The 144,179-nt window shown below is 39.1% G+C and overlaps 2 protein-coding genes across 2 annotated transcripts; one reads left to right on the forward strand and one right to left on the reverse strand.

Moving 5' to 3' along the window:
- Window positions 1-18,330: 18,330 nt before the first annotated feature.
- On the reverse strand, window positions 18,331-25,120 carry FPGT (fucose-1-phosphate guanylyltransferase). Its single transcript, XM_080916431.1, has 4 exons — window positions 25,042-25,120; window positions 23,163-23,330; window positions 21,940-22,032; window positions 18,331-19,979 (listed from the first exon to the last, which is right to left on the reverse strand). Exons 1-4 carry the CDS (start codon window positions 25,097-25,099, stop codon window positions 18,526-18,528), a joined length of 1,773 nt encoding a protein of 590 aa, XP_080772557.1. The 5' UTR covers window positions 25,100-25,120; the 3' UTR covers window positions 18,331-18,525.
- Window positions 25,121-31,991: 6,871 nt separating this feature from the next.
- LRRIQ3 (leucine rich repeats and IQ motif containing 3) lies at window positions 31,992-109,489 on the forward strand (the record flags this gene model as incomplete). The annotated part of the gene is made up of 7 exons (XM_080915217.1): window positions 31,992-32,240; window positions 33,691-34,014; window positions 47,629-47,762; window positions 60,036-60,189; window positions 81,767-81,896; window positions 103,099-103,822; window positions 109,312-109,489. 7 exons carry the CDS (start codon window positions 31,992-31,994, stop codon window positions 109,487-109,489), a joined length of 1,893 nt encoding a protein of 630 aa, XP_080771343.1.
- Window positions 109,490-144,179: the final 34,690 nt, after the last annotated feature.

Here is a 144,179-nt window from a genome sequence, read left to right on the forward strand (position 1 = left end):
CTTATGAAACACTATTTTTTTATTCCTTTACCAAATCTTGCAAGGTATAGTTTTACAACCCCTCTAGCCATTGTAACTTTTTCTTAATATCTGATGATGACTGCCCTACAAAGGCCATAGCCACCGCTGCCTGCTGACCCTCAGAGGTTGGGTCAAAGTATAACCCCTGTAAGCCTCCATCAAACGTTCAAGAAACACAGACGGCAGTTCAACAGGTCCCTGAAAAACCTCTCTTACCTTAGCCAAATTAGTGGGGCACCTAGAGGCCCCCCTGAGACCTGACACGAGAGCCCGGCAATAGACTGTCAGTCGCTCCTTACCTGCTGCCATATTGAAGTCCCAATCAGGTCAGTTAAAGGGGAAACTCGGCATATATTTCATTCGGAAGGTTGGTTGGTGCCCCATTTGCTCTGAGGACTTTTTTCGGGCCTCCTATAGGGTCCTCTCTTTTCTTTCCATAGTGAAGAGGACCTGCAAAGGCTACTGACAATCATCCCAGGTAGGTTGGTGGAAAAACATCAAAGACTCCACCATCAGGCTGGCGGGGTTTTCTGAAAAGGAAGGGTATTAACTTTCCAATTATAAAGGTCAGAGGAAGAAAAAGGCCAATACTGTAGGAGCTGTAAATCGTTCTGGTCAGCTGGGGGAGCCCCAACAGCCCTGAGGGGAAGTGCCACAGTTGAGTCGCTGGCCTCTCAGAAGTAGTGGCTCTCTGCCAGCTCCCTGTCCCTGTTGTGGGACCTCCCCCTCCAGTCCCCGGGTCCTGAGCTGAAGGTGGGTAGATCAAAAGGTTCCCTCGGGTGGTCAGCATACTCCAAAGGCAGGCCACTCCGAGGAGCAGAAAGTTAGCCAAGGCTTTTTTTTTTTAACTATCACTGATAAATTCTGTCCTCTTGCCCTAATGTCCGTCCAATGGTAAATTCCATCCTTTTGCCCTAACGTCTGTCCAATGGTCCTCGGTCAGGGACAAAGGGGTCGACACAGTTTGCCCCATAGTAAAAACTAGGAACAGAGACAACATAGTGACAAACAACACAGTGACAAAAAAAAAAAAAAAAAAAGACACTAGCACTTCCAAACACACTCACCCTCGTCGAGACTTGTACAGCTAGCTAAATGCTACCTCTGACAGGGTGGAGTACCGTTTCCACTCCCTTTCTGACAGAAAGAGCACCCTGTCTCCCTTGTTCTGCCAGGCAACAGCCAGACTCTCCTGACTGTCCCTTGCCCTGGGCACTTCCTCCAGGGTTACCCTTGAAACATCTTCCAGGGTTGCAGCCTGTGAGCCTTAGGACGTCTCCCTCCGCAGTCGCTGGGTCCTTAAGGCTCTCAGCGGCAGTTGCCAGAATACCAGAAACCAAGACACAAACTCAGCAGCTGTACACACACAAGCATACCAGACTCACACTAATGTACCTCCAAGGGGTGTCTTCGATGTTCTGGGGACCTCTTGTATCTCGGATGAGCCCCCATAATATAGGACCTCCTTTCGGGGACTCCCCACTCGAGTCTCAGGACACGGGGTTACCCAATGAAACGTGAGAGACCTTCTTGCTGCAAAAGCACGAGGTAGTTTGATGATAGAGCTCCGGGCTGATACATATCTCACGCAGGAGACAGAGGCATCGACCCTGAACTCAATTAGGGGGGCATATTTATAGGGAAAATTTCATAAGCAGTTAGCAACAAACACATAACAATTTCATTGGTTAACTCAAATTGGCACTCTCTGTCTGCTTTTGGATATGATTCAACTCTAGACCACTCTGTTTTGGGGCACACTGACCTTCATACTAGTTTTTCTCAGGACTGCAAGGCCAGCCCAGACCTTATCGAGTCTAGCCGGTCTGGGTTTGGGCCATTTCTTTAAATAAGTTATTTTGTTCTTAGCCTTGAAGCATACTTGTCCTCAAAGCAGGGTTAGTGGGAGCTAACTTGAAATTTTAATTCTTTCAACTCACGGGTTTGAATATTTGGCCCACAGGAAGGGGCCTTGTTGGAGGAAGTATTTCCCTGTGAGGAGAGGGCTTAATATCTCCTTTGCTCAAGCTGTGCTCAGTATGACACACAATCCCCTTCTGTTCCTGGCAGATCAAGATGTAGGGCTCACAGCTCTTTCTCCAGCACCATGTCTTTCTGGATACTGCCATGATTTCTACCATTCTCCATGCTGATAGTGAACTAAACCTCTAAAGCTATAAGTAAGCCCTGCTAAATGGTTTTGTTATTGTTTGTTTTTATTTTTTAATAAGAGTTGCCTTGATCATGGTGTCTTGTCACGACAATGAAACTCTAAGTAAGACAATGACTTTTGGGAGTTGGTTCTCTCCTTCACCATTGGGTCAGTCAGCCTTGCTGACAAGTATCTTTAGTGGTCAAGGCTTAGCACAGGACCTTTATGTGACTGGAAGTTTTAACTATCACCAATCTACTCATCACCTATTTATTGTGTTCATATATATGTGTGCATCTGAGTGTGCACCTGTCTATGCATGTCATATCTTGGGCATGGAAGTCAGAGAACAATTATCAGGAGTCAGTTTTTATCTCCCACTGCCTTGTGGCAAAAATGCTGCTGCACGGTGGCTCTCTCTCTCTCTCTCTCTCTCTCTCTCTCTCTCTCTCTCTCTCTCTGTCTCACTCTCTCTTTCTCTCTCTCTCTCCCTCTGTCCCTCTCCCCTCCTCCCCTCTCTCCCTCCCTCCTTTCTCTCTCTCTCTCTCTCTCTTTCTCTCTCTCTCTCTCTCTCTCTCCATCTCTCCCTCCTTCCCTCCCCCCTCTCTCTCTTCCATTTTAAACTTTTTAAATTAATTCTTTGTGATTTCTATACCACATACCCAAGTCCTACTCATTCCCCAGTCCCTTCATATCTGCCCATCATGCTACAACACCCACCCCAAATAAAACAAAAGACCAAGTAAACAATCAATCCACCAACAGCTTAGAAAATACTTCATCATGGAAGCTGCATATATGCCAAGTCAAGATTTGGGACCCACTTCTACAAGTCTTTCATCCTGTCAGGGACTGGGCCAGCTCTCCCATTATCACACCCTTGCAACTGGCTCGCTTGAGCCTTTGTCAACAAGGCCCATTCCACTGTATTGCTCAGGCAAGGTTCAGGACCCCTCTCCTGAGTGCCATAGCCTGTGATGGGGTGGGAATCACCCCTGTACCCATTCTACCTCATGCCAGATAAGAGGTGAGGCCAGCATTCCTTTACTCTGTCCTCACAGCAGGCTCATTTGCTCCCCTTGACCAAGGTCACTTCTGCCATGTTGCCCAGGTGAGGCGCAGAACCAGCTCTCCCGAGGGCTGCAGTTAGTGAGAGGAAGGGCTGGGTCTCCCGATCCCATGACCGTGAACAGGTTTCCTGACTGTCAACAGTGTGTGTGAGTGGTGGGCATCACCTCTCCATGTATGCCATGCCACAGCAGAGGAACTGCAGGGTCAGCTGTCCCACAACCCTGCTGTCAGGGCCAGATCCACTGTGGCGCCTGTTGAGATGCAGAGTCAGCTCACCCTGCCTCACTGTATCCAGTGAAGGGTGGAGCCATCAACTGACTTTTTACAAATCTGGATTTCTGGGGTCACACTGTGGTTGTCAGGTTTGTGTAGCTGCCCCTCTACCTGCTGAGCTAAGCCACTGAACCATCAGGGCCGAACATTGTTAATCCAGAGTAAACAGAGCAAAGTTTCAAAGAAAGTGATGTGTGTGTGCAGTTCGCCTATAGGAAATATAAGGCACAGTCATGGCCTGCAGAGCTTGAGCAGAGCATAGTCTGGTTTGAGCATCTGACTCTTTCTTGAGTACTTAGTGATGGCTGGTGGAGAAAGCATGCCCAGGGTGCAGTTTAAAAGGGGGAAGGAGTTAAGCTGGACTGGTAATAGTAGCAGAACCACAGAAATATGTCTTGTTGCTTCTGAAGTTTTAAATAATCTTAGAGAAAAAAGAACTCTAAAAAACCCTATTTAATCTCCAACATATGATAAATTGAGAGCTTGGACACTATTTAGAGCATTATGTCACTTTAGAGGATTCAGAGAAATTATTAAGACGGTGTTCATTAAAAATCTCCATTATTGCTCTACGCAGTAAAACAAATTAAACAAAACAGAGGGGACCAAAGCAATTTAAATTTCATCTTGGATTTTTTTTTTACCTTGAGAGTAAAAATTGATGAGGCTAAGTTAGGCAAAGTCATAAATACCAAATGACAGAGGAATTATACATAAAGTGGCAGCGATGGTGTGAAATACGAGCATGAAAAGTAATAAGTTTTAAGAGGAGAAACCATTAAGCCAAGATGTCCCAGAAGAGCCAAAAGACCACGGCTACGGGGATGAGAAGGACTGAAATGGCACAAGTCAGTTTTTGATGAATGTGAGGAACATGCAAATCTCATGTAAATCCCTGGTACATTGATGAAGATGAGTGGTTTTAAAAAGGGCCCTCATAATTTTCAGAGAAGAAGATGTAATCAAGTGTTTTCATACTTAAATCTGTTGGGATTATCTTTGAGATGTCTCATTATCATGCAAGATAGAACATTTTTATTAGAAATAACCATATTGTCCATGAGCTCTCTATTTTGGCCACAGGGAGTCTTGTATATATTTTTAAGATGTGCTTTAAATAATCTTACTGGAATTATAACACCATAATTGGCACATTTGGAAGAATTTTTTCTTTTCTTTTTAACAATATCATTGAGCAACTTTGATGAAATCATCCCAATGTATCACTTGGCATAGTCAGAGTTTCTTTCTCTTGACTTTGAGTATCATGTGGACTGTAGTGAACTCAAGATGATTCTCATAGGGATGGTAGTGAACTCACAGTGATGCTCACATGGGATGTTGGGAGCTCATGGTGATGCTCATGTGGATGGTAGTGAACTCAAGGTGAGCTCACAGTGATGTTCATTTAGACAGTAGTGAGGTCACTGTTATCTTCATGTGGGTGGTCGTGAGTTCATCATGATGTTAGGAACAGAGCTAAGTGTCTGATTTGGACATCTATTTCTACTGAACCTTTTGTTTTTCTAGATGAATTAGATTTTGTTTATTCACTTATTTGGAGACAATTTCATTATTGTAGCTAGTATTTGATACGATATCAAATACAGTTTATGTGAATACTTTGTTTACTGAGATGTTATTTCTCAGAGCCACAACAAAATCAAAAGATTTATCAGCATAGGGAAATCTCCCTCTATAACCTTTAGCTCCATATGCAAAATAAATTCTTGTAAACATAAGAGGTGATATTTACATTTAAACAAAACATTTCCTACAGGTTGTTCTTAAATGAGAATATAAAATACACCTTAGAAAATTAAAGTCTTGAAATTTAAATTTTAGGTCAGAGTAGATATTCAAGAGTCTAGTCGATGTTTGTTCTGCTTTTGTGATTTTTTTTCTGGCCCTGTCTGCATTCAGTTCTACATAGTTCAATATGGAGTTCATGGTGACCCAAAACTACCCCCTTTACTTTATCTTCACACTCAAAGACAAAATCAGAACTATTTTTCTCTTTTCTTTGGGTCAGTTCCCAGGGAGTAGGGCAGTCTTTGCTAGTGATTGTGGCTGACTAGTCCATTGGCACCCCACACTTTACTGTGTATTTCTAGTCACAGTTGGTGGGGATTCTTCTGTCTTGTCAAGAATGTGGAAAAATGATGAAATATCCCTGTGTCTATCAAAGACTGATAGACAATTAATATTTTAAACATATTTGAGTTTTGAAGTCAGAGTATATGCAAGTGCCTATTTGATTTATCTATTTTATATAACCTTGCTTTTGAAGAAATTATATAAACTCATTTTTTTGGTCCACAAACTATACTTTGAACATAATATCTGTCTTTATATGCTACTTTGATTTCCTCTGGAAAAGATTTAAAGTGTCTCCACCCCACTAGGCATCATGCAGATGGGCCGTCTAATCTGTGATACATTTAAATTTACATGGACTGGGGGAGGGAGGCTACAACTTTATTTTGACTCCTTTCTCTCTTTTTCTTTTGACTTAAGATTTATTTATTTTATACATGTGAGTTCACTGTCACTGTCTTCAGATATACCAGAAGAGGACACCAGGTCCCATTATAGATGATTGTTGACCACCAAGTGGTTGCTGAGAATGAAACTCAGGACCTCTGACAAAGGCTCTTAACTGCAGAGCCATGTCTCTGGCCCCTTGGTTATTTTCCTTATTCCCTTCAAATATGTAGGATTTTGGGTAGTTGCACTCCACATTCATAATACTCCTATAAATCTGTCAGTGGCACAGTCCCTTTTTTCAAAGTCCTTCCTATGAACAAAAATATTCCATCAGTAGGGAACATGATAACTAACTAGCCAACAAAACAATAGCTTGATGTTTAAAATAATGAGAATTAATTTTCCCCCACTGTGTAAACTGTAAAACTCATCATGATCACAGAAGACTGAAAACTAAATTAGGTTTTGTGTACAAATCACTACAGGATAAGCTCAAAATCAGGAATGTGTGTGTAATATGGACTAAGTTTTTGTTCTAGAGGCTTTCCAAAAACAATTTGGGTCTTCCATTCTGCAAAATAAGGGAGCGCATAGACCTCTGAGCTTGCAGATTCTAGGAGGACAATTTTTACATGTCCAACTGAGTTCCTTAAGAATGAGTCTAAGGCAGATTTCACCCAGAAGTTAGCCACGGAGAAGGTAGCCTTGGTTTAGAACAGATAAAGAAAGAAAAAGAAAATCAAGGATTCTGAAAAGTCGTTGGTATAATTGTGGCCATTACCGATTTCCCCCGAGTTTGAAGTACTTGGTGGGTGAACAACCATACCAGGTTTAAATTACTCTAAGGTTGGTACCAGGGAGCCAAGCCTCTCCAGTTTCCAGCTAACAGCAAATTCAAAATCTCTGAGAGCTGGTTCGTGTATCTTGGGCCATACAGAACTTCTAGAATGTGATTAACCAAGGGCACTGAACCTCAACAGACAACCAGACTTGAGAATGTAGCCATAAGCTGAGTAGCAGAAGTAGACAAATGATGACTCTGACCACAGAACTGAGAAGTTTATAACAATGGTGATTGATCACAAGGTTTAAAGGGACTTTGTGTGTGTGTGTGTGTGTGTGTGTGTGTGTGTGTGTGTGTGTGTAACAGATGTATATGTACATGGAAAGAGAAAGTCTGAAGGGGACATAGCAGCTGTATTTGGAAAGTCCAGGCATCTGGGGATGGCTCAGGCTGTAATGTGCTCTCCTAAAGTAAGCAAACACCCAATGCTGATCTCCAGGATTGATAAATTAAAGCTTCAAGCAGAGGCCTTTTGTAATGTCAGAGTCTCAGCACTGGGGAGGTGGAGGCAGCAGAAGCCCTGGTGTTAACCAGTGAGCTCCAGGCTAATGGGGAGACACTGTCTAACAGGAAATACGTGATGCTTCTGCATTTTTTCACTGGCTTTCAGACCTACATACGCATGTGCACACACATAAGAATAAAACCCTGTGAGTTAAAACCAGAAATTATCATTCTGCTTTAGCCGAACACATCCATTGAATAACCTTCAATGAGGGGATTACATGCTTGTTTCACATTGTGTAATTTCAGCCTAGAAAAGAAAAAAAATGTACATGCTCCAAAACTCTCAACATATTAAAAATGGCCTTTTCCTTTGCTAAACATGTGAAATTTTAGAGACCAAATAAAATTATTTAAAAATTAAAATTTAATTTAATTATGAAAAACTTAAATAAAATTTGAAAAAAAAATTGATTGAAAAGTTAAAGTCTTGTCTCTCAAACACCTTATTTCATATTCTTAATATTTAAATATATTCTAAATATGTTGTACGATTACACCAAGTCATTGCTGTTCAGCTGGTATCGTAACAACAGGAATTTTTTAAGAGCTCCACATGAAACTGCAGTGGAATTGGGCCAGGCTTTGTAAGGTGGGGTGGACACTGTCATATCCTTCCACAGGGAAGTGATCTTAGCGACTGTGATGCTGTGGGAAGATGAGCTTCAGCTGTGAGCCCCAACCAGAGAGCTTCGGCTACAAAGAGCTCCCTCACCCAGTCCACCTTTTCCTTCCACATGTGCCAGATGGTGGTATGCCATATGGATCCTGAATCTGTGGTTTAGTCTTATAGCAGGGCTCCCTGTGTGATTGCTTTCTAATAACCACAAATATATCCCAGGTACAACTTTTCAGGAGTCCTGTCCTGTAGTGATCATATTATTCTATTTGTTACATAATATAAGAACCTCTTAGGTAAAGTTTGGTAAATTGTATCCCAGATACATTGCTTGAATATTCCTTATATTAAAGCTGTCTCAGGAGTCAGGCATAATGGCACTCAGCATCCATTCTATTATTTGTGGTAGAGCAGGAGGCAGATCTCTTTAGCTTCAAAGTCAGCCTGGTCTACATAGTGAGTTCCATGGTAGATAGCATAAGGAGACTCAAAAATTTTTATCCTGAAATTCAGCAAATTCTACTCCCAAACAAAGTTCTTGAAATATCATTGGTTTCCCTTGCAGAATCTGGGACAAACATAAAGCTGGCTTCCTTACTCTGCTTGTGGGGAATTACTGGGAATAAATGAAACACAACTGCATCACAGTTCATTAAATTATATTTTAATATTGACTTATACATTGATACCTATAGAAACTAATGTGAAAAACATTAGCACATACATGTAAAAGCAAGTTTCTTAAGGTGATTGTGGATATATAAATTCAAACACAGAGGGGTGCTGTTGCCTTTATGTGACAGCAGGTAACATGATAAGGAGGGATTTAGTTAAGGACTTCGGTGGGTGACTAATGACCTTAGTAAATATTCAGTAGTAGTTTTCACTTTGGAGTCACCTGAAGAATGATGCTAGAGAAGAGGAAGAAAAAGAAGGAGGAGGAGAAGGTAGAGGAAAAAGACAAGGAGGAAGGGAGAAAGAAGAAGGAGGAGGAGAAGAAGGAGGAGGAGGAAGAGAAAGAAGAGGAGGAGGAGGAGGGGGAGGAGGAAGAAGACAAGGACTAGGGAGAGGGGAGGAGGAAACAGGAAAAAGAGGTGGAGGAGGGGTAGGAGAAGAGAAGGAGGATAAGAAGAGGAAGAACAAGAAAAAGTCAATATATATAAGTGCATGATGATAAGCTATGATATTCAAGGACAGTACTAGAAAGCTCAGCGAAGTTCAGAATAGCTGTGTTTATGGAAGAGTGGGTTGTTTCAATTACTTTTCTGTTACTAGTATAAAAAAGAACCTAGACAATTTATAGAAGAGTGTACTGGGACTTATAGTTCCAAAGGTTAAAATCCATCATGGGAAGAAGACATGGTAGAGAGTGGCCAGTATGGTGACCAGGAATAGGAAACAAGAGGCTAATATTTTAAACCACAAGCTGGAAGCAGAGAAGGAAAATTGGGGATGATATCAGCTTTTAATCCCACAAAGTCTCCAGTGACATATTTCCTCCAACAAGGACACATTTACATCCCAAACTTCCCCATAAAGCACTGCCCACTGGAGATCAAACGTTCAAATACATGTGTCGATCGGTGATGTTCTCATTCAAGCCACCACAGGGACTAACCAGCTGACTAGTGCTGGAGAGTGAACGGGAGTTCAGATCATCTAGTCCGGGGATTTTAGTAAAACGGAAGCACAGAAATGAGTGCTGAAGAGTTAAGAAAGGGTTTTTAAAATTATTTAATTGGAAAATATTAATGACTTATGGAATTGTAAGATTAGTCCAGTTGTGTAAAACAAAGCACACAGGGGAAAATGGTATCCTTGCTCATAAGAAATGTCACAAAGAAATTTTACATTCAATTGAACATTATTGTTAAATTATGGTTTTGGAAAAATTAAACTATTCCTTAAACATTCAAACCTGAAGGTAAGTTCACGAGCAATGCGCTGCCTCTGCAGAACCAGCTTCAGAAGCTGCAGCCTCTCTGCACTCACACTAACATTCTGTATTTGGGACACTGCAGCCCTGTGGTATTTCTTACCCTGACACCTTAAATACAGTTGATGAAAATAAGCTTTCATAGTTTTTTGTCTAAAATTATTGTCTAAAATTATTTTCATATGATACTTACTACCAATTGGATCCATTCGGTTTAGCTTACGGAAGGTCCCTTTGTTTCCAGAGGGACTGTCATCCTCCAGTAACAGATCCAGTTATCTAGAAAGAGTTTGCAGCACTGAAGGGAACAGGGAAATGGTGACCACAGGAGCATATTTTGCACGAATGTATTTTACCTCCAACACTTCAGGTTAAACATCATCTTGGAAGTGGAAAGCCCTTGGTTCTATTGAGCATCCTTTCCATGCTGGATGTGTGACAATCAGCTAAAGCAGCGGGTCTACACGTTCCTAACGCTGTCACTCTTCAGTACAGTTCCTCAGGTTGTGGTGACCCCCAACCACCAACCATAAGATTATTTCATTGTTACTTGCTGACTGTAACTTTGCTATTGTTCTAAATTGTAATGTAATCATCTGATATGCAGACTCTCAGATATGCAGCGACATAGGGGTTGAGAGTCAGTAGCCTGACATAAGAGAGAACGGGAAATCTATTAGTATCAGAACAGTTTAGCTTCCAAGGGATGTTATTAAATGTGCTCATATTTAGCTACAGAGATTGGCCAACTGAAGAAAGAAAGAATTTCAAGGACAAAGGTTTAGATTGCAAAGAAGCAGCCATAGATATACTCTTTGTAGTGAGGATGGTGAACAGTGATTTATGTGCTGTTTGTGCTGGTGTGTATCCTTTTCTCTATGACTGCTTTCCTCTGTAGCTCAAAGTGCTCTAAGCAATTTACTAAATCTATTATTTATGTAAAGTGTTTTATCTTAATAGGGGAATGAGGCATATAACAGGTATAAAAATAAGTTTCAGATTTACACACTCATCAATAGACAAAAGAGTCTCAGAACTGTAAAAGAATCACTTGTGACTGTAAAAGTCCCTAAGGAGACAATTCATTAACAAGTGTGTTTAAAGCTATGGTGTGTGTGTGTGTGTGAGAGAGAGAGAGAGAGGGAGAGAGAGAGAGAGAGAGAGAGAGAGAGAGAGAGAGAGAGAGAGAGACATCCAAGAACTCCAGACATCTGGGAGATCTTAACATTCTTGTGTAAATTAACTTTTATACACCAGATATAATTGTCATATCCAAGACTTACTGCTGAATAAGGTCACCCTTTCTAGTTCTTTCTGAATTCTGGCTGGCTGGTTTAACTTAGCTGTTCTGGCTCAAACTCCTTTCCAAACTGATTCAGTTTGGCTTCTCTTAGCTTCTCACTGAATTGTTCTGTTTGCTATCAAACTAACTTATTCATTCTAATATTTTAGCTGCTTCTTAGCTGCCTCTGCTGACCATGCACCAAACTGCATAGACTTGCTAATGAACTAAACTCGACTGCACTGCACTCAACTGTCTGTACTACTCTGACTGTATAAAACTGAACAGAATTCCACTCCACTTTCTTTGTGTTGCTCTTAAGTAGGTGCTCTCCCGAGAGTTGAACACATCCTATCTCTTACTCTTCCTGTAAAATATTACTCTGATTCAGCAGGTTGTCTATCTCTCAATTAGATGTCATTGTTTAGGACTAAAAGTATGTGTCTTGGGCATGTTTGTATTCCAGCCAGAGGGATTAAAGGTGTGTTGCTTAAACTCTACTCTGTTGCTGGATGCTGGTAGGTTGACTGTGTTAACCCCAAGCCAACATGGGAACAGGTGACCTAGACACTTCTGCTGGGGTAGGAAATCGCAGTCAGAGATATGGGAAAGCCAGAGCTGGTTCTGGGGACATTGGGCCTATGTGACCTGACCTAAGCAGCTAGGACCATGGATTTCTTTGACTCTTGGACATCTAGGCATCACAGTTAGTTACAGGAGTGACAGCAACTAGCCAGGGGCTAATGAAAAGGGAGCTCTGGCTCCACCCAGTGGTAATTGTCCTTAGCTTGGTAGAGGCAGGCTTGGTGGGGGTTATGGCTGGAAGTTGAGCCAGCCTTTTAAGGGAGAATAGAGCTTTGACTCTGTAGTAGAATGCCTTCTCCATGGCTCCTCAAGGCAGATCTTGATGAACGAGATAGTTCATTGGTTATTCAAAGCAGAAAATGGATGAATAATGCAACATACCCACTTCTGAGGGTGAACCTGAGAATAAATACCTTTTTTTCAAGGAGGAATGCCCCAGGAGGGAAGCTTATTGGCTAATTCCTCAGGGTCTCTGGTACCTCATTAGCATGGATAACTATGTTTTGTGCCTATGTGACCACAAAACATGTTTCTTTTATGTGAGGAGCATGCCACAGGGTTCCAGGTTAGGAATCTGGCAGGGAGTGGGGAGTCAGGTCTCCAGTGTTTGCCCATTGATTCTCCAGGGCTCAACCTACTCTACCTTACCAAACTCTGTGGCAAGGTTTTACAGTCCAACAGTGCATGTCATGTCTGAATTTTAGCAGGAACACACAGACCCAGGTCTTTAGATGTGATCAGAGCAGCTTTATTGATGAATTAAAATTCTTTTATATCCCTGAGATTTAGTATAGTCTAAGGTAATATTTCCTGTATCTAACTGTTCAGGTCCATAAATTGTCTCAAACACTACATGAACACCAATCTCAGTCAGATGAGGATTGTTTACTGAGCATATGCTCTAAGACAAATTGAACAGGGTCATGGTCCAGATTAGGGAAATGAACCATGACCCTGAGTCCTATAGGACTTTAAGCCCCAAATCCACAAAAAGCTATACCAAGTTATTCCACCAATAAGGATTAAGGGGTAGGGGAATTTCCTTAGGAGCATGTCTTTGCTGTACACTTATTCAGTTCCCATTGATTAGGGTGGTCAACTCTGGAAGGGGATGTGCCTTGTCTAATATTCATGTCCTAACCTGTCTCCTGAAATAGAACTTGTCAAACATTCATGTCACAACTAGCCAACCAGGATGCCAGTTACCCACATACATAATGTCTTCTTCTGGAATGTCAGTTCCCAGGGAGGTCTTGGAAACTTAAACTTGACCACAACTCAAAATGGAAGTCTTATTCTAAATGGTTTCTTATATTGCTACAGGTGTCTCTTTTATGTTGGGATCCATCCCAGGGACAGCCTATGAAAGCAAATACAATAAAAGCTTATACACAGGTACAGAAAGTGCTGTTCGGTGGTTAATTCAGGTCCACGTTTATTATGGGTAACTTACAAAAGAGTTCTACTGACTTCTATCATGATTTGTTTCCAAGGGCACAGAACATAACTTAATCAATCTTGGCATTAGAAAGTTTCCTATTGTCAGCAAAGACATATGAGAAAGTTTTCTTATATTGGCAGGCTAGCTAGGTGTCTTAGTTAGGGTTTTACTGCTGTGAGCAGACACCATGACTGAGGCAACTCTTATAAGGTGAGAGCATGGCAGCATCCAGGCAGGCATGGTGCAGGAGGAGCCGAGAGCTCTACATCTCATCCAAAGGAAACCAGGAACAGACTGAGCATCCTCAGGCAGCTAGGAAGAGAGTCTCCAAGTCCATCCCCAGAGTGACACATGCTCTCCAACAAGGCCATACCTTCTAATAGTACCATTCTTGGGGCCACACATATGCAAACCATCATAGCAGGTAACTGTTACTTAGGCCTTAACATTTTACATAGGCCTAAATATTTAACCTAGACCCTACCAATAACAAAGTTCTAGCTAGCATGTGGTTACACTGTCTGCATACACAAACACACACACACACACAAACTAGAGATGTGGGGAAGAACACGTCAGATCATCACTGGGTACATGTGTTTATGACAAAACACACTGGTGTGACTTCCATCCTTAAAGGCACTCTTCAATAGAGATAAGTGTGAGTAAAAGGTATAGTCAGCTTTTCTAAGTATCCAACTCAATGTCCATGCTTTACAGTGTTTCCTCTTGTAATCTGTATAGCTTTGTCTTCATTTCTAATTATATGAAGCTCGCACAATTAGAAAAGCTCAATAAGTTTATTGTGTTGAAGGAATCATGCTACTTATAAAAAGGATTGTTTAATTAGATTTGGTAATGATCACAGCTCAGTCATAGAGAAAAGTGGTTAGAGTTTGGTTGTGATTTCAACGGAGAGTAGACAGCCTGAAGAATCATATGAAATGGCAGAAGGAATGTGTCTGTTATGGGAGAAGCCTGAGTTTGCCTTGAGAAATTTTGTGGATGTTTGGGTCACTTATATAAAAGCTCATTGGAATTAGTATTATACAGAAGACAGCTTTCTATTTGAATTTTTCTATTTGCATTTTTCCAGTGAGGTAGTGGGGCAGGTAAGTACTTACCTAAATCTAAAATTTGATATTTGATGTTAGTAGACAACTTCAAAAATGTGGAAAAAATACAAAAATAAATATATACTGCAGAAATGGTATGATCCATTAGATTACAGATCATTGATTAGTGGTGTGTATGTGTGTGTGTGTGTGTGTGTGTGTGTGTGCAGCAAAGTGTGTGCTGCAGCATGGGTAGAGGTCAGAGGACAACATGTGGAAATCAGTCATCTTCTTCCTCCATGGGTTCAGAGGATCAAGTTCAAGACATGGGTGCAGTCTAGAGACAGGGTACGAGGCCTATGTAACTCTTTATAACTTGGTATGCCTTTTGTTGAATTTGTGTGTGTGTGTGTGATAGGAACTAGTTGTAACAACAGGACAAATTTCATTTTATTTTTTACCTCCTCCCTCAAAGGGCAGCTTCTGCTAAAAGCTCCTCATTGAATCAGGTTTGAGTTCATTAGAAGTTTGACCAACTCTAACCAATCATTATTTCTTAAACTTTAATAAAGTTGATTCTAGATATGTGCTAGAAAATTTGTAACTTGTGACTTCATCAGTAAGGTAGTGTATTGGAATTTTTAATCAGGCACTAATAAACATTATCATATTTTGTAGTTTTGGAGGGTTTACTACAACCACTTTGAAACCTGTGAGAAACAGCTTATTTGTGGCTATAATTGACGGTCCCAAACCCCAATGCTACAAGCAGTAGGAAGAAAACCAGTCCCCTAAAGCTTCACTGAGCTGCACAGCATTGCTCAAATAGGCAGGGAATGAGAGCTGACTCAACCTTAGCTGTGTTGGAAAAGGTTTCCGCCTTGTGATTTAAATGCTTTAATTATTTTCTGGGCAAGAGAATGATGAATTAATACTAACCAGGAGCACACAAACACTCTGCAGAGTGGAACAGCTGCGTAACATATTCTGTACACGTGCTACCAACTCACAAGATGTTTGCTGCAGTGAAGATCCTGAGAGCTTTCAGGGAGTCTTGAGATTCAAGAGGCAGAACAGGAACACGGCATCTGGAAGTACAGAAGAGCACAGACCCTAGGGTGTTTTCTAGCACGTGGTCCGACACCGTGTACACAGGAGCTGCACAAACTGGACTTTGTGGCTTATTTAAAACAAACAAGCAAAGTGGACTTAGATTGCCTCAGAACTGCACCAAATCACAGTTCAAAAATAATCAGCACACAAGACCAAGAAAGACATGAACAGAGGGGTTGCAGCAGGGCTACTGCAATTGAATGGCAATATTCATGTTGAATGACTCAGAGACCATTGCACCTGGCAGCTTCCAAACCACAGACCACTGACCCAAACAGCCCAAAGGAAACAATGTTAGCCATTGCATGTGCAATGGTGCCTTTTGAGTGACATCTTTAGGCATGGGTGCCCACGTGGCCCTACACATGGATGGTGCTGGTTATTCACAAGTCTCCTTCTTCACTGGCTCTAATTTTGCAATATCAATGCAGTGTGGAATCTGAAGTTTTTATTATTCCTTTACCTAAAATTGTGCCCTGGCTCAAAATGGTGGTCCGCCAAACTATTGCCAACTTGGCCACTTGCTAAGTTTTATTTATTTTTGCACATGCATATAAAAGATAATGTTGCCAGGACTAGAACACATCCTTTCCAACCAGACTATAGTAACTTGTCTTTTATTACACAGAAGCATGCAATGAGAATTTTCTATGTATATAGACCAATATGAGAAAAACAAAATGTAATTCTATTTTGGTATCATACTGGTAACAGGAAGGAGATGCCCATCTAGTTAAGACACAGAGAACAAAAGGAAAACTACTCATGTCTAAATTAGACATGTCATTAATCCCTGCTCACAAAGACTCAGAAACATCCAAGAGGAAGCTGTGGAAAATATAAGAGCAGAAGGATGGAAGAGAAATGCTGTCTTCTAGTCATGACATGGCTGTCAGTGTCATGAGCTCAGAGCACTTGGTGTTTTCTGCAGAAGATCAAGATAGGCAAAACATAGACAATATCTAGGACCAACTCTTTTTCAGGGAGTAAACAGGAGTTAACAGTTTCTAGAGAAAGGAGCACGTTTTTTGAGGATGTGACTACTGGTAGATGTGTTCCAGTGGATGACCCCACACCTACGTAGACATGAGAAGTACTAACTGAACTTAGTAGGTTATTACAGCAAAGAGACAAGAAACTGGGAGGGACACACGTTGGGGTGTACAAACGGAAAGTTGGGGGATGCAGGGTAGACACCGTCATTGTATACATACATGAAATCCTCAAGAATAAAGAAAAGTGCAAACTGCAGCCTTGTCAACACTTTTGAGGTCACAATGGCTGGTGCTCACATGACAGGTATTTACCAATAAATATACATTGATTTTTGTGTACTTCAAGGGAGTAAGAGTTTGACTCTAAAATGTTGGAATGTCTTGATTACACTTATACATTGTATGTTATCTGTCCCTTTATGTAAATATGCACACAGCAAAGATATATTTTTTGTCTAAATGTACCTATGAGAAATATATAGTAAATGTATAAATTTCAAGTATGCAAAGAAGTGATGGTATTCTTTATTAATAACAATTTTTTCTTGGAACAGGAAATCTTAATTCTAATACTTGACCAGACTTTAGTCTTGAACATTTGACGGCATTGGACATCCTTTAAAATCTCAGTAAGTAAATCATTGTCAAATAGTATCACATATACTTTGCTTCATTGTCTAGAACCTTGTAAAAACAAATACATACTCACATATAAATAATAAAGAGTTTTGATTAAAATATCATGTTTTTATAAAAACTTCCATGTCAGTCAAGTTGTCACAACAGATATTACAGTTTACTTAAGGTATTTTAAATGCAAGTATGGTAAGTCTTGCTTCTATTAAAGTCCAACCTAAAGACATTCCACTACTGTGTTTATTTTGAAATAGGTGCACACAACCAGGAGTTCCGCCCATTTCGTTTCCCTGAAGCTGTTTTTGATCTGACTGCTACCTCAGATTCTCTATTTGAATCTTCTTTCTTTGGGCCAATTGTCCGTTCACAGCATCACTACCACTATGGACACAAAACAATATACGGCAAACAAATGCTCATTGTCGAGGTTTGTTGCAGGATTGACTAGGATTACGTAAATCTGTGGTGGATAAGCGCTGGCTCTCCACTACGCCCACCACCTCCTGAGCAGAATCCGTGTTCTGTGTCTATGTTTTCCAGTGCAATAGATCAGTACATAGTGTGTAGAATATGGCAACACATGTTCCAGTGTGTAAGAGTAAAATAATACACACAAAGCTTTTACTCATTTTGGTAAGATCAGTGAGGCACAGCTCCCTTACAGCACGTTCACAGAATTAAGGGTGACTTGCAGACTAAGCAATGTGAAGGTCCTAACCATCTGTAACTGGCTGAGAAATCCAATGCCTTCTTCTAGACTAGCGCATCTCAACCTGCCTGACGCTCCTTTAAGAACAGCTCCTCATGCTCAGGTGACCCAAACGTACATTTTGTTGCTACTTCTTAACTGTAATTTTTATACTGTTATGAATCATGATGTAAGTATTTTGTTTTCCAATGGTCTTAGATTACCCCTCAAAGGTCTTGATCCCCCAAAGGGTCTCAACCCACAGGTTGAGAACAGTTGTTCTAGCTTCTATGGGCACTGCAAGCATGTGGTGCACAAACATACATGCAGGTAACGTGTGCTACAAACACATAAAACTAGAACAAAACCTTGAAAGAAAAACCACAAATAATGGCATTTCTTTTAAGAATTTATAACAATGTTTTCTTAGGTGTTGTCTCATTGTGAGAAGTAATACAACCATCAGTATCACCTAGAACTTTATTGGTCCAAATTTCAAAAGAAGATAGAAAAACTTCAAAGGTAAGTTTTGAAAATCATCCTATAAATCAGGGGCATTTATGTTGTGAACAAAACAATACCCTATAAATGGACCTTTAGCAAAAAATCAAAGCTGAGATGGTGCAAATCTAAAACAGCCTGATTTTCCTGCTTTTTGTCCCGGAACATCATTCCAGCAGAAGTGTTGGCTGTACCTTTTTTATCACCAAGCTACAACAATTATATTGATATCAATTATATTATATTGATTTACTAAAAAAAAATTGAAAAAAGGCAGAGGTCTATACAAAATAATTTTGTTCACAGGCAAAATATATTCAATTTATGATTTCTCTAAATCAGATTGTTTTTTATTTGAACTAATTTCTAGAAAAATTTGTTCTCTATAAGCTAGCATGTCTTGCACATCTTTGTAGACTAGCATTTCCTGGATGGACAGCAGCTTATAGTTGCTTAGGCTGAATGGTGAATGGCTCCTTACAGCATTTAACATCCCAAGGGATGCTGTAACTGACTCCCTCAGAGAAGAGCAGACAGGGAATATCCGTGCGGTCCACAGGCTCAGGTTCATCTGATTTCCAGAGAATAGTTCCTCTGAAGCTTTAAGGTTCCAAATGTCTAAACAAGACAAAAAACAGACCCCAAAGAATCGAAGTGCCTTTATATCTTCCAGGGTTTTAACACTATTTTTCAAGTTGTCTTGCATGCCAAACACCATAGTAGAATATTCTAAGTGTCCATTTAACTTTACACTTAAAGAACAGAGAAAAGAATGTGCTGGCACAGCAGAGTTTGCTATGACAGAACTGCTGATAATGCAGTTTTCTCCGATGGACACCCTAGGCCCCAATCTAGAATACTCTATGACTGAGCCAGGGGCCACATGGCATCCAGAATCCAGAACACTATGAATGACACAGGCCGTGTCACTGAAGCACTCAGGAACGCTTGGAGAGACACTGAAAGCTATGGACTGCAAGCCCAGCTCCGACTTTAATGTACTATCAGACGTGAAATGAAGCAGATATTCGTGCGTTGTTCCAATGTGATAAAACCTGGAGTTATTGAGAACAACAACGTTCAGTGGTGTGCCCTTGAGGAGGTGGAATATTCTCTGCCTCATGTCCAACAGCTGGGAGTCTTCTTTAGTGACATGTAATGTGTTCCTGGTGTACTCTGCAGTTGCTCCTGGTCCCAGTGCCTGCAGAAAGTCACCATAGGCATCTATTTCACAGTTCAGTGGGGCTACACTTTTATAGAAATCAAGCAACTTTTTGGCTGACTTGTGATCCATGTAAAACAGGCTATCTGTATAGACATACTCAGTGTGCAATGGAAGACGCCCAGTGTCACCTCCAGGGAAGTCCTGTTGACCAAAGCTTCCTTGTCTATGCACAGCACTGAATCGATGCATGTCTTCAATGGTGGGCTTGTGGAGGAAACGGTGGCATTGCCTGTTCTCAAGGTCACCATGTTGTAAGGAATTGGCAGTGTGCAAAACAAATACTCCATGTGTGGTGCCTACAGCCAGACTAGAAGGATGGGCTAAGGCAGTAAAGCCAGGCTGATCAAAGGTGATGTACTCACAGTCCCCAACACTGTAGAGTTCAATATCATCTGCACAGGTGACCAAAACTCCAGGCCTCATGTGTGAGGGAAAATCTACGTACATGGCTAGTTTTAACTCCAACATCTGATAAATGGGTTCACCAAGTGGTAAGGCTGTGAAGATCTTTCCTAAAGCACTTGCATTGGGAAGGCGTTGACTGTAGCCACCTATAAAAATCGCAATGTATTTAAAAATATGTTCTTTAAGAGATTTTCAAATTCTCCTAGCATCAGTTACAATATCTAAAGATATTTAATACTTAGTATCTAATCAAAATTCAGGGTAGAATTATGAAGTCTAGACTTTAGAAAAGTCTAAAGGTGTTTCTCTTATAGCAATCTGATGTAATGCAATTTTAAAGACTCTAGGTCAGGAATGAACTGAAGACACCCAGAGCCTGGCTAGTGAGTATTCAGAATCCATTGTATAATCACAAAAATGATGTATTTAAAACTTGATCTTTCATGTACATTTCTAACAATGCATCAAGAACATGGTTAACGTTACGTATCAGGGAAGTACTTCATAGAAAAAGGTGTAAGAAACTAGAGTAAAACAGTTTGACAGTTCCAAATTTTACCCGTTACACATCCATTTCATGAGGCACTGTCTTCAACTTACAAAGCATACTTAAAGAAAGTAAAGGCAAATTTACTTCAGTACATTTTTAAAAAAATTACACCACTTTTTCATTTAAATTGGCTTTTCCCTTCCAAAATGAACATCACAATGTACTGATTCCTGAAACATGCTCTTTCAAGCACATTTTCTGTCCTAAATAATTTTAATATATAAAGAGGTGTATAAAGTCTGCATAGCACACTTCATGCTTCAGCCAGCACCTGTGGACTTACTGAAGTCCTCTGGGGCAGCATAAAATCAGTAACACAGTTAAAGTACTTTTGTACAAAACACATTGTTCAGGATACAAGAGATGAAATAATTTTCATTGTTCCCGTTTTCCAAAGACTAGACAATAGTCAAGTTTTCTCTGAAAGAGTCATCTTGAGCTATTGCTCACAACTATAGAAGCTGGTTTACAACCCCAGGCAGACACTGAAATCTGAGGGCACAGACCTCCCTGCCCTGAAATGGCACCATATTTGCATGTAGCCACACTATCTTTATGGAAAACACATTTATGCCATCCAATACATGTAACGTGTATATATAAACAGTGGCCATGCAGAGATATTCAGGAATTATAAAAAGGCTACATGCTTGGTACAGAGACATTTTTATTTCCTCTCAAATCCTTTTTTGTCCATGGCTGCCTGAATCTAAAGGGGTGGATAAGATGCCAGGATTCAGAGGGCCCACTATATGTGTTGCTGTTTATTTTCTAAGTCTAATTAGTTTTATGAAATTGACAATAAGAACCTTGATTCTACAGTAAAGTGAATTGTTCTATGTTCTTAGTTTTTCTTGTAGTCTGCTCATGTCATTGTGTATGACACTCCGAACTGGAAAGCATCTTTAAGGCTACGAATATGAACATTCTAAATGATATGTCCCATGGTAATGCTAAGCCTTGTAATTTTCACCAGCTCACTGGAATATAATGATAAACAACAGAAGTGTGTATGCAACCAAAAACTTTATATAATTACATGTATTAAATTTACACTTCTAACACTGTCCTTCTGATTTTCTCACTTAAAATGTTCTATATGCTTTCACATATTTTTGTCACCCTTTATTTCATTGTTAAAACTGTTAAATACTGTAGCTTTTTTGGCTCTCAATAATCAGACAGAAATGCAAGGCAGAAGCTTTGACAAAAGTGTGATCATCACCACCACAACTATTCATTTTCTTCCACTACAAAAATCCCCTCACGTTTTCCTGAGTTTTGTAAAAAATAATTTTCTATTTGTAAAACAAATTGAAATGATAAAATATCCATAAAAGTTAATGATATAAGTAATCTGCTAAAAATAAATTTTGTGAAAATCCTAATATTTACGAACTGCACATAACAAAAGAGAAAAACAAGTATTTATTTTCCAAGTAAAATACCATCACTGAATTTTAAAACAAATTAAAATATAAAGAAACTCATTTGCCAGGGACTCAAAGTCTATGAGGTGCCTGAGGCAGAATGTAAATGAGTAAACAGGAAGTTACCAGAGTGGATTAACAGAACCTTGGAAGAACTCCATTCATCTCCATAAAGGCTTTCCAAGCACTGAAGGGAGCAAAGTGTGGATCCTCCATTTCCTTAAAAACAATCAAAAGCATATTTTGCTTCAGATAAAACTTTGGATATTTTGATAGAATTAATGCTACCATTTTGAAGATGTGAATTTTGTCAATATGAGGAAGACAGACTGAAACGTTATTAGAAGGACTGATCAGTTACGGTAAATCAGCAAAGGAGCAGCTAATCAGGAAACCCGAGAGTAAAGCTCACAATGTGTCAGTGTCAGGAAGAAGTGATAAGGAACAAGATCAGTCAACAGAGACTAAATTGATACACAGTTGTCAGCACACAACCTGCCTAACGGGTTCTTCCACATGACACACCCCAACACACTAGTTGGAGTTTTTATATATGTAAGAACCTGGTTGTACAAAAGATTTTAATACTGCTAACACATCAATTCTCCTCTACAGAAGAGACATCAGACAGATGCTAACCTTCTTCCTGTGATTAAACCAGCAGGGAAAATCAGAATAATGGCAGTGCTGTGTACATGTATCCTGTTCCTGGCACGAAGAAGCTTTACCTTTACTTATCATATGAGCCAAAATTTAAGAATAAATTCCTATAAAATCATACTGTTTAAAATCTAACCATGGCAAATAAATAATGAATGTTGGCCTTCTTTGAATGAATAACAATAAAAAGTAGAAGAAATTATTCTCTCCTTAAGGAATCAAAGGTGAAATATAATCGATTTATTTGCAATGATGACAAAGTTGAATTTACCAGGGTTTAAGTAAATATTCTAAAGTACTTAAAGTAACTGGCCCTGGTTTGACTGTATCCTGTAATTTGTTCCTAAGAGGCCAATTGTATACATCAGTTTCCTGATTTGAGTTCTTCATCTAAATACTTCATGAAACGACTCGGTTGGGAAAGATCCTAAGAGAACCTTCAGTGAATTCCAATGTGAATTTTACTGAAGCAAATAAAATTCTTTTAAATAATTTTCTGGACAAGCTTCCCTGTAAATCACAGTGGCTCAAAACCTATATTTGGACTTTTATCATTCTAAGAGTTAATTTTCAGATTTTAAAGGCCATGTGTGGAGATAAACAGTTTATAAATTATATAAAAAGAAAATGTATCCTTCAGTTATTGTTTTGCTCAGAACCTTTTCTAAATATCCCCATCAAATGTATACCAATTTTGGTCCCAGCGGGATCAGGAAAAACATGGTATTGAACTCCAAGCGGCAATTCCTTTTTCTTCAGCTTCTCTGACAACTGCTGCTTGTAGGCAAGTTCCTGCTTTTCATCGGCTGCTGTTATTGCAACCACATCCCAGAATTCTCCAGCAGTCACAGGTTTCCCTGTTGGAAAAATAGCAAGAAAATTTCTCTTAATATTATCAGGAAACTCCAGGTTGCCTAGTTCAAAAGACGAGCATACAAAAGGATAATCAGTACCACCTTCTAAAATAAGGAGGGGATAAAACAACCAACCACCACCACCAAAAACAACAGCACAAGAACAAGCAAACCTTAGCATCTAAAAATAAGTCTTGTGAATCAGGACCCTCAATGTCCCTGGCTGAGAAATTTCAACTCAAGGATCTACTCCTCCCATGTTTTTGTTTAGGAATATGGCCTTTTGTTATTGTTGCTTATAATTTTTTTCTTTATTATCTATTTATTTTTGTAGTGCTGGAAATTAACCACAGAGCCCCATGGCTGCCAGGGAAGAGCTCTATCACTGGGCTATATTCATAACCCTCCATTTATCTAATTAATTAATTATCTTACTACTGTGAGGGTTGAGACAGGTTGGTCCATAGGTAGTAAGTTATCTCAACTGATGGTTCCCAGTTAGTTGCAGAATAAACTCCTGTTCTATACTGTCACCCTTTGTCACTCCTGCACTAGAGACAGTAAGACAAAGATCACCTACCCCAGAACTCCACTAATGCGCTTTAAATTGGGCGGGCAAGCTCACACTGGGGTCTCTCTATCTTGGTAATGGGAGACCCCAGAATACTGGAATTCTACAGAATAAAACACTCTTTGTGTTTGTGAACTGTTTGAGGCTGGGGTACCATTCTTTGATGAATCATTCTTCAGTGAATCATGGACCCTTATACTACTTGACAGAATGGCCCTGAACTCATATTTATTGTTTGTCTGTCTGTCTGTCTGTGTAATCCACATAGGTCTTGAACCTTGTTCCTGCCAACCCAGCCTCCCAAGTAGATGACAGTATAGAGTTGTAACACCACTCCTAGCTTTTAGTATTTTTATTAACTTATGATAATCAAACCAAACTTATAAAAGCAATCAGAATACTACAGAAACCACAGGATTAAACTTCCTGTTGAACTTATTAAACGACAAATTATAATTTAAGGAAACAGTGGAACCCTCTTCTTTACCAACAAAAATATTAATAGGGTTTTAACAAGTTGAGAGAAGATAAGAGGGAAGGGAAAGAGGCAAGCAGGAAGGAAAGGGAAGAGAAAGGGACAGAGGGACTGAGGTAAGGACGGAGAAAAATGGGGAGAGGGATGGGGAGAAGGAAGTAGAGGACAGACAGACAGAGATGGAGAGAGGTTAGCTAGGATTTAATAATTCCAATCATTCAAATAAAAATTCCTACATTTTAGGAAGTCACACATATCAATTTTACCAGATGAGGGCACATGCCCATCTGTGTTTTCTTTAAAGGCCAAACTTACATTAGCAATTTTAAAGCCATGGTTGCTTTCATATAGGGTTGTACATAGGAATAAACTAGTTATGCAGAGGGTTTGGAAAAAGGGAACAAGGTAAAGACTACTGCAGACTCTAAGGAAAATGACTTCTACCACTGAGTTAAGGGGTGTGTTAGTTACTTTCAGTTAGTAATTTTCTTATGGCTCCTTCCTGACATCTAAGTTTAGGCTCGCACAAAGCCAGAGGGTTAAAAGGAAGAGCCTAGCTGGCCAGGCCAGGGCAGACAGGAAGAGGAAGCTGGGCAGGAAGCAGCGCGGGGTCCTTGGAAAGAAGCCCTCCGTGCAGGGGGGCAGAGAACTCAGTTCCGCCGCGATACCTCTTAGCTCTGAAAATCTGCGCAGTTTCCTCAGGGTGGCTTCGCGGAGAGACTCCATGGCCGGCTTCCGGGAGCTCCTTAGCACGCATGCGTAGTCCGTAACCGCGTCCGCCCCGCCTCGGCGGTACCAGCCACGTCACCGCGAAGCTAGGACGGTGTGCGCGTGCGCACGCAGCGTTTCCCAGGCAACGCCCTGTGAGGCAGATGGGCGGGTACCTCGCCGTGTGGGGTTGGCTGGGCTGTGGGTTCCCGCTTTGCCACCGCGGTGCACCAGAGGAGAACGACCCGCCCACGCTAGTGGATCCAACACCCTGATGCTGAGGTGACCTGCCCACACCGAGCTCCTATTCCTGACAGAAGCCTCCCAGCGTGACCAGGTCCCTGAACCACCGGCTGGGCCCAGTGGGATGCCTTCTGGTGGGCCAGACCACCCTTGCCCTTCAGTTGGCCCACTTCCAAGGCAGCAACCTCACACTCAGTCGTGTTCACTTGCTTCTAGGAGATTTAACCAGAGGTGCCAGTTATTGGGAAGAGCCAGTGTTATGTTATTGAACATACTTTCATTGGCCATATATATATATATATATATATATATATATATATATATATATATATATATATATATATAATATTTCTCCCCTCTTGTAGAGCACGTAGTTTATGTGAGTGCTACAGATTAATCCCTTTGACCTTACACACAGCACATAGTGACAACACTTAAGGAAGACATTTCATTCTGAAACCCAGGAATAGTACCCTTACAATTTGACTTGAGAGTTTCCCTTCCTTAGAATCTAACTCAAAATTCTGAATAGCAGCTCCCTATTAACTTAAGTTTCCTAGCAAGGTTAGTTTTACCTCAGCATTTAATTCTGTATTTGAAGCAGACACATTTGTGGGGAGGAGATTACTATTTAGCAATACACCCCTGTTTCAGGAAATTTAGAAAATTCGGAAAGGCCTGATCATAACAGAAGTAGAAGTCAGAGTCTGTATTTTTATATTCTTGAGTGAACTGCAGTCATCCCAGAGTTTGGTGACCTACCTTATGTTTGAAGGGGACACGCTGAACTGTGTCAGTGGGGAGAGCAAGAATATAGTCAGAGAGATTCATCTGGAGCTACAGTAGCACAAACAAGTGAGATTCTGTGGAAATTTAAAAGATAATAATGGGATATGGGAATAAATTGCTTAGAATCTAGAAACACTTTAAAAGGAAAACCAACAGCATCTGTCCCTGTCCATTACTTGAGGGTGGACTGTGAGAGAAATTACCAAAAGATGCCTGAAAGTGAATGACAAGGCCTTCGAATGAGCTGATGGTAGCTATGTATGGGAGGCATAGTGAAGTCATAAGAGAAGGCCTGTAGTGAGCAAAGTTGTGCAAATAAAGTAGAAGTTGTATGTTTGTGTGCATCCTGTATGTAGCTCTGGAGATCAAGACAGGACTGGCCAGAAAATTCTGTGAACTGTCAGAGTAGAGATGGGATTTATTTTCAACTACAGAACTAGGTTGAGCTCCAAAGGGAACAGGAAAGGTAAAAAATGGCTACATATTTGAGTAACACACATTCTTATAAGTGGAAAACAAAAAAAGTGACCCAATTTCGATTTATCATGTAATACTTCATACCTAGCTTTCTATTCCAAGCAGAAATGTCTGTCATGAGCTTGTGCAGGCCCCAGGGGTGCTGTCACAGCTGCTGTGAGTTCATGAGGGCAGCTGCCATGCTGTGCCCAGAAAACAGTTTCCACCTCCTCTGCCACTTAACCTCTTTCTACATCCCTTCTCCAAAGAGCCCTGCCCTGAGCCTTGGGAGAAGAGGGTGTAATATAGATATATCAGTTTCAGAATTTGAGCATTGTATAGTTATACTCTCTACACATTGACCAGTTATGAGTCTCTGTGTTAGTTGCTAAATACTGCCAAAGGAAATATTCCTGATGAGGGTTGACTGATGCACGCATCCCTGGGTCTAGTGGTAGATCATTGGGAGGTAGTTTAGTGCCATGTCTGTTCAGCATAGTGAAAGTAGGAGGCTTTCCTGACCTGCCTGGCCACAGGTTCGTGCTTCTAATAACAGTGCCAGGTATGGGCTCTGTCTTATGGAAGGTGACTTAGATCCTCAAAAGTTGTTGATTATGCCCATGAAATTCTTTTTTTCTGGTGTAGGATAGGTGTATCTTACCAGGTCAATCATTATAGCTTACCCAAGTCCTATTTCTACCTGAGGAGCAATAGACCATTCATAGCTCCTAGGAGATGCTTCGTCAATTTCCTTTAAGGCTGTGGTTTCTCTAATAAGTCAACTATGCTTTGGTAGACGGCCCCATCCCAGGAGGATGTTGGCAGCACACAATGGACCCAGTGAACTTTGACAAAAGAAGAGAGATAACGCTGTTTGAATGAGTATATTGCATTGTCTAAAATGCTGATTTAAATTAAATGCGATGGGATAGTCAGTATAATAATCTAGGTAAAAGCTCACATACAGTGATGGGGTAATATAAAACTACACACCTATACTATTTGTACACTGACGCAGCGAAGCATGCCACTTATACATTAGGAAGATGGAATCGTGATGCTGCGTATGGATGGATGTTGATCGTATAAACCATGTTTTTAAAAGTATGATTTTATATGTTGGATTAAAAAGGAGAAATGAGACAATAACCTGTCATGTGGGTGCCTTGGAGACAACATTGTAAAACATTTAATTGGTGAAACACTGATATCCTAAACAATACAAGGCACTCAAACAGAACAGTAAGCAAACAGCCAACCAAAAAGTGTTCAAAAGAGCTGAAAAAGACCTCACTGAAGGACACACCCAGATGGCAAACCGACACACAGAAAGATGTTCAGCGTCAGATATCTTTAGGAATTTCAAATTTAAAAAAGTTGACGTACTGCTTTATAGCTATCAGGCCGGCCATGATTCACGAAACCAATACACCAAATACTAGTAAGAATGCGAAGAACAATGTTTCAGCCTGTTGCTGATGGACACACAAAATAGTGTTTTTAAAGACAAGCAGTTCACACGATAAAGCATATATATAAACCAAAAGTAGGGTCCTTGATCCATACTGAAGGAAAACCACATAATACATAATGACAAGTGTGGGCCCTGTTGTGAGACATGCACCAGCAGTGGGCTGCAGCTTCCCGCTGGGGTCTTCACTGAAAGGTAGTACTCCATCATACCGATTTAACGATGGAGTGCTTTGAGGTTAAGGAGTCAATAAAGGAAGGCTGTTCCTCTGAATTCTTCTGTTCACTTAATACAACAGAAAAGGCCCTTTGCAGGAAAGATGTTATAAAGATGTCCTAGTTATGGCAGAGTGTTCCAGAGTGTCTCACACGCTGCATGCTGTCTAATTGTTGGTCTGTGTATTGGTTATGACCTAATACAATAGGAAGCTTGTCCAATGAGGATTGGAAGAAGTACTGTTCTATGATATAGCAATACATTATTCTGAGTCATTTTATTGTAGTGGTAGATATTTTTAAAAGATGCACCAATCCTCACTATCACCAGCATCATGGAGGCACATGGAATTTGCAGGATATTTTCATCTCAGTTACCTGGACTCACTAAATTCCGGATTTCCATCCCAATCTGCCACCAGCTAATCTCTGGGCCCTGCAGTGATCTCTCTGTCTCCATGATTAGCTCTCTCTGTCTTGTGGCTCTCCACTGTGTCTGCCCTCACCTGGAAATCAACCACATCTATGTTTATTTAGCAGAATCATAATAGTAGGTTTTCTCCTAGGACTCATGACCTATATAGTATGAGGTTCTTGGCTTTCTTAACAGGGTCAGGTATGCATTTCATGTTATGGAGGAGACTTTAAATCCATTTCACAATGGTTGGTTACTACCATAACATTTGGGTCATTATTACCCTTGTACCCTCCATGTAGTAAGACCACTGTTGTAGCTCACATGGTTTATAGCTTTGTGTGGTTTTGATAATGCTTCTCCTCCAGTAGTATGTCCAGTGCCTTCCAACAGTGCAAAGGCTTGCATGGTAATACCTCCCATAGGTGCATATGTTTGAGTGCTTGGTCTCAAGATAGAAGAACTGAGAAACGTTTCAGTAAGATTTGGAGATGTGTTCTAGAGAACACATGTCACTTGGGACAGGTTTTCATATCCCAATATCTCTGTTTGTGTGATTTTTTTGTTGTTTTGTTTATGTTTATGTTTTTTTTGTTTTATTTTTGAGGGAAGATGAAGTTGGTAGAGTATGGGAAGTGTTGTGTTGGTAGAGGGGAAGAAATATCATCGAAGTGTGTTGTATGAAAATATTTAAAAATTAATCACATGATCATAGTAAAATATCACATTTATTATGTGATTCTTATGCTGCCATTGCTTGTGGAAGTTATTGGCTCCAAATGAAAATATACATATTTTCTCTTCTGAAACATGCCATGTTTGCCTGTTGTGTAATGGTGCTTGTAAGTATTTAACATTGTGTACAGTAAATAAAGATTTACACCAAAATGGGAAGAAAATAAAAATCTAGGCCATTAGAAGGAAAACCCAAGGAGAAGATTCCATAGCCATGTGCTTAAAGTAAATAGATACAGTGTGGGGCCTGTGTTCCAGGGTCTACAGAACTCGAGGTTCAGTTCCCGGTCTGTGGCTTTGCATTGGGAAGGGTAATTCATTGGTGATTTGGGATAATCTCTGTCATAGTATCCGTACAGTAAAGGATCCCATCCCTAACTGGGTCTTCTAACAGGTAGAGCACCAATGGGATAATCTCTGTCATAGTATCCGTACAGTAAAGGATCCCATCCCTAACTGGGTCTTCTAACAGGTAGAGCACCAATGGGATAATCTCTGTCATAGTATCCGTACAGTGAAGGATCCCATCCCTAACTGGGTCTTCTAACAGGGAGAGCACCAATGGGATAATCCCTGTCATAGTATCCGTACAGTGAAGGATCCCATCCCTAACTGGGTCTTCTAACAGGGAGAGCACCAATGGGATAATCCCTGTCATAGTATCCGTACAGTGAAGGATCCCATCCCTAACTGGGTCTTCTAACAGGTAGAGCACCAATGGGATAATCCCTGTCATAGTATCCGTACAGTGAAGGATCCCATCCCTAACTGGGTCTTCTAACAGGTAGAGCACCTATGCTTATGGATGCCCCTGAGGATATTGTTTACCTACCTTCTATAAAGTCTGAAAATACCTCAGTGAAGGAAAATTCATAGATGTGAAATATACTGTAAAAGGTTACATAATAAAACCTGAATCTAAAAGTTTTAGATTCAAACTCTAAAGTTCTTATAACCCTTAATACTAGTTTTCAGACAAGTAGAACATTAAAGGCAGACATTCAAGATGGCTGACTTTTTTTAGTCTGTGTGGTGGCCTTCCCTATGTCTGTACTTTCTATGGCTGTACTTTTCAGCCTCTTACACAAGGGTTGGACTTTTATCAACTTCTTAGTACTTTATCGTACTTTTTATTAAACACTGACTTTAAACCCGAGTAATGATGTATATGCAACACTCAGGTGTAGTTCTGTTTATCCCGTGTTTGATGTCTTATTTAGAAGTGATTATTTTATAAATTGTATCTTCTCTATTCTGTGGAAAATAATATTTTGTCTTTTTTTATTGATTAGTATATTGCCAAGGATAGTGGTATTTTTTTCAGTATTAGACATTTAATAAATGATAGAAGTGTATAAGAAAATGAAATACTGTTTTTATTTTAATTATTTTACCATTTTTTATTATCACTGCACCTTAGCGAATATGTTTTCTGTTCAGGTGGATTTTAAAATATTAAGGTAATAATTTGAAATATACCTTTACAATGTATGTGTATGTGTGTGTGTATTTGTCCATGTGTATATAGCATGTGCATGTGGCTGTGCTTAGAGGTCACAGTGAGAGTATCAGAGGCCCTGGAGCTAGAGATAGAGACAGTTTGAGCTGCCACATTGATGCTGAGAAGCAAATTAGAGTCTTCTGGAAAAGTAGCAAGTGATTTGAACTGCTGAACCATTACTTCAGCCTCCAGAGTCATTATTTTATTATTATTACTCTTTAATTTTTTTACAGTCCAGACTTTATCCCCCTTCCAGTCCACCCTCTGACTGTCCCATATCCCATACGTATCCTCTACTCCCTTTCTCCAAGAGGATGTCCCTACCCTCCACCCTCCACCCCAACAGACCTCCCACTCCCTGGGGCCTCAAGTCTCTTGAGGGTTAGGTGCATCTTCTCTGACTGAGTCCAGACCTGGCAGCCCTCTGCTGTATATGTGTCAGGAACCTCGGACCAGCTACTGTATGCTGCCTGGTTGGTGGCTCAGTCTGAGAGGTCTTGGGGGTCCACATTAGTTGAGAGTGCTGGTCTTCCTGTAGGATCACCCTCCTCCTCAGCTTCTGTCTATTGGTTAGGTGTAAATATCTGCATCTGGCCCTTTCAGCTGCTTGTGGGGTCTTTCAGAGGCAGTCATGACAGGTCCCTTATTGTGAGCGCTCCATAGCCTCAGTAATGATGTCAGGACTTAGAACCTCCCCTTGATACGGATCCCAGTTTGGGCTTGTCACTGGACCTTCTTTTCCTCAGGCTCTTCTCCATAATTTTTATCTGCAGTTCTTTTAGACATGAACAATTCTGGGTCAGAATTTTTGACTGTGGGATGACAACCCCATCCCTCCACTAGATTCTCAGTCTTTCTACTGGAGGTAGACTCTAAAAGTTCCCTCTCCCCCCTGTAGGGCATTTCATCTAAGATTCCTACCTTTGAGTCTCGAGAGTCCCTCACCCCCCACCCAGGTCTCTGGTATGTTCTAGAGAGTCCTATATTCTACATCCTGAGGATGCCTGCTACCATTCTTTCTGCTAGCCCTCAGGCTTCAATCCTGTTTCCCCACCCCCTTAAACATAAATCGCCATCTTTCCTAGATGTTCCATGGAACAATCACAAAAGAGCTTACCAGCCACGAGGAATGGAGCCACTATAATGAAAATATAGTAGAAGATCAGAAAGACTTTGTATTTATGAAGTACAATGGCCTTCATCTGAAGTCCATGGAGAACCTGCAGTCCTGCATCTCTCTGAGAGTGTGCATCTTCTCTAACAACTTCATCACTGACATTCATCCACTGCAGGGCTGCAAAAAGCTCATCAAACTTGATCTCCATGGAAACCAGGTAAGCACTAACTACTGTCTGTATTCCAATGAATTTACATTGTAAATCTACAACTCTCTTCCTATCTTATTAGTTTTCTATTTCTAGGTATAATAGGATTTCTTTGGCTGTGAAGAGACAACATGATTATGAACATCTCTTACAAAGGAAAACTTTTAATTGGAGCTGGCTTACAGTTTAATCCATTATCATCATAGTGGGAAGCAGGCAACCATGGTTCTGGGAGGGAGCTGAGAGTTCTACATTCAGATCAGCAGGCAACAGGAAGAGACAGAGAGCCACACTAGGCATGACTTGAATATCTGAAACCTCAGAGCAAATCTACTCCAACAAGGCCACACCTCCTAATAGTGCCACTCCCTGTGGGTCTGTAAGGGCCAGTTGCCTTCAATTCATCATATTCTAATCCCTGCCCTTCACTGGCTTGTAAATGTATCATCAACTCAACTTAAAAAGTCTCATAGCCAATCACTGTCTCAATCCTGCTTAAAAGTCCAAAGTTCAAAGACTCTTCTGGGACTCATGCAACTTCTCAACTGTAATCCTGTAAAATCAAAATAAAAAAGAAGGTTTCAGAGTTATAACACTCAGTGATACAGAATATACATTAGCATTTCAAAAAGAAAAGCTTAAAAGTTGGTGCAAAATACTGAGCATAGAAACAAAGCCTAGCATGTGATGTAAACGTTTTAAGTGAAATTCTGTAAAAGTACATGCTATGCTGTGTTTTACTTCATTTTAAATTATGGATGCATAGAGTGGCTCTGTATCTATGTCAAATGTATGTAGGCATCCACCGTGGATTCTGGGAACTGAACCTAAGCATTTGAGAGACAGTGAGCACTCTTGACCACAGAGCATTCTTCCAGCCTTCACTTCATTTAAAGTTATTTTAAAGATTTATTTTGTTTCTGTTTATCTGTATATTTGTGTGTCTGTAACTGTGTATATGTGAGTGCAGGTGCCCATGGAGGCCCAGAGGATGGTGGATTCTCTGTAGTTACTGGTAGTTGTAAATTGGTCAGTGTATGGGCTGGGTTCTCTGGAAGAGCAGCGGGAATTCTTCATTACAGAGTCAAGTCTCCAGCCCCATATATAACAACTTATGCACACCGTTGACATGAATAATACATCGGAATTCTTAAATTTTATGTGAGAAGCATCATTTGGGATTGTACTAAGGACTTTTCAGTGAGAGATCTCTATACATACCATGAGTGTGTTGTTTGCACATTCATTGTTTGTACAATCTTTATACTACTAACAGTATTTTATTCCCAAGTACCCAGTGCATCATGTGTTTGCTGTCTTTTTTTTTTTTTTTTTTGAGTTTTGGAAATTCTGGATTTGGTTATTTATTAGTCATGCACCATTTACAAAACACTAGATTTTAGATTATACTAAATATTTCACCATCTTTTTCTATTCTATATTTTAAATATTGTTTCAGATAAAGACTCTTCCAGATAGGAAATTTTGGAGTGGGCTCAAGAACCTAAAACTCCTCTATCTGCATGACAATGGATTTGCCAAACTGAAGAACATCTGTGTATTGTCTGGTTGTGCAAGCCTCATAGGCCTGACCATGTTTGACTGCCCAGTGAGCCTGAAGAAAGGCTACAGGCATGTTCTTGTCAATAGTATCTTGCCTCTGAAAGCTCTGGACTACCATGTGATATCTGATGAAGAAATCATTCAGAACTGGCATCTTCCAGACCGATTTAAAACGTTCAGCCACAGTCTGTTCTTTAACTTTTGCCCAGCATTGATAAAGGTAACTCCCTCAATGAGTGTTTGCTGCAAGATCAGTTCAGAGTTTATACTCAGATCATAACTGTTTTGGCTCAAAAGTCAATACTTAAATATATAATGTGTTTAATAGTAAAAACATTGGTAAAAACAAAAGCTTGTGTGCTTCTACACAAACATGAAAATCTTAAGACCAAGTCCTCTTTAAATACAGTTTTAGCTGAAAGATATTTATTTTAATATATATTGTTAATTCTTGTGGAAAATATTTTTTATTTCTGAAATGGCATAAGTTATAATTTATATTATTAGTGGGAAAATGCTAAATAATTACTTGTGATTGAATTGAATTAGTGATGTTGGCATAACCAAGCATTTTTTGACATAAACTATTGAGTTCTTAGGAAAACTTGTAACCTGAGGTTACACATTTTTGGACACACTTTAGAAGATTCATCATAGCATTTGCACTTTATAACAGACACGAGGAGAAAGGAAGGCTTAACACTGCAGCTGCTAGAAACTATAGCGATTAAACCCATGGCAGAGTCTGAGCCTGGTTTTGTAGAGAAGTGTTTCCAAATGTGGTATGAATGACTGAACAGTACGTGATATACAAGGGTGTGAGTCAGTTGGGACACAATGAGCTGATGTGACCAAGTGAGACCTTCACAACATACACAAACTGTCATTTACCAAGAGCAATTATCTGTCATGGTTACATTTATAGAGAGAATCTGAGGAAAATAAGGAATTAATGTGGACAGTGACCAAGCTTGGGGGAGGGCGGGGAAATAGGCACCATTACTGAGCAGGCAGAGTGCCAAGCTGCAGTGTTGTACTGGAACTGTGGTCCTCAAGCATTATCAGAACATATTTTTGCAATGTTGCTTGAACGATTTGAGGACTTGGTAATTATTTTGTGATAATTGTAGAAAAGAAATAGTGAGACAGCATTTAAGCCTGTTTTAACCTGCACCCCAAACACAAAAAGTCACTCAGCTGCTGCCTTGTGGTGGTAATGTATGTGATCTTTTTGTGGATGGTCAAAATGGCTGAAATTACTTCCAGAAGGTAATGAAAAGTCAGGAAGGGACAGCAGGGATGAAGAGCTTAAGCTTCTTAGTGAAGTGAGTACTGCAGCTAGACTGCTACCAATACAACCATCTCTTAGTGCAGTGAGTGCTACAGTTATACTGCTGCCAATACAACCATCTCTTAGTGTAGTGAGTGCTACAGTTATACTGCTGCCAATACAATCATCTCTTAGTGCAGTGAGTGCTACAGTTATACTGCTGCCAATACAACCATCTCTTAGTGTAGTGAGTGCTACAGTTATACTGCTGCCAATACAACCTTCTCTTAGTGCAGGAGCGCTACAGTTATACTGCTGCCAATACAACCATCTCTTAGTGCAGAAGGACTACAGTTATACTGCTGCCAATACAGCCATCTCTTAGTGCAGGAGTGCTACAGTTATACTGCTGCCAATACAGCCATCTCTTAGTGCAGGAGTGCTACAGTTATACTGCTGCCAATACAACCTACTCTTAGTGCAGGAGGACTACAGTTATACTGCTGCCAATACAGCCATCTCTTGGTGCAGGAGTGCTACAATTATACTGCTGCCAATACAGCCATCTCTTGGTGCAGTGAATGCTACAGCTATACTGCTGCAAGTACCATCTCTCATACTGTATGTCCTGGACATGACTGGCATTACCATAGTTCCTTAAAGAAAATCTAGTATTATCTACTGAGGGAAAGGGGTGGGGAAGAGGAAGAAAGGTAAACAGAAGAACTAAGAAGATGAACATCTTGGAAAGTTAGACTGAACTCTATTAGATGGGAAGACCTTTCTGTAAATATCTGTTCAGTCCTGAGCATCTCCTTTGACACAGAAAGGCATTGTGTTTATAGAAAACTCAGCACTATGAGGTGTAAGACCTCTGAATTCAGGTCTGTCTCTTTTTATAGGGTTCTTTAGCCAACATCATACCACAGACAATGAAGCTTTAATGGTAGTTTAATACTAAAATGTAAGAGGAGAATTAAGGAAACAGATTTCTAATATGTTTAACCTGAGTGATTGGCATAAAATGAAATGGCCATATGTAACCTTACATAGGAAATATAAATTTGACGCTGTTTCATTTAGCTTTAGTTTTGTATATTGAATGGGAGAGGTCATATATGCTTGGAAATGGGTTTGGAGAGAATGTTCTGGGCTGTGCTGTGAACCCAGTCATTTGCATGAAAGTCATAGTTGAATAACATGAATTCTAAACTTATTTTTTTTTGGTAAAGTTGCAAAGTTTTTTGTCTTGAAGTAGAAAAATGGGCTTTTTATTATGTGAGATCAAAGTACTTTTAGAAATCTGAGATAATTCCTTTATATTTTGTTATCTGTTTATTTGTCTGTCTTTCTATTGCCATCATCATCATCATCATCATCATCATCATCATCACCATCATCATCATCATCATCATCATCATCATCATCCTTCTCTCTCTCTCTCTCTCTCTCTCTCTCTCTCTCTCTCTCTCTCTCTCTCTCTCTTCTCTCTCTTTCTGGACATGCCATCTACTATATATCTGCCATTAATTCTGTCTATGTCTCTGAGTCTATGATGTATGCATATGTGTATATATACATGATCTATTATCTATCCGTCTATATCTTCTCTCTGTCATCTATTTACATCTGCCTTTCTATTCTTCATAAATATAGAAGTTATCTGACTAAGGAACAAGCCTATCACTTAGGATTGCATTTTGTTTTCCTGCAATAAATAATAAGCCAATAAATCAAGATTTTTTATTAATATAATGTAATAAAGAATTCAGGCATGGGAAATGATTCTATCTAGTTACTCATGGAGTGAGCACCCATGTTGCTGGCTTTCATTACTATCCATTCCTGTGAAGTGCAATGAATTTCCTCATGTCCACCATGTGCTGAGCAAGACTGAGGCATTGGTGAGGTGCAGCAGCTCAGGTCTGCTAAGACTGTCAGCTTGGCATTAGGAAAACAGCACCTCCTCCAAATATCTTCCCTGACTGATTTCTGCAGCCTTCAAGGGAAAGGGCTCCAATGGCTACCATCACCAGGGGCTATGTAGAGAGAGAAATGCTTTTTTCTTTAATTGATTCTTGGTGAGTTTCACATCAGGCATTTCAGAACACAGAAAAGCATCTCATCATGGAAGCTGTAGGGTGTCACAGTGTATTCCACAGTAAATCCTTCTGTTCACACATCTTCATTTACAAGCATTCATTGCAATGAGTTATTGGTCTGGTTTGAGGTCTCTGGCTTATGTGACATCATCAATATAGTATCCTCAAAGGGACTCCTCCCCTTTAACCCTTTGTTGCCCTGTGTCATGGAGAGCCTCAGCTTTGGATAAGCAGGATTTGCCCTGTCACTTATCCCAGCCTTTCTCAGATGATAGAGATTTTGGGATGGGCCAAATTAGAGATGTGGATCTGGACTTGGATGGTAGCTAAGCTCATTTGCGGAACAGCTCTCCCTTAAACTTAACAGCAGGCCTAGATCTGTAGCACTGCTCTGGCTAGGAATCCCAACACCTCATTGACATGAGGCAGGGTCAGCTTTCCAGCTCTCATGCCCTTGGGGCAGCTCACCCACAGGGACACACACCCATGCCTCCAGAGCCAGGTCTGCCCATTCAAGGCACAAGGTTCTTCTTCTCAAGAGCTGCAGCCTGTGAGGGACAGGGCCAGCTCTCCTGCTCACTGTGCTCCCATGCCCTCAGGGCTGGCTCACCCTTGCCTTCACCAGTAGGGCCAGCTTCATTGTGTGGCCCAGGCCAGGAGCAGGACCAGATCTCCCATGTGCTGCAGCCAACGAGGAGTCAGGGCTAGCTATTTGGCTGTCCTGTGATCTCACCCTCAACTGGCTCACCTGCACTCCCTCCACAGCTCTACCATGCTGCCTGTGTGAGGTGCAGGGCTCACTTAAAGAGAAATATTTTTAAGTAGACACATTTTCTTGTTAAATGGAAACTAATGTTCTATTAATAGCAAAGAAGACATGATATATCTTGGAAAGCACCTAATACTTTTTTCAAAGATGATGGGGACAAGAATGATAATTAAGTATTTAAAATCCATTCTTTTTATTTTCAACGTGAATAGAAATGAATGGCCACCCGTTGCAGTGGATATTAAAAACAGTGACAGGTTCAAGTGCATCAGTACATCACCACTCCATGCTGCGCCCAGGTGCTATCTGACCTGGGCAGCCTCGCCCACATTAGTTCTGGAGGGCCATATACAGCCAACATTAATCTATCTCTCATTAACATCTCTCTAGGCTACCTCTCTGCTAGCTGAGAATTCTGCCCACATTCCCACAAACCCAACAAATCCAAAACTCCAGATACTTGTAATTTAACAATGGCTTTTCCTCAGATTTACTCAGAAAAATTTATACTCCACAAAATGTCTATACCATAAACTATGAGTCAAATCATCCAAACAAATCTATCCCTTATAAAGTATTCCTAACAACCTCTTTCTATGCAGATGCCCACAAGGAGGATCATCTGCGTCTTCCTCCATGTTGACTCTCATCTGCTCTTGATTCTCCCTCTCTTTCTAAAACCTTGTTCCTGCCTGCCCTTCCTTCTCTCCCAGTGACTGGCCTCATTTTATCTTGTGTCTGCCTTCACCTGCATAAAGACAACAACTTACATGTCGATGTAGTTATCCAGTAATAACTGCATTGCTATTTGTTTGTTTCTTTGTAAGCTTTTGCTTTTTAGAGATGAGAGTTTATTATTTTTACCAGGGTGGTGTGATTTCTTCACATTTTGGAATCTAAGTAAGTCCATTTTTATTTTTAACATAATACTACTGGTGGGTATTATTGCAAAGAAAAATAGAGGCTTATGGGAAAAGTAGGCACACACAGAGGTCTACTTTGCTGAAATCATCACCTGTGTGTGATATCCAGGAATGCATACAAGACTATTTTATAACTTGTTAGCAAGATAAGCAGGTCTTACGACAGCAGGCAAATACGTGAAATTTCATTATCTCTATATGCCAACTATAAAGTGAAACTATGATAAAATTTATAGTAACTAAACATGAACCAAGAACAACAAAAACCACTCCTTAAAGGTTTGTGATAGAGTGCATCACAGGGTAAGAGGAGGTAGAAAGGGCTTAGTTTTGAAACAAAGCTTCTACCTCTTTAACTAGTTAATTTATTCATATATGTGGAGCCCTCAGAGCCCAACTGTGTCCCAAACCAGTACCTCTAGCAGGACAGTAACATACGAAGATGTGCATTGTCTCTAACATGGGGAATCTGTAGGATATATTCAAGCCATAGTATTTGCCCCCACCCTTCACTATGCCTTTACATGAAAATACATTTATTTCAACTAATAGTCTAAAACGTAGCCTTCAAATCCAAAATCCAGAGTTTTCTACAGATCAAATCTCATCTAGGTTGACTGGGACATCCTTGGAAACTTAAAAGGATATCATTATTTATCTTAAACTCGATGTGCCTATATAATCAGCACAACGTGAGCATTTTCTAGGAATATAGGATATGTTCACTGAAGAAGTCACAGCCATTGGAGCCATGGTTTTGGTCTGCCAGGAACTCTATGATCTGATATGAAAAAAGTCTCAATGTAACTGACCAGTGAGATCTTTGAAAGAGTCAGTCTTGTCCTTTAAAACGGTTTCACCTCTAGAGTTCTGCGCTGTGGTGGGATTGACAAGTTTAATGATCCTTTTATTAGGAGCAGGAGCTGATTTCTAGCTGGGTGGTACTTGCACACACCTTTACTCTCAACACTTGGGAGGCAGAGGCAGGAGAATCTCTGTGAATTCAAGGCCAACTTGATCTACAGAGCTAGTCCAGGACAAAAAGAGTTTGGTCTTAAACCATGACTTCTGCAAGGGTACTACTTTCATTCTCAAACATGGGAGGAGGAGGTAGAGATTTTCCCCAGCTTTTCTGCTTTCTCTCCCTTTTGATTAAGTACTGTCTTCAAGTGGTTTTCCCTTCTTGAAGTATGATGTCAGTGGCTAAATACAACAAAGGCAGAGTGTTAATGTGTCATTCCTTGGGATACGCCAGCTCCTTGTTCTTAAGTCTGTGTTTCATAAAGCCTCCAGGTATGTTTACATTCCAGATGAGGTTTTGGTCAGTGTATGAAGATGTTGGTCTAGTTTCTCTTTCCAGTACCTTGTTGTGTTCCATCTGAGACGTCACAGTGACCCCATCTCCATTTTTCTATTAGCATTCAGCTTCAGAGACTGTGTGTTTTAGAACCAGGTGCTGCCCTTGCTTCAGTCCTGATAAAGTCAGATGACTTACCATGACAGAAAAAAGCATGGTAATTTCTCAGACAGGAGGCTTTAAGATTCAGGAGCCAGGCTTGCTTCTTTTGTAGTAATAACACAGGACTATGGAGTGTTCCACTAGAATCCTTCCCAGGATAGTCACTTGAGTCATGGAAGCATTGTAATGAAGCCATGCCTCCAGATAAGTAAGCTTCCCAATGTCAGACACTGTGGTAATTCTCAGGAAAACCTTGTCCAAGGTGAACTATGTGCAGGTTTGGTGGAGTTTAAGTTAACATGATGCTGTCCTCCCAGTGCTGTAAGAACATGCCAAAGAGCAGTATCATCATAACAGCATGTTTTATGAGGTCTTAAGAGCATGTCCTAGAGAGCTCAACTTACAGTAGACAGACCATTAACTCACTTAGCCCATAATAGATGAGTGTTTGTAATACATTCAAGAAGGCAGAGACTTCCTGAAACAATCCCTCTCAGTGGTTCTGTCTCTAAATGCCATTAACATATATTTTTCAGATTCCTCCAAGTCAGAGATTTTTGCAGTTGTTTCTTTACATATTTTTAAGTACTGAGCTTAGAAGTTTAACAACTAAAAAGAGGGCAGATAAACACTTCACCTCACTGATAGCAATATTTGATCCAGGCTTGGAATCAATGAAAAATGTGCAGTTTTCAAAGCTGAACAGCCAAAGCACAAGGTGAAACAGTGGACAGAATCAACAGTGGCGCTTCACCAAAGGAGGGCAAAGGTGGTAAATGGAGCGTGTGTCAGTCACCGGGAGATAGAAGTGAGATAACACCAAAAACAGTGCTATCATCAGACTCTGAGAAGAATACAGAGAAATTTCTGGGAAGGATTTTGCTAGTCTCTTTCAAAATTGATCACTGAATGATCATGTAACACACCAGTTGCTCTCCTCAAAATTTATACCAGAGAAATAAAAGATCATGTCTTGCAAAAATAATTGCCTAATGAATGTTTTGAGCAGTTTCTCCACAGTGACTCTGTAAAAGATGTTCACCATGATAGCAAATCACCTAAAAGCTAAAACAATGGGGCTACTAAACTCACAGTCGTGACAGCTGTGGAAACTGTCACCAGCCTTATGCTGAATGGTGGAACACACATAGCTGGGAAGGTTACACTTGGAATGCAAAGGGGATAGCCCTGTGTGAGGCCAGACTCGGGCTTTACAGTGTTCTGCCCAGAGCTACTCTGTCCCTTCTTTGGTCAGTGCAAGGATTTGAAGACCCCTACTAGGCACCAGCTTTTAACCTTCACCTCCTATGTTATGTTAGGAAGAAAACCTTCCATACATGGATTTTTGAAGATGAGCCACCCCCCTCCCCCACACCAAGCCACAGCAACTTCCCTAACGGAAATTACCAGACATTCTCAGCGTGGGCATGGTTCAAAATCCCATTCACTCTTACAATGTGATGATATGTCAGTAACTACCTAGATGGGCATCTGGAAATGCTGTGTTAACTATGTGTGTAAGAGCATCTCATCAACAGAGAGCACCATTCCTATAGCCCACCACAGTCCATATTCCTGGACCTTCTGTGAATTATGTTATTTTTGTTCTCTGTTCTAGTTCCACAGTGTGTAAGAGAGCAGAGCCCTCCAGTATCAAAGTGGTCACCAGGAGAACTTTAGAAGTATTAATTTATACTACAAAATTTTCTTGAAAATGTAGAGAATTCACACATATGCAAACCATCTTGTGTTATGAATATACTAATCAAAACAGAATGTGCCTTTCAAAGGCATAAAATTGTAAAATAGGTGTGGTTTTAGTTTATTTGAAACAATAAATGATTGTATTATTATGTTTCACTTTTTCAAATATTCCACAAAGCAATGAGCCATATTAGGAAATTTTGGTTGAAAAAATACTCACAAATGGAAAAAAAGACAGATATTATAGACCAGATATATAGGTAGTATAGAAATTTTAAGTAACTACAGAAACTACTTAGATCAAGAACTTGTTTGAAAAATGATTCCATTTTAGGATTTGATGCCATTTAAATAGCATGCACTTTTAGAATTAGCTTTTAAAGCTTTTCTATTGTCAACATGTAAAGTAGATTGCGTCTGAGTCATATGACAAAGCCTTGTTATTTTCTCTGGAAATGCTTCTCTGTACTTCACGCCAGCATTAGCAATAACCTCCACAGCTCTGCATTCTATTAAGATAAACATTTGATTATTATTGTGCCACATATCTTATTGATTTTTTATATTTATGCTTTAAAGTATATGTTCTTTGTCCATATTTTATTACAGTTTCATTAATTAGACTAAGTAATCATCTTTTTAGCTGATGTTTTTATTTCAGAGCTTACATTATATTACTGAGTAAACTCCTTACTCAGCGCCTCTTTTCCTGCTAATTTTGTGATAAATATACTAATGTATTCAGAAATTTTAAAAAGTCTGCATCACTGTCAGTTCATTTACTACTATCAAACTTTCAGGCGGTAACCTTGTTTGGAAGGCTGCAGCCGTGGAAGGGCTACTCCAAGCACTTTATCAATAGCCCGTGAGACAGCACCACAGCAAAGGATAGATCAAGAGTTAGTAAGAGTTGGGTTTGGTATTAAAGCCGCCCAGCTTTTGTACAGCCAGAGCTCCAAGGATAGAGGGAATACATGGCTTTTCTCTTGTAAGGGAATGATTCTACTTGCTTAGATATCAAAGCTTTTGGGTGTTTGGATAAGTAACCAATCACATTATTGTTGGCATTTTGCAAGGTAATTTTCCAAAGACTTTGGGAAGCTTAAGTGTTCCTCAGTTACTTTGTGAAAATATTGAGGGAAAAAAAGATACAAAATAGAGTCAAAACCTAGGACATCTATACACAGATCAAAACTGTACAGAGAAATTAATGCAAACTCAGTAAATGCAGCAAGGAACGCAAAAGCTAGGTGCATAGCTGACACAGACAGGCTAGTGCTGGGAAGGCTATGAGTTCAAGTCACATGGCTCCAGAGTGAGGTACAGAGCAGGCTGACAGAGGAAGACTGGCTCACACGGAAAGGCAATGAGAAGGGAGTGAGGCTGTAAGAGGGGAAAGAAAAATGGAGGGAAACATCATGAATACTGGGCCAAGTCTATGAGATTAAAAATATTCGTTGTTCAAATCTGGTTAAAAATAAAAAGAAAGCATTAGTTTTTGTACTTAAGATGCTTCTATTAATGTAAGAAGTCTCTGGGCAAATGGAAGTGTTGGCATTGTTACTGAGCAACTGAGACAGGAGGAGGCATTTGCAGATACAGAGGTGTTGAAAGAGGTTGACAAATTGGAGTGGCAAAAAGTGGCTTAGTGTGGTTGGAGGTTAGAGGACATGTTTGAGCATGTCAACAACACAGTAGTAAAATATTAAATGTAAGACAAGGAGACAGGACTTCATCTTGTAAAATCCGAGGGAAATATTTAAGAGTTTTACATTTTAGAGGAGTCATTCTGTGTTCTGAAGAAAATGACCTTATACAAGAAGACAAAAGACTTACACATTTAAAATTTAATGAGTTTGTATAAACATTTTCTGATTCATGTATCAGAGAAGCAGCAGAATGCAGGCAGCCAGCATTCTGTCTGGGGAAAGAGTCATTTATGAAGTGGTTATGGAGACAAAAATTTGATTGAAGCAAGCAGGTCCCAGTTAGAGGCTAGGTGGTTGATTCTGATTGGTAATTTCTAGTTAATTGTATTGTTTATGATGTACTTTGTTTTATTCTCTTGGAATTCAAAGTACTGGAGTCATCCCAGTTTAATGATTCTCCATTATTATTTTTTTCTATAAGAAGAGAGGAGTTATTACCAAAGTTTGCTCATTAGCTTATAAAGTCTGATTTGATTCATTGGTGAAAAATATAGAGCAGAGATCCTTTAGAATCCCTAGATGGGAAGGGATGAAATACTATTAACTTAGTTGACATGATGAAGAATGCTTTTAATGTCCTTAAAGACATCACAGAATGAAGTGTGCATTGGTTGAAGAAGGGGGATAATGGCCTCTGCTTTTGATATATAAGTGGAGAAATGGAACTGGAAGTTCATTCTGTAGGCTGTAATTTAAGAGGTAATTCCTGGCAGGAAGTATAGTTGTGAGGATAATTTGCATAAGGAAGGCCAAGAGATGTAGAGATGAAGGTGATCATGGGAAGTTAGCAAGGGAGTAAAAATAAATAAATAAATGAAACCTTAGTTGTCTGAAAAGGAGCCATGGTTCAGACTGAGTAAAGGAGCAGAAGTAGATTATAATCCTGTCTCAACTCATCAAGGAATTGAGATAAAAGACTGAGTCCCAGTGCCTCATGGTCGTAATCCCCGAATTCAGGAGGCAGAGGTAAGAGGCTGAGAAATTTATGGCTACTTTGGGTTATAGACTCTTGTCTCCCAAAGGAGGAGCGGGCTGGGAAGCTCACTTAGGAGGTAAAGTCCTTTTTATACAACAGGAACCTAAGAGCACACCTAAGAGCATGTCAGCAGTGTGTGTGTCTGAAATCCTTGTGCTCTTATGTTGACATGAGAGGTAGAGACAGAAGAGTGCTGGAAGTTGGTGTGTCAGCTGGCCTGCTGTACACAGTCTTGAACAACACAAAAGAGATAACCTCAAAACAAATTGGAAGTTAAAGACCAATACCCAGTTTCCTCTGGCCTTCAAATATATTGATTAGCAACGCCCAATCAAACTTGAGGGCCTAAGATACAGATTACTTAGTAATGCTGCAACCATTTGATACCCAAGTGCCAGGTATAATCCAGAAGTTTTACCAATGCTCATCTATGTAAACTATCTGATTACAAACAAAACTAGGATTCAGTTAGCAGATCTGTTTGTTGGAAGGGGATTGCTGAACTGGAGAGGACTGTTGTAATGCATAGGAGGTGGTGACTCTGCTCTGCAGCAGTCTGAGGATGGCGGAGAGTTTGGATTTAGAGCTTAGCTTAAGGAGGTGAGATGACTGTGGGCTGACAGTGGATGGGAGAATGTCCCATTCTGAGACTCCCTCAAATATTACTCTTAGACTTTATATCATGACTCAAATCAAGAGTAGTCCAAAGTTCATATGAACAGGGCAAAGAAAGTATACCAAAATTTGGCTCAAAAACATCTTGTTATAAGAGGTCAGGGGGACCAAATGATTCAGCACATTATCAGTTGGTAATTTGTGAAATATGGAAGATCTGGATCAGGTCTAAGGTAAACACAAGAAGGATCCAGGAAATTTGTATAAAGCAGTGATTAGAGAAAGAGTTCTTTCTTGTAATGAGCTATTTTGTGGTTGCTGAGACTATTAGCTAGTTTTGTGTTAACTTACTGGGGGGAAGCCTCAGTTGTGAAAATGGCTCTGTAAAATCAGCCTGTAGTCTTAATTACTAATTGATATGAGAGGGCATTGTGGATTGGACCATCCCTGGGTAGGTGGTCCTGGTTTCTATGAGAAAGCAGATTGAATAAACCATGAGCAACAAAGCAGCATGCAGCACCCCTCCATGTTCTCAGCACCACTTTCCGCCTCCTGGTTTCTGCCCTGTTTGAGTTCCTGTCCTCACTTCCTTCGATGATAAGCTGATATGAAGGTGTAAGCAGATGGTATTGCATCACGGCAATAGTAAACCCAAGTAAGACTGGGGTTAGGAAAAGCTTAACTTGTGTGTAATGGAGGACCTACAGCGTGGTGCTGTCTCAGAAGGAGACTATGGTCAGAACAACATCAAAAGGAGGAGCTGACTCCAAAACAGTAAGACCTTGAGACAGTAGCTCAACCACATGCTGGCACTAAGATGTCTGAGAAAGTTTTGAAATTTGACTCTCCGTAAGTGCATGAGGATTAAGAAGAGGGAGTTTTGCCAGACTTAGAGTAGTTACTTGGAGGACAAAGCTAGGTGAGAGGAGCAGTGAGGAAACCTCTAGATGATGAAGAATAAACATTGCATGCTAAGTTCTCTGACGTTGCCCTTCACTGGGTTCTGTACTCACATGGGCACTTGGGATCTCTGCCTTGACAAGACCATGTGTGGTGACTCAGAGGGACGGAGAGGAATTCATTCATAGATCATTGAAGAGTGACCTGTTCATTGTCATTTGCTTTTGCTACTGTTTTGAAGAAAGTAAACTATTGCCAAATGAAAAAGCTGATGATCTGTAATGAATTCAGAAATCCCCAATGCTTTCTGACTTAGGGAAGGGGCTTCTAGAAGGATCAAGCTTAGAAAAGTGGAATCTGAATGCTTCAGGACTGATAGTCTTAGGATTAGATCTGTTGTGTAAGAGCTTTCTTCTAGGGAGCTGGTTAAGGCTCATTATGTTTTAAAAGGAAGCACATTAAAATGCAGGAAGACCCTGAAAGAAACCCACTAGATACACCAGCTTAGCCTTCCCCAAGGCTATGTCAGCAGTGAAGACTGCTGAGGAGCCTGTACCAGCCACAGTGCCTAGGGAGGCTCAGACCAGCGGAACGACCTGGAGGACATGCTCTGATCTATTCAGATGCCTGTATATCAGCACACCAGCTCCATGCTTTTAGCTTATGGGATCTGTCACCTGTGCTGGTATGTAGTTCTGGGGATGCGGCTGCCTTAGGCTCATCCCTGTCCCTGTAAGTAATCTCATATCCACCTGTAAAGAACTCCAGTAAACTCATTGGCTTCCTCAGCTGGAAAATTGAGTTTTGTCTCTGGTTTGGGTAGGCATTTGTTCACATCTCCTTAGGAGCAGGGCTATCTCACAGTGCCTTAAAGTAGTGTAAATATTTTATTTCCAATGTACATGAGTAAAAGTGACTATATTTCTAACTAGTCAGAAATCAGTGAGACAGAGTGAGTCTGTGACCCCAAAGTCTGGAGATCTGTAAGAAGACCCTGTGTGTTTCCAGAGTGTCCAACAGCACCACTGAGCTGCACAGCCCAGAGGAGTTGCAGTACTTTCAGAAATCCCACGTGCAGCCCCTCACAGAGTACACCACAAGCCACCCTCGGATTTAATAAGGCAGGAGTTCATACCAATACTTTTCTGAAAGGAAGATCACTAAAGTGACAATTTCATGTCTGCTTCCACATTACGGAGGATGCTATCAAGAATCTTGCATATTGTGCAGACAATTAAAATTATTTGAAAATAATAATGTCTATATTTTAATCAATACAAAAGTATATTTACTGTTTAACTATTATGCTGACAAGAGTTTGCTGAATGTTTTATTAATTTATTTAGATACTTCTTGGAAATGCTTTAATGAAAGATAAAAATTACTGGATAAAATTTTTTCATACAGGGTACAACCTATGGAGATGAAATAAAAAATATCAAACATATAATTTCAAGTATTAATGACATTCTGGCTCATAATTCACCAGTATTGATTATCCAACGATGGATACGTGGTTTCATGGTTAGGAAACACTTAAGGTATGTTTCTTTTTCTCTACCATCTGACTGTTAAAATGACTGAAATATCAAGGATAAGAAGTAGGTTCTCTAATAATTTGCACTTTTATATCCCGTGTTCCTAAAATACTTATACAACAATGTTTGCCTTGGTTTTAAGGAAAATGCCATATTATGATACATAAGGAGAATTTGATGCCTTCATATGATAATTACATCATGGTAATGGAAGCCATATATACCTTGAGAATATAAGAGGAATTTAGATTTTATTGGGGTCTTTAGATCATGTCATTACGATTGCATTTTGGGTCTCAGAGTTGAGCCCTCTTCTGATACTGATGTGGCATAGGATGTGCCTCCTTTCTCTGGAAGCACCAACAGTCCCCACATATTACGGCAGAGTCTGAGTGCTGTGGGAGGGCATCAGCTAGGAACAAACACTTCAGCGGCTCAGCTCGAACTGATATGATGGCTCTGTTTTAAAGATTTGTTCCATTAGGCACATCGCTTAACTGCTTCAAGGCAGAGTTTCTTCATCTGTAAAATGCTAAAGATCCAGGCTAATAGCAGAGCATACGGATTGGCTTGTGAGAATTGAAGTAATGAATAGCATACTGGCTCCTAGCAGAAGTGGCTGCTATTGTCTTATTAGCTGCTGCTTTAAAACACCTTTCCCATTGTTCTCTGGGGCTGTCTGCATTATCTAGCTCTGTGGAAAACGTGCCTTGGATTTCCCCTTCCTCCTTCCCTCCTGCTTCCTCAGCACACGGGATACCCTCTTCAGAGTAGAGCTCTAATCACGTTATTCTCTAACTGCACATCCTCCAGTGCCTCTGGGTTTGCCTTGGAGCAATGTCTTAATCACCAGCCTCTGTTCTCACCAGCGCTCACATTACACTGCAGGAGTCATTATTATCTGCATCAAGACCAGATTGGAAGTTAGTTTCCCGAGAGAGATTCCGTACCTGTGTTCTGCTCTGTGTATCTAGAACAAAACACAGTACTTGCACCAGTGAGTGCTCAAAACTTTTAAGGAATTGATGATCACACCAATCACGGAGGATACTGTGCGATCTGGGACCAGGACTCTCCTGTGGAGGGTTTCTGTGGGAGAGTGTACAGAGGAGGAGACTCAGCAGCCACCGAGAAGCAGCACAGCTTCGGAGTCCCTCCAACCCCAGCACGGCAGTCCCTGGAAATGTCTCCAGGCAGAAGATATTTGCATTTCCCACGAAGCCCAAAATCCGTACACTTCCCTGAAACCCCATGTGTACACTAAATATAGAGACTTGCATGTTTCTGAGTGAAAGTTTTCTTGGTTTGTGGTATGAAGGGAAGTCTACATTTCATCTTAGCAAATGGGGAGAAGCGCATACCTAACATGGATGTTAATCAATGTGCTCGTGTGGAGGAGTGGGCGCATCTGCCTCCTGTCTCAAGGGAAGAGTTCCCGTCTGCAATCCAGCTGACACCTCAGGTCGTGGCCGTGATCAGACGTGGACCTGATGGCCAGTTTGCATCTGTATTCGACCCTGGGAGGGAGCTGCTCCACGCTGCTCACCTGTGCTGTCTGAAGAGAAGGGCTGCAGCAACTGTCCTGTCTCCTCCTCACATGTTCTCAGCCACGTGCACCTTCTTTTCACACCAGTCATGGAATACCACCAAAGACCTCCAGTCCTTTCAGAAATGACAAACATTGGTAAACATAGGAACCAGATGTGCTATGTGACAGTTGGGGATCCTGGCTCCTAAGCTGTGTCAAGAAGCTCAGCATGCAATGCATGGTTCTTTCCGCACTGCCTTCCTGGGCTGCTCTATCACAGGGCTCCTCACTGAGCACTGTCCTGTCCTTCCTCCATGAGAGTTTTGATTGTCAACTTAACAATAATTTCACACACCAGTGAAAGCCTACAGTATACAAACACACTTAGAATTGTGGTGTATACATCACCATCAACAGTATATTCAGTGACCCTGCAGATCTGCTGGATGTTTTGTGTTTACGTTGAAGAACGTTGCACACTAGTTCTTCGGTTTATCAGTGTGATATGGCCTCCTTGCTCAGTGATGATGTCTTATTAGATTCATGAATATCTTATTGGCTCTATCTTTATTGGAGCATTTTCTGTTGTGTTTGCTGGCAGGCATCCCCCTTCTCGTCTGGACTGAGTGGGTGTTAAAAGTGCCGGTTTCTTTTCCGCACGCTGTCCTCATTTCTATACTTGCTGAATTCTGGCTGGTGCTGCTCTTCTGAGTCCTGTGCAATTTCATGCTGTCTTATAGCTCACTTCATAGCAATCGGTTGTTTATTTTGTTTTTTCTAACTAGGCTTTTCTCTGTCTGCAGTCATTGTTGAGAGTAACACAATTACCCTTCATTTTGTGCTTATCTTTTATATTTTACAGACCTGCCTGGCATTGGATGGATTTTTTCTTTTATTTTGCCCATTTAAGAGAAAACTAATTTTCCTGAACCTTAAGGAGAAGCCTTTCTGTTTCCAGTCCTGAAGCCTAACCCTAACCCTAACCCATAGGAGCTCAGCAGAGCAGTACACCACCAGAAAGGGGTGGTAAAGCTTGTGTCCCACAGATGGGAAACTTGGTTTCTGTCACTTAAGGTGAAAGAGGGAGAGGGAAGTGGGCCCTGGCAGTTAGTTCTGCTACACAATACATGGAGCAAAAAGACAAAAACCATACTTATGTGTTGTTTACTTGATTTTAAGTATGGGAAGAAGAAAACTGATATAGTAAAGATTAAGCATCTCTAATACCTAGAGGAAACAGAAACTGCATTCAATATACATGTAGAGGTAATGAAAATATAGGAAACTAAAGAAATGGAACATAAATATACACTGAACAATAAGAAAATGTTTATAAAAAAATCCATAGTCTAGAGTTGGTTCTTTTTAACGAGAAATAAATTGATAATACTCCCATAAGACCAATAAAGTACAAAGAGAGAAGAAATAAAAGATAGCAAGGTAATAAAGGGGTTAGGACAGCAGACACAAAATACAATAAGCAGTTACAACATTGTAACTACTTGATATTATCTTGTGAGAAATGAATGAGTTCCTTAAAAAAAAGTCACTGCAATTTCCAAATTAATCAGAGAAGACATAAAAGCACCAAATGGAATCAAAGATATTCACTATATATTAGAAATCTTAGAGAGGATACAGGACTAGATGACTTTAATAGTCATGGTTTCCCTTAAAGTTCTTAGATAGCAAAGGACAACACGTTGCTTGTTATTTGAATGATCACCAAACTGCAGGAGCCTTCTATAGAAATGAGAACTGTTGGCCTGATAGTCCAGAATACATGTGAAAACCTTGAGATAAGCCTGAGGTTTAGCAGTGCCTAGAAGGTGCAATAGTCTATAAGCAATGTAAGTTCATTTCAGGAATACAAGCCTAGTTTTACAGACAAAATGAAGGAGACACCCTTTCTGATTTGTCTGTGGCAGTGTCAGCTGACCTCTATGCAAACTGAAACATTTGTGTCTATGGTTGAAAATTCTCTCTTGTCTCTATTTCACACAAAGCAAGATTCCCAGTGTCCTTTACACCCGTCCCATAACTCTCTCATAATTACTTTCAGATTGTGTATCTGAGTGGTACCAAGCCAATGACATGAAGACTGAAAAAGCAGTTTCTTTAGGTATTGATAGGACACACCAGGAAATCTGAAGCCCACGAATAATTTTCTCTTACGTTAACTATCACTTGTGGGGAAGAGTACCTGCAAAGAACCAGAGCAAGGTCATCACTGGCTAGGAGTCACTCCTCACCAAAGCCAACCAGAACATGGAGCAAATAATTGTCCTCTGCTTTTAGAACTAGCTCAGGAATGGGTATTCCTCCCCACTCGAAGCTAAGACCTCCGTCAGCCCCAGACATGGAAGTACTCACTAATGTAGTCGTCTCCAAGACAGCAAGTGCAGGAAGACCATCTTGGTGTCTCAGGAAAACCACCTGATAAAGCTCAGCACCTCTTTGATGTTAAATTAAAGTTCAGTAAGCTGAATTAAAAGTTGACCAATAAAGTACAGTAAAAGATAGCAAGGTAATAAAGGGGTTAGGCCAGCAGACACAAAATATAGGGGATATAGCTCAGTTGGTAGAGTGTTTGCTTACCAGTACCCCATAAAAGCCAGGTGTGGTGGTGCTTGCCTGTAATTCAAGCACTTAAGTGTTGGGGAGAGGAGAATCGGGAATTTACAGCCATCCCTGGTTACATAGTAGTTGAATGGCAACCCATATTACATGGCTCAAAGTCACAACAAAAACAAACACCACTCCTCAAACCAAAACCAATACAAAACACACTCCAGAAGAAAAATGATGTTTTTACTTAATATTAGACAACAGATTCATTTATTATCACCCAGAAGTGAGATTCTGAACTCAGTCCCCAAGGCCGTCAGTGTGTGGGAATGTGATTCTACACACTGTTGTGCAGCACAGGGGACCAAGTCAGTGCAACTCAGTGAGAGAAGGAAAAGTCCCCACAGAAGGAGAAATGTACAAATAAAATGTTCTTTCCTGATGGAAGTTTGCAAGCCCAAATCTGTCATCCAAAAGTTAATGATACTTAGATATATAATTAGTTAGAAATTAGAAAAAAATTAAAATTAACACATAAATCGCACTCATCTTATGGTTTGTCTTTGAAGCACAGCCACATGAAATAATCTTTCCAGCTGGTCCTAGAGAGATGCATCTCACATACATGAGGGGGAGAGGAGTGCAGTCAGAGGCTTCCACTTAATGCACCTGATGCCTGTGAGGAGACAGATACAGGAGCATATGATGCAAGGAGGTTCAGGTGGCATCTAACTGAAGAGCTGGTGACAGAGTTCTCCGAGGATTTCTGCACAAGGTTGCACATACAGGTGTCCTGAATCAGGTGGAAATAGGCTGTCAACATTGCCTTCCATGTGCTTGGTCATTGACTTGGAAAAGTTTTGGGGCAAATATGGACATTTCAAAGAAACAAAAGTTGGGATGTGAGCTTGTATTTCTCAGTGGGCTCACAGGGAAGAGTGAGCAGCCCATGGCATGGCTGTAATCTACTAGACAGTAGATGTTAGGAAAGATAGGAATTGAGACTCAGACCTAAACTACCAAACAGTACAGACACAGAAAATTCAAGGATAGATTATTTTCATTGTATAAAATGGACCAAAAAAAAAAAAAAAAAAAAAAAAAAAGAATCAATGTATGGTCCTATAACAAATCATTAATCAAAATACTTCAGGATCTAGATATAGGCAAGGGAGGACTTTCTGAATAGAATAGGTCTCCAATAACCCTAGAAATAAGAACAAAAGCTTAAATATAGGATTCTGTCAGGTCCAAACCCAAACCCAAACAAACCAAATACACATCTAACAAAATACTCTTGATAAGTAAGGGAGTGGGCAGTGGAATGGGGAGGCAAGGTGCAGATGGGAAAAAAATTCTGCTAGTTATTCATGACACAGGGGGCCCAGAGTAGAGAAAGGACTAAATATGTAGTACATGCATGAGCCTCTCAGGAGACAGCTACATCAGGATCCTGTCAGCACGCACTTCTTGTCATCAGCAATAGTGTATAGGATGTGGTTGTATATGGGATGGAATCCCAGGTTGGGTAGGCTCTGCTCCAAACTTTGTCTTCATAATTCCTCCTGTGAATATTTTTGTTCCCCCTTGTAAGATGGACTGCAGAATCCAGACATTGGTCTTCCTTCTTCTTGGTCTGTGAATTGTATCTTGGGTAATCCAAGATTTTGGGCTAATACTCATTTATTACGGAGTGAATACCATGCTTATGTTTTTATGATTGGGTTACCACATTCAGAATATTTACTAGTTCCATTAATTTGCCTAAAATTTTTATTAAGTCATTGTTTTTAATAACTGATTAGTTCTCTATTGTGTAAACCACGTTTTCTATATTCGTTCCTTTGTTGAAGAAGATTTGGGTGCTTTCACACTTCCGGCTATTATGAATCAGGCTGGTATGAACATAGTGGAGCATGTGTCCTTTTTATATGTTGGAGCATCTTTTGGCTATATCCCAGGAATGGTATAGTTGGGTCCTCAGGTAGTACTATGTCCAGTTTTCTGAGGAACTGCCACACTGATTTCTAGAGTGGTTGTACCATCTTACAACCCCACCAGCATCTGCTGTCACCTGAGTTTTTATCTTAGCCATTCTAACTGGTGTGAGGTGGAATTTCAGTGTCATTTTGATTAGCATTTTTCTGATGACTAAGGATGTTGAACATTTCTTTATGTGCTTCTCTGCCATCCAATATTCCTCAGATAAGACTTCTTTGTTAAGCTCTACCCCATTTTTAAACAGGGTTATTTGATTTTCTAGGGTCTAATTTCTTGAGTTCTTTATATATATTGGATATTAGTCCTCTATCAGATGTAGAATTGATAAAGATCTTTTCCTACTCTGTAGGCTGCCATTCTGTCCTTTTGACAGTGTCCTTTGCCTTACAGAAGCTTTACAATTTCCTCGAGTGTCCATTTGTCAATTCTTGATCTTAGAGCATAAGACATTGATATTCTGTTCAGGAAAATTTCCCCTGTGCCCAAGTGTTCCAGATTTTCCCCATTTTCCCTTCTATTAGTTTCAGTGTATCTGGTTTTATTTGGAGGTTCTTGATCCACTTGGACTTGAGCTTTGTACAAAAAAATAAGAAAGGGTCAGTTTGCACTCTTTGACATGCCAACTGACAGTTGAGCCAGCACCATTTGTTGAAGAGGCTGTCTTTTTTCCACTGAAATGTCAAAGATCAAGTGACCAGAGGTGTGTGGGTTCATTTCTGGGACTTCAATTCTATTCCATTTACCTATCTGCCTGTCTCTATACCGATACCGTGCAGTTTTTATCACAATTGATTAGTAATACAACTTGAGATTGGGGACTGTGATTCCCCCAGAAGTCCTTTCTTTGTTGAGAATAGTTTTTCCTATCCTGAGTTTTTGTTATTCCAAATGAATTTGGAAATTGCTCTTTCCAACTCTTTAAAGAATTGAGTTGGACTGTTGATGGGTATTGCATTGAATCTATTAATTGCTTTCAGCAAGATGACCATTTTTACTATATTAATCCTGCCAATCCATGAGCATGGGAGATCTTTTCATCTTCTGAGATCTTCAGTATCCTTTTCAGATACTTGAAGTTCTATTCATACAGATCTTTTACTTGCTTGGTTACAGTCACACTTTGTGACTATTGTGAAGGGTATCTCTTTCCTAATTTCTTCCCAACCTATTTGTCCTTTGAGTAGAGGAAGGCTACTGATTTGTTTGAGTTTAATTTTATATCCAGCCACCTTGATGGAGTTCTTTATCAGCTGGAGTTCTCTGGTGGAAATTTTGTTGTCACTTAAGTACACTATCATATCTGTGAGTAGTGATATTTTGACTTCCTTTCTAATTTGTATCCTGTTGACCTCCTTTTGTTGTCTAATTGCTCTGGCTAGGACTTTCACCAAGGTGAGCAGCCTGATCCCCACACGCTGCCCTGCTATCATTCTCAGCCTCAAGTCAGACCCAAAGCAACAATGACCCCTGATCAAGGACTGCCACCTTTGGCATTGTGAGCTAGAAACAATCTGTCTTCTAAGTGGATTTTCTTGGTGTGTCCTACTAGGGTGATCAGTCAACTCTGTCCTCTTCATTTTATACTATTCTCAATGTCTTATTGTGTTTCTATGTCTATGACAACATTCTCTCAGTAAACTAAGAGTTCATTCTCTCAAGGGTTGGTTATCATGACAGAGATCTCATTAACATTTCTGAGTATGTATGCATTTATGCTTCCAGGATTTTTTCTGAGCCTCTAAGGCACAGTAGAGAAGTGTGTGTGTGTGTGTGTGTGTGTGTGTGTGTATGTGTGTGTATGTATGTGTGCATGTGTGTGTGTATGTATGTACATGTAAGTTCAGATCAGTCCAGATCCAAGTGCACCTGACTGAAGAAACTGCACAAACTGACATGGGCTGATTTGAGGAGAAGTGCTTTCATGGTTTTAAATTGTCATACAAATTAAAAATATACAACCAACATAACACGAAAAGAGCTTGAAATACTTTGATTTGTAGAAAAGATAATTGCTTAATCTTGATGTAAATGCTGAACCTGAACAGAGGGAGGTAAGAGATGCCCCCTGCCGTGGCTGCATCCTGGTGGGGTGCTTTGCATCTCTGCTTTCTGTTGTGTATTCAGTGCTCTGAGATGAAGCTGGGAGTCACTTTAAGCCATGAACAAACTTTCTTCTATGATTTGTACTTTGGCAAAAAACTAATCAATGTATTTTCTTCTTAAGTGTAATGTTTGAATGTACACGAAGCCTCACACTAAGCATAGCTGCAAATCTTTCTTCTGTGTTAGGTACAGCAGCTTAGAAACTGACAGTGAGTGTCCTGGCATGTGAGCTGCTCTCAGCAGTTCTCTGCGCAATCTAGACCCAGGTCACGAAGACAAAGGCACAGTAGTATCGATGCATCAGGATCAGGCCTCATTGCTCAGAGAAAAAGAAAGAAAGTTCAACTTACCAGTTGAAAGGCCCATTAGGGATACTGAATAAATAAATAGTAGCTGACTATGAAACCAAGTCTCTTCTCATTAATGCCCTGTGTAGTGAATAGTCTAAGTGACATCAGTAGTTTGTAAAGGGCATGGCAGATTTAAGTGGTGATATTACAATTAGTAGGAGGCAGAGATCCCTCAGATTTAAGATCATTCTCACTGAAGATTGATACCAAACACAACACTGCTGCACACGGAGAATGCGTGAGCGTCAGAGGTGCCTGACTTGCACCTCCTGGGGCATGGAGCTGGCTACAGCTTGACATTTATCCCCCACCCCAGCTTTTCGGGAGCTTTTATTACAGCTCTTATCTCAGTGCAGATGCAGTCTTGATCCACTCTAGTAATGTGTTGTCACTTAACTCTGATAATGGAATTCTATTTATTCACATCTTGCCTTACTCAACTCTATTTAAAATGCACTTTCCCTATATCTACAGACACCATGTCCCCTAAAAACACTAATGTCACTTGGCTCTTTCTAGAGTTGACTATGTTACCAACTCTTTTCCAGCATGGTCATGTTCTTTTTTAATGTGTACACTGTGATGTGTTGATGTGCCATGCGCAGGGTTTATTTATTGACTGCCTCTGTTGATGTTGTTCAGACCTTTGTAGTCAGCATATTACCATATACCCCTCTGAACTGTGACGCACTTTACTTGCTCACAGTGACCAACTCTGTCTAGTGGCTCAGCATTACCACCGTCCGTTTGTCTGCAGCAGCTGTAGGCTTGAACAAGTCAGTCTGTCCTTTCTAGTCACTTTGCGATATCAAGTCATCTGTGCGTGTGTATGTCCTGCTCGGATCCCAGCCCTGTGGACACCTTCGACCCTTTGTCTAGAGCAGGGACATAAGGTGAAAGACAGCTTTCTCCCTAAGTGGAGCCCCGAACTCTGCCTGCCACTGAGCTATCAGGGCAGTACCAGTCTATGTGTCTCTGCAGCCCAACGGTCAGTGTTTCCGTGTTCTGTACTCATGCTCCTGAGCTGGAGCAGGGTTCAGCCCAAACAGCCCTTCTTACTGTGCAGTGCCTGTGGGGCATGAGGCCCAAGCCTTCCTCATCTTGGTGTGAATCGCTGGTGTGTATCCTGGTGAAGAGGCAGCTAGTGCTGGAGGCCTTCCCTTTAACACTCGGCTGAACTTGTCCCCCACGAACCATGCTGGGAAGAGTATGCATGTGGTGACCTGACTAGTGCTTATCCTTACATTCCAGGGTGGCATTTTCTTGAGTAAATGGCCTCTTCCTTTGGCTAGTGCACTTTGAGAATTCTTGAACTTCTTTACCTTTAAATTTTTACCAGTTTCAGGGTTTCTCTCAGGACATTCTATCTCTATTCCAGAAGTTGTCTACCCAGCATGGCCTCTGCTCAGAGCTCTAGACATATTCAAAGTCAGTGACTTGCCTTTGGTGCTTCACACAAGCTCGGAGTGGTGTTGTCTCCAGAAGCATCTGCTGTTCTCTTGCCCTGACTAGTTCCTCCAGAGAGCGTGATGTTCTGAGTCTCTCACAAGAAAGTCCTGGGCCTTATCAATGTATTTCAAGAGAGGTAAACCTTTCTCTTCTCACAAAACACATTGGGGCTTATTCAAAACCTCCTCTATGAATCCTCATGCATTTCTTTCTATGTGACAACTGGCTGATCATGAGAGATACATCACAAGTCTCTCTCCTGGATACACATGTGAGTCTAGCTGCATCTCTGGCTGATTTTGGAGATGGAGCCCCAGGAAAGAATGCAGCTGCTTAGCACGCTCAAGTGCTTACTGTGTCTGCTTGGCTTCATACACTCCTTTCCCCATGAGCTTCATACATGAGGCGCAAGACGGAGCAGCAGAGGGCGACCACTGCTCTGAACTACGGCACCTTCATTATATCGTCTGCTTGTTTAATCTGCTTTGCTTTCATACTTATTTCTATTTATTTTATTTCCCTATGGCAGTCCTCCTCCCTCCTGTCCTCCCAGTCCCACCCTTAAAAATTGCCCCCTCCATTGTCCCCATCCCTTCTCCTGGAGAATGGGAGCCTCCCACCCAACCCTGGGGCCTCAAGTCCCAACAGGACTAGGCACATTCTCTTCCTTTGTGGCCCAACTAGGCAGTCTAGGAAGGGGATCCGATGGCAGGCAGCAGAGAAGAGACAGCCCCTGTATCACTCATTAGGGGACCTACATGAAAACCAGTCTGTACAGTTGTAACAAGTGTAGGGGTCTAGTTCCAGCTCCTGCATCCTCCCTTGTTGGTGGCCCACACTCTGTGAGTCACATGGCCCCAGGTTAGTTGATTGTGGCCCTTCTTATACCTACAAAATTGGTAGAGAAAAGCATCAAGAATGGAGTGTTAAATAGACCCCATTTATGACATAGCAATGCTGCTTTATTTGAATTCTTTTGTTTCTGGTATTACTAAGAATAACTTTCCAGTTGGCTTATCATTTTAACCAATGATGTTTTTGTCACACGGGACAGGTGTTGGTGTTGTTTAGCAGCTCATTCCCACAGGATTGGCTTGGTTCATTTCAGTGTTTCCTAAGGCTGTTAAGTAAATGGTGCCTGATGCCTTCTGTTTAGACAGCAGCAGCCTTTTCCTGTGGTCTCTCTGATGACATCATCAGTCTGCTCCTACTTTCTGCTGGTATTTCTCTCACTAACACTGAACACTTTCCTCTGTAATCAGATAGCAAATTACCTCTGTCTTCCCTTTCATTGTAAAATGGACCAAATGAGAATTCTAGCACAGAATTGTCTAACTAGGAGAGCGGGGCATCTTTCACTCCTGCGTCTAGCAGAAAAAATAGTCAGCATCTTACCATTGATAGATAGATCATTTATAGATAGCAGCTAGAAGACAATATTTCAGTAAACACAGCATAGGAATAAAAGGTGAATGTGGTTGGCCCTTTGTTTGCCCGTTAGTATGGCCCTCAGAGATATCATAATTCTGGGGCCCGAGTCTTGTAGCTATCACTGTTCCGTTCTTCTAGTGAAAGACCTTTATATTTTGATATGCCTAAAACAGCCCTGTGCAGATCTACTTCCTAACCTTCACATGGCTAATCCACCTCCCTCAAATATTCCCAAGTTATTACTTACTACATACATACTATATTCCATCTTTGCTGTCCTGGACCCAGATATGTGGCCTTCTTGGATCGCCTTCCTTTGGCTTCTTCATGGTGGTTGGGCTCTCTGTCCCTCACCTTCTCAGGCTTAGTGTGTTTTCTTCTGGCATGGCAGATCTTCTTCTCGGCCAGGGAATCCTAGAAGTCCCACCTCTGTCTGCCCTGCCCTGCTCAGCCATTGGCAACTTAATTTACCAATAGGAATCATTCAGGGTCAGGGTCCCTCGGTGTCTGACATGCAAATATGCAGCTTCTTGTGCAAACAATTAACATAATACAGGCAGCCACAGCCTCCACCTCTTGCTGCCCAGTGCTGACCCAGACGACCAGCACAGAGTGGAGTGTCAGGAGGGGCTATTTTTAGGTGGTGTTCATTCATTCCTCAGTTTGCTTACCATGAAATGGATATCTGAATGTTAGTGCTGAATTCTCAGCTCTTGAATGACAATTAAGTAAAACAAATGGTATAATGGTTTCTCACCGTGAGTCCTGAAATACAGTTGCTTTGTAAGTATTTTCACCTTTTCAATAAAAACAACTAAATGTTGTTTTCCCATCCCTTATATTTAGCTCCCGTTTTACACGTAGGAAGTGTCACCACAATATGATTCCGGTACTTGAGACAAAACTGATCTGCATAGGTAGAAGTGACGAAGACAAGATCTTGGAGGATATCTTCCTCATTCAGCCTGAGTCTAAAGGGAAGATCACACACTGGAAACAAGTACGTATAATTAATTATCTTGACTTATTTATCATTCACAACAACTGTAGGGATGTAATTTATATAATATTAATTCAGTATCTTCAGTCTCATTAAATAATTGTCATTATTTGCTAAGACTCTGCTTTTGAACCTGTGGGTGTTGGAGAATCATGTGATGTTGAGAACAGCAGTACGTGGTGCTGCAGGGGCTCCCATACCTGCTCTGGAACAGTTGCAGTGCCGACCTATGCTCTCCTCGTTTGATTACAATGAGTAGTAAGAGTCCCAGAAAACGTTCTAGTTGTGAACTGTAAAGACATTTTATATATAGCTTATTAAGGATTAGCATTTTTCATTTTATGTCCAGTATAACATTTATCTAATATATTTTGATAAGCCAGAAATTGTTTTGAGAAAAAAAATGTAAAGAGAAAGAAACTAAATTGTTTTGCTGAACTCCTAATATGTGGCAGGGACTTTGTGATTGTTTTGATTATGGTCACAGAATAGGTGCTTTAAATTCAGTTTGAAGCAGGTGCTCTGATGAATTACGTCAGCATCCATTATTTTTGTGGTTGTCTTTGGTTGGATGTCAGCTTACGATAAAGGTGAAGGTTCACTGGTGTAGTAAAATTAGTGGTACTAACCTTTCGGTAAACTCCAAAGTCTTGTGTTTGTGATCAGCTGCATAAGTAGACTTCCTTTTGCACAGCCTAAGCTACTTGAGCATAGGGGAAGAGTGTCCCCGCTGTGATTTCAGTGTTCATATGCTACAGATAGCATGTGACCAGCCTGCTGGGCCTCAAAGCACATAGCTGCACCTGGAGCACAACGATTGCTTCACAGACAAAACTCTAACCATTTTTCTCCTCAAAAATAAGTGTCACTTCTCAGGATTTGCTCCACAGGACATCACCCTTCATATACCTAAAGGTCACAGGATTAAGCCAAACCAAAACCACCTGAACACCTATAGCCGCCACCTGAGCAGAGTCTGCTTTGTACAGAGACCCTCTGCTGTACTGTAAAATGACAACCCGCTTCCTGTGTACTGATAACCATGTGTGTGGGCCAGAATGTATATTAACTTAATGCATGTCACTACTGCATGTGTAAAAATTAGAGTAGCATTTCTTATTTAAAGATTATGAAAAGTGATGAGGTATTAAAAAACATAACATTGGACTTGAAAACACTTGAATTCTATGACTTTTGCTAAAACATAAAGAATGCTTTAAATTTATTTCATTTAATACTAATTTTGCTAGCCATCGAGTTCACGTTTCTTCTCTCCCGGTATATAAGTGCGTACATTGTCTCACGCTTTGCCCTTGTTTATAGTTGCCGTCCTTAGTAAAAAGCTCATCTCAGTTTCTTACAATAGTGGTAATTTTTATTTTTCTCAGTTTCAGTTATGCAGAATTATTTGTTCTATTACAATTGGCCTTTGATCTCCTGGCCGAAATGGCAACTTGATATAAGATTTTATACGTTATTTCTGTCTAGTTTGTTTGTTCTGCCTTGGAACCTGGCTTCTTACAAATTCAGTGATGAACATTTCTTCAGAGGGGACCCGAGAATCCAGGATATAAGCAATAAGAAATGAAAACAGGTTAGAAGGGAAGGAGTGAGGGAGGCAGACACAGGACACAGGGAATTCAGTTTTTGTAAATGCTGTCAATAAAACTGTCAGACGTGTTAAGCAGAATGCAGTTCAGGATTTAGTAATTCAGTGAAGCAGTAGGTATCTAAATTTGGTCCTGTCTGGGTTGAAAAATTCCTGACCAAAATGACTTAAAATTGTTCCTGTTTTGGTATCCTAAAGAGTGGAGTAGGCTGGAAGATGGAGTGTGGATCACATTCAGGGAGGAAATGGAAAGTAAGCATCTGGAGTTTGCGTGCACACGGGGCATCACAGATACAGGTTTGCAGTAATGCAGCTACATCTAGGTCAAAGGAGATGCTTATCATTCTGAATGATTTGGGGGACATTTGGATAGTAACATTAGGGAATTTGGGGGAGGGCATGTAAGACTATTTAAAATACCCTTTGGCACAGTCAGTTTTTTTTTTCTCTCCTCAGAGGTTACTGAGAAAAATTATACACAGGACATACTAATACAGCAGTTCTTTCCTGAGGGTTTGATCTTCTAAAATAACAGTAATGCGGTTAAACTTGATTATTACATAATCATACCACTATTTGCAGTCATGGTCTCTTGATTTTTTTTTTTTTTGAACAGTTGGCATTCTAGAGGTAATATGGTATAAAAGAAGAGTATACCCATTGGGTAGGAGGGCACAGATTCAGCAGGGTAAAGGCAGCATTTTCTCTTCCTTTTTCATGGGCGCCCTTCCTCTCCTGAGAGCAGCAGCTTCCATAGCATCACTCAGTGTCTGCTAAGCAGACAGGAAACCCCGCTGAGTATTTCTCACTCTTACTTTGATTTATCTGTTTTGTTTTATTGTTTGCATTGTTAATGTCCCTAAATTAAGGTAATTATTTTATCTTTATTCTTTGCAGATTTTGTTCCCATTGAAAGCACGGTGTAGAGAATATTTGGTGTTTAGAAGCTTCCTAAGGACACTGTTTGGACATGTAGTTTGTGTTTTTCATGCTCAGAATAATATTAGTAGTAAATTGTGTTTCACTGAGGTGGAATTGAGAATAGAATTAAGATGGTGGTTGAAAGCCTCATCTCTGTGACCAACAGTGTCTGTCTGTCCTGTGTTTAATGAATCAGTCCATTCTGGGTTTGAGTGATTTCACAGAGAGCACATACTTTATATACCTGCTTTTAGACTCCACGGTTTAGCCCTAACGGTGACATGAGGAAGAAGCTGGCTAAGTGTCCCCAGCATGGGATATGGAGACAGTGTCCTTAAGTCCATATGGTAAGTACAGGGGACTCCATGAGGGTCACAGCGGTAGCCATGGTCCTAGAACTGTCAGAGTAATGTGGGATGTGCCCTGATCTGCCATGGACTACACTTCAGATTTACAAGATACAAGTCCATTCGCAGGTCCCATGGGATGAGCAAACACAGGCTTGCTGTGTGCTCTGAGGAGCTGGTCACTATGGGCCTGTGAGTTTGAAACACAAAGAGGACCTTCTCCACTTTGAATAAAATGATTACAGTTGATGCTTGCGCTTGTATAGTGTGACCTATTTGGACTGAGCTTCAGTAACGCTTTCATATTTGGCCAGGTCCCATTCAAAAGCATGATTAGAAGCGGGGGTGGAGGGGTGGTGTGATTTAAGAACCCGTGGATTATGGAAGGATGTTTGCTAGGTGCTTCTGGGCATATACGAGTAGAATAATATCTGAACTTACAGTAAAACTACCCTCACTCATGGAGTTGTTACACACATAGGAGACCTTTCTTGGGCCTGGAAGATTCAATGTAGTAAGTAGTTTGTAGTTTGTGAATTTGGTGTCCAGACTCCTTGATCTTCATTCAGCAGGGCAGACCATCTTGAGGCTATGTAGGTTCCAAATTCTTAAACTGTTGACCGTGCCCCTTGCCTAGACAAGGGAGGAGGCACGAGTCATTTGTCATACAGTGGGTAGAACAGTATGTAACGGCACAGAGTAGTGTAAAATGAAGCCCATGCTGTTGCTGTGTCTCAGGCGGCTCCTGCCTTTCCCAGTGGCAGGCTTCACTGCGGCCTCAGTTTTGAACACAGCATAAGCTTTGCACCATCCAAGCCACTGACTGCATGATGCAGTGCTGAGGAGTGCTGCTTGAGGTACCTTCATTCAGATTCCAGCCTGTCATGTCCTATGAATGTCCTGTGCCTGGACAGTCACTGTCCTTTTAGAATACAAACCATAAATACTTTTGCAATTTTTCTGTCCTTAATCTTTCATTCCTTAGCACAGATCAAATCAGTATTTTTAGACTGACTCCTGTTAGATTATTTGAGAAGAAAAATGCTGTGTGAGTTGTCCATTTGAGTTTCAAAAACACATTGTTAAGTTAATTTGACTTAGAATTAAAAAAGCATTGCTAACACTGACAGAAACGCCCCTAGATAGATGTCAGGCATTTTATAGTGTTTTCCTGTGAAGCAGCATCCTTAGGATTGATGACTATGAAATAAGAATATCAATCAACTCTGAAAAACACTCTGAGCCCTAGAGAATTTAATATTCAGCCAAGATTTAATTCTTTATCTAAAAATAAGCAAGCATATCCATCTGATTAATAAATAGATTTAATCTCATCCTTATAAATGGTAAAATTGTATGTATACAAAATGAATTAAGCTAAATTTTAGATGATTTATTATCAATAAATGCTTGGTTTTATACACATGATTATATAAAATTTCCTCTAGTGAAAATGGGCCTTGAATGTAAAACCCTTAAGGAGAGGTTTTTATGGGTTCTTTGCTGGGATGAGTGTTGAAGGTACTGATCTCACTGCCTTGAGACTGATGAACAGGGACAGTCTTTTTATTGGTACTAGGGAAAAGCTTGAGCAATATGAGGCTCTGATTGAGAGAGATGGAAGGGAAGAGAGGAAAGTTGAGGGGGTAGGGAGGATGGGGGATGGGGAGGGTAAAGGAGGTGGGGAGAGGGGGAGGGAGACAGAGACATTTGAGAGAGGTTCTATCTGCAGATCTGTAGAACATTTCCCCTCACTCTTATGGAGATTAGAATAACTTAGGTCATGAAGCTTCTGTGACAAGTGTTCTAATCCGTGGAACCATCTCTCTTGCTCCTAAAATTGAGATGTTGCATATCATTATACTCAGTTTCAAATATCACCACACAAACCACTCAAGTGCCCTTGGGTAAGAATATTACACAATTTTACTTTCTCCTAACAATTGATGGAAGGATAAAATGTATCTTACAGAAAGTTTCTGGTAGTTGACCAATAGAAAGGATATCTAATCTCAGAGACACATGGTAAGTTTTCTATTCATAGAAATACTGATGTCTATCACTGATAAAAAACATGTCACAGTGCCCATAATGGCTTTGTAATTAAAACAATTTTTTTGTTCAGATAGCATATGTGTTTGTGTGTGTTCATCTGACTTTATACAAAAATTTTAGTATAGGCATCTATCTATACATGTATATTACATGAGTGCTAAACTTTCAAATTTCATTCAAAACTTGAAATTCTGCACCCAGATGCTTTTTCAGCAGGTAAGGGTTCTAGGGCACGTAATGCCTTGGGTTGGATCTCAGGTGGGCAGGGGAACCAGCTCTGCAAAGTTGTCCTACCGCCAGCACGTGCTTATCACGCATGCACACAAACTGACGCCATGATAGTAATAACTTTTGACAACTTAAAATATTCAAATGCTGTACTATATCATTGGTGCCTGTTCTACATCGGTGGTCTTAGGAAATGAAGAGTGGGATCCTCTCTCTTTGGGACATTGTTCTTTTGTAATAACAGCCTCACATGGTTGACAGGAGGAGTCATCACTGACACAGGTGAAGGCCAGAGCTGGGGACCCAGAGCAAACCTGGCAGAATGTGGAATGGAGGGACACCGTCCCTTTACAAGAGGTCCACAAAGCAGAATGGAGACAAGGAGTTGGAACCATTTATGAAATTTAATTATCACTGTTTCAGTACCACATACTTGGCCTTATGCATGATGATGCTCACATCGCTTTTAATTAGGAAGTCCCATTTGTTATTCATATTTTTTCATAGGCATCAAGTTTTACGATACTCATTTACTGATATTATGATTTAAGGAAAAGTATAGAAAAAAAAGCAAGTTTCGCCATTGGCGTCAAGATTTCTGGGTAGGAAATGTCACAGTTGAGACAAAATTGTTGAAAAGTCCCTGGAGCCTGGTCAGTGAAGCCTGACAGGCTGTTGCTTTTGCTGTAATGTGGACCTGGAAAATTTGTTTACCTTTTCAGTCTCTTTTGCTAAGTCCTTTCTTCCCCATGCTCTTTACTGTTGGCTGTTTCCCTCAGGCAAGCTAAGGCCGGTGATCTTCACCCCTATATATTTCAAGATGAACTTCATACAAAGTTCAGAGCTTCTGACACCTTGTTCAAATTGAGATTTAAACATGCTTGCTTTCTCCTGAGTTCAAGGTTGGTCCACTGTAAGGAAAAGTGAGTGGCAAAAGCATGGGACTGACAGTCAGACAGCCAAGGACACACAGGACAGGACTGCAGGAGAGCCACATCCAAGCAGGAGAGTCCTTCTGGTAACAAGGACTAACTGAGCAGATCTCAGTTTACCAAGAAAGAAAGGGACAAGGAAGGCTGAGAATGAGATCAAAAAATAACTGTATTGCATTGTTCATTTAACTTTTAGCAATAGCAAATTCGTAGGGAGCTTGAGGGTTTAGGTTTGGGTTTATCTATGGCCACAGTCCTGGAGTTGGGGAAGGGGCAGGTTTGTGTGAGAGGCACAAGCATGATGAAGAAGCTCCTGTGTGTGCGTGTGTGTGTGTGTGTGTGTGTGTGTGTGTGTCTGTCTGTCTGTGAGTGCACACACATGTGTCCATATGTGTATATGTATTACTTTTAATTGGTTCTGTTTTATTGTTGATGACTAGAGACAAGGCTTGCCTTACACTTGATATGTGGCTAAGGCAGATCTTAGATTCCGGGTATTCCTGCCTCCTCTTCCCTAGTTCTAGGGATTATAGACAAACACCACTTGGCTCAGTTCATGGGCTGTTTTGAATTGAACATTCCATACTTGATAGATGAGCTCTCCATGTCCTGAGCTATGCCCCTTTTCTGTAGGAAGGTCATATGCCTGCCATTCGGGTCTCCCTCATGAGAGGTTTTAGTATTAGGGTTAGGATTTTTAGATTGACATTTGATCTTTGCCCCTAAGGATCCATTGTCTATCCACTGAGACTTTGCTCCCCTAAGGATCCATTGTCTATCCACTGAGACCTTGCTCTCTTCTTCATAATGTGTTTCTTCCTCCCCCCCTTCTCTCCACTGTGGCCCCTATTACTGTCTTAGATGATGACTGCCAAACAGCCTCTCTCCTAAATACACACTACAATGCTTCTTACCCTTGAATTAAGCTCTGAGCTCCACAGCCAGCACCACCCCCAGCATCACCACATCCTTTCCTTCTCTTTTTTAACTTCTGGGAAAACTCCCAGATTATGCTTTTTTCCCTCCCCCCTTCCCTTCAGGTTGCACTCACCCTAAGGTGTGATCCCCAGAAAGACTCACCCTCTTCAATACAGCTCTTCATGTTAGGAGAAATGAGTGGGTGTCTACATAAACAAAAATGTTTACATTTCTACAGCCTGTATGTCTTTCACAATAATTTAAACCGTATCACCTTCAAAGACACCTTTTAAATGAATGTTTTTGTTTTTAAACTACAGTATGTCAGGTTTTCTGACACTGTTCTTTTGTCCACCAAGTTACCTAGTACACTGATATATTTATTAGAGATATTAAAAAATGTGTACACCAAACTGTAAAATTGATTTTTATTTTTAGAATTTCTTTGTAAATCTTTTACTGAAATAGAATTACCTCAGTTCCCTCCTTGCCTCCCTTTCCCTGGCCACCACCAGTTACTGTCCCTCAAACCTCCCCATGTACCCCACTCTCAAGGTGACTCTCTCTTTGATTATGTTTGATATTATTTGTTATGTGTGTATACAAATATATTTCCATAGAAACTACTGGATTCATTAAAAACTGTTATATTTAAAAGAAGTATAATCCAAGCTATTTTTAAAAAGCATACTCCAAACTGTACTCATATAGTTTTTGGCATATGCCTTATGACTCAGAGATATTTAGTAAATTTTCTAAAAGTATTGATCCCAAATGCTACTGTGAGAGAAGTATCCTACAGCAACGGCTTTGGTAGGTGGTGTTCACATTCATTCCTTTGTCCTGTGATTGTAGATAAGAAATGTGTTGTCAGCAAGGATCTGACTCAGTATGTCATGGTTGTTACCTGGAACATAGCACGTCAGTGCCTTCTGAAGAAACACCTGTTGACACACCATTACAATATTGTAATATGTCTCCACACTGCTGCTTTTGTTTGAAAAGTTGTATGTAGCTTCTACATGACGAATAAGCACATGTATTCAACTATGAAATGGACATGCATCTATATCATTAGACAGAAACCTTCATGAACAGTACAGCCAGAAGGGAGGGTGGAAAAGTGCCTTCCTGATATATCTTTGATCTAGTCAAAGTGATAAAATTCACAGTGTTGGTTCACTGCCTCGCGGGAGCCACCATTAGCAGGTTTTGTGAGCTCTGGAAAGCAGAGGCCCTGACAACTGACTTCCAGACTGAGTAGAATGTGCGCTAGCTACTGTCAGATCCGACAGCTGGACTGTGTGTTTTCCATCTGTAAACTTTATCACTATTTTTCTTCAGGATAAAACAAAACTGTGGGTCAATTTTCACTGAAGTGGGCCGGATGTCTGTACTCACCTTCATCAGTACAAAGGAACCATGCACTTCATTCCCTGGACAACAATGAAAGCCCGCTTCTGATTGGACACTAGAGATGTCAGCTGTACATCGAAGATAAGTGTGAGGTGGAAAAGAGAACTTCATCTAGTAATACATCTAGGACAAAATATTTTAACAAACTGAATCATGAAATTGCCATGAAGTTACTCTTCATCTAAGATAGCTAGTGTCAGCAGTCCTAATGTGAAGGAAATGCATCATCGAAAATATACCACTTTGAAAAGACAGAGAGTAGAAACTTAAGCTGCCATGCTATTCTAATAGAAAGACAACAAAATCAATAAAAGGATCATTCCTTACCTAACGTTCTTACAACATATTTGTATTGGTGTAAGGTAGAAGCCACTGGCTGTTTCTGTGTGTTGTACTCTCGGTGAAAACAGCCCCCGCCACAGCTTTCCATCACCTGGCTTTTATCTCTGCTTCAGTATATTTCTGGAAAGTACATTTAGGGAATGAGTCCTTGAAGAACCTATGATAATGTTGGGTCCCCTGCTGCACTGTAGTTTGTGTAAAGCAGTGTTCAGACTCCACATCTAAGTGTAGGTTTTGCTGAGACTGTTCCCCCAAGAAAGCCTGAGGATGCTCCTAAAATACGACTTTGTTACATTTCAGCCTTTGACTGGTAAAGTGGACGTGTCTAGTAATGCTGACAAACAAAATAGGACCCCTCCTTTTTTTTTCTGCAAAATTTGGCAACTTCAATTTACTTTTAAATAATTGAATTTATTTTAACTGGTAGTTAAAACTTTTTGAAATAGTTCTTAATGATGAAACTGCCATTAGTATACCTTATACAGTGTTTGTATCGAGGAAGCTATACCTCTTCTCTGTGGAGAAAATATGTGCAGTATATTGTTGCCTTAATGTACCAGCACACCGGGCAGCTCCTAAACACAGCTCAGATCCATAGGTCACGCCGTCTTCACCACTGCTGCCAGGAGATCAACCTGACACTTCGCCATGAATGAGTCATGGATCCCCATTTTTCTGTACTTGGGTTCTCTACATAATTATCCCTAGCTTCAATGTTGTCACAAACTTATGATAATTGGCTGATTTTGTCCTTCAATACTTCTAACATATTTCTAATCCACTCATTAGTTGATTAGAACTGGTACCATTTCCATTTTTTCTACTTATGAGTCTGGGTGGTTGCACACAGCTATACTACCAACATAGGGAGAGGAAAGTACCAGGGACCACAAGTCAGAAGTCAGCCTAATGGTTTTTTAGCAGTTCTGTCTCCAAAATCAAGCAGCCACACAAACAAGCACTTGGGTAAAGTGGGGAGAATATTGGACACTGAACTAGTATGAATGAGAACTTTGGGGATACACTGCTGCCTCTGGCTTGGTGATCCTGTGGAGGAAACTACATGCTGCCTTCCATAGTGTTTGCAATAATTTATATTTCTGACCCTCACGTCTTGTTCAGCACTTAGCTGTTTTAGTCTATAACACATAGACATTTGTATTGAGGTGAGTTGTTATTTTATTGATGTTTTAATTTGCACTTGCTAAAATATTAGTCATATGTAATGACTTTTCATGTACTGGTTGGCTATCCGAAATAGAAGCCAATATGGAGAATATTCCTCAAAGCACAAACAGTTCTAATACATGACCCAGTTCTTTCCTGCCTGAGCTCTTACCCAAAGATGCCAAGTCAACAGGTCACTGACATGTCTGCGCATCCGTGTTTGTCACAGCATGATTCAGAACAGCAAGGATGTGGATCCAACATGGAATCAACCACAGTCCTCCATAGGAATGAAATATAAATGCTTTTCTCTTTATAGTTGAATAGGAAATGGGATAATGAAGTTCTTTTCCTGAAAATGGGTGCACAGAATATACAATGTATATCACTCACAGAAAGATGCATATTTCTATGTTCCAGAATTTTGGGTTCTGAACTGTAGGCAGGCATACAACTATGATGGCACTATGACCTAAAGTGGAAGCCGAGCCATCTGCAGAACTGAGGGACTTCATGTGGTGGATAGTGGGGTATGACAAGGAATATGTTCAAGTCATTTAAGAAATTATTCTTATGTAGCCTTGCAGTAAAGAAATTGAAAGTCGGTCCTCAGGGTTGATAGGGCTAAATGTTTCTTCTGTTATGGAGTTTCAAGAGTTCTGGTTTCCTCTTCAGTCTGTCTCAACTGGTGTGTAGAAAACTTGATTTGTCTTAAACCCCACACCCCCCAACCCCACTCTTTCTCTCAGTCTCTTGCTGATTTTTCATTAAGCACATCCATGTTTCTTTGAGGCAGTGAAAGGGACACCTTGTCTTAGGTCATAGTTTAGAAGGATATGGCCTCTCCTCCCATTTTGCATAAGACTAGCAGTTGGTTTATTGTAGGTGGCCTCATAACATTTAGATATGGTTTTTCTGTGTCTGATATGTTTCTTTTTTTTTAAACTACAAATTTGTTACATTTCATAGACTGATTTTTTTCCCCATCTGCTGGGATGTTCTGATTTTCTGTTTTTTTGCCCTGCTGTGATGTGTCCTGTTTGTCTAGTTGCTTACAGTGACTAGCCATTGTATCTTAATGTGCTATTGAATTCGGTTTTCTAATATCTTTTGGGAGTTTTTGCATATGTGTCTACAAAGGATATTGGTTATAGTTTATATTTTCTGGTTGTTTCCCTATATGTTCTAATGGCTGAGTATTGCTGGCCCTTTGAATACATTTGCAAGCATTACATGCTCCTCTGAATATAGAAATAACTTAAGACATGATGATAGTTCTTTCAGTAGTTGATAGAAATCAACAGTGAAGCCATCTGGCCCTGGTCTTTTATGAGATACTTTTCAACTATATATATATAGTTGAATATATATATATGTATATATATATATATATATATATATAGTTTTTGATTATATATGTGTATATTACATATATACACATATATAATCTATATTTTATTATGTGTGATCATATGTTTGTCAACCTCTATCCACCCAAAGCAAAATCTGTGGTGAATAGGTTCCATGGGTCTCAGTCAGGCCATAAAATCAAAAGTGTTACAGCTCTTACAAGACAAGCAAGAAAGTTTGGGTGACCTGTGCAGGACAGGCAGCCCAGATTCCACTACAACAGCAACTCCAGTGCCAGTGTTTGCAGTGCCTGTGGCATGAGCCCAGCTTGCCAGTTGGGTCCAAGGTGCAACAGTGAATGTTTAAGAAGAGAGAACTCTTCCCCAAGTATTACAGTTCAGGAAATCAGCCACCCTCAGATGATCCTTGGTGAGGTCACTGGTGCAGTTTATTCCATGTGAAGAGGGGTGATATAAACACTGAAGAGTGGGCGTCCGCATGTGTTCCAGAGCAGGCACAGATACGCAGGCAATGGCTCTGCTTCTGCCATTCCCACTTCTGAGATTCTCAGGACCTAGGCTCACCCAGTCTTACCAGGTCTTCTGTCTGGTCACAGGGTGCACTTGCCCCACATTATGTGTCTATGTGGGAGTGTGTGCTTCTGTGATGGGTATACATGTAAGTGAAGTTGCTTGGGAAACAGAAAATGCATCAGTTCTCCTGCAGGTAGAGTTGTAACCTGTCTCTAGAGTAGTTTCCTAATATAGCTACTGGAACCACTCTGCAAAAGCACTCCACACACATTCTTAGCCATGGAGCTATCTCTCCAGAATCTCGTCTTTTTGCAGTTGACACCAGGAGACTTACTCATCTTCCATCTTGCTGGGCCTTCAGTGATGGTTCTTGTTGTGTGTTTGTCTTAGGTGTTGATGCTTGATTCTCACCTTGGTTTTGAGGCAGGGTTGCCTTGTTGTTCACTACTTTATGTACCAGGATATCTAGACAGAAAGCATCTTGAGGGTTTTCCCCATCTACATCCTTTTACTTAGCATGGCAGCTCTTGAATTATAGGTGTACATTGTCACAAGGCTCTCCACGGGCTCTTGGGATTGAAACTCTGATTCTCACACATGGTCAGCAAATGGTTTACTTAATGACCCATCACTTCTGTCCTCCAATAATAGTTTTGCATCATTTCATTAGATAGCAACAATATTATATTTATGTAAACACCATTGGAGATTGGCTGAAATATTGTCCATCGGAATAGGACAGTTTATAAAAAAAAGTTGTATCAGCTACACAGTGACTTTGGAGAGAATGAAGTCTACACTGTACTGTAAAAGCTGTGGGCAGTATTCATGGTGGTAACAGAGCTGGAGCCTAGCCCAAGCATCAACTTCCGTCACCTAGAAGGAGAAGTCTAAACTCTTGTGGAAGTTTGCAGTATATTTTCTTACTAGGCTCCAAAACCCTACTGCTAAGCACCGACCGTATGACAAAAAGAGTGAGAGCTTAATTCTAGATATCTTAATGCCTTTAGTGTTGGTTTTGATGAATCCTCAAATAAAAGAATCTTGAGCTGAGAAACGTGGCATTTCTACAATGAATGTTTTAGATGCTCTAAAACTGGATGTTTGCAACAAACATCCATCACCTTAATTTCCCATGACTACTTTTTCTTGCATTTCATTTTGCACAGAAGAGTGATGTACTTCCTCTATATATTTTGCCTCTTGTGCTTATGTGGATCACCTTTTGTGCACTGCCTTCATTGCCTTAGGGCACTGTCTTGCAGAACACCCATTCAGATCAAGCAGTATTGCCACCACATGTGAAGTAGTAGCTGTTCAGTGAAGCAATGTTTTAACCTGTGTTATTTAGAGGTTAGCATCTCAAGCTATAGTCTTTACTCCTAAAATTGTGTCTTTCTGTCTATTCTGGGAATCAGCACTTACCCCAGAAAGCTGACTGTAAATGCCAGCCTGAATGTAAGAGCCCTGAGGACAGTGTATGTGCTTGCAGCCTACAGCACACCAGCTTCATGATATGAGAAACTTGCTGTTGTTTCAACAAGAGCATGGATTTGAACATCAGAGCAAACAATGTTTGTTAGGATAAACATAATTTTCTGTTTTGTGTAATCCAAAAGCTAGATCTTTTGAGTAGTATCTGAAAGCTCTTTTTTCTGGGTTCACACATTGGGAACTAGAAGCCAATTTGTCTGGAAAACATGAAGAAGAAATCTAAGCAGAAGATAAGACACCAAGGGCTGTGGATCAGTTGGGATTCTGAACAGGTTTCTAGAGCGATCCTCTTCACAGACTCCTTCACCTCCAGTACAGCCTTATGGTGATGCAAATGCTTCTCAATGTAGAAATAGTAATGAGTGTACCACAAGCTGTTTAGATCAAATGTGACGATCTCTTGACAAATAGAAACCGATTGCAGGAATGTGAAACCAGAGGCCAAAATAATTCACAGGCTAGAAAATAATCAAAATGTTCAAAATGTAGTTTGAATCTAAGAAAAATGAATTTACTATAAAGTATGTAAATGTGGATCAAGAAAGAAGAAAAAATGTTACCTCCAAAACCACTTGCCACTGTTCAGAACAGTAAATTATTGTCTCCCAAGGAAGAACTGTCTACCATTACTATCTATCATGGTTTTGCAACCAAATATGGATGCATTTTGTGAACCACAAAAGTCAGTTTATCCTAATTTAACTAGTCTAGTGTTTAGTGATGCCATGAGGTTTCATTCCTTGCTGTGGTTGCTTATGATCTGTGGCCGTGCCTCCTTTTCTGTGCCTTTTACAGATTATTTGTTGGATCTCATGAGTCCTGCATGAGAGAGTATTTTCTTCTTTATTGCCTCTTCCTGTTGACATATAACAACATGTAGACACCGGAAGGTCAAAATGGTGACTGAGAAAAGTCAGACTAATTCCTTCCAGAGGCTCATATTTATCCATTGTAAGGATGTGGAAAATTCAGGAATTGGTAAAGTTGTAAATATTCTAGAAAATTCCATGCCTGAGTTTGTACACAGGAGAAAAAGCTTAGAAGAGGGTGTGGTAGTTATGAAGAGTTGAGGAAATGCTCACACAGTTGTGAAATAACTTCAAGATAACTGGCAGTCATGTTGCAAGTTTTAGGAACTATAAGAGATAAACTATAGTTTCTTTAAAGAGCATTTCTCCCCTAAGAGTGGAGGAACGCCATGATCTTATTTCATGAAGCGATAGCTGAAGTTCTAGACACTCTCCGCTCTCACCACATCAAGGTTTGCCTGTTGTTTGACTGGCTCATTTGTTTGTTGGTGTTTGGGTCACTACTCATGGCACGCTAAATGAAAGGCTTGGATATATTCTGATTTTCAGGACCATTCACAGCTCTAAGGATATATGAAATCATTCCTAAGGACCAGATTTTCTGGAAAGTTTAGCACAGTAAACAACCACTATGATAAATGGTTGATATAGTGCATATAAAATGCTGAGTGGAGACAGGGGCAGGAAGAACTTCCATAAGACCGTGACAGAAGTCTTTCTAAGGAGAAAGTGTTTGTAGTGAATGCTCAAAGCATAGGAAGTTAGCCATGCACAGCTCTGGAGAGGCTCCTGCACAGTGTCCTGGGCCATGTAACAGCTTGTTTTGTTTGGGATGTGTTTATGAGGCTGAGTGAACTTCAGTGTGGCAGGTGTTCATTGAACCACAACCAGAGACCAGATGAGTTTGCTGATATGGTCACAGGTTATATTTTTCTTGAATTTTTGTAGTTCACAGTGAAAAGTTAGCAACCACAACAGCCATCATGGAATTTAAAACCACAAAGAAATGTATTTTGATCATTATAAATGTATCTGTATCTTGTTAATGTCAATACAAGGGCTTGGTTTGGACTAGAAAGGGATGCTTCTAGATTTAAGCAGGACGCAGGAATGCACATCATATTTATAGTGTATTCAAGAGCAGAGAGTGATAAGATTTGCTGCAGGCAGGCGTAAGTATAAAGTTTTAGGGAAAGATTGGTATGGAGATTTTATGCTTTGTTGCAACTTACAATTCTATTAGAAAGTGAAGATTATTCGGAAACCTTGAAACCTAAATTATGCTGTTACCTTTTCTTTGCTGGGATTGCACAGAACTGAGTAACTCAGAGTATGCCTTCTCAATGTGTTAGTCTGTAGAGTACAGAGTTTGTAGACTCCATTTGTTGTTCATATCTGTAGTCATCTGAAACTATGTTTCCTGGTTCTGATGGTATGGTTCAGAAGGGAAAGAATGTTAGAACATCTCCCCCATTATAGATGAGATTCTAGAACACTTTCCTGCAGGGGGCTACCCAACCATGCCTCAGAGCTTTTGTCTTTATTGCCCATGTATTCCAGTGATTTAATATAATTTAATTGATTTAATTTAATGATACTGATTTAATTTAATTTATCTCTCTGCAGTATAACATCCTTTATACAGCTAGCTCAATGACTCTAGCCTGTTAATAGTAATGTTAACCAGTCTATTAACAACAACTAAAATTTCTGGTTGCTGTTAATTGAGGTTGTTCCTTTGCCTATCACTTCAGGAAATGGGATGAACAGTTTTAAATACCCATTCAAGGCTTGCATATCCATATTGACAAACACTGGGGTGAGAACAAAATAACTTGTAGCTTTAGAACAGACCTTTGATGATACTGTCCCATTGATCATTACTCTTACCCACCTGGGAGCTGAGTTTCTCAGATCTCTACCTAATTATAGTGTCAACCCGCAAACAGCTGGACACCTTATCAAGCATTGCTTTCACATCTACGCCTGAGTTAATTCTGACTCTGTTAAATGAATGTATTTATGATTTATTTAACTTATCAGCAGCTTATAATGTTCCCTGGCCAAATAGCCATACATATTTTCTACAGTCATCATGGACAAGGGCCTGGTATGCAACAGTATGGATTATATAGATTACACTTTGTGCTGGTGAAAACAAGGTTTTTATCATATATGGGCAGTATTTTGATAAATTTTCTTCTCCATGAGCTCAAGGTTCTGTGTGTGGGTGGCTTACATCCATTCTCTCTCTACTTAGATATAACAAAAAGCCACTTTCAATAACCTTTGTAGCACTTGAAGACACTGGTTTAGTTATTAGATATTTGATTAATAATCTCCCTATAGATTTTTCTCATTGTAACACATGACCTCCTTTTCTTTATGCATTTTGTCTTATAAAAACTAGGAAAGTCATGGTGATTTTAAATGGCGAGAGACAAGTAAATATGTGAAGAACAATAAATTGGATAATTTAATATATATTTATTATATGATTTTATATATGTTTCCTGTATAAGTGCCCTTTTTAATTATTCCTTCTTTATTTGATTTTTTATATATGCATATATATACATATGCCTATAAAAACCTAATATAATTTATAATAGAGAATATATTTCTAGTATCTGACAAATAGTATACATTTTTCTTTTCTTATTCTTTTGGGTAATGAATAAAAAACTACAGTAAAAACAAGATTGCTGGGAAACTCATTTTCTAATGGATGGGATGAACTATAATTTCTTGAAGTAGGTCATTTTATGTTTCTGATGGAATTTAACATGCTCTCTTTCTTTATCTCTTTCTGTTATTCTTTGACACTACTATATGTGCCTTTGTTGACTTAGGAAACATTGCACTCCCTGTTGCCCTCTTTCATTGACCTATGGCTCTTTCCTTCTCTGTTGCCCTCTTTCATTGACCTATGGCTCTTTCCTTCTCTGTTGCCCTCTTTCATTGACTTGGGTTCTTTCCTCCCCTGTTGCCCTCTTTCATTTACCTATGATTCTTTCCTTCCCTTTTGCCCTCTTTCACTGACCTATGGCTCTTTCCTTCCCTGTTGCCCTCTTTCATTGACCTATGGCTCTTTCCTTCTCTGTTGCCCTCTTTCATTGACCTATGGCTCTTTCCTTCCCTGTTGCCCTCTTTCATTGACCTATGGCTCTTTCCTTCCCTGTTGCCCTCTTTCATTGACCTATGGCTCTTTCCTTCTCTGTTGCCCTCTTTCATTAACCTATGGCTCTTTCCTTCCCTGTTGCCCTCTTTCAGGTCTCCTGTCTTCTACTTAAGCTCTCTTTCTCCTCAACCAGTCCTCACTGTTTAATGATTGTTTCTTGAGTGAGCACAAGTGCAGCCTGTTTAATGGAGCATAGGCAGATTGTCAGTGGCTGCAACAGCAGCAGCACTTGTTACCTGTGCAATCTCTCAGCAAGGGTTAGGGTCTCATGATCCCTCATCTCCATATATGTGATGTGCCCATCCTTGTGCAGGTATCAGACAGTGAGTTCATGTGTTCTATGGCTTTGTCATGTCCAGAATAACACAGTTGCATAGCACTCCCCCCTCACATCTGGCTCTTGTATTTATTTCTAGTACCCCTCATTCAGATGTTCTCTGAGTCTTGTAATATAGATGCTCTGTTCATGGTTCATTACTCAACAGTCTTTTATTATACATACTTTTACCAGTTGTAAATTGTAAAAGTTAACTGTTCAATGCCAGCCCTTGCTCTGAATAATGACATGGAGATATTTATATTTAATAAAAGTTTCAGATACTATTGCTATAAAGAATCTGAGCTAGTCTAACCTGCCAATGCTGGGATTGCCTACTTCCTAGGCATGTGGCTCATTACCTGCCATCTTGGTCTCGGCCTGGCCTTCCCTTCATCCATGTCCTGATGGCAACTGCCTGGCCCTCCCCTGCCCACAAGTCCAAACTTTTTCTTTCTTGTCCACCTATATTCTGTTCAGCTCCTTACTGAGCAATCAGAAAGTAGTAGAGAACAATGTTTTACAAAATACTGAGTCAGAAGTTGCTTCATAATAATAATACCAAATCTGGACTGCAACTAGATCCTGGGAGCAGAAATCAGCACTTGAATACAGAGTGCACACAAACATCCCCCAGGAGAGAATCTCTTCCTTAGTCATACCTCACTGGGAAAAAAAAGGAACTTCTGTGACCAAGACCAAAATAGAACTGGTCTCTTAGGAATAGTAAGAAGACAGATTGAAAAAATAAAGGCAAAAAGAAAGAAATTAAAATTTCAGAAATAATACTTAGTATCGTTTATCACTAAGTAAGAGGTAATGTCCTGGACCTATGATTCCCAGCACTGGTGGTCTGAATGTAATGTGGTTGCCACATATGACAGTTCTACATATGATAATGTGATGAAAGAGAGTATTAATATGTGACACAAGCAGAAGATGGTTTATAGAAGAAAATTTGTATTTACAATTGACCACCATGGATTACTTGAAAAGTAGCAATCTACACATTTTTGGTCCAGTGTATTCAATAGAACCGAATGTAAGTCACAATACAAGCAACTTTATTTAAAACCACACCATATTTTCCTACTATGCTATGCTGTTGTGACTAAGAAAGTATGTGCATGTCAGTCTTAGGAATAAGAAAGTCTATGAGCTGAAAATGCCCCGCTTATCTGCATTTCCAGCAAAAATAGTGATTTTTGTCATGCAGATAATGAAAACAAATGGTCTTAGAATTGATAAGCCAGACTCTTCAGTGAAGGGACCTGGGGAAGAAAGAACAGCACACTAGCCAGATAAGCACAGCAGACACCACAGCATTGTCTCTGCTGGGGAAACATGCATTTCAGTCTCTAACTCAGAGAAGATCACATGGAAATTTATAGAGACCAAGAATATTTCTTTGAGCTTCCTTCATAGCCATGGATGGCCTTGAAATTCTGATTCCCTCCCCCACTTCTGCCTACAGAATTACGGGCTTGTTCTATCACACCCAACTGAGAAAATAGATTTAAATTACCAATGCCTCTGGTGCCTGGATTGAAATGTGTGACAGAAAATTAATTATTGGGTGGAGTGGTAATATCAAAGTAGAGCAGAAACATAATGGGGTTTCCATCCCGAACTTTATCAGAAACTTATCTGACTTACTTTTTAGATGAAGGTAGAACCATTCATCTAAACAGGGAATGAGTCCTGATTTATCTGGGGTAATGATATGGCCTTATTCTATTGAGTAAAGGCTTTTCACAGTACAAAAAGCACAGCTAATGTCTGTTCTGGGTATTGAATGCTGACCAAAATCTGTAAAGTGCAGAAAACAATGGCAGATTTTAAGTACTATGTAAGTTTTCCACAACAAACCTAAAAATCGTAACTTGGGGTATCTGAAGATGAATCCACAGACCTTCAGAATACAATGTATCTTATCAGAGAAGGCATAATATTCTGAAATTAATGATATAATATATACTTGGGCATATATAATGGCTCAATAGGTTAAAAAATTCTATCAAGTAAGTATGACAACTAAAGTTTGATTCCTCTGACCAATATGGTGGGAGAGAAACTAACTCTCTCCATCTATGTCTTTCACATGTGTACTGTGACACACACACACACACACACACACACACACACACACAAACAATAAATAATGAATAAATAAATGTAACAGTTTTTATAAAACAGTATTTCTTCATTGTGGCTTACTAATGTCATACTAATGATCTACTAATATGAGCTTTTTGTTGTTGTTGTTTCGTTTTGTTTTGTTTTTTTTAACCAGCAATCCAGTTTTATTCTAGACATGTTTCTCCCCTCATCCCTGACTCCCACACTCTTTCCTCTAGCTCCAATCCTCATATATTCCTCGGAATAAGTGGAAAGCCAGTGAGGTCTTAATGGAAGTTTCCAAATACCATCTTTTATTTATGAGTAGGGCCTTTTTCTTCCACTGCTTTTATAGAATTACCCCAGGTATCGCTGACTCTTTCTACCATGCATTGTCCTTATCACAGACTGTTCCTACCACTGACTGTTGCTTTCACTAGCTCTTTCTATCACTAAGTTTTCCTAACACAGACTGTTGTTATCACCCACTGTTTCTACAACTGTTACTGCCACTGACTGTTCCCACCACTACTATACCTATCACTGAATTTTTCTATGACTGACAGGTCCTTCCATTGACTGTTACTACCACTAACTCTTGCTTTTACTGACTGTACCCACCACTGACTATTCCTATGACTAACTGTTCCTAGTTCTGTTTGTTCTTACCACTTACTGTTCCTATCTCTGATGGTTCCAACCACTGACTGATGCTATTACTGTTTCTGTTACTGAGTGTTCCTATCACTAACTGCTGCTATCCCTCACTGTTCCAATACCTGACTTGCTATTACTAGTTTTTGCTATTTCTGACTCTTCTGATCACTGACTATACCTATCACTGACTATTCCTATCACTGACCATTTTTACCTCTGACTGTTCTTAACACTGACTGTACCTATCACTAACTATTCCTACTACAGACTGTTCCTGTCATTGAGTATTGCTATCATTCATTGACTATTCATACCACTGACTGTTCCTATCACTGACTGTCTTTATTACTGACTCTTTCTATTACTCACTGTTTCTACCCCAGACTGTTCTTATCACTAATTGTTCTTAATACTGACTATTTCTAGCACTGGTTGTTCCTAGCACTGACTGTTCCTAGCACTGACTGTTCCTAGCACTGACTGTTCCTAGCACTGACTGTTCCTAGCACTGGCTGTTCCTAGCACTGACTGTTCCTAGCACTGACTGTTCCTAGCACTGGCTGTTCCTAGCACTGACTGTTCCTAGCACTGACTGTTCCTAGCACTGACTGTTGCTATCATTGACTGTTCTTATCAGGCTGCTTAACAAAGCAATAAACAATGGAGCTGGTAAAGTCTTTCTTAATGTTAGTTGTCTTACAGAGTTTTAAAAATCAAAATCCTTGTACTGCAATACAAAGGAGAAAACTCCTAGAAACCCTGAAACATTTGATATCACTGATTTGTTTAGTTTTTCTTATCATCATAATGTGATCTAGAATCAACTGGGAAGATTTTTATGGATATTTTATAGATGAGCTTGGCCTGTGGGTGTGTGTATTTGGGTTGTCGACTAGCTGAAATAGGAAGACAAATCCACTACAGGTGGTACCATTTATTAGGAAGAAGATTCTGAGTTACAATAGAAATGAAGAAATTATCACTTATGCATTAATTCCATTAAGTTTGCCTTTGACTATACCTACAGCTGCTTCAAGTACTTGGTGCCTTGACTTCCCCCAGGTGGTGGACTGGAACCTGGGTTTGAGAGGCAAATTCTTTCTTATATTCCGTTTCATTTGTCAAAGTATTTTATCACAGTAACAAGAAATGAGAGCCACCAATGCCTTTATTTTTCTTCACAGATGAGATATTCTCCTGCTGACTTTAAATATTCTACTGAGTACAGAAAACACATTTCCTGTCTTTCATATGAATTGAAAACTAAAGATATTGATGGAAAATCAAAACAACTAAGACATCACATTCAGAAAGGTTTGTATATTTTGAGGTGAGTGAAAAGAAGCAACAACAAATCAAGCACACTGATTTTGAACTATAAATACTGGCCTCCAGAACTCACATTAAGGGTTGAGTAATTTCCACTGTATTATGCCAGTATTCTGCTTCTTTACAATATTTCATTGTAACATACTTATTTAACATATGCTGTGATAAAGTTATAGCCTTTACAATATTATTTACTTCCAGCAGTTTGATTACTGTATAAGATTGTTTTAACTGTCCCATTGTTTGTGTATGTGTGGGTTGTTCTAGAAAGCCTTTATTTTTAAAAATTTTGTCTTGACAATTTTTTATTAATTACTTTATTTATTTACATTTCAAATGTTGCTACTCCTCCTTCGTGACCTCCACTCCCAGAATTCTTCACCTCATTTCTGTACCCCTTTGCCTCAGAGAAGATGGTCCCACCCCCTGTCATTCCCCTTCCCTGGGGCATCAAGTCTCTACAGGATTAGGCACATACTTTCCTGAGTTCAGCCAAGGCAGTTCTCTGCTACATAGGTGCCAAGTGCCACAGAACAGCCCATATATACTGTGTGGTTGGTGGCTTAGTCTCTGAGACCTCCTAGGGTTCTGGGTTACACTGTTTGTAAGCCTTCGGTCCTTCCCCTACCTGAACCATAGCGGTCCCAACCTTAGTGCAGTGGTTTGTATCTCCATCTATCCCAAAGAGCTGCTGTTAGAGCCTCTCAGACGACAAGCGTGCCATGTTCCTGTCCTCAGTCACAACATACAGGATCAGCAATAGTGTCAGGATTCGGGGCCCACCCATGGTATAGATCCCAAGTTTGGACAATTGTGGGTCATAAATTTGGAGGTGATTTAGTGACCCCTCTTCTCTCCACTGTCTACTGGGTGTAGTCTCTTCAGGTTTTATCACCCCACTGTTGGGCATTTCTGCTAAGGTTATTCCCAGTGAGTCCTCGGAAACTTCTCACATCTCAGGTCTCTAAGACATTCTCAAGGTTCCCCCGCTCCCACCCCCAGCAACTGCATATTTCCATTCATTCTCCTGGCCATCTGGGATTCTCTTCTGTCTCCCACATACCTGACCCTGCCTATGTTTTCTCATCCCCTTCCCCTCTCACACCCACGGCTCTACTTCCCTCTGCACTGCCCCACCCATGACTATTTTGTTATCTCATCTAGGTGGGATCAAAACATCCACATTTAGACTTTCTTCTTAAACGTCTTACAATCTATGGGTTATATCAAGAGTTTTCTGTTTTTTTTTTTTTTTTTCCTTTTGGCTAATATTCATTTATAAGTAAATATATACCATTCATGTTCTTTTGGGTCTGAGTTATCTCACTCAGAATGATATTTTTAGTTCCACCCATTTGCCTGCAAAATATGATGTTCTTGTTTTTAATAGCTGAACAGTATTCTGTTGTATAAATGAGCCCTATTTTTTGTATCCAGTCTTTGGTTGAAGTACATCTGGGTTGTTTTCAGTTTCTGACAATTAGGAATAAGGCTGTAATATAAACACAGTGTATAAACATAAAAATACAAGTGTCTTTGTTGTATGGTAGAACACCCTTTCTGTACGTGGTCAAGAGAAATATAGCTGAATCTTTAATAGAATTATTTTGAATTATTTGAGGAACCACCAGATTGGTTTAAAGAGGAGTTGTACAAGTTTGCAATCCTACTAGCTATGAGGGGTATTCCTTTTTCTCAGTCTAACCAGTGTGTATTGACACATTAGATTTTTTTTTTGTTTTGTTTTTTTAATCTTAGCCATTCTGAGTGATGAAGGTGGGATCTCAGGGTGGTTTTGATTTGCAGTTCTTCCGTGACTAAGGATGCTGAACATTTTTAAAGTGCTTCTTGGCCATTGAAAGTTCCTCTGTTGTGAATTCTTTGTTTAGAACTGTATCCTATTTTGAAATTGGGTTATTTTGGTCTTTGGAGTCTAATTTTTTGAGTTATATATATATTTTGGATATTAACCCTCTATCATATGTAGGTTAATTGAAGATCTTTTCCCAATCTGAACATTGCCATTTTGTCCTATTGACAGTGTCCTTTGCCTTACAGAAGCTTTTCAGTTTCATGAGGGTCCACTTGTTAATTGTGACCTTAGAGACTGAGCAATTTGTGTTTTGTTGAGCAAAATGATTCATGTGCCAATGCCTTCAAAGTTATTTCCTACTTTCTCTCCTATTATATTCAGTGGATCTGGTTTTTTGTTGAGGTTGTTGATCCACTTGGACTTGATCTTTGTGCAAGGTGATTAATATGGATAAATTTGCATTGTTCTACATGCAGCCCTCCAGTTAGACTAACACCATTTGTTCAATAAGCTTTCTTTTTTTCAGTGTATATTTTTATTCTTTCTCAAATATCACCTGACCATTGGTGTGTAGGTTTATTCCTGTATCTTCTATTCTATTGTAGTATCATGTCAGTCTCTGTACTAGTACCATATGGTTTTAACTACTATTGTTCTGTAGTATAGCTTGAGGTCAGGGGTGGTGACTCCCCCAGAAGTTCTTTAATTGTTGAGAATTGTTTTTTGCTGTCCTGAGTTTTTTTTTTTTTTTTTCTTTTTCCATATCAAGTTGAGAATTGCTCTTTCCATATCAGTGGGAAATTTTGTTTGAATTTTGATGGGGATTGCATTGAATTTGTAGATTTCTTTAGTTAAGAGGCCATTTTTACTATGTTTATCCTTGTGATCCATGAACATGGGAGGCCTTTCTGTCTTCTGACATCTTGGGTGTGCATTCCAATTTGTTTATAGACACATTTGTACTTAATTAAATGTTATGATTATCCTTTGCCAAAATGGCCCATCTGCTAAAGAGCTTTTTCATTTTGCATTTACTTTGTCTGTTAAGTCAATGTTTTCTATGGTATCTTCTGTACCTGAGATTCTCTCTTCCATCTCTTGTTTTCTGTTGGTGATGCTTGAAGCTATAGCTCCTGATCTGTTTCCTAGGCTTTCCATCTTATTGTAGTTTACATTTGTGAATTCTTTATTGATTCAATTGCCATTTTTAGGTCTTGGACTATTTTGTTCAGTTCATCTGTTTGATTATTTCTTTCTGTATTTGTTTAAGGGAGTCATTTTTTTTTTCCTCTTTAAGGGCATCTACCTGTTTACCTGCATTTTCCTGCATTTTTTAAGGGAACCATTGATATCCTCCACAAAGACTTCTTGCATCTTCATGGGATAAGCTTTTAGGTCAGAGTCTTGTTCTGGTGTGTTAGGGTGTTCAGGGCTTGTTGTGGTAGGAGACCTGGGTTCTGATGGTACCAAATTAAATTGGCTTTAACTGATGTTTTTGTGCTTATCTTTGGACATATTGTTATCTCTGATGTTAACTGGCCTCAGACTGAAATAGGCCTTCTTTTTTTTGGCATAACACAATATGAATATATTTTTGTCATTACTTGATTCTTTTAGAAGTTTGATAGTGTGCATTGAAATCTACTAGTTACCATAAGCATAAAGTACATGTAAAATAGAATGTAACATGGATATAGTCAGGTTTTTTTGGTGTGTATAGATTAAACATAATTATTTTTGAATACCAAAAATTGCCACAAGGCTATATTCTTAGCTCTTGGATTGTTAATGATTTAAAGTCCAGGAGTTTCACACTCTGAGAGGACACTATACACTTATATTTTTTCCTCAGGACTGAGGCTTTCACTTTTTGGGCTTTGTTTTTCTTGAGCTTCATATGGCCTGTGAGTTGTTTCTGGGGTATTCAGAGGTTTCTGAGGCTATTATCCTATTATCAGTGACTGCATAATTATGTCTGCTCTTTTGTGACTGAGTTACCTCACTCAGGATGGTATTCTTAAGATGCATTCATTTTGCTAGGAATTTCACAGAGTCATTGTTTCTAATAGCTGAGTAGTACTTCATTGTGTAAATATACCACAATTTTTGTATCCATTCATCTACTGAAGGACATCTGGGTTCTTTCCAGTTTCTGGCTATTATAAACAGGTCTGCTATGAACGTTGTGGTGCACGGGTTCTTATTGTTTGTTGGAGCATCTCTGGAGTATACAGCCAGAAGTAGAATAACTGGGTCTCCAGGTAGGACTATGTCCAATTTTCTGAGGAACCACCAGACAGAATTCCAGAGTGGTTGTAGCAGTTTACAACCCCATCAAGAGTGGAGGAGTGTTCCTCTTTCTCTGCATCCTCACCAGCATCTGCTGTCATCTTAGTTTTAGATCTTAGCCATTCTGACTGATGTGAGGTGGAATCTCAGGGTTGTTTTGATTTGCATTTCCCTGATGACTAGGGATGTCCTCTTTTAAGACCTAGGTTAGGGTAGACCTTCTAGGCATGTTGTAGAGTTTACGGGAGAGGAATGCCACCCTGCCAAGGGTTCAGGTGACAGTGCAGAGTAGAAAGGGTTGTTATGACAACTTTTAATTCAGTAGCACATTTAGTTTCCTTGAGTTTGTTAGCTTACTGTTGTTTATAGTATTCAGATTTAGTTCATTTTGGTGCCATAGGACTCAGGGTTTATTTCAGTTTTCTTATATGTGTTAAGACTTGCTTTGTGTCTGAATATCTCTTCAATTTTAGAAAATGTTCCATGAGGTGCTAAGCTGAAAGCTTGTTCTTGTGTTTTTTGGTGAAACGTTTTGTAAATATTAGAAAGGTCTATCTGCTTTGTAATGTCCAGCAAGTTAATAATGCAATATTTGTCAGTATTACATCGAAATGTCGAGAATAATACAGACCCACATCCCACTGAAGCAAGCTGTTTTGGAGAACATGTGTTTGAGGATTAATTACTGGAACTATAATGCAGCAGAAGACAAGCCACAGGATCTTTTTTATTATTAAAATCAGACTATTTGAAGTGGAAAGAAAGCTTTCTGGAATGAATCTTTGGCTTTTTTGTTTTTTGTTTTTCTGTATAACTTTACACTGACTGACACGTTTATCGCCACTGTTGCTGTGTATTTAATTTATACTAGTGTTTGCCCCATTCATGCTTCCAATGAAGATATAAGTGCAACAGTTCCTCAGGAATTCTCCAGGTCTTCAATGCTATACTGGTGCTGTTGAGGCAACTATCCTGTTGGACTGAGGAACTACTAACTAAGTTTCCTGCCTTTCCAAAATGAGACATTATTGCTGGTCAACATAAACAATAAGACAACCTAATTACTCCCCCTCTAATTTATTTCTTTCCATATATGTACATTTTACATTGGTGTATTAAATAAAACAATGTGTGTGTGTATTAGGGAGTATATGTGGTGATACACTTACAGAGAGACACACACATATATATAATATAAATATATGTGCACACATTTTCCAGATGAAAGAATTTCCAATGTTTGAAATAAGTTATGATTTAATTATATTATTTTGTGTGATGCTTTTGGTTTGTTTGTGCATGCAAGGCACTGGGAACTGAATACAGGCCTTGTTTCTTGTATGTACCATTGAGTTATCTCTAAAACGCCTCTGTCAGTTTGTGTGCATAACTAATAGGTATTTAGGTAAAGTCTTTGTAGCGTTGATATTTTATTTTATGCTCAGATTTTTAAAAAATTAAACAATTTCAACACTGCTTCTATTACAAAATGATTATATGCAGACATTTGATAAAGATAAATTGAATTTGGTGATGGATTATTATTCATCTGTTAACTAAGCTAAGGACCCTGATGAAGAAAAGTTGCAACTGAATATAGAGGAAGAAATAAAACAATTAATACTTTCCTCTTCTCTGTAGTACATTCAATTTAAGCATATTCCTGTGTAGCTTACAAATAAATGAGATCACATTATGGTCATTTTCTTTGGCTTTGACAGTTACATAGGGTATAACACCTAATCAGTTCTTCTAACTACTAGTCTGGCTATTTCCCCTATGGTGCACCCCAGATCCATGCTGTTTATCCTAGACATGTACTTACTGCCCATCTCCCCTCATGGTGGCCTGCTTTTTACTCTTGTTCTTCCTCTTTCTCTTTACGTCTGTCTCCCCATACATGCCACTCCGAACCCAAGTACCTCTAATTCCTCCAGTAATGGTTTGTAACCAGTGTTCTTTAACCAGTAGTATTAAATCGAGGAACAAGGTGCAGTGCTTGAGCAAACTGCCTGTTTTGTGGGAATGCTGTAGAATATGAACTGAATGCCTCCTTCCACACTCCTTTGGCACTGACGTGCTTTTCATCATTTCATGAAGAAGATTGAATTTACGGAACATTCTGGTTAGCCCACTGTGTGGAAGACCCACGTGCCACTGAATATTTTTATGAATAGTATCTAAGATGCATGTATTTATAAAGTATTTAGGTACTAATAAATATCTGTACCTAGTTTTCTTACCGTAGATTCATTCTTTTAATACTCTTAATTTTAATGTCTTGTAACCAAATAGTTTGGTTTTTTTTTTGAAAATGATATGTCATTTTAAGTCAAAATTTGCAGGTAATATTGTATTTCATTGTGGATGATAAACACATCTCATACTTCACTCAAATTAGTGTTATACAAAACAATGCATGTTTTAACCTGTTAACATGAGTATGATTACTATTAGAAATTAGATGCTAGGACCGGGTCTAGGTGGGGAAAGAACACTTTTGGCTGACATTATAGAGTCTTGTGATCACAGCCACCCAGTTTGCAAATGCATCTATTCTACCTTCCTACTGGCAGCCTGCTTGTCCCCTTTCCTTACTTCTTTGCTTGAACCATGAACATTAAGATTTAAAATAATATGAATTAATCTACTTCAGTGAACAAGTAAAATATATATAAACTCATTTTTCTTTGCAATTTAACACTGAAACAAACAATGCCATGTTTTGTTTTGTCTTTTACTTCTCTATAACAATTCAAATTCCTTCATTATTACTGTTACTGTCAACAACAAAGAGAAATAGAGCCACATAGAAATCAAATTGGCTCTATTTGGAATTATTTTGTAACTAAGCAATATTGCCACATAGCTCATATTACCAGCCTCCTGCAAAGTTACATGAAACTTATGTGAGCAGTCTCTCCACTTGACAGTAAGCAAAAGTGGAGCTCATCACTTCAGAGTGAAAAACAGCAACAAAGATTATTCTATTGGTTTCTTTGTAAAACTCAGAAGACAAGTGTTCCACTTGAATAGCTGGGGAGACCTCCTGACCCATGTGGGTTCTTAACTGTAGATCACATTCATTGTACTGAGCTTTTTTAAATTTTAGGGTTTGTCTGTGATGGGACTTATGATGAATTGTTCTGATAAATAGAGACATTAGCATCACACTCAAACTCTGAGATAGAGTCACATCCTTAGAGTCAGTTGATACAAATGAGTAAGCTACTGCCACTGGCTTGAAAGAAGTCAATCATGTGTTTTGAATGCCAGAAATTTTCCTGTAATACATGAAATGCCAACTATTTTGAAGCTTCAAGGAAGAAGTCAGAAAACTAAGTTTGTTTCTTGGTACTTGACTGTATTAACCATTCACCGATTAGAAAAACGACCTGAGTAGAGAAGCCTGTGGCTTGCACGGTAAAGCATGAGGATGGAGATTTCAGGCCTTATATGCTGGGGAATGTTGTGTTCTGTCAGTAAAGTGTTAAATCATTGTCTATTAAATCTACACCAAGAACAGTTGGAAATGGTGTCAAGAATACGAATTTGCATTGAGTGTCTAGACTTCTGGCCTACTGTTCTGGGATAAACTCTTAGTAATTTTTTCAAGTCCTAGAGGTTTTGAAGGCAATAAGATGGTGATGTCAAGCATAGGTTTGGAATACTATATATGCCTCAGCAGGATGTCCTGGATCAAGAACCAATAGAATACAACATATCAAATACTGCACTTATAAAGAATGGTTTCAGCAGAGAATCTAATTCTAATTCAGGACTTAAAACTGGAGATTCTAACCTTCAGCATACACAGAGAAGCACAGAAGGGAGGCTATTGTAGCTTCCACTTGAAGTATATCCACAGGTTCCCGTGCAAGGTGTAGCTAGGGGATCTGATGAACAAAGCAGAAGCTTCAAAAAGGACTCAGAGAAGGTATGTTGAGCTGCTAGTCCAGAAGGCAGCCATATTACCCTTCTGAGAACCATACCCAGCCTGTGTTTGACACACCCGTCTATTGTGCTGCCCTCTGGCACCTGAGATTTCCCTGTTCTTATTTCTTATAATCAGTGTATCTGAGGGGGGTGGATGTGACAAATGGCAAAAGAATAGAATTTTTAGGTATCTCTTTTCACTAAAATGCCGTCCATGCCTTATAGGGAGACAGTGTGCACAAACTGAAATTCTGTTGCATGCTTGGTTTTCTTTCATCATGTGTTGAATGTTTGGACAAGGAAAATAACAGGTTGTTGGTGAAAAGTGATCATGGTTTTATGTTTAAAAAATATTTCGGTCTTATGAATGTCTCAGTTCTTGCCGAATTTGGTTAGAAACATACACTTTACCTCTAGTCAATGGTTTGTTACTAAGTACGTGAGTTGCTTCTGGACTAAGGTATAAAGCACAGTGAGGTGATAAACGTCACTACGTGGCATCCCTCTTATTTCCAATACCTAATGAGTTCATTATTTTATTTCAACCAAATAAGTAACCTGAAAACAGTTCAAATTTATAAAGGAGTATGAATTTCTATGTGTGTTTCTATCTCTCTCCTACACACACACACACACACACACACACACACACACACACACACACACACACACACTCACACACACCCACACACACATACACACACACACACACACACACACACACACACACACACACACACACAGATTTCTTTGAGCCTCTTATTGATTCTTATGGGTAATAAAGCAGATCTTGAGGACTGCTGATCCAGGGAATCTGAAACAGTCAAATGCACACCTTTTTTGAGGTATGTATTCAAAAGAATAAACATTAAATAAACCAATGAGTGAATAAAACACGTATATGTGCTAGTATGTTTTATGCATAAATCCTTACATATAGAATGAAATTTAGAGAATAGTGGAGTTTAGGTAAAATAACCATTTTTTTGTATTTTTCTAATGTATATGTATATATACATATATATATATATATATATATATGTATATATACATATACATTAGAAATATATATTTATACATTATATATATATACACCTGAAATTAGGAAATTTATTCTATGATGAAAATAAATGATCCCTATGAAACCTATGTGGAAGATAATTACAACAAAAATGAAGCAACAAAGGCATAGTGTGAGAACATGCTTCATATATTTCAGATGTATTGGCTTGTATTTTGTACTGGAAATATTCCAAGTAAAGACAGGTAAGCTCTTATAAGCAAAAAGAAAGTTCAACAAAAAAGCAGTGTGCATATGAGAAGTTAAGGCAGGCCTGTGGTATTACTTTCTAGTTATTCATAGTGATAATTCTTTTCAAAATACTTTAAGTTATACACATATCAGAAGAAATCATCTGAGACAATGAGGCCAGTTAACATCTGAGATAACAAAATTATGAGAGAAAAACACAAGAACATAAGCAGTAGAAACTAATGCCACTTGGCACCATCAGAGCCCTGTTCTTTCATCACAGCAGGCCCTTGAAACCCTAACACATCTGAAAGACAAGATTTTAATCTAAAATCCCTTTTCATGAAGATGATAGAGGACCTTAAGGAAAACATAAATAACTTGCTTAAAAAATACAGGAGAACACAGGTAAATAGGTAGAAGTCCTTGAAGAGGGAACACATAAATTTCTTAAAGAAATACAGGAAACAAAATAAAAAGAGAAAGGAATTGAACGAAACAAATGTTAATAGGAACAATAAAGAAATCACAAAGGGAGGAAACCTAGCAAAACCTAGGAAAGAGATCAGAAATTATAGATACAAGCATCACCAACAATATACAAGAGATAGAAAAGAGAAAGAATCCCATTATAAACCAAATTTAAACAGTGTCTGCACACTAGTCCAGCCTACAGAAGATAATAGAAGGAAAACTTTAACAAAGGAGGGTACACTCAAATAAAATCAAGAAAGTAATCATCTCACAATAATCCCTAAAAGAGAGACTCCCATAAACACACTACCACCACCAACAACAAAAATACCAGGAACCAACAAGTCCCTAATATTTATCAACATCAATGGACTCAGTGCCTCAATAAAAAGACATAGGGCAGCAGATTGGATACATAAAGAAGACCCAGTATCTTGCTCTATATAGAAGAGAGACTTCAGTGAAAAAGTTATCAAAAGAAATGGGGAAGGACACTTCATACTCATCAAAGGACAAATCCACCAAGATGAACTCCCAATTCTGAACATCTATGCCCAAATGCAAAGGCACCCACATTTGTAAAAGAAACATTATTAAAGCCCAAAACACACATTTATCCTCACACAATAATAGCAAGAGACTTTAATACCCCACTCTTACCAGTAGACAGATCATGGAAACAGAAACTAAAGAGAGAGAAAGTGAAACTAACAGACATTATGAAGAATGGTTACAACAGATGTTAATGAGACTAAAAGGGACTGCTTATCAGAAATAACGGAAACCGGAAGGCAGTGGGATGACCTGTTCTCAGTACTGGGGGAAAAGCAAGAAGTGTGAACATAAAGTAGAGACAGACCTTCTACCACAGAAAGCTGAAGTGACAACTGCTAGGAGATTTACCTAGAAGAAATGTAAAGATAGATTGAATCATCTGAGAGAAAGCAACATCAAATATTTTTTCCAAATCCACAAAAATGTCCCCATGAATGAATGATCTCAGTAATTGTGGAATACAGTATAGTAAATTAACCTTCCCCTTTCTTTTTTAACTGATGTGAAAAGCAACCAAATTAGCCAACATACCTAGAAATGCATTACTGAGTCTGTACCCTCCAGGAGTGTAGTATAAACCAGCATGGAGAAAGAAGGCAGAGTAACATATTGCTGGAGTGAAGATATGGAGGGGGGGTAAATGTGCACCAAGACAAACAGTCTTTGGTAGTACTAAAGCCAACATAGCAAACTCCAGTTACATAGTCCTTCCTCTTTATTGTTTTCTAAGGTTATTTTATAAAGTAGTTATAAGAATTCAGAGTGTGGTTTCTAACTTGTGTAGACATATGTAAAACTATACATGATGTTTGTAATTGCAGAAAAGTGGGTAATGAAATCATACTTACTAGAACCATATAGTAAGCATGGATATGAGATTGATTTTCGGCAACATTTATTACATTTTATCATAGCATAACAAATATGTAACGCATAATTTAGAAATCACTGGTGGGCTTAAAATAGTGCTATAATATATTCACTTAATTTAAACCAAAGACAATAATGAGGGAAGTAAAGAGAAAGAGTGTGAGACATAAAAGAAAGAAGAATGATATTGAAATAAAATTAAACATGAAATAGCCTGAAAATGCAAAGATGGCCAGCTTGGATAAAACATTCCATGTCTGTTTTTGAAAACAACCACACTTGAGTTTTAAACTTTCATATGTCACATGGCTATGCTGGTAAGAACTTCTAAGTAAAAAGCAGCCATTGGGGATCAAGGGACTATATTAATAGTTTCCTACATATGTTGAAAATGAAAGTGTTGCTAGGGATAAAGTGGCATATTTACTGATAATTGAAGTCAACACTTTGGGAATATGCAATAAATGCAGACAAGTATTCTAAAAGTACGTAGCATTCCCCCCATGAAAACGAAGGTAGAGATAAGATGATGGTGGTAGCCCAGACTTTTATGCATGGCCATGCAACTATCTGCAAGTGTCCACGGAAATCTAGCCATGAGCTCAGTGCTGCCAAAAGACTAGTGATTAGTATCATTTTTAGAAATAGAAGCATTGATTTAGGAAATCCCTTTATGGAATGCAACAAACTCCACATGCCCAAAGCATCTTTCATGTACTGAGAAAGCTAAGCCAGGACCCCAGTTGAGGAATAAGGACACTAGCCTACTCACAGAACTTCTGATCCAAAATGTGTCCTTTTTACAAGAAGTTTAGAAGCAAAGATGGAGCAGAGATGCAGGAAATAGCCAAACAATAACTGGACCATTTTGAGACCCATCCCATGGGCAACAACCAGTATCTGACACTGTCCTCTGAGAAGATCCACCCAACAGCCGATGGAAGCAGACACAGAGAACCACAACCCGACAGTAGACGGAGTTCAGCTTGTCTTATGGAACAGTTGGGGAAAGAATCAAGGGACCTGAAGAGGACATAGGGACTCCACAGAAAAACCAGCAGTCAACTAATCTGGATGCTCGGGGGCTCCCAGAGAAGGAGTCATCAACCAAAGAGCAAGCATGGGCTTGACCTAGGACCCCCCCACATATGTAGCAGATATGCCTGTTGGTGTACGTACAGGTCTCCCAACAACTGGGGCAGAGGCTGTCCCTAAAGGTGTTGCTATTGGTGGATCCTGTTCCGTTAACTAGGCTTCCTCGTCTGTTGTCAGTAGAGGAGGATATGTCTAGTCCTGCACTTGATGTGCCAGGGTGGGGTGATACCCAGAGGTGTTCCCCCTTCTCAGAAGTGAAGGTGAAGGGTGTGGGAAGAGGCTATCTGAGGAAAGGCTGGGAAGAGAGGGGGGCTGATATTGGGATGTAGTGTGAATAAATAACAAATAATTGAAAAATAAAGAATAAGTCATAACATCTATAAACTAGTGTAAAGTGGATAGTGACCTCAGTGATGCATATGATTGGTGTGTGTGTGTGTGTGTGTGTGTGTGTGTGTGTGTGTGTGAGCATCCAAGACAATGAAGAAACAACACCTTTAAAAAAGCAATATGAAGTAAAACCACATATAAATCATCTGAAAGCACACACAGTATGAGCTTTGCGTGATGTTACATGGCTGTCACCAGCAGGAGCCAATCACAGCCGTGGAAATACCTAGAAGCTCTGTCCAGTGGACTACCATGTCCCAAATGTTTAATGAACTTCAAATGAATGTGGATGGTCTTTAAAATTTATATTCAAGTTATTTTTATTGTTTTAGTGTTCACTATTTTATATTTATAAGTTTGAAAATTGGGTTGGATTTTGGTTTAGAATACAATAAATAATATTTTCACTGAATGCAGAAAAACATGCTCTCAGAGAGTTCTTTCACAGAATGGGTAATTTTTTCAAGAGACAACCGAGGTCTGAACAGATGCCCTGACACTGAAGAGTATATACTGCTCTTACATAAATCTCCAGCTCTGTTGCAAGTATCCACACTGGGTCACTCACAATCTGTTACTCCAGTTCTAGGGAATCAAAGATGTCTGACCTCCTCTGGCACCTGCATACATCTCTCCAGCCCACACAAGCACACACACACACACACACACACACACACACACACACACACACACACACACAAACACACACACATACACACACACAAACACACACACACACACACACACACACACACACACACACACACACGGAAAGATAGACAGATGGACAGATGGGGAGGGGAGGGGAAGTAAGGGGAGGGGTAGATAAAAAGTTTTAATAAATACTCTGTGTTTTAGATTTGAAATGTAATCTCCTTCTCCCACCCTGCTCCTACCCTTCCTCTCCCTGCAGCACAATGGTCTTAGCACAGCTCTTCTATAAGTAGAATGTGACACTTTCGGGAGCTTTAACTTTGGTAAACTTTGCCATTGTTCATAGCTTAGATAACCTGTCTACACTACTGTGCTGCCCAAAAGTATGAGCATGAGGAAGGAGTCCCAGAAACTCCACTGTGCTGTAAATAACAAAGCAGAAAATGGAAGGTGTGGGCTAGTACCATTGATTGCATTTTCACACTTCACAGAACAGAAAGAAACCCCATACATGATAGAACTTGGAGAAACTGGTTTCTTCATATTATTCCTTCAGTGACCCTTGCTTATCCCATTCTTTTCTTCCCTTATAGCAAGCTGTAACCTCTGCACACTGTCTAAGACCATATCTCTATGCTAAGAAGTCAGGAGAGTTTGCCAAAACAGCATTCACTTCACATCTCTTTGTGAAGGGTCATGTCATAATTACATTGATTTTAAATAAGCTGAGACCAGTTGTCACATCATAGATGGATCATAAACCTGTAAAACATTCAGAAGTATCAAATGAGGTCTGTCAGTCACAAATGACATGAGTATTTCATGGCTCCACTGAACCAAAACCTAGCAAGATGAATGAAATCTGGGTAAATAGCATCCAGTTGTTTGACTTACTTATGGAAATACAGCAATGGCTGAAAAGAACAGTTGGCTTAGGAATGAGTTCTTGTAAATAGACCATTTTAAAGTAGAACTATGTAGTACTATCTCAGAAATAGCCTTGCAAACTGAAAAAAAAAAAAAAAAAGACTTGTGTTTCAGCCTCTGTCTGACATTCTCAGTAAGAAGTACAGAAGTGTCAATTCTGGAGGGCTTTCTGTTTTGTTTTTGGGGTTGGGAATGTCTCACTGACAATTCATCTCTGGTCAGAAGCTTGTAAATCAGCTGGTCTTGTTCTTCTGGGCTGCTACCTCCCAACCTCATGTTTTATTGAAAATTCTCTAAATAGAAACAGTTTATGTTGTGCCAAAGAGATCCTCTTAATGTAAGAAGACGGCATTTTGAAAATGTATTAATAAAAATTTAAAATCTGCTTTGTGGAACTTAGTTTGGTTGGAGTTCAGATCTGGTAGAATGCTTGTGTCCATGTGGAAGAATGGACACTGTGCAGTGTGAGAAAAGCTGCAAATTTCACGTTTTTATGTAGTTTACCAAACATTTTTCTGCAGATTTTCCTTTCCCAACAAACATTATCACTGCCCAACAATTTATGCACTCTACATACTATTGATAATTTTTGATAACTTATTTTTTCTGATATCATGTAATTCAACAGCAGTCTTTCTGGATTTATATGAAGCATTTCATGATTATATCGCTTTGTTGCTTTACTGTGTATCATCCTAAATTAAACCACCATTTGGTGTCTTAACCAGTCATGCTCTCATACTCTTGTGGTTCATGTTCATATCTACTAACTTCACAGTGAAGTACCACACATGCCACACATCTGTGCTTGTGTGGGTGCACAGCTCACACTTGCTGTGACCTACAGGGCTACATAGCATCTGACCTTCTTTCATCTCTCTGGTTACAACTACCACCCGGTCCTTTTTGCTCACTGGGGTCTGTTTTGCAGTTTCCTGCCTCTTGACCTTAGTATAGTTTATCTTTTCTTCTGGAATATTCATCACTGCCTGACCTGGTTGTTCTCTTTTTCTCTCTTCTTCTTAAGTCACTTTTTCTTAAAGTGTCTTCTGAGTCCCCCCAGTAGAATCCCTTAGGCAGTGGTGCTCATCTTTCCCAGGGCACTGGCTCGTATTCGAAGTTTCACATATCACATGTCTACCCTGCTTCAAGACAGATTTCTTGAGACAAGAAACAATCCATGTATTAATAGATCACTTGCCCCCTTTGTTAAAAATATACATGAAACACAACAAATATTCAATTTTCATATACTTTTTCATGTATGTATATGTGAACATTTCACATAAACAGTTCACAGAAGATAGTGTTGCGTTATAGAGAAATAAGTGCAATGTACTAAAACAAAACAATTTTCAAATGAAAAGAAAACCAAATTTACAAAAAATTACAAGAACTAGGGACTAGAAAGAGTTGAGTAGGAATGTCATGGTTGTGATGTGTGTGCAAAAATTGCATGTGCAGCTGCTAATATATGGATGGGTGACTTTAAGGGAGACAGAAAAATTAGTGTATGCAATCAAAATAATCTTAGGAATCTAGACACTATTCAGTTCTTCAGTGGGATCACATGACATTTTAAATGGCTGCCAAGGGAAGGAAATTGGTGTCCTAGTAGACCACCAAAACTGAGACCTCAAACCAAAGACTAACATTCATATCCACATAGATTGAAATATACAAACTCCATTGTCTAGACAGAAGTAGAGAAACTATTAATACAACAGTCAATTACCATGAAACAATGAATATAAATCATTCAGAAGAAAGAGAATAATTAGGTGTAATGTAGTTGCAACAATAAGTAGTTATAGGTAGCAATTAAGAAACCCAGATATGTTAAGTGATTGTGAATATATATGATCTTTGAGAAACCCAGATATGTTAAGTGATTGAATATATATGATCTTTGAGAAACCTAGATATGTTAAGTGACTGTGAATATATATGACCTTTGAAGGCTCTGTCCAGCTTCCAACACTTATATTTCTTTCTACTTTGGAACTTGATTCACTGAGCCTCTGGGGTGCTTCTGTAAATATTACCTAAAGGGATTTGTTTAAGAAGAGAGGACAGCCCTCCTGGTCATCACAAACTCAAGAAACTGAGGCCGTTCAAAATGCTACTTGTCTCCTTGCATATTCTGACTGAATATCAAACAGAAAAGAGGAGGGCGAGCTTATCTCATTCTTCTTTGCATTTTAGACATTTTTTTTTTATTTAGATTCTAGTGTAGGGACAAATTTGTCAGCTATGTCTACATTTCTATTTTAAAATTAAAGAATGACTTCAAATTCTCAGATATGCAGTGAGAGATGTGCTCAATGCCCTTATTACCCGTCCAAACAATGTTAAGGAACAGTTCATTATTTTGTTTTATGGATATTCCTTTAGGCTTCTTATTAAGCAAATAAATAAATAATTTTTTTCATCATATTGTAATCATGAACATTTTTAGGGTAAAGGAATGTAATAAGGTAGAAAAAGTTTCTTTGCAAATGTCTGGTTCCTATTTTAGGCCTGGAGGGCTCTCTTTAGTTCTTCCGGGATGCCTGAGCTTCATGTCTCCTTGGCTGGGACAGTAGCCCTTCATGGCCCTGATTTTATCCAAAGGTTAATGGGAAGATCTGTGCTCCGTTATGAGGTCTGCAACAACAACAACAACAACAACAACAACAATAACAACAAATCAGGCACAAAAGATACACAGGAATGTTTTCTTTTTAGTTACTTGGTCAGAAATCACACTGTGTTAAAGATGACAACAATGACCTGAGAATGAGAGAAATATTCATATTTGGTGAGGGTGAAAGGACTCCTTGTTCATGAAAGAAAGATTTGGGCACATCAATGGATGTGCTTAATTTTTCACAGTAACATTTTACCATCCCGTCGTGTCTCAACATGGCTAGAAATTACCCTAATATCTGGTCAGGATTACTATTTTACTCACCAAAATTAGCTGTTATTTCTAAGCCTGCATTTCAAATGCCAATTCTTTTTTCCCTAAATTGAAAAGAGCACTATATGAAGAGTGTTAAATTAAACTACATGAACCATATTTTCCATGATGCAGTAAGCTGGATAAAAGGCTTTTTGAAAGCAGTGTCATGCAGTGTCTGGAAAATGTGCATTGTATCCCTAGGCGTTTCTCTACACGCAGGCTAGGCCAGACACACCGAACAAAAATGTGCAAATGTCATCCTCTCCTCTGCCTCTTTGTACCACAACATGACAGTTCACAATATTTTATGTCAGTGCCCTTCATATCCAAAGGTTGAGCCATTGCTACTACTATTTCCCTTCACACACAGAGACAGGTAACCTTTAGCCTATTTGCCTTGAAGTGTGTTTATTATCATTACATTAATTCAAATATAGAATGCTAATTTTAAATCTAATATTATCAAAACAGTTTTTCTTTAATGTAATTTCAATTAAAATATAATTTTAATTTCAATTAAAATATAACTTAATTTTGTCCCTTCCCTTGTTTTTAGTCCCTTCCATTTTTCCATCTTTCCCAATATTCTCTCTCAAAAGTATCTGAAGCACTATTTGTAGAGTAATCGTGGAGGCATGGTTCTTCACATGCATCTTACTAACGTTTTATTTTTATATATACCTAAATCACAGGTAACGAAAGTTAAATGAGACTACATTAAATTAACAATTTGCTGTATAACGAAAAAGAAGATAAAATAACTTATAGAAAAGGATAAAATATTTGTGCATTGCATATAGGATAAGGGATGATATAAAATTTACAAGAAACTCGTATAATTCAATGACAAAACAACACAATAAAAGTTGGAAAGAAACCATGCATATTTTCACAACAGAAGCAAGCAGTCAAAAGATTTACATGAGTAGGTATAAAAGATTTAGTTACATAAATACACACTGTTGTATTCAAGCCTGGAAGCCAGTGAATTACAAACCTTTCCTAGGCCTCATGATGGTAGCAGTAGTATTTGAATCTGGTCAGGCTGACTCTATGTTCAAGGCTTTAAGTTCTCATGATTTTACTCTCAAGGATCAATTCAGTCTCTCCATTTGCTCACGCTTCCTTCCAACAGCCGTAACTGCAGAGCAGCACTGAAATAACACAACACTCTGAGGTTATTTATGCCTAAAGAACTATGGTAGAGTTGGAATCAAAGAAGTTTCACCCCCTAAGGAACTCTGTGCTCTATTATCAGTGCTTGGACATTGGTAGTATGTGACCAACTGTATGATGAAGAAACTGTCATAAGATCTTTGTCTTATTTATTTACATTCCAAATGTTGCCCCCTTCCTGTCCCCCCTCCACAAGTTCTTTACCCCATCACCCCACACTGTGCCTCTGAGGTGCTCCCTCCACAACCACTTCCCCTCATTCACCCAAACACCCCCATCTCACTACCCCCAAGACAAGATCTTAAGGATCAGTCTTGTTTATTGATTATATAAAAATGCTGTATGAAAAGGCATTTAAGAATGGAAAGAATCTGAACAGCAGAGTCAACAGCCTTCTGCACAAACATAAGTGCACCCTAAAAGTCTGGCGATTGGGTAAATATGGTCTTTGTATATACAGTGAGAGCTCTCTATACTACAGCTTTTTCCTATGACATGTGGCCCACAAAAGTTAGCACCGTCCCTTCCTGCATCCTGCCAATGTGGAAACTCTGAAGGTTGTTTTATGTCTTACAGATGATATGAAAGAAAAAAACCCAGAGTTTTGCTAAGGAATGTAAATGGATAATTGTGAGTGAGTTCTGAAGCAAAGCTGTGTTGGTTCAGATGGGTTCCAGGTACAGAAGCACTACTGTGTGTGTACAGTGGGGCCAGAAATACAGAACAGCTGTGTGTGTGTGTGTGTGTGTGTGTGTGTGTGTGTGTGTGTGTGTGTGTGTGTGTGTGTGTGCAGAGGGGGCATTGATTCAGAAAAATTACTGTGTGTGTGCAGAGGGACACAGATTCAGAAGAGCTGCTGTGTGTGTGCAGAGGGGACACAGATTCAGAAGAGCTACTGTGTGTGTGCAGAGGGGACACAGATTCAGAAGAGCTACTGTGTGTGTGCAGAGGGGTCACAGATTCAGAAGAGCTGCTGTGTGTGTGCAGAGGGGTCACAGATTCAGAAGAGCTGCTGTGTGTGTGCAGAGGGGACACAGATTCAGAAGAGCTGCTGTATGTGTGCAGAGGGGACACAGATTCAGAAGAGCTGCTGTGTGTGTGCAGAGGGGTCCCGGTACAGAAGAACTTTTGGAATAATGAAGTCCACTGTGGGAGGTGGCTCTGCCATCACCAACAAGGGTTCTGCTCTCTGGTTTTGGCCATTTTTTTATTTACCTTTTGGATCGTTTGTGTTTGTATATCCAAGTATTGTATTTTAATTATTGTGTGTAATTTATTATTTAATATCATTCAAAGCTGGATCTCATCACGAGGATACTCTTTGGGCCTTTAGTTAAAAATCCCTGTTGTTTTTCTATATTCCTGTCACCTGCTGGTGTCCTGCATCTTGCTCCTTTTCACAGCCAACTTGGCTTCAATGAACCTTACATGATCTGATTGTGCATTTTTCCTGAATGTCCATGAAGGAGTCCTCTGATGGGATGACTTAAAGAATGCACTTAAACAGTCACAGAGCTGTATTCTCAAGCGGGGGGGGGGGGGCAGTCTCACAAGGAAGCATTTTCTTTCCAGAGATTTGTAAGTGTACATTATGTCTATGTTTCCTTGTTCTTCAATAGGTTTACAAAGAGCACATATGGAAACAACAGAATATTAGTATTGTATTTGTCAGACCTGTTGCTATAACAAATAGCCCAGGAATGGATATGGTCTGATGCATGATTCCCGTTTATTTTTGGCTTTCTCAGAGTCCCAGCTGGGCAGCTCTAGTGTGTGATTAGTGTTGCAGCTGCTGGTTCTATTACCAAACACTCTTTTGTCCCACAGCTCTGCCATGAGATGGGACATGAGGTTCTGTCCTCATGTCTGTAAGGGGTCAGAAGGAAATGAGAAGACAGCAGAGGAGACACGTGTTCTTTAAAGGCCTTGGGTAAGATGAGACAGATTTAGCTTGTCCTGACACACTGTGGCAAAAGCTGAATCTTGTTTCTTTTTAAACTAGAGGAGAAATACTTTGATGGCTGCTACAAGTTTTCACTATAGTTGGAGACACATGTAACTAATTACAACACCACTGGGACATAGGATAATGCTAAGTTGTCACATTTGCTCTAAAGCTTCCAGCCCAAGATCCCAACTAACAAAATTATCAAGTGTGCAAAAGTAACAAGAGATTAGGAGAATAGTTATAAAAAGTTGTTGCAGCCACCATTCCAGACCATCTACAAACAGGCAAATGATAAACTCTCAGGAATCCAGCTGCTCATGGCACAGACCAGATCACTCCAGTGCTGCCTGACTCAGGACCTGTTTGCTCATGGTTTTTTTTTTTTTATCAAACTCTATGTAAATTTCTGTCTGTAAGTATATAAAAATGATAAACTTAAAGCTTATCACTGAATATATAAAAATTATGTCTCAAGTACATGAAGCCAGGTCTGAGGACATCTACTTAGTAGTCAGTACTATGATGAAGTACCACATGTAGGAGAGAATGGTAACTTGGTAAATATTCTGTCTAAGTTCCACACGTAGGAGAGAATAGTATTAATGAGGCCGTGCAAATCAAGTTCCCATGGGAAGTGAAACAAGGAACAATGAATTCTATGAGGTACATTTACTTGGAACAAGGCTGTCATGCTGGGTTTCTTTTCCCATATAGGAAGTTGGAACATGGAGAAATGTGCTTGAAGTGACTAAGTTCCTCGCAGTGCATTTGGTGTAGCCTCCAGTATATTTAACATAAAAACAAGCTCAGCTCTGTTGTCTGTCTCCTCTGATATAGGACATCTGTCTGTCTCCTCTGATACAGGTCAGGAGACGAAAGCTGAATCCGAGGATGAGGAAGGGAACACCGGGTTTAGGATATCTGCCATGAAGGTCCCTCTGTATGCCTCCAGATCACTCAAGTACGGGGCGATGCTGAAGGAGATGAAATGGGACTATTTCCCAGAGTATCTCCAGCCATTTTCTGCCACTCGTCAAAAGCCACCGGTTAAAAGAGAGACTCAACAGGAGCTAAGGGAAAGGAGACATTTTCTAGCCACACAGAGGGCTGGCATGAAGGTCCGCATGCTTACTGATGTTGATGAACATTATTCAGAGCAAAAGCAGCAAGAGGAAAAAGCAAGAAAATTGGCAGCCGTCCTTGCAGCACAAGATGCTGAGGAAAGAGCAAGGTTCGACATTAGAGAGAATTTAAGGAAGAAAATTTCCATGGCAAGAAAACTAATGGAAAAGGATAATGCGACAGTGCAGAAAGGCTTACAGCACATTTGGCAGGAGAGACTCGCGTACCTGGAAAAAGTTAAAGAGCGGAAATCTATGTTTCTAGCTGAGAAAAAACTAAATGCTGCAGACCAGTCTTTAGTTCTTTCCCTGAACAATGAGAGGGCACTTCTGCTCAGAGGGATCACTCGCGTTGATAAACTGAAGCAAAAGTTGTCTGAAATAAAAGCAAAGAACTTAGATGTTAATGAAAAATGGGAAAAACAAAAATATAGGCAGAATTTGTTGATGCAAATGAAGAAGCTAAGGTAAGTTCATGGCTTAGGCACAGCAAGCCCTCAGTCTACTGTGGTTTACAAAGCCAGTGCTGAGTTCTGTTAAGATATATTTTCCTATAGCTTGATACTTTATACTTTGGAAAACAGAAGCAAACTAAACGGTGAAAACTATGTGCTGAGTCGTTACCAAAGATTGGAAATCCAAAGAACTCTTCCCTGTCTTAGCATCCCTGACAAAAACCTGCTTAGTGAAATTTGCAGTCAATCACTGTTCTCCCCCCTCCGACCAGTGCTGACAACACACTCCACTCCCTCTTTCACTTTGGGCACACTTTTCCTCTGTTCGTATTTCTAAAGAAAATCCGAGATACAGTGGTATTTGTTATTACTGTGTCTCTAATTTCAAGTGCATAGTCTCAGAGTTCACATGATCCCTCTCCCTCAGTCCGCCATTTTCTTCATCTCATCTGTTCCTGAGCTCATTCCTACATATAACCCTCTGAATCTGAACTAATTCTGTTCATTTGTTTGAGACACAGTCATAACTAGCTCAGGGTGGCTTCAAGTGTGTAGAAGAGGGTGACTTTCAACTTCTCCTTGCATCCATTTCAAGAGTGCTGGTATTTCAGGCATATGTCTCTCTGCCAAGTTAATGTGGTACTAGGGATTGAAACCAGAATGTCCTACATGCTAGGCAAATGCTCTGTGTACCAAACTATGTCACTTTCCCTTAATAGTTCTTCCTGTATAGTTCTTACTGAAGTGCATAGATACCTTGCCATTGTTCACAGAATGATGTCTGACATATGAATGTTTCAGGCCATGTATTTTCTTTTTGGCTAGCATCTTCTGACACTAAGATTTCCAGTGTAGTTTTAACCTTTTATCATAACAGCAGGATTTCTTCTAGAGAGCACATAGTTTCCATTTCATACTCAACTTTTTATTTACTTACCATTCTGACTTTACTCATAATGTTTTATTATTCCATAATAGCACTCTGCTAGGGCATAACCTGCAGCTTCAAGGAGACTGTATAAGTATTGTGATTTTTGTTACAAGGAATCTCAATACTTTATGATATCCACTGAGTGAGTGATTTCTATCAGCACATTCACGAAAATGGCAAACACATGACTATTTTCTCTGTGTACCTACCTTTGTCTGTACTCTCTACATTTATAATGCAAAGAATTCACATAGTTGGGAAAAGCATATTGTTATGCACCTCTTAGAAGCTAACTCCAAAAGTATTTTCCTTTTTAACCACTGAATTTTTGAAATTTCATATTTTTTAGTTTTTAAATTTTAATCTTTTCATACAGCATTTTGATTATATTATTTCTTATTCAAGCTCCTTCCCAAACTTTGCTGCCTTCCTGACCAACTCTGTCTCCTTTCTAAGTAAACCTTAATTTTGCTCTCTCTCTCTCTCTCTCTCTCTCACACACACACACACACACACACACACACACACACAAACACACACACAAACACACATACACACACTCAAAGAGCAATAAGGCAAAAGAAAATGCACGGGTCAATTGAAACAAAAGTCCATTATTGGGACCAATGCTGAAGCACCTGAGAGTTCAGAGGACATTTCACATTCACATTGCAGTGTCCACTTTGGTCTTTATGTCCTGACTTATAAAGCTTTTCTCCAAACAGCATCTTTTATATTCCTATCCTCCAAATAAATATAGACAGCTCTCCTGTTTACAGGACATGAACATGTTAGAACCCCAAGCACATTTTACATCAATAACCAGCTAATAACTTACCCTCACACACACACAAAACACCTCTATTCACTAGAGACTGCTCGGTGTCTGGGTTTTGTATTTATTTGTGACCAGAATCTATCAGCTCTTTTATTCCTTACCTTCACCACATGCATCTTAAACTCTGTAAGGACACTCATCGGCCTCGTGTCTACCCTGTGCATTTCCCGTCAACTGTAAGATCCACATCTCCCAGATGATCCCTGCAATCTGTCTAGTTGTAGCCCTTCCCTGTGCTCTCTTCACAAAGATAAGTGTCCATTACTGCCAGTTCCTGCCTAGGCATTTCAGCCATGCCCACCTCCTAATTCACTAGCTAGAGGAAATCACCCTGTTACTTTTATAAACCCAAATTCATTTGTGCCTCAATCGCTTACTCTTTCTCATACAACCTACAAGAACAGCTGCAACCCTTCACCAAATATAAAGCTTCAGATAGAAGCACCGCTGTATTGTCAAGTTCCCATTAGTCTATTTACTAAGGGGACAGTAGCCCTCTAAGGTGAATTCCTTCTCCCCACAACATTCGTGTACATAGCTATATGTGGCCTGGGTTAGTTCTACACTCTGTGTGCACTACTGACGGGTAAAACCCTACTTTTCTCATGTAAAGTTAGTGTCCATTCCTACTGTGAATGTTCCTGGTACAGACACAGGAATTGTATGAAAAGGGCAACTTAGTTTAAGAAAAATTGGAAGTGTGATAATATCTTCAAATTCTTGAACATGCTATGATTCCCATTAGTTTCAGCCTTAATACATGCCACTGTATATGTCACTGTACATGCCACACTGTACATGCCATTGTACATGCTGCTGTATATGCCACTGTACATGCCGCTGTACATGCTGCTGTACATGCCACTGTACATGCCACTGTACATGCCACTGTACATGCTGCTGTACATGCCACCATACATGCCACTGTACATGCCACTGTACATGCCACTGTACATGCCGCTGTACATGATGCTGTACATGCTACTGTACATGCTGCTGTACATGCCGCTGTACATGCCGCTGTACATGCCACTGTACATGCTGCTGTACATGCTGCTGTACATGCCACTGTACATGCCGCTGTACATGTTATTGTACATGCACTGTACATGCCGCTGTACATGCTGCTGTACATGCTGCTGTACATGCCGCTGTACATGCTGCTGTACATGCTTCCTTACATGCCACTGTACATGCTTCCTTACATGTCACTGTACATGCTTCCTTACATGTCACTGTACATGCCATTGTACATGCTGCTGTACATGCTGGTGGAAGGGACTCCACACCTGTGTAAGACTATTATTAGTTAGTCCACATTAAAGGACATATCTCAGGTTATCTCAATGGGCCTATGTAATCACTTCAGCTTTTCAATGAACAGACATCATTTTAGTTAGAGACTTGCTGTAGCATTTCTTTAATATCCGTAACCATGGAGTTTACTTTTATGATCAATAGAATTGACTTTCTTTTCTAATTGTTGGATGCTGACATGTCCAAGTTCCATTGGCTCACATGTGTTAATCATTCCTTGATTCTTTTAAATAATCATTGAAGTTTGTCCACCTTAACCTTTTACATGATGATTTCAGTAAAATACTTTTAACTTTCCCTTTGCTTTACTTTGTATGTTTAAAGTGCTTTCTGCTTTGATTTTTTTATGCAGGTGCATGGGATCTATCTGCATTATCTGTGTTCCAAATTGTGAACTAAAGTGAAAATATCTGCGTTTTTTCGCAATACAGAATGTCACATGATGGTTTTCTGTCCTGTGAGAGGGCATGTTATGTTTTGCTGAAAGCAAACACTTAAGGGGGCAGTGATAGAAAGGGTATGAGCAGAGCCCGTGAACAGTGCGGGGCTGGGTCACTGGGCTGCAGGGCTTCAGTTCTCTTCTGGTCCATGCTGATCTTCCCTGTGGAGAAAGAACCAGTGTTATTCTGGCTGATTCTCCCCACTTCTGCTGACCTGTGCTGACTCAGCAGAACCTTGCCATTCCTGTTGAACAGAGCAGCCACTGGACTCCCGGTAACCTGACCACAAAGAGTGGAACTGCTCCAAAGAATTACTACTAAACAGGTCCATAACCCTCTTTCAATTAACCTTCTTTCTCCCCTACCCAGGTATGTGGGCTTGAAGGGAGGTTGAAGCATATAAGAACCCCAAATAAAGTAAATTTTGAAAATTCTAAGCCTACAGAGAACAGAGTAGCTAATGGCAATGGAGCATTGCCCGGTGGTGGGCGTGTCTTTGTCTGGTCCCCGCCCTGTGCTGGAGTTTGACGCAGAGATAACATTAGCCAGGAGCTTTGCCCCTCTGTTGCATATTCTGCCCTGTTTCGTTGCCTCAGACTTCTAAGCTGAATTTTCTCCTTCACATTGATGAAGAAAACATATATAACCAATATAAATAATGCATCCAAAATTGTACCCCTTAAATTTCATAGGTGGATTTTATACACACAAAGAATGCCTATTAAACCTGCCTTGTAATGACCAGTGACAGTTTCTTCGTATCCAGTTCCCTGTAAGTGTCCTCAAGAAAGCCCTGAGGATGAGTGTTTCCAAAGAGAACTGTAACCTCTCTCCATCTGTTGGTTTTGCTTACACTTTCTGTTAACTATTGAGTAAAGGGGCTGACTAAAGGCCAGGCCATGTTCAAAGAATTTACAATGTGTAACTCATTTTGTCAATGAGCCCTATGTGTTAGACTATCCAGTACTCAAATATGAAAAAATTAGGTAGAGAGAATTTTTAAAAATATATCCAAAATCCATTTAGCAAGTTGAAAGCTTATGACTCAACCTTCATGTCCACCCTCTGAGTCAAGGTTTCTGATTATATACATGCAGAAGTATAGTGATTCATGGATCTAACTGGGGGATTTCACCAACACTGAACTAAGCAGAAAAAGATTAATGTCACTTCTCAGATTAGGTGTTGGTGTGGTGCTCTCTCTGCCTCAATTTTTAACCATTCAAGCTCTCTGCAATGGTTCAGGCAAAGTGATCTGTCTGATTCTGGAAATGTGTATATATTTTTAAAGTATATAGCTTGTTTCATATTTGAATCTCTTTTTGCCTTCTCTCTCATTGTTTTATTTGCTTCATTATTAACATTTACCTCACTTCTTATATTACTTTGTCTTGTTCCATAATAAGTTTCTTTTTTTAAGATAAGCATTTGAAGCAGGTACTTACTGCATCTTTCTCTTGTGCTTGTGCACTTTCCTTGATGTTATCCTTTGATTTTCCTTTCATTTTGAAGCACTCATTAACAGTGAGTGAGTGAATGAATGAATGAGTGAATGAATAATTAGTGAATAACTTGTCTTTTTGGTTATGACATTTTTTGGGTAGTAAAGTAATCTGATCTAGGTCTCTTTAAGTTTGAATATATATTTTTCTAGTGGAGGTGCTATAACAAAATACCATTGACTGAGCAGCCTAAGTAAATGAGACTTATATTCTGTTGAGTTCCAGGAAGTCTGACATGGAGGCACAATTGTGAGAAGAGTCTCAAATTTTTGCAGTGAGAGTCTCATAAAGATTAGTTACAATATGCATTAGAAATTATTTCACAGTGTAGTAACGATAAGTGATCTAAGTTCTGTCCTCATTCTGCTTATGAATATCTGTTGGGAACACATCCAGGTTCATCTATACACCCCTGTTTGTATGGTTTTTGTAAACTAAAATTATCACATTTGATTTTTCCTTTTGCCTCATAGGGCCGAAGAAATCCACAAAAGACACTGTGAAGAGAAATTTGTTATTGATACACTCATCTTACAAAAAGGCTATGAAAGACTTGAGGAGGCTAAAGCAAAAGTTGAATTTATTAAGACGTATTATACCTCTAAGTCTCACAAAAGGAAAAACAATGAACCAGTGCCAGATCACATCTGATGATTGTTGTGAATCATGATCACTATTTTTACCCAAATGATCACATTTGGAGGACATGCTCTACAGAAGGCACAACTGGGGATAGCTGTGTTCAGGATTAGAGAGAAGATATTCCCAAGTGTTTCTGGTACTCACTACAATGCAAATCCTGTTGACTTCACACTCATGAAGGGTCACTGTGTATCTGTGCCCAAGAGGGAAATAAAGCTGTATGACTTCTTCATACAGACCTCTTACAAAGACTGCTGACTTCCATTGGCTCTGACAATGACAAGTCATAAAGCTGCTTTCTATATCCTCTAGTATTGTTTTTACCTCATTGTCTAATTTATTAAAATATTGTATGCAGCAGAAACTTTACCAAATGTCATATATTTAATTATATTTCCTGTTTATGTTATTAAACATGTTTTCTTAAGTTTTCAAAGTAAAACTTTTACCAATGTATCAACTACTTATATTCATATTCAAAGGCATATTATAAACATTGAGCATTCTACCATTATCCTTGAAGACACTACTATGTTTACTTTTAATGTGTTTTTCCTTTTATGTGTATAGGAAAGAGAAAAAATAATTAAAAGCAAAATGTGTTAAGCTGTATCATGGGAATAACAAACTATACATAAATGGCATTTAAGTGTTTAATATTAGTGGTAGAAAATTTTAAAAGTAGGAAACATTAAAATTGTATAAATCCCTTGTTTAGTACTCTTTCATTATCAATGACATTTCATTATTATTGTGACATCACTGGGTGGGGTACCATTCAATATTTCAGATGCTCTCTGATTTAATCACTCTATTATAATTTTATAAATGTAAAGTGCTTTACAAATGCAATTCTTCATGTGTGTTTCAATGCTGGGCTTTCATCAAATTTGGCCATTGCTTTCATACAATGCTAGATATTTATTCAAGTCCCCAGGATGAGTTTCACTGTCCTGCTAATTAGCAGATGAGTAACAACCAACTCATTTGGTATTTTTAACCATTCTGCAGAAAGAGAGTCAACTACAGATAGCCTCATGGAGCAGTCTTCCAAAACAAATGAGTAAATGAGCAAATGTCTTTTAATCCCATTTATATTCACTTTTGAATGTTATATATTTAACAAAATAGTAATCTATATCAGTTAGCATTATTTTAAGGTTTAGATGTGGAATCAAACATAAACAGCATGGTATTTTGCACAAAATTAGCATCTCCTGAATGTCTGCCCGTAAAAGAGGAAGTGAGTATGGTTCTCTACTCACAGAAACAATAGGTAAGTCTGTAGGCACTATGTGACATACATCAGCAAAGACTGAAAGGCTCATTCATTGATGTATTAAGAAAAATGTATTCATTTGGTATAAACACTGACCGTATTTTTCTCTTCTCCCACTCTATTTTACAGTTTTTATCTCACAACATACAACCAAAAAATTCTTGACCATTTCTACTTGACTCTGAGCTAAAAGGCAAAGAACATTCTACCTCCTAGGCACCCAGTGCTTCATCCAAAAGCAGATAAGTCCCAGACGCACACACACAAACACACACGCACACACACACACACACACACACACACACACATACCACATAATGCTTTTTCTGTATTTATGTGCTCTTGTTATGTGCTGTCTTTAGTTGAGCTCATGGTTCCTCACTGTTCACATGTTGATGAATCTCAAATCTGTGTCCTTTGTCACATCTTCAGTCCTGATGTCTCTAAAATATAAACCCAATGTCCTTCATTTAAGGCCTGAAAGGATTTTAAAGTACATATTAAAATTAAAGTCCTTTTTGTTCCACACCATTCTACCTCCCACGCTGTGAGCCTGTAGTACTTCCCAGCCTTGCACATATGAGACATTTCTTCTGTGGCCTCCCACGCCACAAGCTTAGAAGATAACTGACTTCCATTTCTAATGGTTACACTTTATTCCATCGTTTCTGCCATCCATGCAGACAGGCTAGCTTTTATTCAGTGCCGTTTGCTGTTCTGGAGTTTCTGACCTAGCCTCTTGCAATGATTGCAGCACACATTTAAGTTGTAAGTGATGTGTTCTCTCCAGTGTGCCCGTGAATCCTCCATGATTTTTCTGTATTTGACCAGTGGTTAAGACAAGTTAAAGGCCACTACTTGTAAAGTATCTGGGTTCTTCTCTTACACAATACTTCCTGATCTGTATTTATCCCCCTTCTAATTCCCCTATACACAACACCATATCCCATAGATATACTGCTTCTCCATTTTTTCTTCAGAAAACAGCAGGTTTTCCAGTGATAATAACCAAGCACAGCATAATTGTTTGCAATAAGAGAAAGAACAGGCACAAAGGATCATATGAAGGCTGGATTAGGTAACATGGTAGGAGGAACGGGGTCAGAAAGAAGTGCAGACACAAAGGTCAGAGACAACCCTACTTAATGGGTAGGAGTTCCACAAAAACACCAGGCTAACAACCATAAAGTATAACAAGGAGATCCAGGGAAGACACACTCAGGGCCCATAGTTGCCATTTAAATCTCTGTGAGCCTTCAAGATTCTTGCTTCCTTGATTCTGTGTGTTGTGTTCTTTTAGTGTCCTTGATCTCTCTGGATCTAATAATTGTTACCCCTATGAATCACCAAATCGTGTGGATCACAGGAGATAACAGCTACTAAATAAATGGAAGTCTTGTTATAAAAAACAACAGTGCTACTATCACAGTACCCCAGCCCGTCTGGTTCCCGCATCCCTGGTTTGTACGGACATCAATGCTCAGAATGAAATATGAGCCAAGTCTGCTGTCGATTTGGCCCAAAGGTGGATGGAGTTTCTCTGAGTAAATGCTCCAGACTCTGTGGCTCACATGGACTGTCATGGCCACTCAGGTCCAGTTGTAACTCACATGCATCTCTGGTAATAAGTCAATGGTTAACAGTGGTTGTCCTAAAGTAGTGTGTGCTTCACAGAACAGGCTAGCCAGCTACTCCAGGGGACATAACTCTCTAGACCCCATCAGTTGGTAAGTATGCAAAGTGCATAGGGCATCACAATGCCAGGGAAGGCAGTCCATGCAACTGAAGGTTTTGGTAATGCCTATAATATACCTAAAGTGCAGAACTTGGGCAGCAAAATGAGCTGTATGTCTTCTATTATCATCGGGCATTCTCTCTGCCATGACCCTTCCATTGAAGGGTAATAGCAGGCAATGTATCAAATTCTAGTAATCTAGAGGCAAATTAGATTAAAGGTCGGTCATGAAGCATTGAACACTCAGCCATATGCCATGTATCTTATCCAATCCTTCATTCTAGACATCTGTCTATTTGCTTAATCACCTTAGTTAGGCTATAAGGCCTTTATGCTTAGAGAATGTATAGTGCTGTCTTCCTATTCCCATCCCCTTCAAGCAGTGTCTCAAAAGCAGAATGTTCCTTATTTGCTACTTATTGATAGCATCCTCTTTAGGATGAATGAGGGCATTGACATAACCCAATCAACCTTCTCATTTTGGTGAATTCATCTATCTGCCCCAGCTATTTATGATCCCCTTTATGCTAAATGTATGCATCCGCAAGCCATTCAATTCTTATTTAATATCACTTCCTCTCTAAAGATGTCTATCAATCCTACACCTTCAGAGGTCTGTCTCCTCATATTGCATTGCAGGTCTTGAAAATAGCTGAGACGTGAATTCTCATTCTCATGATTGCATTGTAAGCACTCTTAGTATTTGGACATCTTTGAATCCCCTGCTGATGTATTTCTAACCATACACACTGAGTAGACCACATTGTTTTGTCTCACATGTCCCCAATCAACACTTAACAAGCTTTAAGTGCACTGTTCCTCTCAGAGCTTATTTTGTGGCTAATCTCAGTTCTTTCTTAGCTATATACTCCAGTCCAGTTTGCCTACTGCTCTGTAACGCCTTTCCGCTTCACCTTCTGTATACCTTCCCTGCTCTTTCTCACCGATCGGTATTCCCTACTTAGGGACTGTCATCGGCAGCTCCCGTCATCCTCTGCTTCAGTTCTATGATCCTTGTGTATGCCTTGATTGCTTCTGGCAGTACCGAGGCCTGGTTTGATTGCATTTTCTTCCTGTTTCTGTGTTGTGCTTATTTGGAATTACAATTTGATTAAATACTTTTTTCACTCAGTTAACTATGGATCCCATGTATTCATTTTAATTGCCTTTAGTTAAGAGAAAGGACTACTTCTAATTACATTTAATTATCATACTTAAGTACACTATAAATTACTTAACCCTTGCAATAATTTCAATAACAAATTGTTACCCTGTAATACACTTGATTATTTCTATAAAAATGTCCTGTGTCAAGGCAACAGGTTGAAGAGTTTATTCTATAGATTGGTAAAACCAAGACAAAAAATTCACTCTTTGCCATAAGACCTTCAGATGAAAATATTCCTGGGTAAACTGGTTAGAATGAACTGTTTCAACTATGTGTCAGTGGCAACAACTTTTGATTTAAATGCATCATTTATAGTAAAAAAAATAAAAATAAAACAAAAACACCCACTTTCCCACACACATGCAGGAAGAAATCAAAACCCCAAAACTGACTTTTCTTTTAGAACTTGTGAAAATGTGGCTTCTTTGATAAGGAAGAAGAGTGATTATGAGAGTTAAGTAAGGAATGAAGCACTTTATCATCGTGCAGGAAAGACATTCCCACTCTCCCTGCATGCACAGCAGTTAGCTGCTCTCCCACGTCCTGGAGCCCTCCTCTCCTCCTCTGCCTCTTCTGCTTCCCAGCCAGCAGGCACAGCACCACAGCATCTCGCCTTTAAGAGAAAAATGTTGGCCAAGCAGGAACCAGTTACCGTCTTTCTTCCATTCGAGGAGACCCAGAGCTGGAGCTTCTAAGACCCTCCCATGCATGTTAAACAGCTGCAGCTCATGTGTTTAACACAGCGTGTGACACCCTGAGAGAGCTGTGCTGACAGAACACATCCCCAGACATTAGCCTTCTCATCTTGTATTGATAACTCATAAATGGATTTATTTGATAAATGCCTTTTTAGATAGTTTGCATGAGAATGACCCCTATAGGCTCATAGACTATAAAAAAGCCCTCACTTAAATCCTTTATAAGAATTGCTTTGGTCATGGTATCTTTTCAGATGAATAGAACAGTGACTAAGACACCTTCTGTGTGAAATGTGCCTTTCCTACATGCAAAGGACTTTGGGGTACATGTGTTTCTGTATTTATATAGATACACACAGGCAAAATTGGGCTAATAAGAGATTGAAAAGTGATGTAATCGCTCAGGCACAGGCTTTACCTCTCATATCTTATAACAAAAAAAGTCAGAATATACAGGACTGTTCTCCATGCTGTGGAGACAGGCTATTTGATACTTTTGCATAGCAAGACAAATAACTGATTAAAATAGAACAAGAGTACATTACAGGAGAACAGCTGGAGCTGGCCAAGACTGAAAAGTGGTTTGGAACTTATTCAACTTCAGAGAATGCCGTTTTTTTTTCCCCTCGGGAAAAATATACATAGAATCACAAAAGTAAAGTTAGGTAAAAGTCTAGTGAAGAGGCCTTTAAAAGTGAGAGCTGCTGAAGCTTCTCACTCAGCCTTCTCATTACGAAAATGTCTGTTCAGCCTGAATACCTGGGGTAGGTTAGGGAGGAAGACAGCAAGGGCTGAGGCATCTTCTTGGTTCCTCATGACTAAGCAAGATCCCAGGCTACAGTCAAATGATGTGCAATCTCTCTGAACTGATCAGTGCTCTCTAATGTTGTAGTTTAATCTCTGTTGCCATGACAAAATTATTTGACTAGAGTAATTTAGAAAAGAATTTGTATTAGGTTATAATTCCAGATCACAGTCTATATGATCCAGGAATGGTCAAAGAAAAAAATGTAAGAAGTCTAGTCACATCATTTCTGCAGAGAAAGGCAGAAAGGATCAATGCATGGATGCCCATCTCTTTCTGTGCTTGAACTCAAATGGATAATTCTATATTTACACAGTTTCAGACTTTTTAAAAATCAGCGAATGGTGATACCCACAGTGGACATATCTTTTAAATTAATTATGACAATCTTTCTAAGACAGGTAGAAAAGCGAATAAAATGCAAACAATCCTCATTAAGACTCCATTTTTTTTTTTTTTTGACAAAACTAAGCATTGCAGGTACAGAAATGATAGAATATTTTAACAAATTTAAACTTCGTTTGCTTCTTGGCAGATGTACATTTTCTCTCGAGAGTGTGAACGTCAGGACAGCTGATAGTAATCAGTTCTCTCTGGGTTCTAGGAAAGGACCATACCACAAGGCTTGGCCCCAATAATCCTTACCTGTTGGGGCATTTATCAACCCCAGAAACCAGGAAATATCTCTGATAATATATTATTGTCCCTCACTTCATGTCATCACTTTTACCATACTTTCGATTTCTTTCTTATATGCTTAGCAATCTGAAATATGTCAGTGATGCTCAAATATAAGTATAATGTTATTCGTTAACTTTTTGTTAATTACATTCTAGGTCAGTTTACAGCATTTCCTAGTAGAGTTTTCATATGTATATTTATGTATGTATGTGTGTGTGTGTGTGTGTGTGTGTGTGTGTGTGTGTGTGTGATATCTTAAGGAACATATATAAATGAGATGTAATAAAGCAGATGTGACTCAAGCAGTTATACGGGGATTATCTAGAAGAAGAAACAGAACCAAAATAGTGTGATATCTGGGAGCACAGAAGAGAGGAAGGGAGGGAGATATATCAGAAAAACGTAAGACTTTCCCCATCAAAATATATGTAGAAATAAATATAATGTTCACAATTTCAGCATTAAAACATTTCTTTCTGAGATGGACTTATTTTATAATAATTTTCAGTTTTACTGACTGTTGCATATTCTGTGATTTTATTTCTCTGTATGAATGAATACCTATATATCTTGGGTATGACATATATACCTTTTAGTGCTGGAGCACATCATAATACTATGTCCAGCTTTTATTAATATACCTTTGTATAGTGAAAATTTTGGCATTTTGGTTTTGTTAAAGACACAAAATATTGTAAAAATATGTTTTTATTTTAGTCCCTGGTACAAGATATGAGGCTGCGTCAGATTGTCCACAGAAGCTGAGTGTGATTAGTCCCTTGCTCTTGCAGAAGCATAATGTTGCCAGTATCCAATGGTATCCATGTTTGTGGGGTTGAGAATTCTGAGGACTTTTCAGAGCTAGGGCTCGAGAGGTGAGGTGGGTTGCTGGTTCTCGGTTTGTTGTTGCTGTTGTTGGTAGTTGCATTTTGTTATGTAGTTTACACAAAGGAGAAAAAAAAACAGATATCTTGCCAGTGATGATCAAACGTGCCCCAAGAAATTCAATACCCTTAATCAGTAGAAGTCTAATAATAATGCACCATTTCCTTTTTATCCTTTTTTACTCTTCTGCCTAATATTAGGGGGTCAAAAGTTTAGAAGGAGGATGAAGAATGGTGCACGGAAAAGGACCTGGCAAAGAATCACAGACTGGCTACTCTTTAATACTGACTTCTATAGTGGCTGCTCCAGTTAATTCTCCCATCAGCCCCTACAGCCATACCTTTTCTAATTGTAGCTTATTGTATTTTATATTCTACTTTCAGTATGACTGTTTAGTGGTTTCAGTGTGTGCTCTACATGCTGCTACACAGAAGGTAGGAAGGGAGAGTGCAGAAAACCTAAAGGTTTTTCAATGATTTGACACTCAAGTGGCATATACCCAGTGTGTTCCAAGCTTTTCATCCAGAACACTAAGTTTGTTCATCTAACAAGAACAGCCTGTGAAAACTGCCCCAGAGGTCCAGGACCAGGCAAAAGCATCCCTGATTCAGTGATACTCAAACATTCTTTGACTAATCATACAAAGAAACAATTCAACTGTCTCATGTGTACAGACAACTATGGAAGATCAATGTCAACTGTGTTTAAATTGTTTAGGCATAATCAAATGGCTAAATGATGCAAGAAAATGATGGTTAAAAAAATGATCACAGTGATTCCAACTCTCATTCAAGGTGGAAACCAGGACTGCAGTCCCTGAAGCATCAAGCAAGAGGTCCACAGGCCAACCCACATCAGCACCTAGCCTTCTGGTCCTTTCTCAGTTTTGACTTGCTAGATTCTCATAAGTAAATTACTATCACAAAAGTCTTGGCAACCTTTCAGAGAAGCCAAATTTAAAAAAAAAAACCCAATCTAATTTTTGGGGGGCTGAGATATTTTTAATAAAACAAATAAATATTGATCTTGAAAATTAAAGGAAATTAAATGGGTTGAGACCAGGCAACACTGAGGTGAAAGCTGAAGATAATTATCTCAGTGTGAGGAGGGTGACCATGAACGCTGAACAAACAAGACTCAAAATTGAACTATTCTTTACTTCAAAAACATAAATTCTTCTTTAAGTTTGGGAAATATCAAATTCTAATGAAATGGTCTCTATGATTCTTTTATTGATACTTGCTTTTGGTGACATTAAAATTGACAGTATTTCAGTATTTCCTCTTTTTTCAAGCATATTTTCCTATTCTGTGTGTACATATTTATATTCTCAGTACTTATACAATCTTATTAGTTATTAACATTTTATGGTAATAAATCTTTGAAAAGCCTTTAGATTTTCTCTACTCTGCCTTCCTGCCTTCTGCATAGCAGCATTGTAGTTCATGTAGGACAAACACCAAAACCACTGGGCAGTCATACTGAAAGTAGAAGGCATTTTTATCCTTTTTTTTTTTTTTTTTTTTTTTTTTTTTTTTTTTTGTCAATGCTGGATTTTGAGACATTGGTTGTTTGGTCAAAACATAGAGAATTTTTGCTGTCTCCTATTTTAAGTTGTCAATGTCTTATGCTGTTCATTTTGTCTGTTGGTCCACAGTCTTGGCAGACTGAGAAGTATTATTCTTCTGAATTTGGCTTTCCTTTATTCCTGTAAAGGACACATGACAGCCTTTGTTCTCCAGATTGCCTTTTGTTTAATAGAGAGAGATCACCTCTCTCTTATTCTATGTTGCCTGAGCCCATCCCTAGATAAGAGCCTGTGGGATCCATTTCTACTAATAGACTACACAATCCCCAGTGTGGTTAATTTCACCCTGTGGTCAGAAAGAAAGTCCTTCACCACCATAGTGTTACCATGAGCACTAAGAAGAAGCTGATGTCCTGTGTCTTATGAAATGATGTCTTACAAATCATGAACAATCTTACTTTCTAGCAGTCTTTTCTTCCTGTCATTCTTTCCTATCTTTCTTTTTTCTCCAACCCCTCTCCTCCAGAATGTTCACAGCATGAAACCATAGCTCTTCGGAAAGGGCATCTCAACAGATTTCATTTTCTTACATACTTTTGCTTTTCTAAAAGAAAAAAAAATACATGAGTTGTTTCATTAATTTCTTGGTGTCTCTGCATCTCCTCCATATGGCATGACTGTCAGATGGAGACAGGATTGCTCTTATATAAAGGGAGAGGCTCCAACTACAAGCATATCACAAGAATAGCAAGCAAAATCTTGTGATTACTGGACAGTTTAATGACAAAGCCCATCTTGGTCTCATGTAGATGGTTTTCAATATGAACACCACAGCCAAACATGTTTTGTAAGCTGCAACCTTCTGTCATGTAAAACATTATTAAAATATACCTCAATACCTACTATGGGTTGTGAAAGCAGGTTGGGTTAAAACAAAGTTAAAATAAGATGTAAGTTTTGTGCTAAAATATAAATAGTAGTTTCTAAAATGTCACACATTTGATGATAGATTGAACATATTTAGGACAGGTGATTTTCATGTATGTACTCTGTATCTTTATGCTTACCTACATAATTTCTACAAGCCCTTCCCAAGTGACCATTATCTCGCTTGTCTCAATAAGTATTAAATTAATCCACTGCAATCAATTTACCCATTTGTCAAAAAAGCAAAGAATACTTTCTAAGCTCCTCTGCATGTAAGCAATTGAGGTCAAAGTATTATAAGGCACTGCCTCTTCTTTTTCCAATGAAATAAAAATAGAAAGGAAAGTGGTCAGACTAAACATATAAAGGGCAGATGAAGCAAGCTCATAACACATCAAGTAACTCACAGAATTGTCATATCAACTTAGAAGTGCAGTACATGCTGTAACCCATGCTTTAATCAATGCAATGTGAGTCTTTCTTCCAGGTCTGCAGGGTCCTGGAATCCACAGTAGTTGATGAGGTCTGTTCATTTACTGTCATCTCAAAGTCTATAGTTTATTTCCATATCCATGTGTCTTAAAAACTTCAGTGCATGTTTCTATGATTGTTCCAGGGGACTTTTCATGCGACTTACATGTACCATGACACACAACAGCAAAAGAGTGAAAAGAAAAACAAACCAAAACAAAAAAGAAAATCGACAAAGTAGTGTGTGTCAATATTAGTGAAATATACATCTTACCCAAATTCAATTAAACCCCATCTAAATGTCAATATATCTCCTTAAAGAATCAGAAAAATGATTCAAAAATTTATATGGGACCACACAGATACTTGTGTAGGAACCAAAAAGCCATCTGAGACAAAAGAAGCAAGAACAATAATGCTGCCAGACTTCATGATGTAAGCAGGAGTTATAGCAATGAAAGAAGCCAATCACTGCCCTGGACAAGATACCAGGGCGTACTGAGTACCTGGTTCTTCTCCTTTGAATTGCTTAGTAAAAATAAACTGCAATTACTCAGAGGAAGATGAAACAAATAAATCTTTCTCTGGTTCGTAAGAGGTTTTTAGAATAAAGGAGTTTTGCTTATTAAAACTTTAAGACTTACAGAGGGTGTGAGAATTTGATAGGAAAATGCCCAAAGGTCAATGAAAAGGAATAAATCCCTTCTCTAAACACTAAAGCCATACAGATGAGCCGGGGTGGCAGATATCATCTCAGAGTGTTATATATCTCATTGTGGAAAATGAAGCTCTTTGTGCTTTTACAATAGTGCAGAGACAGGGGAGTTGGCTCAGATGGTTAATTTAATGCTTTGTCAGCACAAGGACCTGAGTTCAGTTTCTAACTTTCTACTAAACAAATTTTGTTTGTGGTGGCACTGTTTGAAATCTTAGCATTGGGAAATGGGACATAGACATTCCTTTAGTTAGCTGGCCAAATGGCCTACTTGGTGAGTTTCCTGCCTAAAATGAATATGAGGATGATGCAAGAGAGGCCACATCCCAGGTTGTCTCAGGTCTCTACATGTGGTGTACACATGTCCACATGGCAGGCACATATCAGAGAAAATCTAGCAAACAACATTCATTTGCTGAAGTCATGCAGCATATGGAGAGTAGACAGGTTTGGAGGGATGTTGGGCTACAAACTAAAGAAGCTGTAATGTGTTTTGAAGAAATGGGAAAAACTTAGAGGTTGAAGTAAGAGCATTTTGTGTTCTCTCCCTTGATAGTATATCTTTCCATATTACCACACATGTTTCTAAGCAGGACTAACCCAGTGTGGAACATATAAGAATAATGATTAGCTTTAACTGTCAAAACAACATAGAACCATCTTGAGAGATAATCCCAATGAAGGATTGTCTATATTGGGTTGGATTGTAGGCTTCTCTGTAGAGGACTTTCTTTGCCAACAGAAGTGGGAAGACACAGCCTGCTTTTTGCACCATGATTCCCTAACCAGTATCCTCTAATACACACACACACACAGAGAGAGAGAGAGAGAGAGAGGAGAGAGAGAGAGAGAGAGAGAGAGAGAGAGAGAGAGAGAGAGAGAGAGAGAGAGAGAGAGAGAGAGAGAGAGAGAGAGAGAGAGAGAGAGAGAGAGAGAGAGAGAGAGAGAGAGAGAGAGAGAGAGAGATATGAGCAGAAGCAGGCAAGCTGGTGGGCATGTTCACACTGATTTTTCTGTACTTTTGACTATGGATGTGCTATGACTTCCCACAAGTGATGTACTATAACCTTCTCTTAATTTCCTTGCTGTCAAAGCATTTTATCAAGCAACAGAAGTAAAACTGGATCAGGGGTAAATCTTAAAGTACATGCGGCCAGTGTGAGCCCCCTGTCCTAGCCAAAGGCATTACAGTGAGCACTTATAAACAGATTCTTTACTATGAAAATTAAGTTTGGCATTTGACCTTGGACATTTATAATGTGTTCCTCTAGTATACCACATGCTTCAGAGAGTACATGTCACACAGAATTCATTAGCATATTCAATCATTATGAGGTCTACAGACAAATATCTATTACCTTTTCTTCCAAAGATGCAGAGGGCCACTTGAGATAACACATACAATTGAAGCATGATTAATGGTATCATTAGCAATTGTTGCCAGGTACAAATTAGAAACAAATAGAGAAGAAAATATTTTCTATATTAGAAAGGACTTGGTCAGGTGTAAAGAATAACTAAAGAGGCTCATAACATGAAATATGTCATATGAACTTAACTGTGAAAAGAAAGGAGCTAAATATCATAAAAATAACTTGTATTGCTTCCACTTAACCTTAGACAAAGGTTCAGTTAGAAATTATCACATAGACATTTTTCATATGACCTTATTCTGATTGAAGTTAAAAACATATACATGGGCATTTTTTATTTAAGAAGGTCATAGCAGTATATTTCTTACCACTAAAAGCATCAGCCATTTGACTGTGGAAAGTATATGACTTTATATGACTTAGACAAGTATTTGTTGGACATCAACTGTTTCCTTCCTTGTTCGTGGGAGCCTCATTTTGTCTTTCATGTAACAAGCTGAGTGTCCATACAACACCTGTCTCTAAACGAAACTGGAGTGCAATGGAAATGGAAACCAGCCACATAGCAAATTTCATGATGCACTAAGAATTTTCTATAAACAGATTCAAGTTGTTTGAAAACCATAAAAAGTAAGGAAAGAAAATGATAGGAATCTCAAACTGTTAATCCCAAGAAATGCCAAATATAACCATCACCATTACAGTATCTTCTATCATTCATGGAATATAGTTTTGTTCCTTCATTGAGTAAATGCAGGATGATTTCTAAGATTCTGTTTGTCCAATTCAGTGTCATGAGCTGTGTGGTTAATTTAAATCTTAGGACATCTTCATCAACCTAGAAGACCAGTCATCCTAGCTAGTGAAAATAGAAGAATATGTTAGTCATTTTATGCTAAGGAGACAAAATACCTAAAAAGGGCACATTTATTTTAGTTCATGGTTTGGTAGGTTTCAATTTGAGGTTTTCTGGATTTTACCTAATGTGATTTTTGATGGAGGCAAACCTTCTTGTGGAAAGTTCCCAATGCTTCTTGACTAAGAACCACAGAGAGAGCAGAGAAAAGAAATGTTTTTTCAAGTGCCTGTTACTAATGACCTGCCTTCTCTAGTTATACCTTATTGTCTACAGTACTATGACCTCTCAAAAGTTTATTTAAATTCGAATATTTTGGGGGATTAAATCCTTGATTAGGTTATAACTCTTGCAATATAATAGAAATGACATAAAGTGACACCCAGGGCATAAATTTCTGATCTCCTAGGTATTCCTCAATTTAATGCAGCTGATAAGAAAGATTAAACATTATAATAAAAGTGAAAAACATGACAAAAATTATTCCAATAATTTATTTAATCAGATGAAATGAGTAAAGAATGTATCGTAGTCTTCCAGTGTATTATCAAATACGCATGGACCCACCTAACAAAGATGTTGTTGATCCTTAACTTGGCATTTGATATTTTCTCACTTTAAAATCCATTGCAATACAAAATTAGAGAGCACATGCAAATCTGAGTACTCACAGAATATGCATGCCAAGTGCATGAAAGGGCAAGGGGCAGAGATTAGCTTTGCTCTAGCCTAGAAGGCTATAATCTGGAAAACAACATGTGACATCTTCCTCTTTGACAAAACTCTTTCAATCAATCCTTGGACTTTTCTATGCATATTTTAATTAAAAGCTTTCCTTTAATGCAGTGAGGATTAACCTCCATATTAGATCTGATCCTGTCATCAAATCAGGTATTTTGTGCCAACTTTCATGTACTACACTTGAGCATACAAATAGACTCATTTTAAATAGTTTTGAAAGCTATTAGTTGACTGAGTGTCTTCACTGTGGTTTGACTCTTATATTCCTTGCAGGTCCCTTGGGATAGCTCAAGGGTTGTGCATGATTGATATGTCAACCAGCATGCAACAGCTAATGTTAGTTTCATGATAAAGGGAATGACCATAATCTTATACCTACAAAGGCTCAAGATTGCTTCTGAAAAGAAAGTGTTTATACAATAGCTTGACCACAGGAAATACGTTCCTAAATATTGTCTGACTGCTGATCTAATAACTGACATGCCACCATCAATTGTACAGTTACTAGATATGTGAAGCTAAGGATTTCGATCTACTTAATGACCAACAAAAACCAAAAAAAGTTGTGTTCCCATGATTCCATTCTAAATGAAAAACATATCCAAAGGGTGATTTCAATTTAACCTATTGAACAGAAATGTAAAATGTAGGTTGCTAGGAAGAGAAAAATTCAAGCTTCACACTCTCAAAGTAGTATCTGCATCTCCACCTCCATGATGCCTCAGGGCATTTCATTTTAACTATATTATTTTAGGATCCTTGAAGATGATTGTAAAGATGGGTGTTAGGTGACCAGTATGGGGACTGGCTCATTAAGATGTTGCAGCCTTGGCCCAGTGCTGGGAAATCACTTAGAATATTATCTTATAATAAATCATAAGGTCAAGATTTTAACTTTCTATTCATTTTCCTCTAAATATAGACTTGAAGGTGCTATTCCTAATGCTAAAAAGAACCTCTGTCCAATCTTACAGTCCTTTGGATAAAAATGAATGTTTATGCTTTTAGGCCAAAGCCGTAGCTTTTGCTGAGACTCAAAACCATAAGTCTCTTCCAGCTGTCTTACAGATAGCTGCTAGATCCTTTTCTATAATGAGGATTTTAGCACAGATTGCAAGCAATGGTAGTGCTAATATATCAAAAACTTTTATCCGTTTTTGTAAACTAAAATAATTCATGTAAGTTTCAGGAATTTGAGGAAGCCATAAGACTTGAATCCATTTCTCAAGCTCAAGAGGACTCCAAATAAATTAACCCATGGCCTAAGTTTCCATAATTGCCTATTCTTAAAGGTTGAATCTATCTCCCCTTTGGCCTCAGGACACCTTCCCTCCCAGAATTACTAAAACTTCAGGCCAAGAAGCTTCAAATAAAAACATTTTCTTTAAGTTCTTTAACTTTAGCTTCTGTCCCTAGTCTATACCTGGATTGGCTAAATTCTACTTGGTTGGTGAATCTGGACACCATCCAGAGATTATCTGTGAACTAAAATAGTTCTACAACAATATGATAAGTAACTTGCTCTATACAAAACATGAAGGATGAATTTAGGGAAAAATTCTTTCTATGCTAACTAATCAGATGTAATTTCTGAGACCTTAGCTATAATTCAAATATTGAGTTCTGTCAAATGAAAAATGTATGATACTTGTCTTCCACTGGCATTATCAGACCACAAAACAAACATAAATGACAGTTCCCTATCAAGGATTTGAACAGGACACATAAGACAAGGTGCGAGTAATGGACCAGTCTAACTCTATTTTAAGGATAAGCCATTTTGTTATATGATCAGAAAAAGTTCATTACTGTTTGAGGTAAAATTCAAGTTGACCATGCTTCAGCCTGCTTCTGAAATTTGACATGTTCCCCACCACATAGAATATGGTGACTAATAACTTGTGTGTACCCTGACAAGATTAGATGATCTGCTAAATAATTTTTAAATATTTAGCCATGTCCCCACATATCCTAAATTGCCCTGGAAATCTCCCAGCACTTAACCTCCCTCTTTGCAGATATTTTTTAATATATAACTCTTCCTTCTCTGATGTTCAATGATAACCCTGGCTGGCAGAATATAAAGCTTTTTAAATTTAACCAAATGATTTGGGTAGTGGTCTTTAATCTCATTCAGTGGCATAAGCACTGTACACTTAAGTCCAATATGTACAACATTTATACAGTTAGATGATGCCTTGTATTGAACACATGACCAGTAAAGCCTTGTTGAATTGAATGACCACCCATGACCTTCAAAATATACAAATCCAGAACATAGGGCTTCTAAAACTGTTGGCTTTTGTCTTGGTTTTAGTAAAAATTTTATTTCCTCAGACGTTTTCGTGTTAATTAATTAATTAACTGTAATCAATAGGTATCTATTTTCCTTTTAGATTTTCATGAGCAGCTTCTTATGATTCCATGGCTTCCCCTGTATCCTCAGGCATGTAGGAAATTTTTTATAAATGTCTAAAAATGCATGATCAATTTTTTCTTCTTCAGTAACACGAAGTAAATTCCTACTCCAGGCTGGGGCCCTGCCTGGCATTAGGGAAAGTAGCTGAAGTGGACACACATGTAAGATATAAAACAGGTCAAAAGATTGATTATTTTTGGACTTTTAACTCTGTGCTGGATGGTATTAGCTGGTGGTTTCTGGAGACTTAACACTCTCTTGCTTGTTTTGTGGCTTAAAACTTGTGGTTTCTTTTCCCTGTAAATCTCTGTGGCTTTTTTTCTTTTTATCTCTCTGTGATTCATTTTTACCTTATAAATCTCTGTGCATTATTAAATGCTGTGTCTTTATTGTATAACTATCTATTACTCTCCTGTGCTTCATTAAGTGCTGGAAACTTAACTCTTTATTTACCATCATTGTTCTGTGTTTTATTAAATGCTGGAGGAACTTAGCTATTACTGTTCTATGCTGATAACTGAACTCTTACAGTTCTGTGTTTCATTGAGCACTGGGGACTGAACTCCTTACCTCTCTATTATGTATAAATCTTTGTGCTTGATTAGAACTAAAAATCTTAACTCTTGCTTACTTTAGAATTCTTCACTTGGTAGATGCTAGAAAACTTGATGCTCACCTTACAGTTTTTTGTGCTGGAAAGCTTAACTCTTAGTACTTTCTAAACTCACTGTACAATCCTCTGGCAATTAACATATGCTGTAGAGCAGCCAGGGATTCAGTCAAGGATTGATTGCTAAGGCTCCTTCCTTTCTTGGCCTTGCCTCAGGCTGGCCAGGTGGGAGGGGGGTTTGGAGCAATTAACATTTATTGAACCATGAGAAGAGGATCACTCTCACAAAAGGAAAAACGTTTACAAAAGGAAATATGGATAAACACACATGTATTCATACTTTCATCCATTCATCCATACACATGTATTTATACATGCTTTCATATATTCTTGCCAAGTTCTCTCTCTCTCTCTCTCTCACACACACACACACACACACACACACACACACACTCACTCACTCACACACCTATGCTTACATATGCATATATTTTTGGTGGATGAAATAAATGCCCTTTTGAGCAGGCTCCATGGAGCAAGTGTCAGTGCAGAGAGAACTCACTTCTTCCGGATGAGGCATAAGCTTCAACCTTTATTACTAGAGAAAGAAGAAACTTCTACACTTTTGTTGCCGAATGAATTTTAAAAATCTGTCTTCTTGTACAAAGAGCCTGCCTGCCATGTCCTGCTCTCTCTGCAGCTCCTTCTTTTCTCCTTCCTTACTGTTAAATTTGTCCTCTTTGCTGTCTCTTCTACCCTCATTCTGGTTATCGCCTGCTTCTGCTCTCTTCACCTTCTGCATCTACTTACTTCCGCTCTCCTCTCTGTCTCTCCCCATCTGTTCATCTCATCTCTGTAATGCCGCTAACTTATTCCACTTCTTCCTTCTTAATGTCATCTTTCTAGTTTTTTAAACCTTTCTGGGAGAATAGAACACATGATATTCCAAAAGTTTGCAACAATTTCAAATATAAATTTAAACCATACATTGAACAAGAAGATACAACAGAGATGTATTTCCATTGACACTAGTTATCCAATTAGGCATCCACTATATGTCACTTGCTCCACGTCTTCATTGAGAGTTTAAAACTAGAATTCTTTGGTCTAAGTTAACATTCAAGTTTTATACAGATAAATCTAGTCAACATTTTATCTTTTGTCCTTGTACCTACAATAAACTGTTCATTCCCAGTTTATAGCCCATATTTAGTAGTTTTACAGCCTAAATAAATGTGTTCCTAACTTGTAAATCTGTATTAAAGCTTGCTTTTTATCTAGTCCAAATAACTTGATACGTATGAAGACTGGCAGAGTTCTCATTTCAGTTTTCATGTCAGAGAGCACGTTAATTGCAGCCCTTATTTTTAAAAGCTCAATGATTATGAGTATACATTTAGGAGATATTATGGAATCATTAATAGGAATTAAGAATCATCTATTGGTCTATATTTTATCACTCCCTTAGGGTGGGCTAATACTCGGGGATTTTTATATTAATTTAATAATGACAGGAAAGCCATATCGATAGCAAGAATCAATCCTGAGATTATTCATTTACGGTTTTGCCTCCAGAGCTAATTCATCGCAGTCTATGCAAAATGGTAGACATCACAGGAAAGTCATTTTCTAGTCTTAGCCTCTCCTAGATGGCTCCTTACAACTCCACAGCCCCGTAAAGTCCATTTGTTTATTACTTGTTTACATCTTATCATGTGTTAGACATTTGTGCTTGTATTACCTATACTCAGAAGGAGAAAATTTTATTAAATTTTACTTAATAACATAGCCTTGCTCAACTTTCAAACCCTGCCTTCCTCATGAAGATTTATTTTATGACCCGAGAACACAGCTAAGTCATTTTCCAAAGTCTTTACTTCCATATATATATATATATATATATTAATAGTCACTATTATTTGTAATTAGTATTAGTGATTGTTGGCTCATTAATACATTAAGTTGAAGCACAGTAGCTTTATAAAATTTGGTAGATGAAATCTGGAACAGGAGATGGTTTCACAACTGAGTATGATTATGACATACTACACTGCTCTTAGGTAAATGAGAATGAACATGCCGTGCCTCCATAAGAGTGAATCCAGATAAATCCCCAGAGTTTTCCTAACAGCAAACTCAGGTTCAGTTATGATGTTGGTAATACAGATAAGAGAGACATTCAGTTGTATTTGTTGATCATCTCAGAAGTCATCCTACTTCTGAAATAAGTACTTAAATGTAAGGAGGAATTTTCTGATTGTCTTATATTTCACTTTGGGACACAATTTATAATAAATATTAAATAATTTCAGATTCTAGTAAAATTTATATAGAGATTGATTAGAACATAAAATTGTGATACATTAATTATTTCATACTAAAAGAATGGAAGAGTGTGATCTTCTCTCTGTGCAAAGAGAGCATGGAGAGAAATATTTTCCCCTAGAAAGCTGAATTACTCTGAGAGAAAAAAAAGCTTTATCTGTTTATGTTTTTTTGCTTTGTTTTGTTTTTATCTTTTTGCTTGAGGCTCAAGTGATCTGTTCTTAAGTGGACACTCTTGTAATTGGTCATTAATGATGTAAGCTAGGGTCTAAATATACAACTCCTTCCTCCAAGATCTGTAGAACTAGGGTAATGGAAAGCCGGCTCAAAACAATAGCTTCCATGCAATCCTGTCCCTCCTTGTGTGAGCATGTGTGATAGGTGACTGCGTTTACAGCCACAGGGAGCAACATGTTAGATCACAGTAATATTTACTTTAATAGCAGTTATTTTATTTATAAAACTATGCCAAATTGGTAACTTTAAAAATACACATATATAAATATTCTTTTATTCTGGAAAGCTAACTAGTGTACTGGAGGCTTGAACACTTCCAGGATCCTTGTTGTATAGCGCAGAATGGAAAGATCCTTTAATATGCAACACTTTTCCCCTCTAAAAATGTTTTCTACATGCCAAGTTTGGAAAACTTGCCATAGTTGTGTGTGTGTGTGTGTGTGTGTGTGTGTGTGTGTGTGTGTGTGTGCACTTATATGTGTGCACTTGTGTGTCCATATTTGTGCATTTGTGTGTATGCATGTGTGTCCTAACAGCACTATTTTGTGAATAAAAACTTCATTTCTGTATTTTAATATCTCATGATGGCTGTGATAGTTCATGCATTTTAGTTTGTATTTTCTATTTCTGCACTCAAAGTCAAAGACATAAATGGGTATTTGGATCAGCTTTCAACATCTAAGATTTGTAATCCTATTCATATTACAAAGAATTAGGAAAGTTAATACCTAGCCTGATTTGGATCAAATGCAATGCAGTTTTTACCCTACATTTATTTTAAAACTTTACTTTGATATTTCATTATGGTAATAGTAAATCTCACTCACTAAAATTATTGTGAGCATAGCTATATATAGAAAAACATCTCAGTAGCAAACAGTGAAAGTTTGGTTATTTTACCAGTTGTCCATTTATAAAGTCTTCATTAGATATGATGCAAAAGGAATATTGCTAGGAATTGTAAACACAGTGGGTGAATAGGATAACACATGATGTGCCTACATGTATTTAGAGAGGAACAAGGGAAATATGAGTGCTTTTCTAACAACAAAGCCATAAAAGTGACAAGAAGAGTTAAATATTGGGTCCTCTAGCAGATCTGAATGGCGTTGGAAATTCATACCTAATCTAGCCATAGAGAATATGCAAAGGCTTATGCAAGGATTAGACTCAACTCAGAGATAACTCTCAAAGAATATTCCAAGCAGAAACAAAGAAATGGAAACTTCCACAATGGCAGAGAGTATGGTGCATTTAGAATTGAGTTTCACTTAAATGAGGGCTTGAAAGACACCACCAAAGTATGGGGACATTATCCCAAGGGTCATTCTGAGCTGATTCAGTATTGTAAAAGGGGAATTTGGTGATGTAAAGCATCCTGGGAAATGCATTTGTAGAAGCTGAGAGTAGAGGCAGGAATCCTATTAGGAGAAAATTGTTCAATGATGTAGGCACAAGGTGGTAAGACGAGAATGTAGGCTATAGCTGTGACAATAACGAAACTCTGCACTTGATGGAAGTTAATGTTCCTATTTCCACATCTCCAGGTCTAAGCAGTGAGTGTCTTCTTAAAGCAATTCTTCATCTACAGTGACAGGATACCTTCACATACAGAGTCCTGGGATCCTTAACATTAGAAAGGAGAATTTCTTAGAAACCTTGTATAATTCTTGAAGTGATAGATAGCATGTTTTGAGAGCAGAAATGCTAAGGAATAAGAATTACCGCTGAACATTTAGTCCAGATGAATGAAAAGGACAATACAATAGTAGTAATAAGGATATGGAGAGCTGGTGTTTTCTATTAAATCACAAGATGCCACTGATGCTGAAGTCCTGCTGCCAACACTTTTTGTCAATAGAGACAGACTGTTTGCAGACTATAAACTCAATGAGTCCTAATCCAGTATGATCCTGTCCTTACATTAATAGAGATGCCCTTCCTGTGGAATTATACTACTTCAAACTAAGAAACAAAAGAAACTAGGGCAGACCCTTTATCAAAGCTTTCAGAATATATATATATGTCCATACCAGAGTTTATATTTCCAGCTTTGACAATTAGAACATAAAATATATCAGTTCTTAAGTCATTCCAGTTGTCCAGTTGTAGCACTATGTGACTGTGGCAGTCCGAGAAAGCCAATCCAACTTAAGAACTTGGGATTGTTAGAAAGAGAATTGTAAGAGAGACAGCTGCTTCTTGGAAACATCACTTTTCTGAGCATGAAGCAAGTCAATAGTCTGTTCTCCTGAAATCCTCCCAGACTTTAGTCTGTGTACCTCCTTTTTCCCACAAGCCCCTGTAATACACTTTTGCTTTCATATGAGTTGTAATCAACACATTTTTTTCTAGAGGATCCTGCCAACCTTCACAGTAAATTATAGAACGTGGTCATTGAGGGACACCTAACTTTCTTGTTACCTGGTCAGAAAAGGGTGTGACTAAGTAAACTTCTGAGCCTTTACCTGTAAAGTTTAGCCTATGTAGGGTAGTATAAAATTACATACACCAAATCAAAAGTGTTATTAAGAATTAAGAGAATAATAATGTAACTACAAAGTATCAGTTATTCTGCTGTTTTACCATAAATATTATAATTTAGAACAATTGCTTTAAAATATAAGAGCTACTCACACCACTGAAATACAAGAATTATAAGCTCCTCATTATGGTGCAGACTCTCAGTCTATTTTCACCAATTGATTGATCCAGAACAAAAATCAATAATAATGCTATAGGAGATATGGGCAACTTTATTTACGATTAACAAGTATGGTTTATCTATCTAATTGACACATAATGACTGGAATATGTGCACCCTGAAGCTGGTGTGGAACATTTACAGCTCCACTGTGTCCTCCCACTGTGACAGCTGGACACGTGTTGCAGGGAAAAGCTTTAGTACAGCTTACAAAAATGGAAGACTGCAGTGTGCGCACACACGCTCCCTCACCCACATACACACACATCTATTACATTCCTTTTCAGGGTAGAAACATCTGGCACATGAAAGAAAATTGCTTAAGGCAAAGAACTGTCCTTCTGTAGAGGTGATTTCAGAATCCCAGAACCTGTGCAGGATAGGGGAAAACATTAAATTCTGTCTATTGTGTCCTGTGAATTATATATTGATGGATCATTTTCAAAGTGGGGTGTGTGTTTACATATATGTTCACATAGAGGTACATAGTGTGCATTTGGATTCATATATGTGTCTACATGCTATGTGCATGTGTGTGCATTCACATGCATGCAAACAATGTATGCATGCACATTAATGTGAATGTAAGGATGTGAATATGCTATGTGCATATAAATATGAAATTATATGCATTCATTTGTACTCACAAGGTAAATATACGTATAAATTTTGCACATCCATATGGGTCAAAATATTATCTTTTGTGTTGTGTGGATGCCTTCCTTGTAAATTAAAGAGTCTATGACCTATGTCTTAGGCAGGAAATAAGGGTGGGACATCAAGAAGAGAAAGAATTCTGGGAGAGAATGGGCAGGGAGGAGATGAACAAATGGTAGCAGGGTTAGGTTAAAATAAATGACTATCTTTTCTTATTATTTAGTCAGAGTAGAGCCTAGCTATATGGCCAGTGTATTTTTAAATAGACTTTGAGTCTGAGTTTTATTTCTGGGAATATGGGGATGGGAGGAACAACTGGGACTTAACTTCAACACATGTGTGCATGTGTTTTCACAAGCTATTGCATACACTGTGGACATTTGTGGACTTGAAGGTATATACTTGTATGCATGTGCATGTGTGTGTGCATTCACACATGCATGAGGCTTGATTTCCCTGCTGAATTCAGTATCGACTGCACATCCTCAGTGTGCCTTGTCATCCAAGCCTGTCTCTACAGGCTGCTGAGAGGCTGCTGTTGTAACTGTCTTTGTCATTAATCTTTTGGAAAGCCCCATCACTGGTGTCAAACAGAAAAATGAATTCCAATGTGCACAAAAGTACAATAGTAACATATAGCTAGAGGGTATTGTTTGTAATTGTTCTTTTTTTTAAAATGCGGGATATAATTTGTTCCATAACTGGTTTATCTTGCAGTGATTTGAGATGTTTTAATTGCAGAGTGAAGTCCATTTGAGGATTGAAAACTGATAAATAATTCTGGAACCAGGACAATCATGAGAACTCTCGTTCCTTTGTTTCATTTTTCATGCGTATTAGTTTCAGTTTTTATTTCTTCTCCGCTGTATTCTTACACTGTGCTAAGCAGTCCTTTGCAATGGAAATACTTGCTACTGGGGATCTGATGAAGACCACAGGCTTCGTCAGAAGACCTGGGAAGAGACCCCAGGGGACATCTTTTTCCCCAACTCTCAGAAGCCTCTGTGCCTGTTGTGGGGAGGATATACAGTTTGTGTTGAAACTCACGTTACAATAGTCAAATTCGTACAGATATTTAACTTTGAAATGGTTCATAGTATTTTGTTAACTGTAAACATTTTTGTGAAAATATAAGATGAAAGAATGACATTTGTTGTAGGTCTGTACCTGGAGGAGACCATCCTCCCAACAAATGCTTGAGGAGGGGGAAGCTGTTCATTTGCCGTTGAACTTGTCATACCTACCAGTAGATGGCACTGTATATTCAATCTTATGGGAAGAATGGGTGGCATTATAATATCCCCTAACAACCAGGGACACGAAGTGCTCCCCAAATCCCCAGAAGAAACCTTAGACCTCTTGTTTGCAAAGCACTTTTGTTTGATAGCACTTCTAAACATCTCCCTTTATTCAACTTGAATGTTACTAAATATTCTCACTTTGTTGAATCAGAAAATGGTCAATGAGATCAAATAGAAGAAATGTAAACAAGGTCTATATCAGATATTTAATTCACATGTGTAGATTATGTTGCGGAGAAGGGTCACTTTTCTACTAAAGCAGTAAGTATGCTTCGACCTCTCTTCAAATCAGCTATTCTTTTATCTTTTAACTTATCAAATAAAAAAGATGTGATTACCAGCAGAACACACAATGGCTTTTGTGGAAGAAGTAAAATGCTGTAATGGTGGAGCTGAACCCTGTTCACATTCAGAGACTTAACAGAAGGAGTCAGCACAGCTAAAATGCCAAGTGTAGAGAAGCAAGACCAAAGGGCATGGTCTGCAGAGTGAGTCAGCATCTTTCCTGAGATGAGTCAGAATTTTCTCTGACATGAGTCAACATTTTCCCTGACATGAGTCAGCATCTTCCCTGAAATGACTCATCATGTTCCATGAGATGAGTCAGCATCTTCCCTGAGACCACCCAGACCTTCAGGATGCTGTTCCAGGCAGCATACTAGCTTACAGTAAATATGATTCAAACATAAGAGGCCTGGGTGCTAGAGAGATGGCTCAGTGGTTAAGAGCACTGATTGTTCTTCCAGAGGTTCTGAGTTCAATTCCAAGCAACCACATGGTGGCTCACAACCATCTGTAATTGGATCTGATGCTCTCTTCTTGTATGTCTGAAGATAGAAATAGTGTACTTATATAACTAAAATAAATAAATCTTTAAAAAAAAAGGTTAGAAGACCTAAGAGGAAAAGAAGTAATCTGGCTTTTTCTGATGAATACTGTTCTCAGTGCTCAGAGAAGACACGATGGCTATCTGTTCACACACAAAGCATGGGGAATGGGAGAGCATCCAGAGTGTTAGAAAAGTTACTTCAAGACATTATTCTTTGTTATACTTTTCCCAGAGACAAAGATGGAGGCATGTTCCTTTTTGTAGGGCTACAGTTTAACATTGCCTAGGTAATAATGTCAAAAGTAGATTATTATGTTTTGCCATTATTGGTGCATTTATTTCATGAATATCAAACTGGAATCAGAGCAAAGTGTATATTTGGTTCAGGCTAAACTATATCTGAGTTAGAAAATGAGTTTTCTAATTTTTCACTACTACTTTGGTCAAAATATTTTTTTTCTTTTCTTTACCTTCCTTCCTTCCTTCTGTTCTCCCTTTCTCTCTTTTTTATTTTTGTTTCTTTTTTTTAACTTATTTTTTTCTTTTTGTTTTCCCATTTATTTAGTTTGTTTTTGTTGTTCTTGCTTTATTCACTTTAAATTCTGATCCATATACCCCTCTCAATCCAGTCCCAATTTCTAAGACTCCCTCCCTGATATTCCTTCCTCTTCTCCTCTGAGAAAGTGGAGACCCCCACTAGGTGTTCCACACCCAAGTCCCCATAGAGCTAGGTGCCTCTCCCACTGAGGCCAGACAAGGCAGCCAAATCAGAAGGACATATTCCACAGACAGGCACCAGCTCTAGGTACAGTCTCCATTCCAGTTGTTCAGAAGCCCATTGAGGATGAAGCTGCACATCTGCTACTTATGGGCAGTAGTAGAATTTGTGGTACTAGTAGTAGGTGGTTCAGACGCTGTTGGTCTTCCTGTGGAGTTCCTATCCCCTCATGCTCTTCAATCCTCATCCCAACTCTCCTCTAAGAGTCACCAAGTTCCATCTAAAGTCTGGCTATGAGTTTCTGTATCTATCTAAATCAGCTTCTGGGTAGAGACTCTAAGAAGAAGGCCATGGTGGTCTCCTGTCTGCAAGAATAACAGAGTGTCATTAATAGTGTCAGGGATTTGTCCTTGCCCATGGGATGAGTCTCAAGTTCAGTTGGTTATTGTTTGGCCATTCCCCAGTCTCTGCTTCACTCTCTCCTTGCATTTCTCGTAGACAGGATTAATCCAGGATCAATAACTTTGTGGGTGTGTTGGTGTTCCTAATATGCCACTGGGGTTCTATATCCCCATTGCTGTGAGTCTCAGCTAAGGTCACCCACATTGATTCTGGAAAGTCTCCTCTAAGCCAGGTTCCACCTCCTTCACGTGCCTCCATCCCTCCACCCCCTCTAGCTGCAAATTTCTATTTATTCTCGTCGCCATCTGGCAGTCTTCCCTGATACTCCTCAGACCTGATCCTGAACTCCACCCATTTCCCTCCTTCCATCTGCCTCCTATGAATATTTTTATTCCCCCTCTTCTAAGTCAAATTCAAATATCCTCACCTGTGTCTTCATTCTTGTTTAGGTTCTCTGGGTCTGTGGAAACTAGTGTGAGTAGCCTGTATTTTATGGCTAATATCCACTTATAAGTGGATACATACCATTTATGTCATTTGGGGTCTAAGTTACCTCACTTGGTATGATACTTTCAAGTTCCATCCATTTGCTCCCAAACTCCTTGATAGCTCAGCTTTTAATAGCTGAGCAATATTTCATTGAGTAGATCTGCCACATTTTTTATCCATTCTTCAGTTGAGGGACATCTAGGTTGTTTCCAGTTCCCAGATATCACAAATAAAACTGCCACGAACTGCTACATTTCAGACACACAGATGTATATGAAAGTTTACAAAGGTGAATTGCTCTATCCTCCTGGAAGCATGATGCTTAACTGGCTAATTTTGTATGATAATAAAATAAAAACCTTGCACTTTTAACCTGTGGGAAAGCGAAAGTGTGAAGACCGAATCTCACAACAAAATGTTCTTTCCATCTGCTGCTTGTCAAGTACCTGTGGTTTCAAAAAGAAAGGAAAGGGTTCAAAGGAAGGAAGCAGCAGTCAAGCAGGACGTGGCATGACCGGGCACCATCCGTTCTCCCAGCACTGTGCCATTTCTGTCTGCCCTGCACTGCAGTACCTTGTTTTCTCCTCTTCACTAACACTCCGACTTTTGCAAGTACAATTTGAAGAATGAAGCTTCAGCACAGTCTAGCCTAGGTAGGCTGGAAACAAGACACATCTAACTTTATTGTTTTTCATCTTGAAAAATCCATTAAATTGTTCAGAAGTCAGGTCTTTAATTTATAAATTAACAGCTTCTTGGAAACTAAATAATATAATGATTATAGACAATACTAGACCCAGATTCCCTCATTCTGAATTTTTCCACATGCATTGTGACTAATTTGTAACAGTTTTCTCCATTTTTCACTGCATTGTAGTTTGAAGACTTACTACAGCCAAGTGCTATAAGGAAGAACACAACCTTAGCTCCCACAATCATTCACAAGCTTCACAGAGAGGCAGTCAGGCAGAAATAAACATGTTTAAATGAATTCAATTATCTTATATGAGAGTGTAGAGTATACTGTGAAACACAGAAAAGGCAAGAGAATCAGCCCAGGACAGCTATAGTAGAGAAATAGAAAGAAATGCTTTAAGTAGAAGGGTGATTTATTTTACCAAAACTCTTGCGTATGACCCTTTGAAATTGTAGAGAGGAGAAACGTGGTTGGTTGTGACATTCAGGCTACTTTAATGGCCACATATCTAGTTGGGATATCTTGTGCTGTGATAAAACATTGTGTCCAAAGCCACCAAAGCCACATGGTGAATGAGTGTTTCTGTATCATAGTCTGTTGTCTGAAGACTTCAGATCAGGAACTTAAGGCAGGAATGTAAAGGCAGAAACTGAAACAGAGGTCATAGAGAAACACTACTTGGTACTTTGGTCTCCATGTATACAACTGAAGGCTACATGCTCTGTGGTAGAATGACCCAAAAGGGGCTGAGCCTTCCCACACCAGTTCATCTGTAGAGGCCTTGGTTAGCTTAAACAAAATTTGGGGTTGATTTCCTGGTCTGGATTAATCAGGATATGGTGTCACTAACCCGTAATTCCAGATCTGAGGAAGTAGGCACACAACAAGATTAGAAATTCAAGACAATCTTTTCTAAAGATTAAGTTAGAGGCTACCCTGAGCTATAAGAATCTTGTCAAATTGGAGATATGGCTCAGCTGTTAAGAGCAATGACTGCTCTTCCAGATGTCCTGACTTCAAAATCCTAGCAACCACATTGGGACCATCTGAAATGAGGATCTGATGTCCTCTTCTGGTGTGTCTGAAGACAACTACAGTGTATTACATATATATATAATTCTTTTAAAAAAGTTTTCTGTTTAAAAAAATACCCAAAAAACAAAAATCAAACCAAACCACCACCACCACCACCACCACCACCACCACCACAACAACAACAACAACAACAACACACACACACACACACACACACACACACACATACACACACACACACATGCACTCAAAGCAAAACAATAACAACAAAATTCTTGTCTGGTAACAAGAGTTCCTAAGGAATTTTAAGCACATAATATCATAACGAAATCTATTTTATACCTTATCATCAATATGTATACTGAAAATAAATACAAGATAAATGTAAGTATAAAATCAAGGCAGACTCAAGGGAAGTTCATTGCCACATTGAATGCTGTGTCTAGTACAAGTAGTAGTAGGGACATTGAAATTAACTTACAGATGCAATGACTAAGTTGTTATTCAGTGTCTGCCATACATCGGTGGGCATCTAAACAAGAGCATGGAGACCACTGGCTTGACATGGAATAAATGAAAGATGTGTCATGAAATGACTCAGAATTCTGATGACTTTCACTGAAAATGGAATGTCAGAAAATCAAACCTCTTACTTGGGCTTTAACTTGTTTTTTTTTTTTTTTTTTTTTTTTTTTTTTTTTTTTTTTAAATAAAGAAGGCTTGAGGGAAAATTCCAACAATTTATGATTTCATGATTCTAAAATTCAATACAACAAAATTAAAAGCTATAAAATTATTGGTAGAGACACTGGCTCTCAGAAAGTTGCTATTGTGCATAACAATGGCCAGTTAGTGATTAACAAAAAAACATGGAACTTCCAACCCCCTCATTGACGTCATCTTTTATAAAAGCATATAACATCTTGACCTTTGCTTCCTTTTGGACATCAGAAGACAGTTTCCGTACCTGTTCACTCATGATTCATGCAGCACTTTAGTTTCTCTTACATTTTCCCATTTAAAGAGAGACTCAAGCACTTTTACCTTGATTTTGGTTCTATTTCCATTATTCTCAAGATGCTAAAACCTCTACTTGTCTCACATCACCTGAAAATATAGTGTTCTTACTCATAATTACACCCTTGCAATCATACATAAAGTCAAATGCTTATCACTTCCACAGAAACAACTCAAAACCATGGAATAGACAATAATGATAATTTAAAAATACCACCACAGTAACTCCCAATGTGAAACATGCAGTGATAGCTTTAATAAGGAATGCATGAGCTATTTTATCGAGGGACATAAAAGATGGCTTGAGTAAATGAAGCTGAACACCATATTTCTGCATGAGAAGGCTGAATATTCTTAACTGTGTCTGTCTAAACTTGTAGGTTTAACAGAATTAAAATAAAGTTTCAATTAGAATCTTTTTAGCATGATAAAATGACCTTAAAATCCTTTACAACAGCACCAAGAAATAATGAACAAATGGAGAATTATTGAATACATATTATACCGAATGTGCAATATTTTGAAAAATGCAAGGTATCTTAGATTGGGTTGTATAAAATCTGTGTTAAATGTTCATATTCAGATAGTATGTCAAGAGTACTCCTAGGAGAGAATGGTAAAGAACTGATGTGCAGAAGAGAGAATGTATACAAGGTGAATATTTGGTTTGGGTTGTAGATGAAAAAATGTCATACTCAATGGCGTTAAATTTGTTTACAAAAGAGAAGTATATAACCTTGTTGCTGCTGCTGCTACTGTTGATTTTGTTGTTGCTGATGGTGGTGGTGGTGGTGGTAGTAGTGGTGATGTTAGATAAGGCTTGCTATGTAGCCCAGTTGATATGGAACTTTCTATGTAGACCAGGATGACATTGAACAAAAAGAGATTCAAATATCTGTGCCTTCTGAGTTCTACAATAAACATGGATAACACCATGCCTAGCTCATACTCTTTAGTCTTCCAAAGGACTGCAATATACAAACAGCGAGATTGTCATATTGAAGGGAGATAACTCAGTTTTCAGATGCCTCTTGAAAGGAGGATCCAATTACTGTTGAGAAGGATGTGGTCTCATGACCCACAAGTAGTCACTTATGTTCATAGAGTCTGAGGAACAATTCGTGGTAGAAGAAGAGCTTTAGTATTCCTAATTTATCAGAACTGTCATAATTTGTATAAAATTCCACAAAATTCAACAAACAATTGAAAACAGTTCTCAGAATAACTGTACAAAATTAACATACAAACATAAAGCTTTCTCAATACTGGTCAGATATAAGAAAAAAAGAAAATAAGATAAGAGAAGATGCAAGAGATAAGATAAGATACAAGAGAAAAAGAAAATAAGTTTCATTGTATAACAAATATTTTAAAAACAAAATGAAATAAATTACAAACATTAATTGGGATGGCGCTTTAAACTTTAGTAAAATAACTAAAAGAAGTATTGCCAAGTCAAATGATTTAAAAGTCAGCCAGAACCCTTTAGTCATCAAGAAAAAGTAATTAAACAATAAGGTGTTGAATCAAAGGCAGATGTAGTTCCAGCTACCAGAAAGATACTGATTTGAGTGCTTGGGAGTATTAAAGTCACCTAATCAAAGTACCAAGTGTTTTTAAGAAAGAGCTGAAGGAAGGAAGATAGAAGATAGGAAAAAAGAAAGACAGAGAGAAAGAAAAGAAAGAAGAGATAAATTTTATTCAATTGCTCAGTTATTAAAGATACTCAAAACACTAGTAAGTGTTAAAGTACTTATAATTCCTCAAGATCTCATAAGTGTTCATCAATAAGAACTATAAAAGAAAGTACAGAGATGAACACAAATAACTGCTCTGGTGAGATGTCATATGTGCATTTGATATGTACCTCCAAAATGTTATAGAGTAAAAGGCTTGGTCCACCTGATGGGTCCGACCATTGAGAGTCATTGGGTCTATGAGAATTCTAAACTAACCAGGGGTGAATCTATTGATTTGAGGAGGCAATTAGTAATAAAGACATTACTAGGAGTGCAACTTGTCCCTTGTCCTTCTAAACCTTAATATTAATCAGCATGGGATAAGCAGATTTTTCTCCTTTATGTGAGTTAAACTGCATATCCTGGTCATACTTTCTCTCTCTGATATAATGCCCTGTTTAACAAGCTTGAACTAGATCACAAAGGCCATGAGGAAAGTGCAAACTATGCCTATAATTTTTGTGCTTTTTATTTTTGTTCTTTCTGTTTCTTTGTCTCTTTAACTCTCGGTCACTTTCTGTCTCTTTCTGTCTGTGTCTGTCAGTGTCTGTGTCTCTGTTTGTCTTGTCTCTGTCTCTCTTCTTATTCTTTCTTCTCCTCCCTGCTCATGTCTGGCTAGAGGCTGCTCATTCATTTTTCCGAGTCTGATGCTTGTATGCTTCAATCTTACCCTTCTAGACTCTTCCAATCTAGGTACAATGTTCATCCCCAATAACTGAGGACTAAATGTTTATAAACTCAGGCGATCCCTATGTCCTAGATTAATGAGTACTGCTATCCAAGTTGTCCAGCTCAGTAGTCCTGGGATAAAACTTGACAAAGGAAACCATAATCAAATACAGCTTCTGTGTCTCCTAACACAGAATGCTTCTTTGAGGTTTAATATTTTGAACCTTCACTTTAGCTCTTTCTCGTGTATCAGAAGACAAGTCCGTGTCCCAGCTACAACACATGCTCTCTATAATAAGATCTGTAACCTCTAGAGTATAGAATAATTTGTAGTGTGTCTTGTAAAATCATTCCCTCTGAAATACATTGTGAGCTTACCATGAGAATCATTGTGAAGAAATGTTTCAAATTGAAGATGCTGTGCAACATGATGTAAAGGGCAAGAGTACTCATGGCCCAGTCAGTATTCTACTCATCCCATAAACACTTATTTAACAACCCTTACTGCTAATGTTTCCAAAAAGCAGAACCCACTTGTCTTCTTCCCATTTCCAGGATGTGCTGCTTCATTCTGAATTACTACTTCCATGTGACTTGCCTCTTGAAATAAATTCTACTCGTGTGTTCCTGTACTTTGCCTGAATTCTTTTCTTCAAGTACATAATAAACAGGGAGAAATATTTGCTCCCTATCTAGGGGACATAGAAATCTGAAAGACCAACCACAAAGTGAAAAGGATTTAGATTTGTGTAATTTTGAAAATTCCCAGCTTATCCAGCCCATTAAGGAGTCTAAAGTAAGAGCATGACCACCAGGAAAGGGGGCTCTGAAGAAATCAAAGGGCTTCACTGGGCATTTTGCTAGTTTTTCAAGAGGAACTATTACTCAATTTTGCAGAGGGTTCTACAGCATAGATGTGACTTAGGGGTTTTCAATAATTATCTCAGAAAAAGACAGAGACAGAATGATATCAACTCAACATGAAGTTTGAAGTGCTCTCAGAAGAATGCCTGACTGCACAGAGACTGACAAAATCATGTGGTTTGTCTCTTCTACAGGCAAGAAGCAGGTTGATATAACCATTCAGCTATAGACATAAGTTATGTTTCCTAAAGGTAAAAGATAACCCCAGGATGGTGTGTCAATGCTGACCAGGTACAAAAGCCATAGAAAGTTGTTCCCACGTCCTGAAACACACCGGGGCTCATCTTACCAAACGTTAAAATTGCTCGAGAGTAATTATTCCTATATTGGTCTCACATTTTTTAAAATATTGAATGGGATTTTAAATTATATGTTTGTTTCATAAATTGGAAGTTATTTTCTACTTATTTGTAAATAATTTGAATAGGAAAATTAGATGTTAGTGAGGTTCTAACCCATGGGATTATGGGTTCCTAAGAAAGGAGAGAAGCCTGTACTGGAGTGCTGTCATTGGGATCTGAAGGATGCTTGTACCAGGAACAGGGTTCTTGACAGTTAGGTCCCAAACCATCTAGAATTCCAAGCCTTCATAATTGAGCTGACTAAGGCCTTATTCTTTATGAATACTGAGCTGTGTTATACAGTTACAGTCTGAAGCAGCAATGATGTCTAGTGTCGACATAGAGTTTGAACTGGGACTGTGGGACTGACGGTGACTGTGAGCAGCTGTGAGTGATCCCTAGCCCACAGCCAGCAGGAGGCGCTGGTCCCCATCATTCAAGTTCAGGAGATGGTTATCTCAGTAATGAAGAAGAGGCATTAGCTATAGAGATGAGAATGCTGCTAGGTTCCCAATTCAGTTGTAGTCTGGATACAGCAGGGGAAGCTAGGTTCATATATTTTGGCATATAATCCACAGACACTGAGTGATAACAAACACTTTCTTTTATATCATGATCACCATGATCATTTGTACAGTAAAAACAGTTAATATCTTTCTCTATAAAGAGGATTACCTGGAAAAAGTTTAGCCAGGATCCCAGTCATTCGTCTGCATTTTCAGACAGTTAAGGATGGGAATGAACAAGTACTGAACAATGTCACACTCTCCAAATGCTTTCTTTCCCTTCCTAGTTGCTATGTGATAGAGACTGAGAATCTGTGGAGGGAGTAAAAAGAGCCTGTAGGGGACTGGGCTGGTCTAAGAACTATATGCCTTGTATCTGTTCCTTGTATGAACCTCAGAAACTGTGGAGGACTGTCTACTGGTTTCCTCATATCTCAGACAAGGAGACAAGCTCAAACACAGGAAGCAATGTAGTGGGTCAGATTTCCCCCAAGGCTCCAGTGATTCTTTGTGCCAGCTCTTAGGCATCTCTTTATGATTCATTCTTTTTGGAACAAATAAATATATGTGGCTGTAAACTCGCAAAAGAAAAGTTATTTTCTACTTTTTAAATACAAGAGAAAATTAGCACCTTCTTCTTAATATTAAAATAAAGCATATAATTACACTGTTTTAAAAGACCCAAGAAAAATGTGTATAGTCATGTTTTTGAAAAGTAGGGATTATTTTAGTCATATGCTCATTGCTTCAAATGTTCTTGAAAGTATGACCATAAAATCCCATGTCCATCTGCCTCCAACAGGGTGCAGGTGGTGTCTTGGCCATCATTTGTCTCTTGGTTGCCTTGGGACTCTGTTCTATTTAAATCATTGTAGGTTGGACCTTATGAACTTACGATTCCCCAGGGTTCATTTTATAAAGTGATCTGAAAAATTTAAAAATATCACCTAGAAAAATTGTATCATTTAACATTTCAGAGAGACTCTAAGCCATTAGAAGCATCTATAGTGAAGGCAAATGTTACCAGCTGGAGTGTAGAAAGGTGAAGGGCTTTCAGAGATGGCCTACATTATCTTTTACAGAGGGCTTTTTCAGGACAATGCCCACACTGTGGTCAAGATCAATAAACTTGTGAAGAGTGGATAATTCGCATAAAGCAGGTAAAGGGAAGGCACAGATTGGTGATGGTGGCACTATGCCTGGCTTGATTAGACGTCA

Source organism: Micromys minutus (genome assembly GCF_963924665.1).
Source record: "Micromys minutus genome assembly, chromosome: 4".
In the NCBI taxonomy this organism is placed as follows: Eukaryota; Metazoa; Chordata; class Mammalia; order Rodentia; family Muridae; genus Micromys; species Micromys minutus.

Excerpts from the sequence above, each read along its gene's own strand:
- FPGT (XM_080916431.1), bottom strand. The coding sequence starts at position 25,099 with ATGGAGTCTCTCCGCGAAGCCACCCTGAGGAAACTGCGCAGATTTTCA. Across the intron at positions 23,331-25,041 it reads CAGATTTTCAGAGCTAAGAG|GGAAACCTGTGACTGCTGGA; the intron begins GTATCGCGGCGG and ends TTTTTCCAACAG. Across the intron at positions 19,980-21,939 it reads GGTTCTGTTAATCCACTCTG|GTGGCTACAGTCAACGCCTT; the intron begins GTAACTTCCTGT and ends CGATTTTTATAG.